The 121896-nt window shown below is 42.7% G+C and overlaps 1 protein-coding gene and 1 non-coding gene across 2 annotated transcripts; one reads left to right on the plus strand and one right to left on the minus strand.

Moving 5' to 3' along the window:
- Positions 1-46814: 46814 nt before the first annotated feature.
- DNAAF9 (dynein axonemal assembly factor 9) lies at positions 46815-121361 on the minus strand. Its single transcript, XM_035547192.2, is given in 38 exon segments — positions 46815-51064; positions 52593-52686; positions 53322-53387; positions 55029-55231; positions 55391-55465; positions 56162-56268; positions 57393-57479; positions 57830-57965; positions 63292-63329; positions 65206-65331; positions 67867-68025; positions 69334-69422; positions 71235-71352; positions 71615-71713; positions 71920-72008; positions 75581-75727; positions 79064-79167; positions 82915-83002; positions 83830-83880; positions 84645-84715; positions 85821-85932; positions 86270-86315; positions 86776-86820; positions 87090-87166; positions 87607-87694; positions 89187-89223; positions 90148-90229; positions 91880-92015; positions 93186-93241; positions 93838-93936; positions 95977-96054; positions 98417-98523; positions 99819-99915; positions 104242-104366; positions 105154-105273; positions 111352-111431; positions 121266-121297; positions 121299-121361. Coding segments are annotated over 38 exon segments (3540 nt in total). The 3' UTR covers positions 46815-50951.
- TRNAL-CAG (transfer RNA leucine (anticodon CAG)) lies at positions 79725-79807 on the plus strand. The gene has a single exon. It is a non-coding gene; the product is annotated as a tRNA-Leu (tRNA).
- Positions 121362-121896: the final 535 nt, after the last annotated feature.

A 121896-nucleotide genomic window follows, 5' to 3' on the forward strand; every position in this document is an offset into this window, starting at 1 on the left:
AGTAAAAGACCTTAAAGATAACGTCTGAAGCATTGGTTGGACCATAAGTCCCAATGCACATACAGAAATGTCACTGCTGGAGTTCTGCAAGGAAGATCTCCCAACCTAAAAAGGCACCTAGGGCTTATCTAGGCAGTGCAGGACTTGAGTATGTGATGTCCAGCAATAACAGCTACTGGTGTTTTGTCCCTTTTTCCCAAAGCTCTGAATGATGTCTTTTGTCCCTTCTTCCCATCGCTGAGGACTGAACTTCAAGGGGAATGAGACTGCACCCAAGCTGGGACAAGCAGCACAGCAAGGGTGGCTTTAGGGCACCACTCAAGCTGTGGTGCACCACTCAAGCTTTTTAGGCTCCCCTGAGAAGTGATCACAACACCAAGCCTGCTGGAGTTCAAAGAGTGTTTGGATAGGGCTCTCGGACTTATGGTTTTATTTTTGGGTGGTCCCATGTGGAGCCAGGAATTGGAATCCACAATCCTTGTGGGTTCCTTTCAGGTTGGGACATTCTCTGATTCTATGGTGATTCCATGATTTAGTGCAGCTCAAAATGGATGAATTGTGATCCCTTTGAGCTGACCATAATTACCTGCGTAGATCTTCTCAGGGCTATAACCCTTTTATCTCCGCCTTCATAAATTGATATCCCATTTGGGCTCTCAGGGTCTTTTTTGCAACATATCGATCTCTAGGTTGGACAAAAGCAACCTGGTGTTGCTGATAGACCCAGAAAAGGTAGAGAGAAGGCCAGAATGAAAAGAGCTCCACAAGAGTCAACAGGTGCCTTCAGAATCACAAGTGGAAGGGAAGTTGATCATGCCAGGAAGATAAATTACACCTCAACTTTTATGCAAGAATCAAGCCCATTCTTATTTTGGGATACTTCATGAGCACTCAACCACTCTTTAACCCGCTTGTGACTCTCCCACGGCTGTGCTCTCAGCTTGAGGAGCCGTCAGAAACAAGCTGGCGTGCTCGTGGCCAAGCCTTGTGTGTTTGGAGAGTTAGCAAAGCCCGCTAAGTGGAATCTGGCTGTGCTGTTTGTGTTGCTAAAGAGCAGCACATGGGCATGGATTCACTCGGCTCCGCCAGTTGGTGAGGAAAAGCTGGAATCCAGCTGCATTTCGAAACACGAGACGTAAACAACGATTTGCCAACGAGAGTAAAAGTAACCGCCTCTCAGCAGACGCTATAAACAGTCTTGCACATCGAATCCGGAACCATAGGGCTATTAGCCTTGCTATCGATACCCTGATAATGCGAACCGAGGAGAGATTGATGCCAAATTGCTCTGCTCTATGGCTGTTCTTGCACATCCTCCTCTTGCAAGGGCTGCTCTTCCCTCCCTGCCATAGGCAGGAATTGCCCTTCGTCTCTTTCTGGTGCCTGGGGTTGGCTTCTCCGATGCAGTTAAAACCTTGGCGAGAGGCTTTATTAGATATAAACTGAAACTAAACCGGCGGAGGCACCAAATGCCTGTCGGTGGAAGAGCTGTCCCATCTTTGAAGCGGTGGGGGCTGACCCCTTCCAGGTTTTACAGAATCACAGAATGCTTGTGGTTGGCCTCAAAGGGACCTCTGAAGGTCATCTTGTCCAAGACCCCTCCTTAAGCAGGGTCACAAAGAGCAGGTAGCCCAGGACCATGTCCGGGCAGCTTTTGAAGATCTCTTTCCAAGCATTTCTTTTCCTCCTGGCCCATGCTGCAGCCCGATTTATTCTCTTGTTTGACTGTGCAGGACAGATTGCCTCCCCAAGGCTCATCGGTCTGTCCATGCGGGTGGCAGCACAGGAGGGGATTTCACAATTTCAGATGTTTGCCTCCACACCGAGCCCACGAGCTGGAACTACAGACAACCCTGGGCTAAAGGGAGTTGCTGACTAGCTGTGATCCCTGACGGCTCCCCTTCTCTTGGCCTCTCCTCCTCCATTGAACCCCAGATCTTCCTACCCAAATGTAACAGCATCCTCCCACCTCCTCACCTCTGCCTCCTTGTCAGTCCTGCCTTATTTCATTGCTCATCCGTGGTGCCTGGTCCCACACCGAGGCAGGGAGCCTCCTGTCCATCTCCTGCTCTCTCTTCCATGGGTTCTTCATCATAGCTGGTGCATTTCCAAGCCTGGCAGAGAGCTCATGGAAGCGAGGGCTGCAGATGCATTTAGGAGACAGGAGAGCAAAGAGCAAATTACTAATAAAGCAATTCAATACATGAAAAGACACAGCAGTTCATCCCAGAGCCCTGAGCAGCCCCAAATGGGGTGGGCAAGGTTTGTGTGGGTTCACTTACGTATCTCTTCTTCAAAAAAAATTGCTTTTAATTCTTTACAGAAGAGCTTCAATTAAAGAGGGATTAAAAGTAAACAACAGACCAGACAGGGCTGAGGATTATCTTCTGAGTGGAGGGAGACCTGCAGAAATATTCCCCGCCTTGCATGATGTAATGCACTCTTTCACCTAGCTTAGGGGGTGAAACAAATTAGAGAGCAAAGCCACTTGTTTCCCACAAGAGTAAGACACTTACCCTTTGCTGAAATCCCAGGGTTTTTGTTCTCTCAGCCTTCTTGTGGCTCCGCTAAATTCCTGTTTAGCAACACAGCACTAACGTTGCACCAACACTGAAACCATAGGCCCTGCTTTTTCTTGGAATTTGTAACTCCAGATAAAGCTAACACAACTGTTGGGTTCAATAATGCTTTGCATGGTGAATCTGCTCCAGCTGAGCCTGCCGCTGAGAGGCTGAGGAAGGAGAACAGCCCCACAGAGAGGGTGCTGAGCAAGCTGAAAGGGCTGGGTGCCAGCCAGCCTTGTGTGCTGCGGGACGAACAGGGGCTGCAGGAGGGATGCTGGGGATCCATCTGACCCCACAGCCATGATGACCCCATCTCTTACCTGTGCTCTGGTACCCTGGGGAGGTACAGGTGGCATCTGCGTGGGATGGGAAGAGTGGCTTTGAAGGACACTTTTGTGATGGAGATGCTTTCTGCCTGCATTGCCAGGTCTATTGCAGACACAGGCCTGGCTAGAAACAGCCATAGCATTGCCAGGAGGCTCTTGGGATGTCTGGAGGAGATGCAGAGAAGGCTGACGGTGAGGGACCACGTAGAGATGGCTCTTCACATCTGAGCCATGTATCTCCTTGCCACAGGGTCATGCAGATGCTGGCATTTGGTTTAGGCTCTTAGGGAGCCTGGACAAATTAATGGAGGAGAAATTGAGAATTGCTAATGCGTAGAGACGTCACAGTTTGGGAAGTGGCTAAGACAACACGACTGGAGGATCTTGCTTGGACTCGTATGAAGCATCAGGCTCTGTTCTTGCAGGTTGCCATTAGAATCTGCACCAGAGGAGAATTGACTTCATTTTGAGGGTTACTCCTGTGCCCAATTCAGAAGGTGCCTTGAGCCCCCTCTGCTCTGCTTTGCAGGGCACCAAACCCTCTGCTGAAGAACTTTTTTCACTCCCTTCATAGCAAACACCTTCTCGGGCTGGTGTAAGCACCTGCTGGGAAGAGTAGGACCACTACACAGATGCTATGGAAGCCCCAAATGACTCAGGATTCTTATATATTTCTTCTGATTCTTTCTTTCTTGGGTAGAAGTAAAGGAGAAAAAACAGAACAAAAATATGTTCTTTGAGTGTATTTGATGAATTAAGGGTCGTTTTCTAAATAAAAAAAAAAAAAAAAAAAAAAAACAACAAACAGTCTTTTGCTACTTTTATACCTGATTTCAGATTAACCTCTGGACATGCTCACATTTCCTTCCCCTTCCATGTGTTTTCTCTTTGCTCATCTGCAAGCAGATCTACCTCCTGCTCAACAAAGACAAAACAAAAGATTTTCCATCCCCAAAACATGCAGCCAGAAAGAGATTTCCCCAAAACCACATCTGTTCACAGTGAGGTCCTGTGTCTCACACTGCCAATGGGCTCATACTGCCAAGCCCTGGGAGATGCTGCCTATTTTCAATGAAACCCACCCTGACCCTTGGGCTGAGCTCATTTTGGTACCCCAGAAGAGTGAAAGGATTGCACAAGGAGTGAGGTCTGGAGAAATCCATTCATTTATTTCCCCATCTGAAATGTTCAAACCCCCTGTGGCAGCTGGGGATGGAGGAAAGGGAGCACTCCAAATTCCACTTGCTGGATTTTTTGGTCATCTGTTCACAGAAAAAAAAAAAAAAAAAGAGGGAAAAAAAAAAAAAACATTAAAAGGTTATTCTCTTGCAAGTGTTCAACTCTGGTGTACACGCAGGCTGTCCTGTCCTGGGTGGAGAACATGGGGACATCACACCCTGGGCTTTCTTTTTCTTTTTCTTTTTCTTTTTCTTTTTCTTTTTCTTTTTCTTTTTCTTTTTCTTTTTCTTTTTCTTTTTCTTTTTCTTTTTCTTTTTCTTTTTCTTTTTCTTTTTCTTTTTCTTTTTCTTTTTCTTTTTCTTTCTTTTTCTTTTCTTTTTCTCTTTCTCTTTCTCTTTCTTTCTCTTTCTCTTTCTCTTTCTTTTTTTTCTTTTTTCTTTTTCTTTTCTTTTTCTTTCCTTTTCCTTTCCTTTTCCTTTTTTTTTTTTCTTTTCCTTTAGAAATATCCATTGCCTAGTGGTATCTGGGAGCAGCAACAGTGCTTGCCCTCAGCAGGTTTGCATGGACCCCAGGGGCTGCTTGCTCTGTAGCACGGATGTTGCAGAAACTCTCTGTCCTCCACCTCCTGTTGACAGCAGGTGCCCAGGAGAGTGCCAACACCCTGCTGCCAGTGGCACGAATTCATCAGCAGCACGTTAATTAACTGACAACCAGCCAAATTTGTTCCCTTATCTTGCAGCACACAAATGAGGCTGGTGAGGCAATTCTGCCTGGGAGTGGGCTTCGTTAATGCAATGCTTAGAAGCCAGCCCTGGAAGGAAAACGTCCAAGGAAATATAAAATACAAGTTCTTACCCTGGTGTCTGCATCCTTTCCACCTGGGGTGAGAAAACACACTTCAGCTTCTGTCTGAAAGACTTTTTAGTACAAAAGACTAGAGATTTAGAAAGGTTATTTTGTCCTAGGAGCCCTCAGAAACATGTAAATGCAGAGAAAATGACTAATAATAATAATAATAATAATAACAACAACAATAATAATAATAAAAGGTGTCCTGAGAAATCCAGAAAGACTTTCCTAAATTTCATCTTACCTTTAGCAAGGGGTTTCTGACACTACAAATTAGTTCACTCCCCAGCAAGCATTTTACTTACATTTGACAGACACACATTAGTATTTTCTTCTCTTTCTTGGACTACAGAGCCTTGTGGGAAAGTTTATCTGGAGCCCAGAGTAAGTCTGAATTTGCAGTAGAAAGACACAGACAACATGCTTCTGCATAACACTGATGTGCTGTGGGGATGTTGAAAATGTGAAACTACAAAGCATGTTTTATAGGCATTGTGTTCATTTATAAGGGGCACCAATAAAACCCGCAGGGTTTTCAACTCCCTCATTCAGAGGGAGGGATTGGAGGATGAATTTGAAGAATTGGATGATACGATCATTTTCCTAACCAATAAAATGGGAATTAGCTCGTGTGAAACATCACCGAGGTTACAGATAAGGCTGAATTCAGATCAGGGCAGTGACACTGGATGAGCTAGGCTATGAATTTCTCTGCCTGTAACCTCACAGTATTTTGATTGTTGGCTGTTTCAGTTGTTTTATTTGCTGAATCCCCAGCTGGGGGTACCTGCCATGCAGCCAGCCCAGGCTGTGCACACCTGGCAGGCAGCAGACGCCTTGTGCTGGCCATCTCCCATCCCACGTCCTGTAAATAAGCAATGTCTGGCCGATTGTTGTGGCTTTTGTTTTTTGTTTTCTCAGAGTTATTAAGTCAGCTTTGAAACGTTCACCGGCCAAGATATTTGCCAAGATAGCCTGGAGCAGTTTTTCCTAGCAGCTGCAGCTTTGGTGCTCACACTGCGGGGAATGGACTAATCTCTGGCGTCACGTCAATAAAACCAGCAAGTGACACACTGGGTCCAGACCTGAGCCCTTGAGGACCTTGCTCTGGGAAGATCTCTGGTTAGATGGCCATCCTGCAGCTCGATGTCAGGCCTGCTGTGCAGAGCCATGGCAAAGCCTGCAGAGGGGGAAGGTGGTCTCCATGGGGGGATGAGGGGTTCTCAGGCACCAGGGTTTCAAGGCAGCTCTGTTGGGTCTTCAGTCTGCACCACGGGTGTTGAAAACCAAGTAGGATGAACCCTGTTGTGGGTCCAGTCATCACTCAAAACTGTCCTGTGCTACCTGACAACAGGAGCTGCTGTGGCTATTTTCTTCCTGTACCTCCTTCCCCCACCCACTGCCAGAAAACAGTTTTTTTACTGGAAAAGTGAAATGCGAGAAACCTTTATTTCAGAACCTCACTGATCTATTTGCTGAGATCATGCCAGGCACCTTATTTACCCAGTAACGTCCTGAAAAAAGAGGATTTGCCTGAAAATTGTAAAGGTGAGTAAACAGCAAGCTGAGGATGGGTGGAGACCACACCAGGTTTTGATGGGAGAAGAACTGATGGATAGGAATAAAGTTTCTAATGGAGTTCAAAGGTGAGCCATTGGGACTCTTTTTAAAAATATACGTTTTCAGTAATAGCTTTGGCTAAAGGAAGAGCAGGGAGTTGATGATTGCTGTGGATACAAGAGATAAAGACACTGCAGAAGGAAGAATTCATAATTATCAATAACTGAAAAAATGCCTGAGTTTAAGAGTTAAAGAGGGTGGAAATTAATGAAACAAGGTACAGGAATATGCAGTGAGGGGAAAAAGAGTTTCACTGAAAGAGTAGAAAATACAGTTTGGAAATAATGGAAGAGAAGAAAGATATGGGGAATCTATAACACAAGTAATTGAGTAACTGCGGAAAATCATCATCCTAGGACATACTGGGTAAGTAGTTTCAATGCTGGTATGGAAAACTTAATGCTGTTGTGTTGGACACTTGTGAGAACATGACTGAAGCATCCTGAGTAGTTCTGATTATAGTTATTTTAAAAGAGTGAACGTAGTTCTGATTATAGTTATTTTAAAAGAGTGAACCCAAACCACCATGTGTGGAGGAAAGACATGCTGTAGTGGTACTAGAATGAGCAGGAAAAGCAAAATCTAAATCTGCAGCACAACACAGACATGTTCCCCCTCCTTCCCAGGGTATTTGTCACCCAGGTGCGTGCTGCTGGAAGAGCAATGAAGCAGTTTGGCTGGGAGAGGCTGCAAGGGTTCAGCCTGGATGACCATGGGTCATCCCAAACCTCCCTAGGAGACAATTAGAAAGGACCGTGCTTTCCCAAAACCGGACAGGGAAGCAGCTCTATGTCAGCTGGGATGAGGGCTTGTTTAGCTCAGGAGGGCAGAGTGCTCACAGGGGGGGAATCTACTTGAGGGAAACTTCCAGTATGGGCTGGAAGTGAACTGGGGTCTTACCCCAGGAGGAGCGAGGCTGCTTGGCAGTCCTGCAGGCTCCATGACTTAAGCATGGGTTAGATTGCCTGCAGCTATGGCGTGATGCATTAAGCATGTCTGGCACAGCCATGACAGCAGGGTCTCACCCAGACCTACATAACCCAATAGTTCCTCTGCCAGGGCACGGGTATGGGATTGCTCCCTGCTGCCTTGAGTTGTGAAGCTGTAACGGGGCCAATAATATCTTCTTTCTAGGGCTTCATCTACTCTGCAGATGGTCTGTAGGGCTGGCTCCCAAAACAAGGCTTTTTAGTGGTGCTTTGCAGAGGCCTACCCCCATTCCCATGCAAACAGCACCGTTTCGAGCTGCTGTGCCCATCTCCACCACAGCAAGGCTTTTCCCTCTGTCCCCATTTGTGCAATTTATTGAACGAGAATTTGTTCATTTCTTGAACAAGGTGCTAGTAACTAAGGTTAAGTAGTGATGAACTTTGCAGTTTAGGGTCTAGGCAAGGGGGTGGTTAATTTGTGTTTTTGTTGTGTTTTTTTTTTTTTTCTTGTTTGTTTGTTTTTTTTTACGAGTTGAGCTCTTGCAGGAGAGGAGCTGCCAGTTCACCCCCACCTCACGAAATAGACACAAACTGGAGATCACTACAATTTTTTTCCTCCTACTAGGAAAGATAGATGCCCAAAATGGGAATCCTGTAAAACCCCTGGAAGAGCAGTTCAGGCTTAAATAATCCACCTGGGTAGCCATTCTCACAGGCAGGACAGCAGCAGAGGACTCCACAGGAAAAGCAACAAGATAGTTCCCTAGGAGTGGTGGGGAAGAGAGATTACAGATATTTCCTCTGTTTGTTACTCAAACAATATAGAGACACTTCTCTTCACTCCTCGCAGCAACACAGAGCTGCCCTTATTTATGTGAGGTGTGCACCCTGCTGTCTTCAGGTCCCCAGCCGTCCCATGGGGACAACACCGAGCAGGGATGGGGATGACCATAGTGGTTGCATGGTGATTTGTGGCCATTGCTGACCCAGCAGGGGGACACAGAGCACTCCAGAGCCACCAGCTATCCTGCAGACACCAGCACTGTGGGCTCAGGAGCCAGCAGCAAACTTGTGTGTGTCTGTCAGACCTGCAGGGGCTGTAAAACAGCCCTACATGAGGGATGTTGGAAAACTCTGCACTTCCTTCCTATAGGGAAGGGCTCTCCAGATGGCATCCCAGCTTCTCCCATACCTCCCAGCAAGGTAAAACATGTCTGTGCTGCTTCCTCCTACCTTTGGTTTTTTCCCCTCATTCTGGTCCCCAAAACCCTCTGACCCTTACTGCCCACATCCTTCGCACGAGTGGGTAGGAACTATCACAAGTTGGAGGAGATCAAGAATCCATGCCTTTTTTTTTTATTTTAAGAAAACCTTGACTTGTCAAAAAAAGGAAAAAATAAGCTGGGAAAGTACAGTGCTGAGCAGAAAGGTTGTCAGGCTGTGGGAGTGTTTCTGGTCCAAGCCAGAAGTGGAAGCCACCGTCCCTCTCCCAGCCCGACCCGTGGCCACCTCTGATGCTGGAGCCATCACCAAACACCAAGGTTCAAGCCCTACCTCCAAAACCAAGCAGAGAACCAGGTCCACCGTAGTGAACACACACCAAAATTAGTGTTTCAACAGAGTATTTGCTGTATTATCCTATTGTAGCCATTTTCTACATCTGTGTCCCTGCAAGGATGGGGTCCTCCTTGTCCCCTTAGGGACTGCATGCAAGGCTTGGAGAGCCACTGGCACACCTACCTCAGGATTTTCAGGAGTATCCTTGGAGTCTCCATTCGTTTGCACACAGGAACAATGTTGTTTTGTACAGAAATTGCTCTCGATTTAATCCTTAGTTATGTTCAAACTTAAACTGTGATTTATTATTATTATTTTTTTTATTTTAGAGTAAGTTGTCTTGGGTTATTTGAAATATATATTTCCTATGGGTCAGTGATTAAACACCAGTCAATCACACCTCAGTTTCTTGATCTGTAAAATGGGCATAAAATTGATTGTTTTGAAAAACTGAAAAGTTGAAAGCTTCTGGGTTTCTGCAGAGGAGCTCCACTCTGCTTCACTGCAAACTGAGCTTCCCTGTTCGGCTGCAGCATTATCAGGGCTGCAGCTGCTCAGGAAAATGAAGTTTCGGCGAGACTGCAATTTCTCCTGGAAATCAATCAACTTGCCAGAAAAAAAAAAAATACACCTAATAGTCTGTCTGGAAAAATGGCTGGCTGCTGACTTCATCTAGGGTTTCTCCTGCCTGTCTGACAGCCCGGCTCTGTATTTTTCTGCTTTTCTTTTAGCCTGAGATCAGTTTTCCACAATATTGAAAGCAGCTACTGTTCTAATGAAACATCTTATCTGCTTGTCTGAGGTGTGTCTTGCTGCTGGAAGGGAATTGTTTGACACATTGAATTAGATGGTAAAAGAAGCTGTTTCGCTCAATACTAATTAGAGTAGCAGCTGGGTTTTTTGTTTGTTTGTCTGTGTGTGTATTTTTAATAACACCGAGAGTAAATTAAAGGAGAAGGAGAGGCTGATCTCTCTAAGAGAAGCTCAACACCCAGACAGTTTTCGAAGTAGCCAAGGAGGATAATTTCTGAACTTTTCTTTCAGGATTCCTATTTTTCTAAGAGTTGGTAATTCTGAATCACTGTATTCCAGAGAACCAGGCTTTTCAGCAAAAAGGAATTTCTGGGTTTTGCCCAGTGGTAACTGCAATACATAGGCACTGCTATTAATTTTCTTGTTCTCCAGGGATCCTGCAGATTACAATGGGGTTTAATGGGTACGTGAAGATCCATGAAGAATAAGAGTTATGATCACAGAGTTGCTTGTTACACCAGCAACAAAAATTAGCCAAATGAAAATAGTTCTGGGGTATGTGTATTGGATCCCCAGCTGATGCCAGCTGGAATCAGACTATTGCCTTCAAGCATGAAGTATGTGCATTGCCCTTCTGAAAGGGCCAAACCCCCTGGAAAAACTAAGCAGCACCCATGGGTCCCCAGAAACCCGGAACAACGCCAGAGGGAAAGAACAAGGCACTACAAAAACTGGATTTTAAATGAACAGTAAAAACACCTCTCTGCTCAGCTAAACAGCCGGTAGTTCTGTTCCACACTGATGGGGCCACCAGGAGAAGAGCGCTTTGGACACATCTGGGTCCTGCGTCTCAGTCCCACAGTGTCAGTAGCATATATGTGCTGTCTGGGTCCCCACACCAGGAGGGGAGCAAGCCTCTGGTTTCACGGCCCCAGAGCTGATGAGCAGAACCAGCCAGCCGTGGCCTTCGCCCACCTCCTCTGCCCAGACACAGCATCACCAACCACTCACTGCTAAAAAGTTGTCCTGTTTTTTTGCTCTGTTTCCCAAGAGGGTTTGACTGAGACGATGTTTTCGTTGAACAGCCCATACTACGGACCGTACCTCTCTGCTGTGCAATGGAGACACGACACTTGGTTATCTACCCACTCGAGATGGAAGTGAGTTTTTGAGCCGAAACAGCCAGTCTGTTTGCAGTAGCATATCACCCACACAAATGAAGCCAGCCTGTCTTCTCCCTTCCTACACCTCTCCAATAGATGGCATCCGTGGTCCCTTCTCTGTTATTTTGGGACCACCAGGCCACAAAGCAAAGTCAGCAGCACAGCCCAAGCACAGCCCAAGCCTGTCATGTCGATGGGCGAGCTCCTGTGGAGGGCGAATCGTACATTGAAACTCCTGGAGGTGGGATGGGAACTCGTCTCAGAGCCATCCCCTGCCTGGTGGTTGTACCAGGTCAGGAAGCCACGTGTTTTCCTTGCAAAGCCACCTCTGAGCTCAAAATCCAGGAGTTTTAGTTTTCAAGCAAGATCCTACATTAAAGTATTGTTTATTTTCTCCCTTCCTTTGAATCTGCAAGGATAGATCATTTGTTCTTCCCACACACAAAGCAGGGACGAGTGAAAATAGACACGAGCAGCATGTTTCTGGGAATACATCTCCTGTAACAGCCTGCCCTGTCCGCTCCGACTCAGACGTGACCTACAGTGGGTGAAAAGGAGACAAGAACAAGTGCAAGACTAGAAGGCATGACACGAAGAACATTGCTCCTGCAGGTCAGGATGCTTATTTCCCATTTTACACCTGCAGTTATTATCTGGCCTCTTCTGCTGACAGATCTGCAGGCAACAGCAAAAGCAAATTTGTTTTGCATTCTCACACCCAGAGCTGTGTCTGGAAACTGCCGTGGCATCCACGTGGACCCCATGGACAATATGCCTTTCTCTGGGAAACAGATCTCAAGAACTCAGAGGTTTCGTCCAAAATTTTCCCCACCTTTTCCCCAAGACTCACTTCTGGAAATTTATCCCACACTGAGAGCCTTACCAGATACCCAGACCATCTCATATCTTTCGAGATAAGCACTGCTAAGTCTTTCACGTTGCACCAGTTCCAGACTGGGACCTGCAGCTGGAGATGGGAACCAGTCATTCTCCCCAGTAGACCTGCAGGCCACTTTAGTGGCACCCTGTGCATCAGCCAGCCCCTGGCTGGACAGGAGTTGGACTTGATGATCCTAGTGGTTACCTTCAAAATCAAGGTATTCTGTGATGCTGTGGTGACTTTCTATATCACCAGGAAAAAAAAGAAAAAAAAAAAAAGAAAAAAAAAAAGGCACCAAAAATGACTTTATTGCTGGGTAAAGACCTTCAAGATGTAAAGACCTTTAACAGACATTTGGGAAATTCCAGGGGCCATGAGTGAGGAGCTCAGACATACACCAGGGCGGCAAAGCATGGAAGTGTACCCAGGACCAAGCATGCTCTCATCCTTGGCTGTGCTACTCCAGCCTCCCCAAAGACAAAAGGTCCCTTACATTGTTTGTCCCTTCGCTTCGTGGTAGCCTGGCATCTTCAGCACGACAATACTCAGTGATGTCAATTAAATACTTGTCCAGGCTTCAAAGGTTTTTGGTGGCAGCTCGGTGCCAGGAGGCGGGCTCCAAGAGGGGACAGCTCTTCCCAGCTCATCAAACACATCGTCGCTGCTGTGAGCTTGTGAAGCAGAACATGCCCAGTCCCTGTGGGGTATTTTGTGCTTTTGACTCATTTCTGGTTCAAGTGTTCACCTGAAAGGAACACTAAAAAAAAAAAAAAAAAAAAAAAGAGGAGAAGGGCGTTATGGCGTAATGAACCTGTTGAAAGCCCTGTTTCTTTCTCAGTCTGCAAAAAATAATAATTCATTAAAAGAAAGCACTTGGAAAAGGTCATCAAATACAGTGGTACATAAAGTGAAACAACTCAGTGACTGACAGGTCTTATGTATTATTTCCTTTATTACTCTTAAAATGTGCCTTTGCACCACAGCAACTCCACCAGAGCTCTGCCACACCGGAGCTCCTGCCTGTCGGGAAGTCTTCCCACAACACTTCACGGCTGTTCCTGGTGCTGCCCCATGGAAAGGGTTCACCTGAGAGCAGGTAAAGCCTTGTGAGGCCAAGTCCCTGCAGTGAGAGCATCCAAGAAACACAAGCATCATCCCCCCAGCTCCCTATCAGGTCAGGAGATGCCAGGTCTCTGTGATTTAACTCAGACCCAGCTGGGAAGTCAGAATCCCAGTTTTCTCTTCCTTTTTTCACCCTGATGTCTTGCCTTCACGTAAATCTTAGTGTTAGAGAGATCTCCACATCAGAAGACATGCTGAAGCATCACCCGTTTGTCTCTCTTGCTTATTTATATCTCGTGTTCTTAGAGGCCACCCCAGAACACAAAGCCTTCCCAGGCTGGGACTGCTGTAAACTTCTTAGACGTGAGCAGCATCACTTAGACACTAACCCCAACACTTGAGGTGCTGTACAAACAGAACCACAAGACGGTCCTGACCCACAAAGAGGGCAGATTTTGGTCTGTGGCTTTTAAATTAGGTGGATCAATGGGTAACCCATGTCCAGTGGCCATCCCCTGTAGACTGGAAAATTGCAAACTCCAAGAAAATAGTGTTTTTTGGCAGCAAGATCAACTCGGTGTTACCTTCGGAGTGGCTGGGGTGAATTCAGCCCCACCTGGATGATTTGGGGTGGGTCGCCCTTCTGACAGACACGTTGTCCTTCCAACACACCTCACTGCACAGGTCTCCAAAGCAGCCGTGGCTTTCCCTGCCTGCCCCCTGCTTAGGGTCTGCCAGGAGAGGAAGGCTGCATGCCCAAAAAAACAGCCCGGACCTGCGTTAGGTGAAGGTGCTGGTCTGGAGGATTTTAAAATACTGCCTGTGCTTTATTTCCATGTATTCATTCCCTCTTTCCAGGGAAATAAACTGGAAAAGCGGCTCGCTGCCAATATCTGCAGAGTGAGCAATTCTCTCTCGTCTCTTAAATCCTGGATTCCTGCTGAGTGCTTTATAAAAAAAATAAAACAAAAAAATAACCCAAAAACTAGCTCCCGGCTTTAGAGCCAAGAGACTCCCTCAGTCTGGAAGGCTTCACAAGCAAAATAAAAGATTACAATGAAAATTACTTTCTCAACCACGCTCTGCATGAGAAGGCTACAGAGCTGCTGCCACAATCCCTCGCCTCCATCGGGAGCCCACGGCCGGTCCCTCCAGCAGGCAAGGAGCTGGATTCATCCTGCACATCCCAGGGTGCTCAGGGAGAATTGAACAGGATGAGACCCCGTTTATAGACAGATGTCTATCTGAAATGTCTCCTCACATTATTAGCCATGCCATGGCCCAGGGATGGGTATGGCCCAAGGGCTGCACCCAACCCAATGGAGCAGGTCTACCAGCCCTCTACCATGGCATGCAACCAAGGTGGGGACAGCAGATCCACCTTGGCCCCATCCTAAACCACCCACCAGCAGCTACACCTCACCATACAAATCTGCCCTTCCTGTCATACCTGGATAACAAAGATCAAATCAGCAGCAGCCCTAGCTCAGCTGATGCAAAGTTGCCTTCATCGCACATGCAAAATACCTCTCTGGATGAGTATTTTTAGCTCCTTGTCTTGCTCGGATCAATTCTGTCCAAATCTTGATTCTCTTTGCATTTTTTCCACTGTCAGAAATAAGGAAGAAATGATGTGTTTTTGCTATCTTGCCCCCTCCTTTCTCACCTAGCAGGAGTCCCAAGACTTTCATCGGTCACCCAGAAGCTTGGGCTCACGCCCTGACTCCAGGACTTCATTAGCCAGAGGGTGTAATTACTGTTCACATGTGAACATTAAACCAACGGGGTGAAAGGGAAGAGCATGGTATGAGATTAATGAGGGGGCTGGTGCCAGACAGACATTTCTCATGACCCCTTGCCTTATAGATCCTTTTGTAGCATTTTGGTGATCTCTGGGTTGGACAGAGAGGGTCACATTGCAAAACAGAGCCTTCAATGGCCACTGGGGCCATCTTTATGTTATGTCATTTAAGGCTCTTGCCCCCAAGACATACAACTGTCCTTTGCCAGCTTCCTGGTGCCAAGTCCTGCTCGCTGTGAAAATTTCATTTTGAAACCATTTTCCACAAATTAGGAAGGTCTCGGTGCTGGCACCCAAACAACACATTAGGCTCTGCCACCTCCAGAACGGCACCAACCCCGTGCCAAGAGGGGAAGAGGGGAGAACCTGCAGCATCAGCAGGCTGTGGGCTCCTTCCCCACTTAAAGACAACTCAGATCTGGGGAGAGTTTACACAAAATGTTTCTCTCCTCTTTTCCAAAGTAATCTTTTTTCTCCTTTTTTTTTTTTTTTTTTTTTTTATTCTCTCCAATTTCAGCCAAAGACTGAGATTTCTTTTCCAAGAATGTGCTCCCATTCAGCTGGCAACTGTGTTTCCTCCCTTATTATTTCCTGTTTGATCAAGAAATTTTTCAATATTTGGAGACAGAGTTAAGATGAGTGAACAGAAACAAGGGATATGATGCCACTTAGTGGAGCATAGCTAGATAATAACAAAGAACAATATTCTGACCTCCACGCTTCAAGTTTTTGGTCACCTCTATGAGATGTTATTTATAATGTGCACTCGAGATTTCCCAGGAAGCCAAGTTAAGGAAAAAAGCTGCAAAGCAGCCCATGCTGTGCAAAGCTGGAACAAAAAGTTCACAATCCATTCCTGCAGATGCAATCTTATGGCAAAGGGAATTTTGCACACGAGTGGGAAAATCAGGGATGCAATAAGCTCAGAACAGACATAGATGATTGCAAAGGCATTGCGAATTGCTCAGCGAGCATCTCACAAGGTAGTAAGACCTTGTGCTTTGCCAAGCACTGCTAACAAGCAGAGAACAAACCCAGCAGCCCTGGATAAATCTGCTCTTGGCTTTCCCCACCACCTCCCTCCCTCTTAGGGCAAAGGCAGGATGGTGAAATCCAAGAAGCAGGATGGTGAAATTACAGGAGAGCAGTGAAAGGTGCTCAGAGCAGGAGCAAGGCTGCACAAACGCCCAAACCTTCAGGCAGCTGCCCTCCCCAGGCAGGGGGACTGACACTTTGGCCCTGCCAAAGCCTGGCTGCTGATAAGAGAAAACCTTTTCACTCTCCCCTATCTCCCTGCAAATACACCCCAGCCCATACATACACTGCAGGAGTGCCAGGCTCACAGAAGCTTTGCTTGGTGGCAGCGATGTTAACATGTTCGCCGGCGCTTTATAGTATTTTTAGCCCTCCTGATAACAGCAAGGTGCAAAAAAAAGAGCCAGCCCTGTGCTGGTACGTGTATAAAAGGGATGGGACCCACCAGGAGCTGCCTGCCTTCTGCCAGCAGCAGGGAGAAAAGGGCGGCGGCGTGAGCAGGGTGAGTAGGAACAACCCCACTTGGGTTTATTTTCCATCATTTTGCCACTTTTCTGCATTGATGTTCTTGGCTCCGTCCATTTCCTCACCGTAGCAGGACCAAGTGCTGTGTCCCCACCTGGGGTGGCCAGGGTCCAACATGGCTCTGCTCCTGTTGAGGAGCATTTGACCTTTATGCTGTCACCGTTGCAGCTTACAAATATGATTCCCGTCTTCCTGACATCAAAAACAGGGACAGGGCAGACTGAAATGCCAGTCTGGGAACACGATAATGGCTCGCTGATAGCCCAACCGTCCCCGGGGAGGCACGGGGCGCTTATCCCATTCAAACCCCACCAGCAGCCTGCCCTTCTCCACCTCTTCTCTCTCTGCAGCAGCCCCTCAGGGCTGAAAGAGCCCCCCTTGGGGCTGAAATTCCTCCCCTGGAGCTGTCATTTTGTGGGTTTACGTGGTGGCACCTCCGGGACATCAGCAGGTGCAAGGGGAGGTTGCACAGTGCACTCTGGGGTCAGTGCTCTCGGTGACCCATCCTCTGCAACCACGGGTGAAATTTGGGGGGAAAAATAAGAAAGCAGCAGTCTTCCTTCTCCTCTTCTATGACTAAAAGCAATGATTTAGGGGCTTCTGAGCTAAGGGTTGTGTCTGAAAGATCGAGTTTAAGGCACGGGGAGAGAAAACCGTTTAGAGATGTTAAAGCGCAGCTCTTGCTTAAATTTCTTTTAAAGTCATAAATACATGAGTGACACGGAATGGAAACAAAATATTCAGTTTCAACCTGAGCAAAAGTGTTCGGATTAACAAAATAAGACCAAGCAAGTGGGGATGTCCAAGTTTTCAGTCATCTGTGTCATTCTCCTCCCAAAAACAATGTGGGAAGTTGTGAGAAAGCAGGGCTGTGGCAAAACCGGGCTTCAAAGCCCCCCAGTCCCACTGGGACAGGACACACTTTGCAGGAGAAAACAGAGAAAGGTTGAGCTTCCCGGGACCTGCTGGGAAAGCTCTTGATAACTCTTTTTTGAGTCCCCGAGCCCTGGTTCACGTCAGGTAACGACCGTGAAGGGCCCAGAAGTGGCCTCTTGTTGCTCACTTAGAAAGTGGCAGGCAAAACGCCTCTCTGCCTGTGACAGCGGGTGGCTGCGCCTGGGGACGGGAGAGCAGCCCAGCAGCGACCGCAGCTCCCACGCACGGGGACGGCTCCAATGCGTCAACAGCTGGGCACCAACAATTCGTCTCCTTGGGCTCAGATGTGGTCCAGGAGGAAATAGGGAACGTACGGCTTCAGCAGGCTGTGCAGAAACTCTGCGGCATCCCTGCAAAGAGGAGCATCCCACTGACAAACCTACCTAGGGGACATTCTCCCAGCGGGGTGTCCTCTGGTTATCTGAGCACCCAGCATTGGATTAACCCATGGGTGCTGTTTGCACGCTGTCAGTGCGTGCATTCACATGTTAATTTTGGCAAGCCTGGGAGTCACAACCTCTGTCATCCCTTCTGGATGAGGCTGTCCTAGCTCTGCAAGGCTCTTCCCAGGCAGAGTGGGGACAATCGGGGCAGCACCAAGAGGGACAAGTGACATCCCTCTTTCCTGGAAGAGCGGGGCCAGCGCCCCGGCGCAGCTGTTGAAAGCCAGCCTGCCTGGGAGAGGCTGGCTGAACGCGGGGAGTGACATTTCTGGGCGACGCCGAGTGCCTCACAGCAGGCTCTGCTGTTTGCATGGCACAAACAGTCATTTCGTGATTAAAAACAACAACAGCAAATAGAAGCTAAACCAAGATAAAACCAGCGGGTGCTGTGCAGATGTCGAGGGCACGCGAGAGCTGGCTCTGCCTGCAGCTTTAACCCAACAACCCCATCGGTCCTGGATTGCACCTTTCCTTCCGCTTTTTCACCTATTTTCCCCCACAGCCTTCTCACTAGACTCAGCTACATTTCAAATGCAAAGCAGGAAAACAAAAAATGACATTATTTTTTTCTGCAGAACCTGAACAGAAGAAGTCTGAGCTTTACAAAAATATTTGGGGTGGAATGTGGGGGTCCTCCCAAAGGAAAGGTTTGCTGAAAAATGGACCCCTTTGGAGCACCTAAACACTAATTTTATTAACTCTTTTTTCTCCCTGATTCCTAGCTCTGGAGGCGAGGAGCAATGTTATGTGATCAGTCCAAGTTTCATGCAGGGAAACTGAGGCGCACACCCAAACACCAACACTTCCAACACACAAATGCCTCCTGGCCATTTATCTGCAAAAGGAATAACCCTGATTTATCCATTTCCTTCCAGTGCAGAGATGTAACTGTTGATGGTCAACCAGTGAATTTGCATCTACCTAAAAAAAAAAAAAAACAAATGTATTTGCACTTGGAAACAGGTCAAGGGCTTCTCTGTGGCATTTCTATCCTACCTTTCTGCTGGAATTAGGGAAAAAACAGTACTTTTGGTTAAATTCTGCTGACCAAATCCCGATTTGCTCTATTTACGCATGCAGACAGGCAGGCTCTGAAGGAATCTTTTCAGACTATATTCTTATTCTGTAAAAAAAACTCATCTCCCTTTCCATCCCCAGACCTCGGTGGTTTTTCCACCCTGTTACCTACTGCAGGGATGAAGACCAGCCATGACAGAGGCAAGTCATCCAAATCCCACACCGCCAAAGCAAATGAGCCGGTTCTTTCCCCTCACTCCAGGAACGGCAGCCACCACGAAAAACAGCCCACCCGAAGCCCAGGGAGGTGGGCCCATCCCAGGAGCCACAAAGAAAACACGATGCCACCACAGGCAGGTGACACCGTGCCTGGTCAGAGGGGGGCTCAGACATCTGACGTCTGTAATGGCAACTTGTCCCTGGGACACATTTCTGAAGAGATCAGCCCTGAGACCCCAGAGAAACTCCCCCGCCGAGACACTAAAAGGAACAGGAACAAGGATGGGGTGCTAAAGAACATCGCAGCTACGCAAAAAGTAAGGGATGAGCCCAAGGATTCCCCCTCCAGGGACATTTTCCTGTTTTGGGCAAACAAAGTGAACGGCAGTGGCCAAGGGGCCACCTTCCAAAAGGCGCTGCAGAAGTCGTCCGTGACCCCGGGAAGCTGCTCTCCAGCTCTCCTTCCCAAGGAAGGGCCTAGCAGCTCGGAAGAAGAGAAGCCAGCAGAGAATCCCCAGAGAAAAACCAGGAGAGATCTCTTCTCTGACTCAAAGGTTTTCAGTCACGTGGATGCCCACGTCCTACATGTGAGCCAGCAGGTAGGTCCTGGTGCCCCTCAGCAGGTCCGTGTCCTCACCTTCAGCTTTTATCACAAGCTCTGGTTGGTGAGAGCAGTGGCAAGGTGGTGGCCAAACCTGGGCAGAAGGACTGGCTTCATCATGGCACAGGCTTTGCAGGACCCCAGGCACGATTGTATTCGGACAGAAGGATCCTGAAGACCTTTCTAGAAGGGTGCAAGGGGTCTGTTATGTGATGCTCCCCCTTTCCGGGTGTGTGGGAGCCCAGAAGGAGAGCACCAAATTATGTAATTCCTTCCTCTTACCCCAATTCTGTGTTGCTGTAATAATTTCTCCCCCAGGGCTGGTACAATTTGTCTAAGCAGCAAACTCACAGCTCACACATCAACTCATTAGTGAGAGCGAAGAGGCACAAGGAATAGTTGTGCTCTCCGTTAAAGCTGAAACCTGTAATTTCTTCCTAGCCTGAGGCTAATATCCCTTGGGAAGACGGATGCGGCAGTATTTCACAGTCTACCTGGTCTATTAAAAAAGAGAAGAGATGGGGAGGGAGTTGGAAGGGAGGAGAAAGAAGGTAATAAACTACCAAAAATACTTCCAAGGCAATGGGGAGTCATGGGAACAGGTTGTTTCTTGTTTATTCAAGGTGCTAGCTGCACTAAAACCTGATGCCCTTGGTCTCTTCTCCTTGGATGGGAATTATGAGAGCCAACAGCATGAGCAGAGCTCACTGGCTGCCCACCAGTTGGGTATCACATCTCTGGCCATCTAGAAGCAGCCTGAGGACTGTTTGCATGCACCCAGGTCACTGCCTGGGTGGTTTGGGGGAAAACAGACCCATCTGTCAACTCCAAATACCTCTGTGGAGCCAGCAGGTACCAGTGAGCCAAGAAGCTCTGCCCCAATTCTTCAGGGTCCTCGGGCTTATTCAGGGCCAGGATTACCTTGCAACTCTCAATCTAGGACCTAATTCTACCATCTCTGGCTGAAACAGAGAATAGACTTGGGCTGAATTTGCACCAAGATGTGCCAACAGGGAAGGAGGTAGCTAGATATCTAATGGCAGAGTACTTTTTTGTCCCTTAGGAATAATTATCATTATTTTTTTGCCCAGCAGCTGCACACTCATAACAACCTCATGGTGGAAACGCAAAGGACCAGCAGCAGCACAATCATTTTGAAACAGGTCCTCTCCTGGCTGCACCTTCATTTTTAAACCCAGCATCCCAAGGAAAATCTTTAGCAATTACAAATGCAACATGTCCCACATGTAGAAAGAAAGAAATTTCCATCTGTGTGAAGATATCTTACATGGTTAGGGCAGGAAAGTCACTGAGGAGTAAAATAGCAGGGGCAGGAGGTTGGAGAAATCAGCTGGACTAAATTTAACCCAGTGAAAGAAAAGCCTGCTGCTAAAAATGCTTGTGCTAGCACAAAGAAGGGAAGAGCACAGAAATGTCAATGAGTGAATGGGAGGAAAGGGGCAGAAAGGCTTTTAAGAAATTAAGGAACTTTAGTGGAAGGGGCAAAAAGCTTCTTTCCACCCATTTTGTTATAGAGATTTGGCTGAAGTTTCACAGTCTCAGGAAGAGTATCTGAGCCACAAGGATGCTCTTCTGCTGTGTTAATACACTGAGAAATTAATCGGTGTGGGGCTGGAAACCCGCTGTCCCCAGAAATGTGGCAGAAACTCACCTCCAGGAGAAGACCCTCTGGGCCAGAGGACGCCTTGAACCAGACAGAGGACACTGGAGTGGTGGCACTGTACCTTGCACCAAAGGAATGGGAAATGCCACCTTCATTTCCTCCAGCTTGCAACTCCAGTCCTTAGGCTTTTGTAAAACCATGCTAGGAAAATGCAGAAAATACCCTGTTCTACTACAAACCATATTTTTGTATTTTAAATTCTGGGGTGGGAAACGCAGCTTTGGGTTTTTTGTGATGTACCTTTTCTTTCCAGCGAGCCCACCATGTCAGCAGTCATGTCACCCATGTGGTGGTGACACCAAGAGTGCCTGTAGCTCACCTGTCCTCTCCATTGCAGCTGAAATCTGGGCACAGCAGGATGTCCATCCAGGCCATCGTTCCCCTCATCACTGCCAAATCCCAGAGCAAGCTGGAGACAGTGCGAGCAATATGGTTCTGGCTCTGCCATAACATCGGTAAGTCTGGTCCCACTGTTTTGTGGTGGCGTGATAGAGCTGAGAGCCCTTTCCTTGGATGCCACCTCCTGGATTTAGGCTCATCGTGTCCTGCAGAACAGACTCTACTGTGTTCCTATGGCAATAGCAAATTGAAATAATCCCCTCCCAACTTTGGGAAAGAGCCTGGGGTGGGAGCTGGTGGCAAACTGGGACCCACCATCCTGGAAATGACACCTGCTGGCTACCAGACCCCCAGAGACATGGGTTGAGCCCACCCACCTCTGGTGCTCTCAGTTCTATGCACCGGAGGGCATCTCCCTGATAATGCGTGCGTGGTGCAAGTCCGAGGAAGCTGAGCTATGCCTGGCAGCAGTCATCTGGGGACACAGGAATCTCAGCACAATGCAGCCGCTTCGTGCTACTTTACCCTACTACATCCATGTGTGCGAGACAATGTGATTGTCACTGTACCTCACTTGAATGGCGCAACCGCTGTTTACATGCGCTGAGAATCCAATTCCCCCAAGGCTTTAGCAATTCTTTGCTCATATGGGGAATTGTCAAGCTCTTGAATAACTACGGAGAGAAGAGCTGTCATGGCTTCCAGGGTGGGTAGGCAGAGAAACAGGGTTGGGCAGGGGAAGGAATGGGATCGGTTTGGAAATAATAAGCCCATACGTTGGCCTGAAATTGGGTGGTATTCTCCCTTTCCTAGAATATGATGTGGATGGCTTCCTGGGGCTGTCTCAGAAGATCCACGTGCCAGAGCAGGTTCTGCAAACGGGGAAAGCTGTGTGTTCTGGTTATGCGCATTTGTGCCAGGAAATGTGCAGGTAAAAACTCACTTTGGGCTTTCTCCTCCTGCCCCCTCAAAGGTCTGAGTGGGAGACCTACAGCTGGCACGGGGATTGCACGCAACTGGCATCACTTACCCACAGCATCCCTCCCTCCTTTTCTGCTTGGATGGAGGAGTAGGGATGGGTTTGATGGAGAAACCAGGATCCAAGATACGAGCACTGATGGTTGGGAGTAGCCTGGGTGAGCAGGGGGCTGGCTGAAAGCTGGATTTGGCCAACAGCTGGCGCAAATGTGGGACCTTGGATGTGAGGAATTCAAATTGGAGCCAGGAGTTGGACTCAATGATCCTTATGAGTCCCTTCCAAGTTGGGATATTCTATGATTCTATGATTCTATGAAATTTACCATGCAGGTTGGGCTGGTTTGCAAGAAGCAGGCAGAAAGCAGTGGTTGTTGTGTGGTTGTCTCCCCTGGGCAGGGAGGCAGGTTTGAGCTGCGTGGAGGTCCCGGGGTTCGGTCGGGGCCCGGGTGCCCACAGAGGCCGGTGGTGCCAGCAGCAGAAGACCGGCCACATGTGGAACGCGGTGGAGCTGGAAGGACAGTGGTGCCTCCTGGATGCCTGCTGGGGTGCAGGGACCGTGGATCCAGAGAGCAGGTTGTTCGTGCCCAGGTGAGACACACCACCCTGCACCATCACTGGAAACACATTCCTCAGCACAAACCAGCAAGGTTCAACCTGGCCTTGGAGATGGTCATCCCAAACCTTCCAGTAGACCCCCTAAAGACCAGGTTTGCCAGACCTTGAGCCCTCATTTCAAATGCACCCCCAGATGCTAATTGCAGGTGGTGCAGAGAACCAATCTGCTCACCCTTAGCTACAGTAAGTCCTCAGGGATCTCATGCAAAAAGAGACCCTCTATAGACAAACACCTACATTCAAGTTCCTTACTCCCTGATCCAGGGTGGCAACTTTTCAGGTGACAACTTCCCCCCCTTGTCCCTCTCCCAAATTTATTTTAATCCGTGGTGACAAAACAAACCCTTGTTTTCACAGCAACTTCACTCTTATGTGGCTCCACACATAATTACTTCAGATTTCTCAGCCCATGTTAAGCAAATAATGACTCTCATGGAAGTTATTTGTACAATTTAATAATTTCCATTAACTATATTATGGGATTGACATTTTTAATTTTTTTCTCTCTCTCTAATAATGTGTAATGAAATAATTGTGGAATTTCTAATAGGTAATTATCTTGCTGCAAACAGTTTATAACACCAGTGAGCACGAGTTGTTTTTAGCTGAGCATGGGGAAAAAAAGAGCAGAAGAACCATCACCTATGGCAACAAGCAGAGATAACAGCTTCTTGTTGGTCTTTGTGGAGTCCCCTGGGGTATCTGCTCTGGGCTGGGCAGGCTGAGGGAGCTTTACCCTGCACGGTGCTGTCAATGTCCTCAAAACCTTCACGTTGACAGATGTAACAGGGCTTCCCAGGATGACACCAGCGCAAGTCTGCAGGTTGACCCCTCAGCAAAGGCAATATTTGGAAAGTCAGGCTGGGCACGTTCAAACTGGAACCAAGATGTACTTTGCTAAAAAATCCTGAGTAAATTATTGGAAGAGGTCACAGGACTTGGGGTGTGGAGAGCCGTCTATAAAGTAGTTTTCCAGGAAAAATGGGTGCATCTAGGCTGGAAAGAAGTGCCAGAGGATCCCTCTCATTGGCAAGCCGGACAAGGTGCTGGACCATTTTTGTGGGCAGTCAAACTTTGCATTTGACCTGCCCACCTGCAGAGAGAGGGATCCTCTCCCCACCCCTAAGATCCATGAAAGAAAAGAAAAGGGAAGGAAAACAAGAGCAGGGCAGAAGGGCTCTTCTCAGGCCCCCAGCAAGGACTGCAGCTCTCAGAAGAAGCAAAACCAACACGGTCAGAGGTTTGGTAGCAAATTCCTGGAGTGGGATGTGAGCATAGGAGTGAAATGCTCAGTGAGAGCTTCGTCCTCCCTTACTGAAGCTGGTGCAGCTCTGATAGGGTGGGGGAAGCTCCCTTCCCATATGCTAAAGGTTTTCTTGTACCCTCCACGGTGTCCTCTCCTCTTGCTTTGCAGGCATGACGATTTCTTCTTCCTTACTGACCCTGAGCACTTCATTGAGACCCACTGGCCGGAGGATCCCAAATGGCAGCTTCTGCAGCCCCCTGTCTCGCGGGAAGACTTTGAGCAGAGGGTATTTAAAACCTCAGAGTTTTTCAGACTTCAGCTCTCCCTCCTTTCTCCAAACACTTCCCTCCTCAGAACAGGTAAATACAAAGCAAGGGCTAAATCCAAGTGATGTCCAAGCTCGCTTGCTTTTAAGAAACAAGTCTGAATCGAGGATAATATTTCTCATTCAAAAGCGGCCCATCTGTCTATTTTTAAGCACATGTTTAACATCCAGTAGAGCGGAGGCACATATTTAAGCAATTTCTGGAATCACAGCCATTGTGTGATACTGTGATTAGTCAACTGGGAATTAGGATTCATAAATTATAGTTAATTGAGCCAAATCACTTAAGCCCTTTTGTGCCTGGCTTTTCCCATCTAAATTCACCAACAGTAGCAAAATAGTTTCAAGATACCTGAGACACAATCCTCATTGTGTTCACAGGCTGGGGAAGGAGACTCCCAGACAAAACATGGCCTGAAATGGTCACGTCTCAGGTTCTGAAAATGAAGGCGGGTGGAGTTGTTTTTCCTTGACTGTAGTTTTCTGACAATTTTTCAGGCCAGATATACAATGATTTTTTTTACTTTTATTATTATTTTTTAACTTGGACTCCCTTTACACATCTGTTCCTTTGCATGGTTCTGAGTGTGTACAGATTTCTCCTGCAGTTTATTTTATCAGGAGAGCAAGATAGAAGATAAAGCAACATTATATTGAGGGCACTTGTCAGACTTACAGAAAATGAATGTACAAGGCCCACCAGAAAGCTTTCAACTGAGAGATTTTATTACTTACATAGAAAAGAAAATCCTCCAGTATTTCCGGGATGCTAGGGTATTGCCAAGATGAGCTGTCGTTCACCTTTTGAGCAGCAAGCAGCCTGGGCAAATCGAATGAAATTGGGAACAGCTGAAAGGTCGGTGCTGCCTTTTATGCAAGGGTCTTGTGGTGCTTCTCCACTGCAGGACCTTGGAGCACGCCGAGGAGGGGATTTTATCCATAGCACAGGCCATACAGCACCTATATAGCAAATACAAGGGTGGAGACTGTGAAAGTCCTTTGAGGCCCCAGCCACCAGGGAGGCCCCAAGGCACACAACCAAATAACACACAGTTTGCAGCCTCAAAGGAAAAGCAGGAGATCAATAGCACCACCAGTCCCTTTATCTGCATGCCAAAGTGATAAATTGCAAAACATGGACTCCCACCAAACATCATTAGCTGTAGTACAAAAGCCCAAAGGGAAGAATGAGGAAAAATAAGTATTTCGTTATTTTCTTTCCTCCCTTTCCCCAGTTTTTGATAGCCAAAAGACAAAGAAATGGAGCCCAACAGCAGCTTGGGGCTTTGGGTCCCTGCGGGCCACTGGCTGCCGTGAGCCTAAACATACCTGGGGAGAGAAGTTAGGGGAGCAAAATTCCTGGCACATCCCAGCCACGTCACTGCTCTGCACCCTTTGGCTGGAGGAACTCCTCTCCCTCAGCCACAAAACTCGCTGGGTGACCTGGGCTACAGGCACAGTTTTCTTTTGTTTCCTCCAAAACTGAGATGAAAGAAGATTTTCCCATTAGGACAAAAAAAAAAGAAAATGCCAACTTTTTTTTTCCCCCAGTGAATTTCTCATCTTGCGGAGGGAAAGAACTGTATTCTTGGGCTTAGCTTGAACAGTTTAACTACTGCCATTAGCCTCAACAGCCCGCGCCATATAGAGAGAGGAGTGTGCTTAAAACACCAAATTGCAAACCCAGATTGTGAACCAAACCAGATGTATGCTTTCATTGATGCAAAATTATGATTGTATTGATCTAGGTCAACGGGAGGAAGCCAGCATCTTAAACACCTCAGACAATCTTAGGGCAAAAATGCTCAAGATCCTTGGTGCAAAATCTATTTTTCCTTTTTGGCTACTGTGGATCAATTCCTGCTCTCTTGCGTCTGAGCAGTTCCCATCTGCTTAAAATGCTTACAAGCTTTCAGCCAAGATTCCTCCCACAAATCACTATCTGATGAGAGCTGAAGGTGGGACACCTTGCAAGGGGACCTGATTTTCAGGAAATACCTGGCATTCGTCTTCTGAAAGCTCATCATTTTTAATTTGTAAGGTGTCCTGGGCCATCAGGGTTAGTGCCCGCAGTGATGGAGGGCATTCAGTCCTATGGAATTAGGACTTTGTAAGACTTTTGTGTATAGAAAGGCAGTCATTGGTGGCATGCTGTAGATACAATAGCTAGGGTGGGAGACGGGAAGAGAAGACTTTTAGACAAGGCTTTGAGAAATTAGAAACATGCCTGTACTTTAATGATGTTTTTTTTTTCCCCCAAACAATTAATGCAACATACATTGACCTCCTGCAGCATTGAGTGCGCTGACGTGGGAACCTATCCCCAGCTTCACCTGGCCTTGCTGAAAACCAGGAATCTCATGGCTTGAATTAACTCAATGAAACAAGCAAATGTTTGTTTTAAATGTAGCCATTAATTATCTCCTTGGGTCCTCTTCCCAAAGCAAAATGCATTGCTGGCTTCCCTATCTCATCATCGCTGGCTCCACTGCATACAATGTTCTGTTCTTTTCTTTCTTCCTAAAGATCCTAATACGATGCAGCCGGCCAGGCCAGCAGCTTCGGAAACTAGCATACAGAGAATTTAATAACAAGCAAACCTGCAGTTAATAAAGTCTGTCATCAGTAATGTCTCCACTGAACACTTGCCAGGAGAGAATTGTTTGCACTTACTGTGTGAGCCAAGTCACAGCTTTAACAGGCAAGGCACAAATAAAACCCAGCCTTCCCATTCTTTTCACATCTCTGTTTCGACCTACCAAAAAAGAACTCTGGGGCAAACAATGAAAAAGTCCAGATTCAAACAGGGAACGAAAAAGAAAAAAAAGTCCCCCCCCCCCCCATTATTCATTAGATTATGAAACATGTTTCGTAATCTAATAATTAGCAAGAGACAATTTTTTTTCAGCATGAATCTGGAGGCTTTCGTCATTTTGTGTTAGCACCCCAAACAAATGAACATTGTGCACAGCGAGGGTGCCGATACCAGCCATGGGCTCCCGCGGTGCCAGCACTTGGTACGGCTCGCCTCTCTCCAGCAAAAATGTTGTGGTGAGGACGGGACGACGCAGAGCAGCCACGCTCTGGACTGGAGATGAGTCCCCCTCGGGCACTCGGGGTCCCTGCGTAATGAAGAGCAGGCTTGATTTGCACAGACCTTGATGGTGGTGGGTTTGAGCATGCATCTCAGTACGTCTGCATGCCAGTGTCAGGGGCTGGGAAGCACGCTGAGATCCTCCAAGGGCAAAAGGACTCAAAGTCTTATTCTCCATGGCCATTTTTCTCATGATTTAATCTACACCTAGAGAAAAAGGGTACAAAATACTTTTAAACTTGGGTTTTATAGCCAGGCTGCCCCAGGACCTGTGGCTGCACATGGGCTGAGGTAGCTCCCCACGTGCTGAAAGCAGCCTGGTGGTTAGATGGTCTTGTCTTCTTCAAGACCAAGGCTTGCAAAACTTTGCCCTGTCCCCCTTGTGGAATCAATCAACCACCCCTTCTGCCCAGGAGCATACGGAGAGCCCTGGGGAGGGTTTGTTGCACCAAAAAGTGCTCTCCCTGACTGGGGTAGGGGTTTACGAGCAGCAAGACGTGGCATGCAGGGAGTGGTGACACCATGACTGCAGTGACTCTGCTCCTCCATGGTGACCTCCTGTGGCCGTGCTTCATTTCTGAGTATGAAGGTGGCTCAGAGCCATCTCCTGTGCCCTGCCTGGAGCAGCAAGTTGGCTGCTAGGGAGGTATTGAGTGCTGCATGGTGGCCCTGAGCAGAAACCTGCTTGTGTCCTCCCCAGAAAGCAAAAATCCCAGGGAAAGAGCCCCTGAGCTTATCCACCAACTCTGGTACCATCACCAGCTACCAGTGCCAAAGCATCTTTTCTCTGCACTTTCTCCTTTCCCCTCCTGCCCGGTTAGGGCATGCTCCAAACCAGAAGCTCGTGGATATTTGTGATTTACTGTGAGGCCAAATTTTAGAAAAATATTATAATAATAATTATGGAAAAAATTAAACTCATTCCTAAAATGTGGCAGCGTTGTGGGATATCCTACCAGCCAGGCTGGAAATTTTTGATCCTCCCAGCTGCTTTGCTGGTTTGACACAACAGTACAAGACCTGCAGCTTAGAGGAATGACTGCAGCTCAAGGAGCCATGGAATAATTACCTCCATATGGGATGTTAACTTAGTTTTGGGTGTCTCAGGACCCAAAGAACAATTATTTGTACCTATCCTTTTCCTTTCTAGATCTAGTGGCATCAACATTTTGTTCAGCGATGGGAAAAAAAAAAAAAAAAAGGTAGAAAGTGAGGAAGGATCTCACTGAGGTCCTTCCACAGGTAGGGAGGGAAAGTGAAAGGGAAAATCAGGTCTCCATCACCTGCACAGATGAGGTCTATGCTGGGTCCACACTGCAGAAGATGTTGTGCTGAGAAATGAATGTGTTGCACTGTTGACGAAAGGATAGTAAAAGGCATTTTGTTCACCTTCCTACAGCCCATGGGGAGGCAGCAGTGACGCTGGGGAGCACCCACCCAACAGAGTTCACCTATCAGCTCTCCAAAGTGCAGGGCACCATGACCGGAGAGGCCGTGGGAGCAACGCACGGGATGATGACGGTGTCTGAGAACAGCGTGACCATCAAGGTGACTCCCCCGACCGAGGGCTTGTTCGACCTCATGATCTTCGCACGCCACGCCGACTCTCAGGGCCCTTACAACTGGGTGTGCTCCTATCAGATTCAGTGCCTGGAGCCGCGCAACGGGGAGACACTGCCTGAAAACCCTTTTCATTTCTGGGGCCTCCACCAAAAGGTGAGAGACTTTGGCATTGAGGACAGCAGCTACAAAGGGGAGCTGCTCGTTGCTCCCCGGGGAACTTTGCTTTTGACCCTCCAGACGTCCCGAGCCTTGCTTGCCACGTATGAGCTGGTCAATAAAGATTTAGATGCTGCTCTGAGCAAGAAATGCCTGGCTGCTCAAGCTGAGGAGGAGAAACTGAGTTGCCACGTGCTCTGTCCTTTCCAGGGCTACTACCGACTCTCCGTGTTCGTGAAAGATGTGGGAGGCACCACCACCTTCAGGAATGCGGCCAATTTCCTCCTTCACTGCCCGGGGCCCGTCAACCAGAATGAGCTCTTCCCCTCGGGGCTGAGCCTGCACTGCGGGAGCGGGCTCAGCTCCAGCAGCCACGGCCTCTCCAACCCCAGCCACTCGGCCCCGATCATCACCACCAAGCTGGGGAAGTGCAACATCACCTTCCACGCACGCGCCGACGTCGAGGTGACGGCCAGCTTGAGCAAGGACAAAGTCACCGCCAGCAGCGAGTACCCCCTGGAGAGGTACGTGCTGGTCACCCACCTCAAGTCCAAAATCAGCGTGTGCATCGTGCTCCCCGAGCCGGGCGTGTACAAAGTGGGGCTTTTTGGGAGAAACAAGGACAACGAGGAGTTCGCCCATATTTGTGACTACATCATACGCTGCTTCTCCGAGCCCAGCTGGCCTCCTTTCCCTAAGGTCTACAGCCTGTGGAGGAGAGGGTGCGTGCTGCTGGAGCCACGCACGGGCGTGCTGCAGGAGCAGAGCTGGGTCCGGTTCAGGGTGAAGGTGCCAAAAGCCTACAAAGCTGTTGTCCTCGGGCAAGAGAAGACGATGTTGCAGCTCGCCCCCAGCGCCGTCTGGGAAGGGGACGTGTTCAGCGGGGCCGCAGGGACAAAGATCAGACTGGCGGCCAGCTTCAGCCAGCACTGCTCCTCCCTGGAGGTCCTCCTGGGGTTTGAGGTGGGAGGTGGCCCACCTGCCTCCCTGGGGTGTTCGGGGTAACGCGCCGGGAAGCGCTGGGCGCTCCGGGAAGGGTTTGAAAAGCCAGGGAAGGAAGCAAAAGCTCTTAAAACTGAAGGATGTTGAGGAGACGTGGATGAAACTCCCAGAACTTTATGGCACGTCAGGGGGAGTCTGGGTGTTACACGCAGAGCTTTTCTTCCCGCAGGATATCCAGATACTTGCTGGGGCCTCCTATCCCACTCGGAGATCTCGCCGCCGCTTAAATCAGTACCAACATATGGAAGGCTCCTAATATTTTGCTTCTGTCAGAGGAAACCATTGTTCAGCTTCTCTACAGGAAGGATGTCTCACTGCTTATTACCAGCTTGAATAATTGTTTGGAATGTTTCATTTGACATTTATTCAAGAACTTGGAAACCCACATAGTTTCTTTCTCTTGAGAGGATAACAACAACAACAACAAAAAAGAGCCCAAGCTGGAGCCAACAGCATCAGATGGTAGAAAGATTTTAAAAATGTAAATATATAGTAAAGCAAGTAAGACCTCCTCGCAGAGGAAACCTGTGCTTGGGCAGAGGAGAAGGGAAAGGAAGGAAAGAGATGCTGCGTTTTTATCAGCCATGTCTTTAAAACATCTTCCAGGTCTTCTTTATCAAGGATGACAAGTAGATACACACTTAAGAGCTCTGAGGGCTTGAAATTAAGAGAGGGAACAGGCAAGGAAGTGGCTCTGTAGCCAAAGCTTCTAACCGCAGAGTGGAAAGCACAGACAACTGCTCTTAAACTTTGGCAGATGCTGCAAGGCACCATAAACAGGAGACGGCAACACTGGGCAGGGCCCTTGCAGCATCCAGGAGAACAGATGACACTTCTTGTTTGAAGAAAACACACTGTAAGAATCTGAAGTAAAAGGCAAGAACAGCAATTGCATCATCTGGTGCATGAAGTGGTGCCACTGTTGGGATAAATTTAGAGACCATTGGCTGGAAGATACACAGTGGAAATGCTTGAAATGGGGATTCTGGTTGCACTGAAGAAGAGCTGTGGTTTATTTTTGTGCAGTGGACTGATGCTTGAAATGGGGATTCTGGTTGCAATACAGAGGAGCTGTGGGTTATTTTCAGATGCTGCACAAGAGGTAGAGGAGGGGGCCGTTTGCTTTCTTCAGGTCTGGCAATTTAAATTTCACCTGTAGCAAAAATTCTAATAGATTTGAAACTTTTCGGGGCCTGGAAATCAGGCAATGCAGCTATCGTGTCAGGGTCTGCATCTAACAGAAAACTTGCTGGACCCACGCTGATGTGCTGGAAGAGACCCCTGAAGAACAAAGTATGAGTGCTCTAAATTAAGGGAAGCGCCTCCAGCAGACACAGGCTAAACTTTTGCCTGTGAAGTTAAAAAAACAATTTAAGAAGTACATATCCCTGGATTCTCCTGTTCTGACCCGTATTTTGGTAGTCCACATTCGGCCATCCACTCGGATGGCTAAGGGAAGGAGATGTGCAATGTGCCTCAGCTCCCCCCTGTGTCTTTCAGAATAAACACAACAAAAAATCCTGTTCCCTGTGAGGCTGAGCAGACAACCCAGAGCCCAGCCCCGAGGGTCAGAGCCCCAAAAGCCACTGGCACTCGGAGTTGGCCTCCAGACTTGCCTCACCAGCTGCGTACCTCTGCAGGCACATTTCATGAGCAGTAGTCTTCTGACCACGTCGTGATCCCCGAGCAATGGGGATGCTGCTGGGCAACTCCCCAGAGCTCCTCCAAGCTGCATTGCCCATGGATAGCACTGGCCATGAAATTTTAATCTGCAGAGCTCAATCTCTAAGCCTGGCTTTTTGTTGTTGTTTTTGTTTTTGTTTGTTTTGTTTTTGTTTGTTTTTTAACTTTGTGGCAGAATTTTGGCTTGGCAAACAAAAATGACTGACAAGAGACACGACTCTCAGTTCCCATTGACATCTTCTTTTCCATGTCTTTTTCCTTTTCAGCCGGCTTTGCTGCTAACTTTCCTCAGCTGTGCCCCTCTAACCCTGTTGAGCCACTCTACGTATCTGTGCGTGCGCAAACATTGCGAGCTGAAACTGTCCCATCTTTGCCCGATTTAAGCAGGCAGGTCACGACCATGAGCCCCCAGGGAAAATCCAGCTTCCAGCCCAGTGATTAACTCCTCTTTATCCATCATAATGAGGTCCAGATTAGAGTTACCTTGATTTGGGATCCAAACCATTTATGTCAGCATATAATTACCTGGAGGTGCTGAGAACTTTAATGATACTCCCACAGGGAATTTTTCACTTCAAAGATCTGAAGTCAATCTACAAACATTTCCTCTCTATGCATGCTTGGGTATAGCATGCAACCTATTTTAAATGTCATTCTTATTTAGATTTATATACCTCAAAGCCTGCACCCCCAGCTCTAAGTGCCTTCACAATAAACACGAGCACCACCTCTCCAAAAATAACAGCCCTGGAGCAAGCATCACTCATGAAAACACAATGATAAGCGAAAGAACAAACCCGTATGTCTCTCCTCCTCTCACTCCCTCTGCCCATCAGGATTAAATTAGGTAAAGATAGATTACAACACATACCTGGAGCTACAAAACACACCTAGTTCTGAGCTAACTTGGTTCAAAAAGTCACCAGGAGGCCTCCAGGCATGCACGGAGCTGTGGACAGCCAAAACCAGGAGGCTGCACCCAGCTCTACGAACCTTCTTGGCTGAGAGGCTTCTTTACAACCAAAGTCAGGGCAGGTAAGAGCAAGAAGAGCTGAACCCGGACCCCCCAGACTGAAACCACTGGTCTTCCTGAGCAAGGTAAGGCAGCAGTCAGCAACCAGAGCAGCATTTCTGGGCAACCTGCTCACGGTGTCCCTGTGTGATCAGGGGATGGAGCTGATCACCTACAGAGATCTTTCTGCCCTCAGCCATTCTGGGATCCCGTGAGCCTGGAGTGAGCTTTTGTCTTCCTCTATGGAGCTGTATGTGGTGTCAACCAAACATGGTGTCCAAACTCTTTGGCTTTACACATTTCCCTGTGCTATATCCATGTTTAGATTGTCATTAGGGTGAATTATGTTAATACTCATTTAGTTTATCCAATGAGTCTGTATCATTGAAGTGTCTATACAAGCTGTGTTTTCTTTGGCTCCTTGTGCTTCTTTGCTTTGGTGTTATTAAAACCTGAGATGACCATCCTTTCCAACCTGTGTTCGGCCTTCAGTGAGTTTGTCTGGTGGGGAGTGAGGGTGTAGGATTTTCCAGAAATGAATGGGGATGTGTAGTTAGCCGCCAGACTGCAGCAAATGAACATCAGGACACTAGGGTAGGAGCTAAAATCTTCCTATGTGCATGCTGTAGTTGGGATGAGCTATATCCTCAGAGTACAGCTCTTTCTGCTAGCATCCATGAGCTTCCCACACCACCAAATCATGCTGAGACTGTGGCACAACAAGTCAGCATGACAATATAACGAAGCTTCTTCCACCCTTGGAGCAGATCGTGGCTGTACACGTACACCACGTGTGCCCTGCATGTTCATGCACATCGTGAACCAGCCTGGCTCATCTCCAGCATGGATGCCCTTTCGTCCTGTGCTGCTCTTACAAATTCTGTATTGAGGGTAGGATCATCTGTGGGGATTTCAGGATATGTGTACTGGGGTAGGATTCACTGACTTTGAAAGACCAGACCAGATTAAATGGCTGCATGTGATCAGAGAAGTCCCACAATGAGTATGATAACAGCAAAAGAACTGCTGTATTTTGATCCATCAGGTCAGAGAATGTGGCTGGTAAAACAGTCCCTGCATTGCCCAAGTGTCTTCAAAACACAGCAAGGCGAAACGTCATCTACTTTCAAGGGTAATTTCAAACTTGCCCTCTTTGGTCCGACAACTGGGATTTCATGGCAAAGATGCAAGAAAAAAATGGGTACAGACAAGACAAATATATGTAAGAAGGGTGCTTCTCAAAGCAGAACTAAGCTCTTTCATGCAGCCACCTGAGACGTGTGAGAGCAACCTTGTTCAGCAAGTCCCTGGAGACCTGCCTGGGAGGATGAGTGGGAGGGAGGAAGGGTTAAAAATATTTTGCAGAGAAAGCTCAGCTGTGTCCTGAGTCTCTGCAGGCTGGCGTACAAGAGGGACTGGAGGTAAACAACCCCCTGCTAGAGGTGCTGTCCAATACAACACTGATAACACAGAGCTAAGTGGAAAAGACGAATCTGGAAAATCTCTGAAGACCAAGGAAATTGCACAAATTACTCCGGTTGTGAAGCCCCCCTTCCCGCAGAAAAAGGGAGGAAGTGATGAGCAGGCATTTTTGCACACAGCAGGAGAGAGGACTTCCAGAACTGAAAGCTGGTGGGAAAGCTGCAAAGGGCATTTCTATAACAACAGGACCGAGAGATTAGCTCCTGGGTAGGCTAAGCACCAGGCAAACATATCTCCCAAATCCCACATTATTAAGGATTTAAGCTACAAACCCATTTTACAAAGCTATCCAACCATGGACACCCTGTTAGCATTTTCGTGACTGCAGCCAAAGATGTTTCATCTCTAGGGCTGCAAAAACAAATTGTCACAGGGCATGAGTTGGACAAGAACAAAGGAGAGAAGGAACTTCCCATTGTACCAAAGAGCCGAACCCCTTAGCAGAGACTTGCCAAGAGCATTGGAGTGATGCTAAAACCATGACATCACGTTTACAACACTTTTACTTGCTGTACCAAAGTCTTCATTGCCCTGGCCCTGCTGTTCTCCAGCCCTGGGTACAGTGTGTACTCAGTACAGACATAAGAAAGGGACTTCTGCTATCAGCCGTTCTGCTTGCAACAAATAAAACTCTGGTAACCAAGGTTACTTGGGTTTTGCTCCTGCGGTTTTTTTTTGTTCCCAAAGAAAGCAATATTCCCCCTCCCCCTTTGGCGGTGCATTGGCTCCTCAGATGAAGCAGGGCTCCATTGTGCTCAACCCTGAGCACAGGAAGATGGGTCCCTCCCGACAGACTTTGTGGCCTCTACAGGGAACAAAAACAATCAGGTACCTTGGGGTGAGGTGTTGCAGGGGATGGCAGCCTTCGTGTAGTACCTGTGGAGGCAGCATCTCCCAGGACAAGCTGTGTTGTCCCAGACTTCCTCCAGGCCCTCCTACAACATCTCTGGGAACGGTGACCCAGCCCTGGGAAACTCCTCTTGATTCATCCCAGGACTTCTATTTCCAGGCCACCTGGGCTGTTACAGCCATATTGTTAATTAGCTTTTAGTCATAAGGGGTTTTTGATGCAACAGCTCCCTCGGATCAGACCAAGGGTCCACCAAGATCAGGCAGGAGCCAGAAGCAGTGCTGGTGGAAAGACTACAACCCTGCAGTGATGGTCACCTTGTCTTACTCTTCTGGCTTAGGTTGGATATTAGGAAAAATTTATTCTCAGAAAGAGTGATTAGGCATTGAAACAGGTTCCCCAGGGAAGTGGTGGAGTCACCATACTTGGAGGTGTTTAAGGAAAGGTTAGATGTGGTACTTAAGGACATGGTTTGGTGGGCAATATGGGTGGTAGGGGGACAGTTAAACTAGATGATTCAATGATTCCAGCAATCTGAAGCCTCTGCCATGCCTCGCGCTAAGTTTGATTCTTCATTATTCTGCTTAATGGCTCGTGATAGAATATTTCCTCTACAAACTGGCCTTTCTGGACATATTTACAGGTATGGCTTTCCCCCCAAGAAAACACAATGAGGAGTTCCTGATCTGAACTGCAGATTGCACAAGGGAGATCCTAAAGAGGTTCCTCATAGCCACTGATGGATTAAGAGCAAAGCTGACTAGCTGGCTGGAGGAGAACATGTGCATCTTTGTTCCTTGGCACGAGGACAAACTCAGTAACAGCTCTTGGCTTTGCTCAGTGAGCACCCACGAACCTCATGGGAAGGGGCTGGAAGACCTCAAGCAGCAACAAAGGGCCAGTAGTGAACAAGCCTCCTCATTAGGCTAGATAACCCTGATAGACCCTTCCTAGCCTTAAATTCCAAGCACACACAAGGATATTTTTATTTTCCCCTTACCAAGAACTGAGCTAACAAGGCAGCAGAACACAGCAGAAAGGACATTGTGTATTGCTGCTGTTAGGTTTCTCTTCCCCAGCAATGTTTTTTCCTTGGAAAACTTGGTCCCCTGTGGTAAAATGGGATTGCCAGGATGGCTGTCATGTTAGTATCACAGTCCTAGCTCCTGTATAACATATAAGTTCAGTTTTTATTTCCCTCTTTTCTAGAAATGTGCTTAATCAGGTTTTTTTGTTTGTTTGTTGTGTTTTTTTTTTCCCTGAAGCCTTGTCCAAAGACAGTCTGAATTGAACATTTCAGGTAGCTCAAAATGGGAACAAAACATAGCTCAGATCCCAAAAATAGCTGCTGTCAAAGAAGAAAAACAGAAGCAAGGAAACAGCTGTGCTTTTGCCCTTTGTTTTCTTTCTCTTACCTTCTTTTATCTTCCCTTGGGAGGAGAACAGAGAGTAACCTCTGCTCCTGGCCTGGTTACGCTCTGCTAATTCGGGGAAGGGCTCCATGCAGGGATCTGCAGCCCCATGTGACTTCAGACACATTTTGGGGTTTCTCAAGAGATTTGACCTGGATTATCACACTGAATCAAGGCTGTCCCCATCTTTTCATCCTCCATTGGGTCAGCTCGAGTGTGGGATCCGATAAAAGGGGTATTATCCTCAGAAAACCTGGTGTGTTTTCAGGCAGTGCTTCAGGTTTGCTGAGTGCTGAAGGGCATCCCTGCCCACCCAGCCATGCCATGAAAGCACCCACAGCTCGGGGGGGGGTGAATGAGGGTTCCTGGAGGGACACACCACAAGGGGGGTTCATCCTGCCCTGAGGGTGGTCCTGCTGCATTTGGGGAACAGCTGCAGCCTGTCACAGTCCTCTCTTGAGCTGGTGGACATCATCCAGGAGGGAGAGCTATGAGATCTTTGCTGTGACAGCCACCACATGGCTGGAATATAAATGGCAGCCTGAAACAAGGGGAAGGCAGCTTGGTTCCCCTCTCTGAGCAGAGGCCTTGCTCAGAGCAGGCTTCGAGACCTGTCCATGTGTGGAAGGCTACAGGTGACTGATATCCAAAGTGCCTTCCAGACATCCTCACAGATTGATGTAAAGCTACTCTGTGCCCCATGGCAGACATACAGCCAAGTTAGGGTCTCCTTCACCTGAACTTTCCCTTCCAAGCCACAGAGGAAATCTCACTTGATATCTTTTCCCCGTGATTTTGCTTTCCTCCTACGGGAGACAGCTCTACAACAATATTCGGGCTAGGAGCGTGCTTCTAACACGGCAGAAGTGATCAAAGCTGTCCCTGTGTGGCATGGCTGTCTGAACACATCCATGGAAAGAAGGATGAGTCTTCACATGCGCTGCAGAGGGGGGAAAGCTGCCTTGGAGACTTCACTTTCTGCTCTTGAATGCAGATTTATCCTCTGCAATCTCACTGCTTTCTCTTTGACTGCCTTGAAAGGTAAGATGGAGGGTCCCTTGGTTTGTTCAGCCCAGAGCAGAGCAGGCCGAGGGGAGGCCTCATGGCGGCCTGCAGCTCCCTCACGAGGGGAGCAGAGGGGCAGGCGCTGAGCTCTGCTCTCTAGGGACAGCGACAGGACCCGAGGGAACGGCATGGAGCTGGGACAGGGGAGGGTCAGGCTGGGTGTTAAGGAGAGGTCTGCACCCAGAGGTGGTCGGGCACTGGGACAGGCTGCCCAGGGAGGAGCTCAGGGCAAGCTCTAGCAGCCCTGGTGCCACCAGGCCAGTCAGGCACACCAGGCACACTACAGCAGCAAAAGCTGGTGGTGAAGTGAAGGTGGCAACAGGTCAGCAGCAGGCTGTACGCTGAATCACTGACCATCATCTCTCACAACCTCAGTGGCTTTTCTTTCCAAGCAGGTCCCTTGTCTTCCATTAGAAATGAAAGAGGAAATCTGGTTGCATACGATATATAATGAATTGAAAGACTCCAACTTACAGAGACTTAAAAAAATAATAATAAGCTCAATTAAGGTAAAATATTAATCTCTGGTTGATAGGTTGAAATCAGATTTCTGCAGGCTAAAATCTTTCACGGGTACTAGTTAACTCTTCAAGGGCTGCCTCAAGGCAATGCACTAAGAATACCTTCCCCCTATGAAGCTAAGAGCATCCTTCAGGTTAACGAGCTTCCCTTTCACCTACAAGCATGGAAACTTCCAGAAACCACATTCTTTGTGGAAGAGGACTCTGGGGAGAAGAATTAGATGGAGAATGTGGGTAGAGAGAGCACCTCATGGGGAACTGCATGTCTAGAACAGAGAAACAGGGAAGTAAATAAATATAAAACCTCTCAAATATCCGGATCACAAAGAAAATATAGATTTGCTCCTCAGCATGCTGAAAGAAGGATAGAAGTGTAGATTGTTGGCCTGGAAAGCAATGGGGGAGCTGCTGGGCCCGCAGAAGATCATGCACCCCACAACCAGCAGGTTCATGACCCAAGCTGAGGCAGCCCTTTGGAAGCTGTGCGCAGCAGTGCACGAACTGTGCTTGAAATACCAGCTGGGAGCTTGGGCAGGACTACTGAAGGCAGAAAAGGGATGAGAGCTCTTCTGTGCTGAGAAAGAAGAACTCGGCCACGGCAGACTTGCTGCAGATAATCACAAATGTTGGCTCACAGCAAAGAGGTTGACCCAGGGCAGGGGGAGAATGCCTTTCTGGCCCACTCTGGTGGCTGTCTTCCCCCACGGCAGGCTTTGCCAAAGGAATCCTCCAGGCTGCTTTTTGCACACATTAAACTTTGATTGAAAACGATCGTTATTTTCCTCTCCTCACCGGCTGCCAAGAAAGCGGCAGATGGGTGAACTCAGTGATGTCTGCAAGCCAGCTGAATCAGAAGCTCTCCGAGATGTGAACTCCTCCGTGTGTCCCAAAGGGACTGGCAAGTTCAGGACAGAGTTTAACATATTCTGGACGACACTGATGTGGCCCTCCTCTGCTACTGTGTCCCGTGGTGTTGGGTAGTGGGCTGCCATCTAGACCTCTAAGGAAGGAAAGTTGCAGTTTGAGTCTTGTTGAAGTGGGAATAAAGAAAATCCATAACTCTGACCATGTGAAATTGGTTCATCCTACTTCCCAATGACCTAAACCCTTCCTAGATATCAGACACCTTGCCGTGCCACATTTTTGGTGTCCCTCCCTCCTGTTGGAGATGAGCTCTGCCTTTCAGCACTGCTTCGGGAGATCCCATCCATCCCAACAAGGCGCCATCAAGGGATGCTCCCACCAGACTGACACCACACACCGCAGTGCTGCTGGCAGTGAATCCCATCACCTTTCTTCCTCAATAGCAGCAAACCCATTGGGTTTTCTGCTTTAGGCCCTAATTCCTACAAAAGGAATGAATGTATAGGTGATGAGGAAGGTGACCTTCCTCACCTTCCACATCAGCCTGGGTGCATTGATCTGGACTTGGCCTCACATTAACACCTTTGCAAGGAGCTGGGTAGCTGTGGTTGTGTGGGCCGTGACATTCAGATAAGTCCCTTCAAACATTGGTCCCCTATATCTCACATCACTCCAATGACTCCTAGCAATCAGTTGTACCTCACCCGTTGTGGACAGTCTGCCCCTCCTCGCTCCAGGGATACTGCTCTCATTTTTTGCCAGATCTCTACCAACCACGTTCTCACATCTGGAGCACATTTGCACTGCGTTAGTGAACCAAACAATAGCTTGCTTGTTCATGCTGAAGGTGGAGGGAAGCGGGTCCACCATGCTCCTCAAGGTCCCCAGCAAGGACATCCCATTGCCAGGGGCAATTGAGTCCCATTGCCAGGGGCTCAGAGGGGTCACACCACCCTTCCCCAGCCTATATGGGTGATGTTGTTCCAGGGCTGTTCTATGAGTAATTTCCAAGCAGTGGAAATGGAGGGATTTTTACTAGCGGACAGGAGCTGTGCTGTTGTGTATGGTGGGGACTGAGAGCCACAGACTGGCTGAGGTGGGCAGGGTTCTGTGGGTCCCCCCTGCCCCAGCAGGCCCCCCCCAGCAGGGTGCCCAGCCCCACGTCCCGGCGGGTGCTGAAGCTCCCCCAGGAGGAGCCCCCCAAGCTCTGGGCAGCCTGTGCCAGGGCTCCGGCACCCGCCCGGCCCAGCAGTGCTGCCTGAGGGGCAGGGGGAGCCGCCGGGGCTCCGGGCTGGGCCCGCGGCCTCTGGGCCTGGCCCTGGGCACTGCTGAGCAGAGCCTGGCTCCGGCCTCTCCGCATCTCCCTGGGGGGGTTTATAGACATTGATAAGAGACATTGGTAATCATCAGACTGTTTGGGTTTCAAAAAGGCCCAGCAAGACTCAACTAGCAGGCAGAAATCTCTGCGGCTGGATGCCCCAGGGAACAGGCTGAAGGATGCACAGGGCAGCAGAGACCTCCTATTGGGGCAGTGGGGATGAACAAGATGCTTTTTCATCCTTCTCTGCATTCCTTCTCTCCCTCTATACTGCTTTAAACCCTTTAATGACCGTTTAGGTTGGGAGAAGAGTCTGAGAGAACTTAAGAGCCAAAGCAATGCCCACGCTGCCTGCAAGGATTGTAGCAGGAAGGTGATGACAGACAACACGCAGGGTGATGGGACAGAGAAGACCACGCTTCTTTCTGTGCCCACCTTGTTCTCCCACATTCTCCGCAGCATCCCATCCCCAGACTGGTGTTGGCTTGTTCCTTTGGTTTGACCTCTCTGTGAGCCATCACATTCCCAGGAAAGCTCATTATTAGGGTTTGCACCCCCTGAACTTAACCAAACAGACAGCAGCTATTGGAAGGGGCACCCTTTCCAGACCAAGCCAACCCAAAAACATCTGTATTTTAATTGCTTTGGAGCAGTGCTGTCAGTCTGCAGCACAGACCAACCAAGTGCAGTTGTCCCTTTCCTGCTCCCCTTGCCTATTTTAGGGAATTTTTCCTCTAAAATGATTTCTCTACTCTTGCAGCCAGAGAGAAGAAAGGTGTAAATCATTGCTTTGAGAAGATATTTCTGTTATCAGTCCTGCTGTGTCATCACCACATCCTGCTGCCAGGGGCAAATCTTTGATCAGGGGGACAACATAGTCTTTTGGCAGATTTATTTTGGGGGGGGAAAGAAAAAAAAAAAAACTGGCATAATTCAAAGAGTTATTTAACCTCAACTCCTCAAGATGCAAATCTGCAGTGACCACAGGGAGCTCCTGGCCAACTTTAGCTGGGGCTGAAGGACGGGCTCAAGGCTCACACAGCTAACCTGTTTCTGCAGAGGGAAGGGAAGTGAGCCATGTCCGCCACTGAGGACACATCAATAAACAGTAGAAAGGTGGAGCCAGCCACCCTTATATCGCTGCCCCAGGCTCGATCGGCAGTGGGGAGGCACAGGAGGATGTGAAGGTGCTTCCTTACTGCTGCCGCCTCTTTCTGGCTTACTCAGGACCATCCACTTCCAGCAACAGCATTCTTCATTTTCTTCCAAAACCACAAAGCAGAAATCTTCTGTTCCCACCAAGGCAACATCAAATAGCATCGGTAATCACCACTGGTGCACGTGGGGATGCATGTCAGGCAGATGCATGTCATGCTGGTGGTACATTTGGAACAGAATAGGCTGAGTAGGGGCAGGTCACCTCTGACAGCATGAGGCATACGGGAGGCACCGCAATTTGTAAATTCTTTGCGTTGTTCTTCGTGCCAACAAAGGGAGAAGGGATGTGTCTGCTGGTACAGGATGAACTTCAGCCCTTATCTCAAGAGGTTCCATGGGGAAATACGACAAAATTCCCTATTGTTGCACAGGAAACACATCTTTCAATAGTTTTCGGCATCAAACCTGCCTCTGGGACCTTCCCCGTCTGCTGGTGACATCCCCTCTGACCTCGAGCAAAGCGCTTCCTCCCCGTTTCCCCGCGGTGTGGTGAAGCCTGCAAATAGCCTCAGAGCATCGGGAGGGCAGCGGTGCCAAACCCAGCGCTAGGGTAAGGAGGGGGTGCAAAGCCTTGGTACCCTATGTCAGGTTGTAGGAAAGAGGAGGCTGAGGGACCTGCTTTCTCTCCTATAATTACAATATGAGGTGCCAATCATTGGCAGCACGACGCTGAGCACACCCTGCATGTTTGCTGTCCCTTGGTTTCAGGACAAACCCACCCAATTCCTGATTTGTTGCCCCCTTAAATTAGCCCTAAGGCACCCCAACTATTCTGTCTCCCTCTCCAGAAGACCCTGCCGCCCCTCTTTGCCAGCTCCTCAATTATTCCTTCCCCAGGGCTTCACAAAGCAAGCGGAGGGGCAAGGACAGAAGCAGCTCCTGAGCTGACAAGATAAAGAGTTAAAGCAGGCGAAGCAAAAGCTTCAGAAGAAAAATGTTTATGTAATAAATCAGATATTAGAAGGCAGGAAGGTGTGCTATATAGAGGAATCAAAGTCCGGAACAGGATGTATATAAAGCAAATATTGAACTAACTTTGATAACACAGAAAAATAGAGGATTTTTGGTGGGGTTAACTGAAGGCTCAATTTTAACTATTATAAATTTCCTGTTTTACTCGTGTCGGGCAGTTTTACAGTGATCTATACAATACATTGTGTGCCTAATGATTTCCTAGCCATGAATGGGTCACTCAGATTTTACTTTCCATGCCCTTTTTTTTTTTTTTTGTCTGTCCTGGAGCAATAAAGCTATTGAAATCCTCCAGGCCTTGCCCACTGGGTGTTTTCTTTCCTACCAAGACATCAAACTAGCATGAAGGTTTATTTTAAGCAAATTCAATAGGAGGGATCCCACAAGCACCTTGTTGAAAGTGTACAATAGGAGCCGAACCCAGGCCTATTCAATTAACAAGCGCTCCATTTTCATGCAATTCCTGTTGTGAATTCATTACTTTAATTACGCTAGCAATTTGTGAAGCTAACAAGGCGCTATTTGTCCGCAGACACGTAGGCTATGAAATTCCAAATCCATACACCTTGGAGGGTGGATGAGCTCATGAAAAGCCAAGCAGAACTGGAAACCTCTGCAGATGCTACCAGACTCCCCAAAATGTGAGAGGGAGCCAAGAGCAACAGCAAAATCCATGACTGGAGGGATATGAGTAGAGTTGGCTAAGGAAACCTAGCTCATCTCTTTTAGGAAATGAAATTCATATAGCAGGCACCCCATTAACCATACCCTTTCAAAGCATTTCAAGCTTTACATTAGCTGAGGGTTTTGCTCTTCGCCTACGCCTACTAGGAAGGGAATGCGATGTTCCTGCTTCACCCACCTGGATCATTTCTGGAGTTTTTCTTTTCAGAGCACAAGTAACCAGAAGAGCCCAGGCTATCCCAGTGAGCTACAACTATTTGTCAGAGGTGCTTTGCACCAGCTTCACGTTCAGCTTTTCTTGCTCATCTGACTGGAGCTCAAGTCCCTCTATCCATACCTCGGTTTTCAGCGTTACCTTTAGGTTTTCCACTTCATTCTCCAGCATTTCTTGACCATCCTCTCTATATAACTCTCCTCTCTACTTCCTTAGTAAATTTTGCTGTATAAAGCGCCATGATTAGGATCATTCATAAAAGATTCACAGCACTTTCTCCCCATGTGCTCTACCAAACTTCCCTCAGCCCCGTTCTCCTTGCACCCCTGACCGCTGCCATCCAGCCTGTTCCTGCCTGACCTTGTGACTCTTCCACCAACCTCCCCTAGCCTCCAATTTAACAGCTTCTCAACTTGAAAACACAACAAATGTATTGCCCAAGTCCAGGTAAATGAGATCTTCCAGATTTCCTTTGCCTTGAAAAGGAATTATTGGAGGAGAACCCATCAGGTTGATGGGGGACAGTCAAAGATAAGGGGGACAAGGCTGCCAACCTCGTGAGGACCATGCCAGACAATATTTGGCAGCTCCTAGGACACCCACCTGTGCATCCCTTCCACCCATGGCTGTTGGAGGTAAGATGGAGCTTGTGCTGCCCTAATCTTCAGATTACACGAGATGGACTGAGCTGCCTGAAGAGGAAAAGGAAGGGGCAGAGGTTGGAGCAGGGAGATGCACAGCAGTGCTCACAGATCCTCCTTTCACAGGGAGGGAAGGAAAGAAGACAGTCCTTAAGGTTAGGGGGACTGGAACAGGGATTTGAACCGCATCCTTGAAGCTAAATGGCAGTGTGAGAAGAGTAAATATACATCAGCCTGCAAGTTTGATTCTGTTCCAGGGTAAGTAGAGAATGAAGCAGGGGAGAAAAGTAAGTCACTTATACTAGGCAAAAAGAGGATGCACCTGCATGGCCCCTTACAGGAATTAGGTCAGAGAAGGGACAGGCTTTGACCACTATGTTTCATTGCTACAAAAAGGAGACAGCAGAAGTTACAGGCTTATAAAAGGACATTTTATGTGTTGCACATTCTCCCTCTAAAGTTTTGGCTGTAAATAACTAGACATTTCAACCATCTCAGCCTGAAGAAGAGAGCTGAAGATTAGGTCCTAAGACAAGGGCAAAGGGGTTGGGCAGCGAGTGGAAACTGCAAGGCCAGTTTCCCCAGAGGATGGCAAAGGCTTTCAAAAACTGGAGCAGATAAAACAATTGTGCTTTGTGTACTCCCCTTCTCAAAGCTATTATTGCCCTTTATTTTTTGCTAAGGCACAGATGTCAGGATATCTCCTCTGATCCTGCAACACGAGAACAGAAGAGATGATTCCCAAGTCAGATTATCTTGATTCCCAAGTTAAATTACCAGGAAATTTCCCCAAACACTGTTTTCTTATAAGATTTGGTGATATAACTTAATATAACTTAATACTTTCGCAGACACCCTGAATCGCTCTGGGTTGCAGAGCTGTGTTGGTAAATGTTTAGGAGATTGATGGCAAAAGGAGCAGACAGAAACCCCAGCCTTTCTCCCCATGAAAGCACCACTGGGGCATCGCATGACTCAGAGCCTATCAATTGTCACCACCATTTTCTGAAAGTTTTAAGTTGAAGGTTCTTGGGATAGAGAAAAAAGATTTTCCTCTATTTGAACATTCGTTCGAATGTTTCTATTTCTATATGTTCATGGATGGGACCACAGTTAAGCCAGCGGTCTCCACCACCAGCACTTGCAGTGGATCTAGTAAGGGATGTGCTTTTCCGAGGGAAAAAAGCCAAATACTTCGGTATTGGGATAGTCATCTCCAGAAATTCCCAGTCAACAAACAGCTCATCACTTGTCCCAGAGTTCCATTTTATGCTCAAGAGAAAGGGCTGTTAAGGTGCTTGAGAAAAGTAATAAAGGAAGCATTGACCTTCAGCAACTGCACTGCATTTGAGGAATGTCTTAAGAAGAACGGCACTCTAAGGCATGGTAGAAACTCTCCTAGTTGCTTGGCCAGCATTAAGACATAACCCAAAGGTTTGCGATGAAAGCTTATGCCCACATTAGTTAAGAACAGGGCCCAAACACTCTAAAATTAACATGGGAATGATCTTGTGGGGTCTGCAGTCTGATACTGAATTGTTAACCGCTGCTTCTCTCAGACCATCAATATATGATGGGGAAATTGTTCACTGCAGTGTTGACAGCGTGCACCACAAGTCAAAGGAATGGACTCGGCAGTTCAAAAGCAGTGGATGCAGTCCAACTGCGTTTGCAAGTGGAAGAGTTCATGCTTCCCAAAGCCAGCTGCAAAGCAAGGGAGAAGTGCTGGATTTTAGTCAAAGGACCATGCAGGAGAAGCTGCCATTTCTGTGTGCACACCTGCAGTAAGCAAAACAGGCTGAATTTAACATTTTTTTTTTTAAGAACTGATTATGAAAAAAACAAAACATTATCCTAAAAAATAAAAATGCAGCAGTGTTGACAATCTGAGACAAATCATTGCAGATTCAGTTTAATCAGCAAAGTGACCTGACCAATGCACAGCCTCCCACTCAGAGACTGAAGCAGTAAAAGGAGGGTAAGGTGGGACTGCCCTCTCAATGGCAGCTTGATTTCAGATCAACAGCAGCTGATCTTGAAACAGCTCCCTCATTTATGAGTACAGGGAGCAGGATTTAGCTCTTGCATTCATGTATACACAACTACAGTGACGTATAGTTGCTGAAGGACTGAGATGACAGGAATGAAGCCAATTAACATCCTTCATCCTACAACTGGTTTTAAATTTTACCCCATTAAAATTCCACGTAAGAGGGTCTAAAGATAAAATAACAGCTTGGAAAAATATAATTTCTTTAAATCTTTAGATTTTAGTTTAAATATGAACGAGTCACCTTTCTGGTCTTCTGTATTTCTCTTCACTTTGCGAGCTCAGAAAACTAATATACTTTGAAAGGAAACTTCAATGATTAAAAATTCAAGCTTAGTGAGCTTATTAAAGAAGTCAAAGACAGACAGCAGATGGAGACTGTTTATTGGTTCTTTCCATCACATCTGAGTTACAAGTGTAAAAGTCACACAAACTGCAGGTATAAACATGTAAAACAATACAAAAATAAATGGAAAGGTAATTTTATATTTATTGAATCAAGTTGTGTAATAAATACAATAGGCAAAAAGCTTCAATCACACAATTCAGTTTAACTGAAGTTACAGTAGTGTTTGTAAATACAAGTTTTTAACTTAAAATTGCAAATATTAAAGCATTGAGAACTAGTATAAAAGTGAATTTTGGCACATTGTAAAGTGAGAAGTGTTACATTAGTATCTAACTTGTGTAAAAATGAAGCAGTTTCTCACTAGCTTTCTGAGGTACATTTTTAAACAATCTAAAATTAGATCAATGATGCAGTTCTAACCACTCACAGTTCACAATTCACTATACTAGTTACGTTTTTTTCCCTTTTAAGAATACCAAAGTATTCCAGAGCTTAAATCTGTGCAAATTCAGAAAAGTTTCAATTAAAAAATAATAATAAAAGAAACTTATTAGAGAACTTCTACATGCAACTTAGATGCTCCCTGCAATCAGTCATTAATTGCAAAGTGTAAAATCGGACTAAGACCAAATTGCACAGCTTACCATAAAATACTCCGAGATTGCAGCGCAGTCCAAGTTGCAAGTGTTCCTCTCTTAAGTTTATCACATTTTTCTCCCTATAACTTCAGTAACTTCTGATCACACTCATTCTCCATGAGGGGAAAAAAAAAAAACACCACAACCTGCTAACATGAGGGTCAGCAAAGCACGTAAACCCCTTGAGGACTCTCAGCATTTCTTCCCAATTTCAGAAATGTCTGGACACAAAGTTACTGTTACCAATTGTCAAAATACAGTAAAACATAATGGAACAGTGTAATGGCACTTTTTCTGTATCCAAACATTTGTGGTTTAGAAATGGTGCTTTTTTATTATTATTACAGTAGCTAAAAAATTTTCAAAAACTAGATCTTTAACTCAATCCTTACCTCGACTTCAAAACAGCGAGGAAAGCAGCTTGCCCTACAGATGGGGTTTGACACAGTATAAATCTCTCTGACCAGAGTACAAAAGTTATGCTCTTCTAAAGAAAAAAAAAGTGCTGCTGACTGTTAGAAGTAACTCCAAAAGAATCAGCAACTGCTATTAAACTATCAGCAGCATCACGCATTTATACGTTTTAGTCCTCAAAGAGTTTTCTTTTAACAGTTTAACCATTTGTGCTAATATTCTTCGCTAAGTTAATTTTAAGTCCTTTCACCAAAACTGTTTTTTTCCTTTAAAAAAAGAGGGTGCAAGCAATACAACCCACGATGGCCATTTATGCTATGCTTCGTGCATAAATGGCATCGTCTGCAAGGCACTACTATGTTTAAAGGATACCATTGTCACAGTTTCACTATTTCAGTAATTTTTCACTTTTAAAGTCACAGTTAAAAACTAAAAAAAAAATTGAGGTAATCAAATTATTTCAATACCAAAATAGATTAATTGAAATAGTACCAGTATGGTGAAAGGTCTTCAAAATACACAGCTATTACCATATAGCATGCAGTACAGTATATAAGTATACTGGGCCTTTGTTCAGAGCTCTTCTGATGCAGTTTTTAGAGAACACCTCAATTTGCACAGTAGCACACCAATTTGATATGCTTATTTCCTTCTTGTTCATGAGGCACTGTGTTTGGGATTGCAAGCTGCTACACCAGCCGCAGCTGAATTAGCCCCATCGACAGCTATTTTCAAGAGCTGCACAAATCGGAGTTCTTAAAAAGAGTTCAGCAGAGCAAAATAAGCTACAGTATCGTCATCTATCGTTCAATCAATTGCACTTAACTACACCGTTACTGACTTGCAAGCTGAGACAAAGCATCAAGGGAGTGCCCGTCGGCTCTGCAAATGGTGTTTCTCCTGACATCACGTAGTCATACCGCTATCCTAGAAATATGGCTTTGCAGATTAGATAACTTGTACTGGGAAGGAGCACGCGGGGTTTACACTAAGTTTATTGGCTAAGAACTATAACTTGGTAAGAATTTCCTAACGCCCCTTTTATTGCAGTGTTACCTCCAGAATTCTGCACTCTAATAATCCTGGTCTGATATCAATATATAGTTTCATGCAGCCAACTGTACTTAGCTTGTAAGCACCTGCTTGCCCCCCAAATCCACTGCTAGCTACATTTCTCTACCAGGCACTACAGTATATGAAGACTAAAGTATAGCCATGCATAGATAAACTCACGAGCCTTATCATGATGCTCTATACCTGTAATATGGGTTACCCCGAAAAGCCTAGACACACAAACTAATTGCTGGCTTTTAATGAAATTTAACAGGATACAAGTAGTTTATAAAGTCTCGTGGTGTGCAAAACAAAAAATTAAGTTCAGACAGCTTTTTAAATCTAATAGGAAAGCTATTAACGAAACCTTATCAACACCTATATCCCAGTCTGCAGCACCTGGAATTCCACATCTGTACTGCATCACCATCGCAGCACGGGCACCAAGCCAGCTAGTAGCAACACAAACTGAAACTCTACCTCCAAGGCGTTTCAGTTTTTGACAGGCTTATTGAAGTTTCAGCCATTTCAGATTCCAAAGGTAAAAAATATATTTCTTAAATAAGGCGTAAAACTGTATGTAGCCTTAGGTTTCACGGCAGGATTTAAACCTCATTTTCCTCCCACAAAGAGAGACTGAACACGTTATGTACTTAGTGTACTGTAACAAATCATTCGATTTCTTACTGCATTGTATACATCTGACCAAAAAGAAAGGCAGCAGTTGTATTAAAAGATGGAACTATTCCTAAAGCAAAGGAATATGAAAATCAAAATCCCTCTTGGACTTTTTTCATCTGACTAAATTCTGAACACACAGCACGCTACAATAATCTGCTTATTCAATAAGCTTTCAATAATTATGTTTAAGTAGCTGCTGGGGTACCTACCACGTAAGCCTTCAGTCAGTGATCTATGAAGTCTCACTTAAAATTGCACTAAATTACGTTACAGGACAAGTTGCCCAAATTCCTATTACAGTATCATTTAGTAACTGTAAAGGTTTTGGTGCAAGTAATTAAAACCTAGTGAGATGTTACTGTGTGCAATTTTTTCTGGAAGTTTCCCAGACAACTTCTTTCCTATTTCAAGTACATCTTCAGATATTTTTTACCTTTGGAAGTGAGTCTTTTTCACGAAGAGCAATTCTTTAGCTAAAGAATCCTGGCTTTTCATACTCTCCCCCTTTTCTTGCTCTGCTTAGTTTTTACTACTGAAGTAAGAATCCCTCAGAGATAATCCTTTAAAGAATCACAAGTTACAGATTCTAGAAAATATGACCTGAATTGCTATAACACCACTGGGAAGAGAGAGATCTCCACCTATCTCATTTCACCCTGAAATGTATAAACATTTTTTCTTTAAGAAGTCAAAACTTTGACCGCGGATTCAAACTGTGCAGAGGTTTGAGACATGCTGTCCCCTCAGAAAAAGAGCAGAGGTTTATGTATTCCCCCATTTCTCGCTTTAGGAACACCCTTACAGCAGCAGGATCAGGTACTCTTCAGAGTTCTTGAAGCGTTCCCCCGTTTCTCGCTTTGGGAACACCCTAACAGCAGTAGCGTTAGGTTCTCTTCAGAGCTTTTGGAACGTTCCCCCATTTCTCGCTTTAGGAACATCCCCCAGTCCCACAAACTGAAGTATACCACTGCTCATTTACGCTCCTGTGCAACAAGTTTCAGGGGACATCAAGAGATTAAAGTTGTTTGACCATCTGCATGATGGACCAAACCCATGCTTGCGTTTTGACCTGCTAGGAAATAAACCTTTCCAGCTTTTCTTCTTTTAAATAAGTTTCCACTGCTAGCCAGAGATTCCAGGTGACACTTTTTACAGTCTGGAATTAAGGTGAAGTGGAAGCAAACCTGACAATACAAACAACTAAGCAGTTACCATATTAAAAATGCCAACCTTACAGGAATGATCTCTTAGTTTTAAAAGGAGTGCTGAAAACTGACATTTCACTTACATTTTCTAGTTAACCAGCAAGGACAACAGCATTTTTGGTTACTGACAGTAGGTAGTTCAGAAATCCACAGAATACATGTGCTTATGTCTTCTGCTCAAAGAGATCATGATACTCTTGTTCTTCTAATTCTCTGTTGTACTTCTCTATTTCCCGGTTGGCTTCTTCCAAGTAATCATTCATGAATTGGTCCATTACTGATTTTGAAAAACTAAGGAAAAACACATTTGTGCAAATAGCATTTGTTACAAAAGAGCAAACAGGTCTGAAGGATCTGCCAGTTCAGGAACACTTACTGAAAGCAGAAATTCATAGATTCATAGAAATCCAACAGAAATTCAATGCATTACCTTCTGAGATTACCACAGTCTGACCTAACCACAGCTACTTTTTATTACTAGGGAATAAAAGAGTTTCCCATAAGGAAGAATATAAGAACAATAAAACTACAGCAGGTTTGCAGATATTTATAGCTATTTTGGTAAGTGCAAGTCTGAAAAAATTTACTTGCCCAACACAAAACAGCCATAACTGCCTGCACAGACATCTTTTACTTCCAAACACCAGGATTCTGGTGGTCTAGTGAAGAGCACAGATGAAGTTCACTGTTACCCTATTTTCTGCCAGTGTACCGTAACGAGGAGTTTACCCAGCAGCCAGAGGTCTGCTGGTTTAAAATTAACATTGTCCCATAGAGCAGTGAAAATCTGTTCTTATTCCAGAACAGAACACACTTCAATTTTTGCTAAGCTTAAGTAAAAAGCAAATTGAGAATATCAAACCAAATTTAAAATTTCAGTGATAAAGGCAAAAACAATAGAAAGGTATGGAAACAAGAAGAACAGGAGTAAACTGGACCATTAGTATTACTCTGGAGTTTGTGCCAGAGACAAAAACACATTCAGGTTTAAGTAACATATATATTTGTATAAAATCAACATGGTTCTGGAAAGAAAACCAGAGAGCTGTGTTGGCCCTAGTTCACTTTTGTAATTGATACTAAACAAGACCAGTAAGGACAGAGCATTTATGAACAAATATATAGCACAATTAGATAAGTAAATCATTCTGCTTGCTCAGCTGAAGGAGTTTTAAAATAAGGTTTTACTGTAAGTTTAAAAAGCAGTTACAAAAACTGCACCTCTGCTACTTCTGGACACTGTTCACATTTCTACTTTGCATCAAATAAGTTGTTTTTATCATACTAAGTTGCAAAATGGGAGCAATCATTTAACTTGAGCTGCGCCACAAAGATAGACAACAGAAAAAGTATACTGTAGTAAAACATAAACCAACCCTGACTGCTTTTATTTCAGTGTGCACGCACATGCATTCACACTAAATTACATCCATTTGGAAATTTTATCAGTCATAACCAAGAATTAAGCAACATTATATAACTACTGGGTTTGAAAAATATTTCTTTGACAAGCTGTGGCCCATAAATCGTTCTTCGCATGAGATCATGTACAGCAATTTTAGGGTTGTTTTTTTTGGTTCTACACCACTTCTTAGATCATACCTCTGAAAAATTGTTTTAATAGTAAGCTTTAAATGGTAAGTAACCACGCAAAGATTCAAGCAACAAAAGTTTTCACTTCACATTACTACCTGACAATCAAACTGTCTCTTCAGCGTATCATCTGCTTTGACAGTATACGTTTCAGATCTGCATAGCCTGTAGCCTACCCAATTCTTCACCAAAAAATGCATTTCAAAGGATACACGGATGGTAATCCATTTTGTCACCAAAAAAATTCACGAATTGAGTCCCATTGTAAAAATAACCAGCTGGAAGCGGATCCAAATGGCGTTTTACCTAAATTAAGAAAGAATATATACCACACAATAAGCATTTACAATGCAAAATTGCTTTGACACAGTCCTAACAAGCTTAAATAAGAAAAAACACCTTCAGCAGGCAGGAAGTTATGGCACGTGGCTATAAAGGAGCACTCCAGAAAGACAGTATGACTCATCTACATATGACAAAGATCTATATAGACTAAGGAAGTTATGTACAGCAACGCTCACAGCCATGACAAACTCAGTACCCCAACTCTTACAACCCAGAGTCAGTTATTGGGGCGGGATTAAGCAATTGGGATCCTAGTTTGTATTTGACAACCTGCACGGTACAGAGCAAGGAGAAAAGATGGGGAAAGCCTACCATTAAACCAACCACAAGAGTATGCATGGCCAACATCCTACACATCCCCCGCTTTTCAAGGCTCACTTAACATCCCGAGATAAATGCCTACACAATACCAAGATTTATGTTGTAAATTCCTCCTGGACAGCCTTGGCTGTGGTTTGAGTACATAAAGAGACAGTAAGTGTTTTAATTTAGTTCTCATCACACTCGTCATGGCAGATATGGGAGGCGCTCTATCATACAAATGGATATTTAAGAAAATTAGCCAAAAGGACTTGCTATTAATTGTCTCTACTTACGTGAATGTTTTTTATTTCCTGAAGGGTTAGCATTCCCCTGGTCTTCAGGGCTTTCCTCTGAGGTTTCTGTAGAAAGAATTAGACCCCAGTTATATACCTACTGAGTGACGATGTGACATTACAGTTTAGTTGTGTTAAAAAATAAACACAGAAAAGTTCTTCCTTGGAAATGTGGAAAAAGGCAGTGAAATTACGATCACATGCTACCATGCTCAAGCCCAGCAAAGCAGTAAATCTTTTAGAAGCATACATTTTAAACATTAATTTCTAGACAGACTTATTGCATTACACTAAGGCACTCACAAATATGTGATGAAAACATAAGCACAAACCAAGTGATCTTCCATAAGGCACCACTAGAGATGACAAATTCTAGAAGTATTTTAAACAATGCAATTTAAATACAACTCTAGTGCAAAAAAAATTGGCACTAGGACAGAAAAATAATCTAGTTTTTAGTCTGAAAGGTTTTACACTTCATTTCTTACATGAAGTATGAAACTCTCAATTAGCCATGACTAGAGAGACTTAAGGAAGACTACTTGTAGTCCTGACCTGGTCAAAGAAGAAACACTTCACATTTGAGATATGCCTTTACTTTCAAGTTGCAAGTTTTCATAAAATTAAAATAGTATTCCATATAGTGCTTTCTTAGATGCAAAAAGCATTTGTCTCCATATATTACCCATATGATATATACACAGCAAGTAATGTCATCATGGCAAATGTATACTTCCTTGCAGTAACACAACTTGCACAACTTAACACAGAGGTGAGAACTTGAAGATCCTTACAAACAGCTCCAAAAATCACCTGCACAAAAATTATTCCCTTCCTACACAAATTTCTAGAGACACTATGCAAACCCTAAGCCATAAAAAAGTAATTATAAGTATCTCTAATTAACTAATATTCCAAAATGGACATCATAAAAGGGCAGAGTTGGAACCATAGGCTCAGAATCCAACTAAAGTGCTAAGATAAACAATTTGTATGGTTCAACAGTTCCTGTCCAAGTATATTTCTGAATCACAACCCCAAGAACCTGGCAAAACTGCTGGTATTATTTGGATGTGTACAAGAAAACCAGCTCATCCCACACTCCTGGTCAGGCTGTGCCAGTCTTTGTGTTAAGTTAGCAAGACAACAGCTGCAGGACATGCCTTCTAGACTACTTACGGGCATCCTCTGTTCCCTACCTCTGCTGCATATGTATGCTAACCATGCAGGAATACATGAAGTCTTACACAGCTGTACGCTTGACAAATTAAGCATGAAAAAATGAAAAAGCTATACCCTCCATTTCAGTTGGTTACTCTCAAGGAGGTTTAATTTAGTGATTCAAAACAAGTTTTCAGCGTTACAGCATTCAGGTACTTCAAGATTATTTATTTCATACTACATTTTAGCTTCGGGGCAATCATGTCTCAGCTTAATCATCCTGTGTTTATTCTGGACACATTCCATTTGCCCCAGTGTTCAAAAGCAGATCAATGCATGAATATGCTGTAGCAGGTATTAAAACAATACAGATTTGCAAGCTGTTAGTCCTCTTCGAAATACACTTACACTCTGGAACGCTAATACCTTGGTAGAAGAGAAAGGAGATGAAATATTTTTTGTTAATCAGGATACTCCTATTTCTCCTCTTGTTGTTAGGAAATGCCAAACAGATTACACTAAATAGAAGCAAACATGTCCACAAACCTGTTTTGCAGTTTCTCTGAGCCAATCTTTTATATCCTCTTCCTTAAGAGAGCAGCCAATGAACACAAGGAAGCACTCCTGTTGACTGCTGCAATCTCTGCTATCGTTTCTTGCATCAGGAGGAGTTGGCCCCTCCTGAACAGGCACAAGGCTTAGTGAGTTAGATGATGTGTTGTGACAGACTTCAATCATTTTATCAGAATCTAACAAGGAGAAGACAGAAGAAAAGAATGTCTTGATAATTGCTAATCTAATTTAACAGCAACACAACGGTGTAGACAGACTACAGTACATAAAAATTAAGTTTTCCAATACCACACACAATACAAGCACAAGAAACTGCAGAAGCATTTTCCTCTTACCTGAAAACTTAACTTTGCCCATGATGTGATAAATGTTTCCAGAAAAAGGACTTGGCTTGAGCAATGACTTAATTGCTGTTTGAAATGGAAGACAGACAACATTATCTCACTTACTTTCCTTTTCCTTGGTGTAGCTTCTCATCAGACCTACGCTACAGGTCTCTAATCCACATCCTAGTGCTTTGGGGGAAAAAGCTGCAGTGTCCCCCGTAGCTCCCACTACAAAACATTCCTATACGCTCTCATTTCTTCTCTAGGGGTTAGGTGGGAAATAACGTGTTTGGCATACTGAACGCTTACACTGTGTGTGGAAAGTAAAATGGTGCTCCTTAACATTGTTTTGCTATGGAAAGAAGGAAAGGCATGATTATATATCTACTCTAGCAGCCTGACACACAGTTGAGCCTATTTTCTCGTAATTAAAAGGAATTGTTTGGCATGCACAGTAGAAGCTGATGCTCACTTACAAACTGTGTTTCAACACTACTAAATAAAATTAAACAAAAAAGCAAACCTATGAAGATAACTGTCTCAGCTTGTAGAAACTATAAATGAAATTAGATTTTCATCTGAACACAGTCATAGGTCAGTTTTCCAGAGGAGATTCTAAAGGTCATTTACTGTACTTTAAGGAAGGAAAGCTGAATTTTCAATTAAATGTTTACTTCAACGGTAATTAAAGAACTGTGCTACGTCAGTGTCTTCCTTCCCTTCTGTTCCTCAGCCTTTTATACCTGGATTTAAATCAAGTCAGTCAAAGTTCATTTGTACCTTTACATTTGGTCACAAATCGTGTTTTTTCTAGAGGACGATTAAACCATACACAGATCTGAACCATTGGAGGAAACACAGACCCAGCTCCATATTTGCCTTCATACCTTAAGGCAAAAAACAAACACACACTTTCAACAAAGAAAACACACACTTGCGCTTTTCATCTAACAGACTTCTTAAAAAGAACATCCATTATTTCACTACAGGAAAGCTTTCCTCACAGGAAGAAAAACACTAAGCTTTTTTTTTTTTTCCCTCTACGAAGAAATTCATGAAAGTGCAATATTAAAGTCTGAGGTTGTTCAAAGAGCTTGGGATTCATTTTGATGTTCTTCCTGCTGCTAGGCTTTTTTCCTATATACTATCTACTTACTATACTTACATACTATCAATCGCAGTAACTGCTGTCCAAAAGTTTTAAATACTGTTTTTTTTTCCTCTTTCAGCACCATGCAATTTGCCAACAACCCTGACACTCCAAGCTTTGTGCCAATTTATTTTAGGAGCCTTACTCGTAACCCAATTTAGAGTAAAAATTCCAACCAAAAACTACACACGCATACAGGACTGGCAGGGCACTGCAGATAAATCATGCTTCCAACACTATAAATCTAACTAGAAAACAGTCAGCCAGGAGTTATAATGGCTGTCAGGTTTACATTTTCTGCCAAATAGGTACAGCACAGATAACTGCAACAAGACGTGCAAAGCACCCTGAGCAATGAAAAATATCACCCAGTATTAAAGGAAAAGCTTGGTACCACTTATTATCAGGGCCTTAGCCTCTGCCAAGACTGTCAATAAGGCTGCTGATTTTTTTTTTTTAAATGAATAATTGTTCTGCTAATAGCTAGACTGACATAGCAAGTTCATTCCAGTAAGGCTGAATAGCTGTCAGAATGAAATTACTCTCATCGTTATTGACCTCACCCATCCCAATCCTTCCCAGCTTATTCCCAGAGGGTTCTTTTCTATTCTTCTGAAAAGCAGCAGTAATCTTGCCCATTGATTTAAATGGTGTCCAGAAAGGATCCTTTTCCCCTTAAAAGGAAAGCAGTTGTGTATCTACTACGAATACTCATCAGCTCTCTTTCAAAAATGATTTACAAAGCTATTGCCTGTTCCAAATGAGCAGTCTGGAAAAAAATCTAAATTAAGTTAGTAAGACTTTTTAATCTTCAAGTTAATTAGAAAAATAGTTTTAATATTTCTCAGTCTAGATACTTGCCAGCCAGGATACATTAAATATCGAGCTCTCATCATCTGAGGATTTGAGAAACTGCCTTCTGAGAGAATTAATTCAATATCCTCATTCCTACAGAGAGATAAAAAATGAAGATTTTTAATTTATGACCTCAATAAAATGGCCACTATCTGTAAGCTGCTTAAATAAAACAGAATGTGTTAGCTACAGTAAAATTAGAGTATTCCCCACCCAGTATGACAGTAACAGTAATCACATTCTGCAAACAAAAACTTGCATATCCTAGTCCCTACACATGACCAAAAATTGAAAGGTAAGATGCCTTTTACTTGAGAGGCAATGAAGAAAAACAAGTACCTCCTGTGTATATGGTATTCTTTCGTTTTGCTCTGGTAACGATTTCCAAATACATGTGCCCCATCCACCAAAAGTGACAAATACAGGATGGTGATGAACATTACCTAGTCACAACTCCATTTTCTGCCAAGATGAACGAAACAGCAGGATTTGCCGCTCGGATCAGGCTCTGCAGTTGCATAAGGAGCGGATGCTTCTGCTCTGTAGCGTGACTTGTGAAAATCACATTACTCACCAGTCCTGTGTAAGAAAAACAGAGGATAGTTTACAGACGTCAGGTATGCAACAATAACTAACAAATTAAGTGATTTAACAGCTATTCTTATTTTGCCTCTACCTCATTGCATTAAAGGTATTAAGGAAAAAAAAAGCAGGGAGCTTTTCTTCTCTTTCCTGCCCAGCAAATCCCAGAAGCCCATCTAACTTCAGATACGAACAACGAAGAACAACCACACAGAACCGTTAACTATTTTGCAGCAGCACCTAGACAGCAGCCAGCTCAGAAGCCCGTTTTATCACAACCTGTAGACATGCAGGGATAGTAGCTCCTGACAGAGGCAACCGTTTTCAGACACTGATATGACTCAAGGGGGAAGAGGCAGGCTGCTGTACTCTGGGGGTTCTTACGTTTCAGTGAAAACAATCTTACAAAAAAAAAAAAACCAACATGATCCTACCAGTACAACACTAGTCACTGAAGATGACTTGACTAACGAGGAAGGTCTGCTTTGTCAGAACACAGCTACGCCAGGTCAAGATATTTTTCTTTTTTATTAGACAGATGGCGTAACAGAAGTAATTTAGAATTAATCAAAAGAATCAACTAAGCAAAAGAATCAATTCATGCTAGCAGCAGTTTGAGAAGGGACAGTTTAATAAAAAACACTGAATTTTCCAAGAGGCTAATACTAATGCGTAGAAAGATTGGTTAAACATCTTGTTTAAAAAAATATGAAAAATCAGTATTTTGTACACTGACAGTTGTTACTTTCAAAATACAAGACAAGGGTTGGGTTTCAAAAATAAAGAAAAAAAAAATCAAAGACAAGCCCTGAAATGGTTTTCAGACAGCAAATCTGAATCCACAGGCCAACAAAAAGAAATTACAAAAAATGATGGGATATATATTTGTCCTGAGTCCCAACCCCCAAGGAGACTCTGCTGTGTCACCAGAAGCAATTCCTTCTTCAGACTTAACAGTACTGCTCACTGCACCTAGTGCCACTGATTTCAGAGGAAGCAGTTCCTCTTCTCAAAGAAAAAATTTCCCAGACTTGAAGATGTCTTTACCATTATACCTGCTGTCTTCCTTGGTGTAAGACAAGTTTCACATTAAATGAGAACCAACTGCTGCTACTGCAGATGACTCTGAAGGCAATCAGCAGTAATGCAGCAACCATCACAGCTGTCAAGCCTTGGGCACTGGAGATCTTTAAGGAAAAACTGCCAGGTGAGGCACTGGATTTATCATCCAGCTGATTTGAGCATTAGCAGATCTCCACTTCCCAGTTGTATCAAGGTGGTGCTACAGCAGAAGGAATTACAGCCCAGTTCCTCAGCAAAAAGAAGTGCTGCTTTTTCAGGTCTCCCTAAGATGTCAGTGCTGTCCAGAACGCAGGAGGAACGCTGTTTCTCTGCTCAAGATGTGCAGCTTGTTTCAGATCCTGTATCTGCAAGTACGGTGTGAGACAACGGTAAACTCTAGGCTATCCATGAGTGACTGAGCCAGGACGGTCCAACCCAACCCCACCACTATTTAAAGAGGAATATATAATGAACTTCACAGCATCATCTGCTGCCTGAAGTTATTCCTGATCCTTACGGAAGTATTTAGAGTACACTAATCCCGGCAGAGGCTTCCTTACATGGAAGTATCTTTGCCAAGCGTTCTGGGTTCCTTTATACCATATGCTCCCACTCTGTTACTTGCATCACTGACCCTTTCAAGATAGGAGCAAATTCCCATCTCATTGGTATTTTTGTTTCTTAATCCCCCACAGAAGTTTCCAGTCCAGTTTCAGAAACACCTATATTTATGCAATATGCAGTTGTTCTCTCCCCCAGTCTCCTCTTTCAAGAACAACAAGCATGCTTCGGAATTTCAAAGTCGCATGAATTCTTGAAATTATTATGTAGATCATACAATTAGGATGAAAAGTATGAATAAGCTAATCAACAACCACCACACTGCGGGTATGCTAAATGTAGTGTGTTTTTTTTTCTATTAATATCCCCAAACTTAATATTGATTTAAAAGTCAAGTTTAATCAAAATTGTTGTTATAATTTCTGCAAAGTTAGCACAGAACAATAAATAGGCTGTATAATACAAATGCTATGTAGAATACATTAGTTAGAATTGCTGTGCCTTGGAGAGAACAGGTAATTGTCAAGGGCTACGCTGGCAGAGCCTGAAGTTGAGAAGAAAAAGACTCAAGGGATAAGATACCTAGCAAATCAGAAACCAAAGCATCTTGTCTCATCCTCCTCGCCCATACTGTTTCTCCATCACTCCCCGCTTCCTTTGCGCTTGTCTAAGGGGAACAGCTTTCAGGCAGTAGCTGTCATTCTCGCTGTGAACTCCCACGCAACCTTGCAAGGAACAAAAGCCTGTAGAACCTGCAGGCTTCAGCTCAGCACACACCTATGCAAAAGTTTTGTAGGTGCCAGCATCCCACAGAAATTGGCCCTGTGTTAGCTGGCTACAGTCCACAGAACTGAATTGACAGACAGGTGGTGTAATCCAGACGAAAAATAGCTGTTTGAGAGCTGGAAGATGCCTACACAGCTTTAGTAGCTAATAATTTGGACTTCTCTGTTTGAATTGTCACTGCTATCTCTGTATCTGGTGCTTTTTTAAGATGACCTAGTTTTGTTTAATTCTCTATCTGTACACCCATCTAAAGAAAAATCTTTGCAGCCTGGGGAATAGCAGGTTAGAGAGAAACAACGAAGAAGCAGGGACAGATTCAAACCATACAAAAATAACATGTCCCTTTCACTTACCAATATACAATGGGTATATTTAACAACAGTGATGTCTTGATCTGTAAGACAACTTCATATATAACACGACATGCCAACGTGCCCCTAGACTAGCGAGGTGTCATCTCAGAGCTTCTGTGCAAGAGGCATATTTGCAAGTAGACAAAAGTAAACTACAGTGCACAGATGGTAGCAATATCTTTTGGAAAAGTTTGAACAAGCAGGCAAGGGAGAGAAAAAAGAACTGCTAATGCTGGTGACAAATGACTCTGCTCAAGGCTTTATCAGTTCTCTGGGATTCTCATCCATTTCTGTTAGCCTTGTGGCTTTCCAAGCAGAGCATGTCACTCATGTAAAGTGATGTCACGTTGAGAACATGAATTGGTCCCTGTCAGAACGGAGAAAGCCACACAACAGAAAACACCCAGAAAACTGCTGCAAAAAGCTAACCTCACTTCCAAAAATCTGCAAGATAATTATGAGGACAAGGTAGGAGGTAGACACCCAAAGCTCTTATTAATCCATAAGCACCTATACCCATGGACGTCTTGTCTTCACACTTACACAACGCCCAGTACAAAATGTTGGCCAACAGACGCTGCAGTAACACAATATTGGGGTGCACGAGACAAATAAAAAAGGGACAAATCTCCCTCAAAGTGAATGTCTCAGTAAACATTGCTACTGCTTCAGATCTTCATTAAGCAGAAGTGGATTCCCTAGGCTGTATAATGCTGGATCTGTCATTCCCTCCAGCTTTTTCCAGCAGTTGCTCTGCAGTGACAGACACATAGGACACTTGGTGCTAAACTGCCCAGAAGCATTTGGGTTTCTACATCCTATAAAAGCCTTCATTTTTTTTGGACGAGGTGGTGGTGGGGAATAAAAAAGCTTTGTACATTACAAGCCCATTTACATTTCTTCCACTATGCATGTGATACAATTCTACACTTGCCTGGAAAGTTTAGAAGCGTATCACCTCTCAGTTCAAAGCGTAGTTTTGCTCCTAAAACTTTTTACACAAAAACAGCCTCTACTCACGTGAACCCATTTGCTTTACATGAACAGACCTCTGGGCTATCTGATGTCACAATCTGTATCTGGGAACTAGATTACAAAACCTTGCAACATGCAGAAATAATTTGCTGCCAGAACATTCTTCTAACCCCCGACGTTTTTTCTTCCTTCAGCACTTGGACCATAGGAAGAGCAGCTATCCTTGTCCTATGCATTTTCTAGCTATTCTTCGAACCACGACAAGTTCTTACCCTGTCATGTCTGCACACATACACTTTTAAAATTGCTATAAAAGCAAAAAAGGCAATAAACTATTGGTATTTTGGTACATTCTTAACATTCTCCTGCTCCTTTCAAAGACGAATTTGGCTATAATCATGCCAGTTACCTACTGGTCAGTTCACCATTTTTTTCCAAATGAGAACGAAACACTGATTTATATAATAGCACCTACTAACTTTCCAGCCTGTTTATGACTTGAGTTTCAGGGGCTTCATTCTTTTGGGCACTCTTTATACACAAATAATAATTCAGGCAGCAAAACAGAGCAGTAGGCTCTAAATAGCTATAAGAGAGTGCAGCATCCTACTTTGTCAACGGTGTTTCACAAAAACAAAAATTTAGTCTTGCAGTTCACTTGGGAAGACACGAGTGTAAGATCAGAAAGTCACACCACAATAACACCGCAGTTTGACAGTGACATACAGAAATCTCCAGCATCATTGGTCTATCCAACTTTAGGTTGAGCTCATGGTCTTCCTAAAATAAGGATTAACTGACTGAAGAGAGATTTCTTACACACACACCAACTACATTTACTGTTTTAATATCGTGAATCAGCTGTACAACTTAAAAACTGTGAAGGTGCTACAGCTGAATGCTTTTGCTACTGAAAATTAAATTACTTATTTGACGGTAGGTCAGCAAAAATGGTAACCCACAGACACCAACAGCTGCTCTACTCTGACAAGGAAGACAATGCAGTAAATGATTCATTTTAGAGTCAGAACATAAAAATGAATACAAAGCTCAGAACCAGCAGACAAGAGCACTCGCAAAAGAGCTCTGTCATATGAAACCTGTAAGGATCCTCCACGCTGCAGGAAGAATTGGATACGGGAAACAAGCTAACTAGCTCATCTTTTCCTTTTTAAAATAGGAGAAATGGAAGGAGAGCTCCATTTACTCATATTTCCCCAAAGAAAGGATGGGAGGAGTGAGAAACATAGCTCTCCTATCAAATGCAATCCATTTGGCAACTCGATTAGCAACACAGCACAAGTTAGAGCAGCTTAAGGTAAACAGCTTAATTCCTGGCTGCCTGAAACCCATCCTCCAGGTGATGACAGCCAGAATGCATCAAGCTATAGATTCTTGTATCTTCTCCATGCACCCACGTTTTTTGATAACAGAGGCAGAGAGAAATTGTCTGTTCTGCACATACTATTCTTACCTCCAAAAGTTTACCATGACCTTTGACTACACATATTTACAGTCTATTTATTTGGCCATATGGCTCAGCTACTTGTTCTGTATAGCATACAATGAAGAAAAATGACACGTACCTTGTGAGCACTGGTCCAAGAACTTGGGAAAAAGAAGTCTAAAATGTAAGAAAAAATTTATATATTAATAATTGGTATTATTTATACATGTCCCTTCAATTAAAATGTTTCCATTCATTTGGAAGCTGACAGCTAGAGTCTTACTTTCCAACTCATTTTCATGCTTCCTTTCCTAAATCCATACAACAGGAACATCTCTAGAGGTTATGATTTTGAAGAGTTCTTCCCCAAAATTTAGTTTTCTAGGGTTTCTATTCCTTCTGAATACAGTCAGAATTCTTTATGGAAAGACAGTACATACATAATGCTTTCTGAATATATCACTTTGCATGTCCTATTGTGTCAGACAAGCAACAATCATTTTTTATGAGCTTTAGCAGACACATATAAAAAGCTGCATACAAAAGACAACATCTTATCTGTTCACATTCAGCTACCTATCCCTTGTCCTGCCCTGCTGTTCAGTACTAGGAAGAGCTTCACCCTAGCACATGAAAAAGCTAGATCTCCACAGTAATAAACTTTCTGGGATGGGAAAGGGTTTTGCTTTTCTTGACTGAAAAAGTTACAAGACAAACATCAAAATCACTCAACACTCAGTGAAACTGCCAAAGTTTCCCAACTGAAAGACTTGTCATTGGCTGTACATGGCTACTTTGTAAGCTCTTATCAGAAGAAACTTCAAAGTGAGACAGAAATAATCTACAGCATCAGCTAAGCCTCTTCCTTCAATTGCTACTGCAATTCAGTAGACAAACAATGTTAGTCAAAGGATTGCAGGCTACTGCTGCTATAAATACTACTCAGCGCCATGACCAGTTACACATGAAGTTTGGGGAAAAAAACATACACCTAGGGGAGGAATTTATCTTTACTATAGTTATGGAAAGAAGTTTAAACAGCACTTCAGCATCAATTCACCAATACTTTCTGTCGTCTGTATTATTTATTTACAATCTTGGCAACAGGGACCAAAAGCAGCGGTAAGGGAGCATCTATTATTGACTAATACAAAGCACAAGTTACTGGTTCATGTTCCAAAAACAGCTAGTAAGTTTAAGGAATCCACTTCTATAAAATGATTGGACAGTTCACCTCTAAACTCTGATGCCCAGAGCTTTTAAACAAAAATAGCAATAACACTAAGAACTGAAGATTCTAACTGCTTTGACTTATTTTTATCAAATCAGCAGCGAGGCAAAATATATATATTACAGTTTAATGATAGGTCTATGAAATTAAATGAGTTCCCTTCCACGTTCGTTGAAGTGTGGAACACAAATGTATGCTAGGAAACAGCAACTATACCATACTACTTTAAAATGTTAGTGACCTGGCTTTGCTATCATTTCCTCCCCAACGTGCCTCTGCAGTAACCCAGGATATCAGATTTTAATACTTGCAATGCTTTTGCTTCCGTGCTTTGTCTTTGATTTGGGACAGCTTCCCATAAATTCCATACTTTAGATATGAAAAGTCTTTGTTTAACACCACAAAGTAGTGATATAATCAATAATCCAAATCGAGATGCACGTCCCAATACCTAGCCACACTTACAAAATACTAAGAATGACTGAAGAAACTTCCAACAGGACAACTGTCCAGATTTCACAAAACACCTATCCAGAGTATACATAATTTAAGCAGTAGGCTAATGCTTTATTCTTCTACAAAATAAACTTTTATTAATACTATATATAATTAATTATATACCCATTGAAAACCAAATTTCATTATAAACCAAAAAACACTTAAAAAGCTCATCCAAGACAGACTACCTAGCAATTTCGTGGGATTTAAGATAGTTCAACGGCATTTAGTCATCATATAGCCCAAGTTACTGTAAAAGTGATCACAGAATCATCTCAAATATATAATCTATTTTCATACTACAAAAAATATTTTCAAGTATACCTGTGCTCTATATAGCAACTCAGTGGCTCTACACAAGTATTAACTGCTCCAATGATGAAAGAGGACTTTACATCTGGGTCAGGATGAGTTTGTAGAGCCTGTACAACATCAATCACATCAGTGTATCTGTAAGAAAATAAAATGAAAGAAGGCTTCAGAGAAACAGTAACACTTTTCAACATGTAGTAAGAAAAAAAATCAGTTACTTGCAAGGTTATAGTTCTAAAAAAGCCTACACAGATAGTTACGAAGCATTTCAAAACTTTGCAATTGAAACGATTAATCAAACTGAGCAAAGTGAGTAACACTAGAAATATACTAATGCCAGCTTCAGAGAAAACCAGTATAAAAACTTCACACTGAACAACTGTGAAGCTTGACTTTCTGGAGGCACAGAAACGTATAATGGAAATAGCGCACCCTATGCTTTCCGTAAAACATTTTAGCATTCTTTGACTCAAGTGGAAAAGAAATATTAAAAAATAACATGCGCTTTTATAAGCATTCCCAATTTAAGTGTGCTATTATAATTAACAAGTCCATTTTTCAATCGTTACTCTAGACACCGCTGTATTGGAGTTCTGTAGGATAGCAAAATTCAGGTGAATTGGAGCTTATTTCTCACCAAGTGACAATCTCTCCCAAAACTGTATTGAGAATTATCAAGTTAATATATTATAACATAAGAATTATACTTGTTAAAGTTGTCTAAACACCACTCAACTGCTCAGAAAAGAATGGAAAAGCTACAATTAACTATTCTTGAAGCTAGTGCTGCTACCAGAGTGTCAGTTATGTTGCACATCACTGGACACTACAGCTACTGACTTCATGAAAAGTATCTCACTCTTAAGTGGAAAAAAATAACGCTGTTTATCACTAGGAGAAGAGACTATAATGAAGAAAATGCCATGTACATGTCCTTTGCAAAACAGATGAATGGTTGGTAGCCTGGGAACTAAAACCCTTCCAGTCAGGTTAGGGTAGTACTTTGCTCAAGCTAGTTCCAGTACCTGCTAACGACTCATACAGAAACAGAGTGGGCAAATACGCCTCACTCTTCACCTTCATTTGAGAAGACAACTGGCATTTATCAAAAATGTTTTAATCTGTCTTACTTAAATATCTCCTGTTGTGTCAAGTGAATGGCGTATTTTTGACAGCTTGCTTTAAGTTAGTAGCTAGAGAGGTAATAATCTTTAGGGAGCCGTTCTTCTGAATCACAAAGACTGAGGGCATACCACGAGGATGCTGTGCAAAAACCGCACAAAAATATATGTTAAATCACATGCATGCAACATTCTTCATATCTTTTTATCAAGTAGAACTTTGAAAATTCATGTCTTTTTTTGTAGCTAAAACTTTCAAAGAATTAAAGCAAGGACTAACGGAAATGCAAAGAGAAAGACAAACACACGAAGATGCTAAATACACGGGGAAAAACCACAAAGATCTACTCTCACGCTTACTGTAGAATGCTCGTTCTGTTTACCTTAGGCTTTTAAGTTTGTTTGGAGAAAAAACATTGCAAACTGAATGGGCCATTTACTTCTGAAAACTAAAAATTTATTAATAAATTGCCTAGCATTTGCTGATCTTTCAGAAGTTTAAGGGCTGTAAGAACTTCAGAGATATAGCTACAGTCTATGCCATACCGTATCACACTTCCATTCTATTCTGAAGCTACAGAAATTAAAAGTCAAAGTGCCCTCAGTCATCTAATACCTTAAACACAACAGATCTTCCTCTGAAAAAAACAGGAAGGTGTTCCACCCCCATCTTTCATTAAATAAATTCGGTATTTTTCCAACCTTTCAAAGAAGATTATACATGAAAGGCAAAATATGAATCATCACGGAATTACAGGACAGCTTGGGTTGGAAGCGACCAATGAAGTTAACCAAGACTATTGTGCATTGAGTTGTATATTTAGTGTAGATTTTATTGCTTTGTTAGATGCTAAAAGTAGGTCTGTTGCGAAAAAGTGGCAATAATTCATTCGTGTACCATCAGGGACAACAACATGCAACCTTCCCTCTATTTACTACAAGAATGCTAAAGAAGGTCATATTCAGGAATATTCACCTGCAGCTCTGGAGGGCAACTAGCAACATAAACTCACGCTGTCTCTGCTCTACTGTCCCCAGCTAAACCTATAGCTTTAAAAGACAGACAACCAGGACTCTTACTTTACCACTGAAGTGCAAGTCTGCAGGAGATAGGAGAATATGAAAATGAAGAAGATACTCATGAATATGAACCAGACTTTGAAGGACAGTTACCTCTCTATCTGTGATGTCTGGGGAAGTGTGTATAGAGGGGAAATAGATGTTCCAATAAAATTCTATAGACAGCAGTCTAAGTTACAGCTAGTAAGGGCAAGGAAACTGATTGTGATTTTGGCCTCTCAAAAGCAACCTCCTAAACGGAGGAGACAGACCAAATTCCTTGGACACTTTTTTTTAATAGAGTAGCAAACAACAAAATTAACAGGTAGCAGGAAAGTTTAGTGCATACATAAAATAGAATTAACAAAGAATCACACTTTAGCACAGAAACTTGACCGCTTCAGAGTGACAAGAGGTTTAAAAATGCCTTGGAAACATAAAGGGAACAGAAAATCCCCTATTCTATCCGACAGTTCGAAGTTCTAACATTTACCCTTGCAAGACCACTAAGAGCCGCTTGTTCTTTCTAGCATAAGTGGACTGACGGACACTGGGGTTTTGCCGAGCCTCCAGGACACTGGAGAGATAACGCTGAAAGTGTGCTGCACTGAAACATTCAGGACTATCCATAGTCTGCCGATAAACTATCCATCTACAACAGAAAACAAGGAAAAAGTTAGAAATATTATGTAATAAAACTCTATTTACTTCTTGTTTTGAACCAATGACCAAACCCAACAATGACAAGCCCCAAGACTCCACATTTCTCATACCACGTGCGAGAGAGAAATTTACTTGGCTTTCAGCATAAGCACATTCCTCAGACTACTGCCAAAAGGGTTTGTGGTTTTTCATTGCCTTTTTTTTTTTTTTTTTAAATAAAACAATGTTCAACAGCTTCTTCAAAGCAGCACATCATACGAGCAATTTTGATCTTTGTTGGTGATGCAGTAAACAAAACTTAGATTCATGTAATTTAAGACTGGGCATGAAAGTATTTCACTGCAAAAATAAAAGTAATTATGACATTTGTGGGAAAACGTAATGTTCTGTAATACATACTACATCTCATTCAAAAACCACCTTACGTTTGCCTTGAAGAGAGCCACTAAGATATTCCAAATCAACTTGCTAACACCAAGACATCAAGTTAAAAGTAATACAACAGAACAGTCCAGAACCTTAATAAGATTAAACTCTACGGTGTTTGGCTGTAAGATTTAGAAGGATAAGAATTTTGATTTTCCAGAACAAAGAGCTGTATCAACACACAGTATGGTAAATTCCTACAGCGGATTTATCTTATTGTCATGCAACACGTGTCCTGAATATATCTCCTGCAAGTGTAGAATATAAACTAGATCAGATTTTAAAATGTTGTAGTAAGGACCATTAGTATAGTGTTTTCCCCAAGAAGAAAAATGCATTTTAGACTCGCTACCACACAAGTTAATAAATGGAAGCTGTTCAACTGTTTCCTTCAGATTTCGACAAGACCTTTCCCATGCTTAAGACAAGATTCATTTGGCCCTTCTAAGATTATTCTCAACTATCTGTAGCATCAGTGGTAGCTCCACACTTGTCATAGCTCTGTAACGATACCTCTGGTATTCTTAATATGGAATATCAAGAAGAAATCTTTTTTTTTTTCCTTCTCTAAATGTCTAGTATCTAAAATCAAATCTGTCTGGCATAACACAGTTAACTGAGATACCTTAAATAATAGAAATGTGCTCATTTAATGCCTCCCCATAGAAAACTGACCCTACGCTGTGCTACGTAGAACTATTTAAAGTACCTCATAATATTTACTGAATGTACCCTTATAATACATCTGATTACAAATCAGAAACCAGGATACTTAAATTATTTTTTTTTTTTTTAATTCGTTCATGTTCAGTAGTTCTTTGATTGTAAGTAAGACCACTGCTTTGGACTGTAAAACCAGAACTATACGAACCTTCCATGCTCCTTGTTAAAAGTTACAAGAAAAGCACACAGATCGCTGCTGCGACATCCTGGAAGACCTGTTATAATGGTGATAACAACCTAAAACACAAGAAACAGAAGGGGACAACTTAAAAGACTAGAAGAAATAAGCTAGCACCATAAAAAGGTCCTAGCACCATATATAAGGCTCTCTACCTCCATAAAACTTGAAGTCCGAACAGAAAATTAAGTGACACTAACCCACAGAAACAACAAGAAAGTGAACAAGACAACTGTAAAAACATCTGCACGATCACTAAGTTATTACGTCTTTATAAAATGATGTATTACCTTGTTTGTCATACCTTAAATATAATTAAAGGATAATTAACAAATAGAGCAGATAGTATTATCAAAGCCTTTACATTAGAACCTAGTCTGAAGTGTAAGTCTTAACATGAGACAAAACACTGCAGCAGACCAACAGGTTCCATTTCCTGTGATGAAGAGGGTACATCCAAAGACATACAACAGTATTTGAGCAAAGTGGTTCCAAGGAAGTGATGCCTTATTTTGGACAGTCTTAACTGTTGAACACAAACAGCAGTTCCAAGTTTCTGATGCTGAGCCCAGTGTGTTATATCCAAAATTTATTACAGATTTAAGCAAAGGTGCAGGCAGCTTTGAGTAGGGTTGGGAAGAGGCTGCACAGTAACAGCTCCAACATGCCAACAGCTTTTCTGCATAAAGCACCCCTGTTGCCATTATGTGCATTCTTTGTGGTGTTGAAGGAGGGATCAGAGCAAAGAAACAGTGAGAAGCCAAAGCACATACAGTTCTATATTACATGCTGGAATATGATACAGAGGTAAGCATATGACCTCTGGAAACATGGCTAAAAACAATTCTGTGCTATGCTGAACTTGATTAAGGAAGATTATGTCACATTGGTAACCACCCCGCACACTGCGTATCATCCTAATATAAAGGGACAAATTACCTCTTCCATTTTCTAACTGAAGTATAGCTGAAGATAGCCATCTGCAGGTTATTTGTATCCTATCCTCAAAATCACTTTTGGATGCTAACAGACAATGAGTAGGCATAATAATACAGATAGAGAAGTAACTCAAAAAAAATCAGTTTGCATGTTTTATAGAAATTGGTATAACGTTATAGATTTTTTTTTTAAGACATTTAAATGAACCTTAAAATCAGATTTAAGAACACTAAGGGTTTACTTATTAATACTTAAGTGTCAGTATGGTCTCTGAAAGAGACCCCAGGAAATAAGACTGCTACTACATTGCAATATTTGAAGAGAAAGACCGTATTTCTGCTGCTTTGGTTTTTTTGCTTACAACAGCTTTCAAATGCTGGAAAGTTACAAGGAAATTATTTCTCTGAAAATGCTATTTAAAGCACCCCTTAAGTTTGATGATTGTTGTTGCCCCTATAAAGAACAGGGTGTTCTACAGATAATATCAGCAAATGTTAAATATCATGTACTACCTCTATGCTATTTAAAGGTCTTATGTTGCAGAGAACAAGTCAGTTAAATTATTCAGCAATTCATAAAAACAAACTACTGCTTCAGGGCTAAAATCTCTGGACATTAGAGAAAACTGCTCAGTTGTGAAGCTCTACTGTTCGTTTTCTGTCCCTGTTTCACCAGACTGAAGGGTCACTGGCACTTCCAAAACATTGTTTAAACAAAATTAAGTAACGTAAACAGGAAAACAAGACAGAGCAATTTATTCTAAGAAACAGACTTGAAACACATTCAGTATGAACTGGAGCAGTAGGCATAGCTAAACGCACACCACGATGCATGTCAGTATTCAATTACCTGCAATGGAACCAGTAACAGCCAGAATATTTGGTAAACACTCTGTGCTAGGGATAGAAAGTATTGTTGCACTGCTTTCTTACCTTATCACTTTCTGCTTTGCTCTCAGGAATGATTTCTGACTCTTGCAATAAAATAGGAAGATGTGCTCTCATTATCGGCTCGCGACTGACGCTGCTGACAGTAAAATGCTGCACAAACCTTTCAAAAAATAAAAGTTTTTTTTTTTTTTGTAAATAAAAGACTTCATTCATATAAATAGCTGGGAAATTACTAAAATAAAATTGTTAAAAGGTCAAACAAAGGCTTCCTAGTGAGGAAATAATTCATCTCAGAGTAAAAATACCTAGTGTGAAGACAGACTTATTTAATAAGCAGTTTTTAGATGATGATTACATACAACAAAATATTTTTGTACCATTCTGTCAACCCTAATCCCTTGGAAATAAAAATAATTTCTCACCTCTCTAATTCTGGGAGGGCAGCAGATATTTTCAGTTCACTGCATCTTTCCCCAGAAGGAAAAGACAAATAATTAAATAGCTTCTGACCACTGGAATGTCTGAAAAGAAGCAAAAAAAAATTGGTTAGTTGAAACAAAAAGCCTAGAAGTTTTCCTTCTTTAAGTCAGATGTCTACATAACTAGCACAAAAAAAGTGAGTGTCGCACTAAGAATGCAGAGATTCCTTTTTAAAACGTTATCAAAAACTGAATCTGATGGTAGCACACAGTTAACATGGAATTACACTTAAGCAGCATGAACTTACAGTCTCTTCTGTGCCACTGACAGAAATTCTTCTTGGACAACTCTTAAACATAATCCTGAGTTTCTCTGGTTTTGCCATGAAGAGAAAACCTGTAACAAACCAGACCTACTTGTAAGTGTCATTATTTTGGAAATTTTTTATTTTTTGAATTTAAGAATGACTTTTATTCACTTAAAAATACATTTATCTTATCCAGTCATTAAAATAATATTTCACAATATTAGTTTTGCTGAAAATATTCAAAATATGGAAGAATTCTCTACAGATCTGATCTGAAAACGTCAGCTATATTGGAACTACTTGAAGAAATAACTTTACTAAACAGTCTGGTTTCACATGCGTCTTTTAGTCATAGTATTTCTTTACTAGAAATGGGAGGTATTTATAGTCCAACAGCAGTGTATTAATTCAGTTCCTGCTGTACAACTCCTCTAAGTATTGTTGTAGTTTTCATTAGGTAAGATTACAGCAATCGTATTTCTAGAAATTTAAGAAAAATTCTCTTTCTATGCAAGAGAAAAAGGAGGCATTCGTTTCTCTGGGGAACAACATTTGGCTCACATCCTACTGCTCTAGCCAAGTCACATTAATATGAATGGCATTCTGAACCTAGAAATCAGATTCAGATGAATCACACAGTATTTAAGTGTTCAGTATTTCCCTTCTTTTAGTAAGTCAAGGCAACAGCCATTGTCATTTTTCGCAATTATTTTCTGCAAGACGCAACAATCGAGGAGGGACAAGACTGCTTTCCAACAACAAATCGGCATCCTAAATACAAGGGTACTGAGATAAAAAACATTAAAATAAAATAAACTTTTGATATTAACAAAGACAGCATTGCTCATGTAGAATGAGCCACGCAACCAAACAAATAACCACTTCAAAACTAAGGCAAATGCCTACAAGGGATGGAAAGAAGGACTGATAAACAGAAAAAACATTACTTAGAAGTCAAAGTGCTAGGGATAAAGCAAAAACATAGGTCAGACCGAGCCAGAACTTGAACAGGAAATCGACAAAACTGGAAAGCGTCCTTTTTGTACGACTTCAAGGAAAAAAAGAAAAAAGCTGCTCTTCGTATATCCCAAAACCTAATCAAAGTCACGTCAACTTTCCATTACAGTGGAGATGTGAAAGGCACTTTCCTGTCTTTGCAAGATCTTCAGACCAGATTCTATTCCTGTGTGCTCACAATCTTGCAACCAACATTGCAGTTACAAAGAATTTGATACACTCAGATCTGGAGGGATGGGTAATTGCCATTTCCTATTTCAAGGAGGCTTGAAATAATTAAGTTATAGTTCTAGTGAGTCTGCTAAGTGAGGTATCCTGTCATATGACTGGAGAAGACTAAAACCTCTATCTGTATTTCAGTGAATCTTTGCAGCTACAGGTCTGTAAAGCAACTATTAAGTCTACGCAACTTCAGTGTTATGCAGAGATTTAGATAAAATTTTGGAGGAAAACAATAAATACCTGTAGTTAGACGCTAACAAAATATAATACTTGACTGGCATGGCTTACACAGCAAGGAACACTTGGTCTTACGGCTAGTCTTCATTCATGTGATAGTAGCTCCTAGACAAACGACACGGTTCATCTGCTTGAACATGAGCAAAGCAACTGGTATGGTGCCAGCCAGTTGAGAAACTGCAACTTAGCTGCTTAGTGAATGCTCCAAAACACCATCCATAAGGGATTTGGCAAGAACTGAATTGACAGCATTGTAGGGAAACTAAGTTGGGAGACAGTCGCACAGCACTATGATGTTTTACAGAAAAAGTCTAACAAATGAGAACAGAAGAAACAGAAAAATGTGAAGAAGGTAAGAAGGTAAGAATGAACACTCAAACTTCTGGAATCAGATGGACAGTCAGAGGGTATCAGAAGGGAAGGACCTGAAGGTGTTTCTCAAAAAAAAAAAAAAACACACACCAAGAACTGTTAATTCAAGGCAGCAGGGCAAAGCAAAGGCAAATGAAGGATAACTGAACTTTTTCTGAAGATAACTAATACTGCATCTATACAAAAACCAAATACCCTCATATATAATACTGCACACAATATTGAATATCTGTAGCCAAAAACAAAAACAAAAGAACTATTATAATGATCAGAGGAAAAGAGAACATTTTATAATAATAGACTAAAAAGGATCTGGTTTTATTTTGTCAGACCAAATAAGCCAGAAAGAATAGGTCTGAAATCTCTGAACAGCTCAAGCATTTCCATTGGGAAAACAAAATAAAAGCAGGTATAAAAGTAGAATTTCTAGCCTATTTTATTAGGTCAAGAGCAAAATATTCACAACCACTCACATAGTTGAACAGTGGGAGGACTCTAAACACTTAAGATAAAAGGCGAAATTTTATGGAATCATTAATGCTACCAGTGGGGACTGTACTCACTGAGCTAGGTGGTCTTTTCCAGTCCTGGGCTACAATCACATACTAAAACCCTTGCAAAGTCCTAAAATCTCCAGGCTCATTTCCTCAAAAGTGCTATTGTTATAAAGTTTTGTTTATTAAAAGCGCCTCTGCATTACAATGCATGAAGCCAACCTACTCGGAGAATAATACAATGCCATATGGGATACTTAAAGACTTAAACAAAACTTCCCTAAGGATCACGATCCAAATGTGTCTAACCACAAAAAAACACAATGGAACCTCTGCCACTGCATACAATTGCTGTAGCCAATTATACACCAGTACTACATTTAAAATGCAACTACTAGAAAACAAGCTTTTAGAGCAATCGCTGACTTCAGAATACAAAACGAAAGCACATGGTGACCATTAAACATAAGCTACACAATCACTACAAATACACACAAAGTTTCTCACACATGCAAGTTCCTAAGATCAGGAGCAATCGTGCTCCTGGGAAGGACTACACGGAACTGCTATCGGTCACATAGAAAACCCAAGTTTCTGGATGGAAAAGAGCCTCTGGAGGTCTCCAGACCAATCTTCTGCTCCTAGCAGGACTACTGCTGGCAGCACAGATCAGATCAGTGCAATGGATTTATCCAGCCAAGTTTTCAAAATCTTCAAAAGTGGAGACTAAGTTTCTGGGTGGCCTGCTCCAGTGCTGAACCACCCAACCTCTTGCTGAAAAGTACCCTCCTAACATCCAATCTGAACCTTCAAAGTTGCAGTGTATAGTTACTGCCCCTTGTAATCTGCCACTAATGAAAGAAGTTCGTTGCAACAGTCCTTGCTACAGTCATTAACTGCTACATCTTGGTTCTGTATGAAAGATGAAGCAGCCTCAAAATCACAGCAACCTCCTTCCATATCTTCTATCAATACCATACAACTTCATAGAGGTTTTCAATGTTCTTCTAACCTGTTGCTCCCTCAGTACTAATTGCTTCTTCTCCTTTCCAAACCATGCTGGTGCACTGAGATACAGGAAAAGGTTTTGCTTGTGAAGAATGAGGTAAGAAAGATCTCATACTTCAAACTTTTCTGAACCTACTTATCAGATGACAAGCTGATCTAACATAAGAAGGAATATACTCTTTTTTTTTTTTTTATAAACACAAATATAATTAGTTTACTCGGACATTAACATTTACCCTTGCCTCTCATCTGAAACACAAAGAATAAGTGTTTGGGGTGGGCTAAAAAATTGCTATCTTTATTTACTTTACCTGTGAATAAAAAGCTTTATAAATCTTCGTTTTGGGGAAAAGTGCAATCATCAAAAAGTTATCTCGGGTATGGAATTCAATTGGTAGATGAGTAAGCAAGGAGCTTTTGAAGTCTATAAAGAGAGCAGCAACAATACTGGTTGAATCCTAGAAAAAGAAGAAACAGGGCAATTTATAAATAACAGTTATTGAAAGTGGAAAAAAAAGGCTTAATATATTATGACTATAACAGTTCTTTTCTGACCTATACTACTTGGCTTGGCATGCATAAAGATCTGAAGGTTCATTAGCTTGCATATCGCTGGTACGGCGAATAATCACCTGCCGTACTTCTCAGTTTCTACTTTGCAGCTATTAGCAATATTGTACACTTCAAAGAAAACCCCTGAGATTGTCCATATATGCTTTGAATCCTCAAAAACCAAAAGACATACAAAAAACATTTGTATTTTAATATCTACTCCTTTACCCCCTTCTTTTCCCTCCACCACCAAAACCTAGAACTTTAGGCCTTTCCTCTACTAACTGCTAATGCATAACAGAGCCACCTTTATCTATACCTGTACATCTCCTGACACAAGTTCCTTAGAAGAACAAATTGAATCTATCAGTAAAAACATTAGAAGGATGGTATGGTACTACTGCAAACTTTCATACCACTCTCTTCAGGTTCTGACCTGAAAGAAGCCCCACTGCCAGCAGGTACATCTGTCAGGCCCAGAACTGAAGATGTGGGCTGCTCCCATGTTGAAGCGTCCCGTTTCTCTCAGATTCTACAAGGAACACGAACTCCACTGAACCTGTTGCTTCTTCACCAACAGAAAGCTGAAGGCTTCAAAACCAGTCTCTCTCAGAAGCATTGAACAGAGATTATCTAATTTTTCCTTCTAAGAAAACAAGAGTGGCCCTGGACTTTCTGGATTTCGAGATAGGCATTAATGTACAACTTGGCAGGATGATCGAGTGTTTCATGCTCAAGTTTCAACCTGCAACTCTCTTCACACCAAAATACTGGACACAGAGCACAACCCAACAGTGTGAAACATCCCTGGAAAATAGGGGTTCCGTTACTCGGTGTACAAATCAGAATTTGAGTAACATCCATCTTGGACATAGAGAAAGAACCCTACTTCCTGATTTTAGAGGAAAGCTCCAAATGGGGAACATTTACATAAGAATCGGTATCAATTAAGAAACATTTGCAAATGGAACCTCCACCCTTCGCTGACTCAGGGATTAATTATGAAAGTAATCTTCAAGTCACTGAGGTTACTGAAGAACAAAAATGTTTTGAGAGAACAACTTCTCCTAAGAGGAGATGACTTTTAGCTCATGGCCCACAGACCCCAGGTCCTGTGGGATAACTGGAAGACTTAATGAAGACTGAAGTATGAAAACTCATACATACTGCAATCTGCATATGAAAAAGCACAACAGAACATGTTCCTCCTCCTGGAAAATGTTTAGCATGCCACAAACTGAAAAAGGCTGAAAATATACATCAATATTCCCCACAGACGTACGGTTAAAAGAATTAATTTCCAAGTTTTACAAGATGTTAATTCTGTTATGAAATCTAAGTATTACTTAATATTTGTTCAGTTGATAATAAATGACCAAAATGAATATTGGATTCAGGTACTTACAAGCTTCAATCCCTGTCTTAAATAACACTCTAAAACCAAGCATACAGCATCTAATCTTTATACAATAAAGATGCTTAGGTAAAATTTCGGCTACAAAAGAGAAAGAAATAAACCTGGGAATTTAGAGACTGGGCGACAATGTAGTCTGTTGGATTTATTTATTTTTAACTTCCTAGGATGGCTGGTGCTAGGCTGGAATGCAGACCAGTACTGCCTTACATCCCGGCGATGTATGTTTGGTTGTACCAAGATTGCGATGGGATGGTTATTGCTCACAAAACTGTGCCATGAATGTCTAAAGCAATCTACCCTACCCTCTATGCACTGGATGCCTGTGAGCTCCGAGGACTTCAGGAGTTTAAGTGGCAGCTAGGCACCTGGATTCTCGGAATAGAGAAATTTGCAGCATGTGTTGGAAGCAGAAATACATTTTCAAGTCAAAAAGAGGAGCATCGAGCAGGCATCATGAGACAGCTGCTAAGAAACCGTACTCTGCATCGCTTAAAGTCTCTGTATTTTTTATTTTAATCCTAGCATTATCATTTACTTTCCATCAATATTGTTGCTGCAATAACTTTCAGCAAAAGCATAACAATTAGCCTTCTTCTCCTGTCACTTAACGTTTAAACTCTCCACCCTTGTATTATGCCTAGTCAGTTAAACAATAAAATACTCTGTCAAGGTTTAGCTTTACACAAAAATCTGGCGTCGGTTCAAGAATGATAGCCAGGTCCCATAAATAGCTAGTTTTACGAAAGTGAGTGTCTTGAGTCAAACAATAGAAGGAAGGTCAGCGTTAAAATAGCTTCTTAAACTACCACTGGGCAATTAATATGATATACAAGAAAAGGCAGCTAAGGTAAGATTCTCTTCACTCATCTCAATTGAATAGCACTTTTATTGTATTTTACTGTTTTCCTCCATTATACGATGAAATTACAGCTACACAATGCTTTCTGGAGGTCACTAAGCAAATGTGTAATGCTGTACCTGAACAAAATAGAAACTAAAGGAAATAATTTTTTTTGTGTGCGCGCTTAGGAAACAATAACCAAAATAATGTCTTTTCCATCCTGAAAAAGTGATAGCTAACCCAGTGTGCCTGCCTTGAAGAGGAAAAAAAAGAAAAAAGCTGAGTTGCCATCATCATCCTGGCTCAATTCCCACTGAGCTAAAACACCGAACTATTAGCATGGCAACTTCACAAAGCTGAGTGAAGAGATACTAAGCTGATCAGTCATATACTTTTGTGATTCCTAACACTGGCTTTTACTGAAATTACTTGGAATATGTATAGTTACAAGCAGCATGCCTCTCCATCTCATCTCTCAGCCTGGAAAAGGTGAACCAGTCACTCCCTTCACCCTGTCAGCTACACAGTGCTCTACGACAGGAGACAGACACTGCTCGTGACCTCCCCAGAGATAAGAGGTACACTGCCACGAACGTTTGGTTGAAGGTTAAATATATTTTGAATAGAACGCAGCATTTTGCTATCTAATACGCTGTAGGACTTCACAATGCCTCGAACTTTTCTCTACCCATCACTTAAGACCACTAGACATTTTATGAAAGCTATGTTCTGCAGTTCTTCTAATAAAAAGCAATTTTACAGACTATTAAGAACACTAATATAAAATTCTGTCCTTGGAGTTTAGCTAATCAATAATTGGTTTGGCTACCCAACACAAAAACGGTAGATATTTGCATCAGTTATTAGTTTTACACAGGCTTATAAAAATTCAACTGAAATTAAACACTTTGCATTATTAACATACAAGTAATTCTGAAAATTTGATAAAAAGTTTGCGATAGTAGGAACAAACAGAACACTCACCCCATCATAGAGACAAAGGGAATTCATATGGTCCTTTGAAATGGAAATGCTGCCATGGTGGGGGTCAGAAAAGAGAATACCATCTGAGAAGAAGTACAGTTTGCCTAAAATGTGAAAGAAAAAGGTAGCTGAGGTGCGTACCAATATTTCAACATCATATGACAGATGAATGCCTCTTTCTCAGGAAGAATCTATGCTCTTGCACAATTTTGTCATACTTAACATAGAACACATTTGAGTGAAGATCTGCAATAGCTTCTAGCCAGCATTTAGAGCGCAGTTATCTGCTCTTCACTGGATCTCACTATCCACTATCAAGGGCAGGAATCGTGACTATGATTACATTTGCTTTAATCTTACCCCTGAAGCCCACTTACCATAAATACTGTGGTTCATTTTTTAGGGTTGGGGGAAAGGGGGGGAAGGTGGTCAGACTTCCAGCGAAGAGCCAACATATTAGCACAAACCACGCAGACAGCAAAAAAAAATCTCAGACAACAGTTTGCCTTTACTCTCTCATCAAGATAGAGTTGAAAACAGAAAAAACTTTTACCAGCAGACTTGCCTGTCCTTGCACACGCCCAGAACCACCTGTTTACACAGATCCCCCGTATGCGCTGCCATAAATCCTTGCTCACTGCTTCCCTTGCACAGCAGCACAGTCAGGATGGCCGAGTGGTCTAAGGCGCTGCGTTCAGGTCGCAGTCTCCCCTGGAGGCGTGGGTTCGAATCCCACTTCTGACAACTTGCTATTTTCTTCAGGAGCCTCCTGGGCATGGGGCTGGGCACCCTGCTCGGGGGGTGCTGCTGAGGCAGAGGTTGGACCAGAGGGATCTGGGGTCCCTGGGCCCACCTCAGCCACTCTGAGATCCTCAGAGACAACTGTTTCTGGGCTAGCAATTTCCCTGGAAGCTACTGGCTTACGGCTGAGAGAGACACAGAGTTCATTTTATCTCCTTTTTTCTTGACACTTTGGCTCTTAGCAAATCTGATGACCAGGGAAAGCAGCTGGAAAAATGAGAAGCAGCAAGGCTCAGTGGTATAACAGAAAGAATATTCCAAAGCTTTACGAAGTGACATTAGCAAAAAGCTAATTTCTGACAGTCCTAAGAAAGCCATAAACGGAAGACTAAGTAGGGGCTGCCAGCTGGACCTATGCTACCAGTGCTAGACCAAGCATTAAAAGCAGGATCACATCCCATACAGGCAAGCATGTGAGACAGCAAAAAGGATAGGGAAAGGTAAAACAAAGCAGCTTTACTCAGAGCCGAGCTCTAAGAAAAAGCAAAGCTCAGCAGCAGAACACCTACAAGATACAGCTAAACTTGATTGTACATCCAGCTCAATCAAATAATGCTTTGAAGAAACAATAAAAAAGGAAGGCAAAGAACTAAGACGTTTTCCTCTTGAAACGGCAACTCAGTAAGATCTTCAAAACAGTTCAAGTTCTAATACTGAAAAGAAGCTTGGTAAGAAATCAGAGTAAGTAAGTGATTTCAACAGTTACCAAAAAAAATGCTGTTAGCTACAAATGCAACAGTTTTAGAGTGAACTTTCTAAAACCCTGCTGCAAAGACAACTACTCTTGTAACACACAGACACTACTGTTGTAAGCAGAGCAATCACAAATTTGAGGTCCATATTCAAAGTAAAATGGAGAGAACCTAGGCGTCAACAAATCCACCACATTGTCCAAATAACTAGAAAGTTTCACAGAGATAAGACAGATGTGGAGGTTTCACAGTCTATGTAGACAAGAATTTCATTGCTGACAAAGGGCTCACAAAATTCAAAATGCACAACACAGGTGGTATTCTGTTGGCCGAGGACAAAAAATGGCCAAACACAACATTAGGAATACATTTCTGCCAAATTTCACAGAACATCCCATTGACAAATCCTGAGAAATGGGGAAAAAAGCAGGAAGATTAGATACATTAATTCTTCTCTAAAAGGAAAGAAAGCCAAAAAGAATAGTGGTCAATCTAAACCAATATTGCCCCCTTTAACATTAAGTCAGTAAATTATATCAAGAACAACTCGATATACCATTTGTATATTTTTCACAAGTCACGAAAAAAATCACAAGAGAGGCAATTTAATTGGTACGAGCGATTGACTTGGTAAAGTTCACCCCACAAAATTCCAGAAAACATTAGACGTGTTAGCATACTAAGGAAGAGGTTTAACAGCCCAATTTTATTCCACGAACTTTAGTCACGGATGTAAAGCTTATTACAGCAAGACAAATGACAGAGAGAAGGAGTGCCTGTGTGACAGCATCTTTTTCACCTCGCCTTGCCAGACTAGATGGCTGCAGCCCCAGCAGAGCCCAAATTGGAGCACAGCAAACCATCTTGCAGCACACATGAAAGGGAACGAGATCAAGTTCATTTTCACTTGACACCTGAGAAAATATCTCACTCGTTGAAGTGTTACATCATGGCCCTTATACCACCTACTTATAACTCTCCATCCCAAGAGTTATGGAAACGTTTAACTTAGCAAATCTACCAAAAAAGGGAAAAAACACACTGCTCCACTGAGGCAGAGACAGACAATTTTCACAACGCTAAGAAAACCATTCACTCTTCTTCTCCCTGATTATTTACCGAGTGAGCCTGCACCCACAGCACTGTGTTGCAAAACAACAAAATAGCTAAACATGTTGTTCCGCGTTAACTTTTCCTTTAAGATCTTTTAAATTGGAGTGAAAGAAAATTCCAGTATGAGAAACTTGCTGTTTTATTGCTATGAACATCATTATTTGTCTCCAATACTCTTAGCTTTTTCTTTTGTAGTTACACAAAGTATTTTCCCCTAAAGATTGACAGCTTATACTAAGCATTTGGACATCAGCTAGTCATCTCCTGCTGTACATCAATACTGTGACACCAGTACCTTCTCTGGACAGAGGAATATAGAAGCAATATGCCTTAAGAAATGTTTTAATTCAGTAACTTATTCTCCTGAGTTTTTTCAAGGCAAAGCAAGGCACATTAATGCAATGTTTCAGTGTGAAGGAAAATCCTGCCAACAGTCCTAAGTTGTGTTCTTCGCATGAATATCCCGGTAACATAACTAAAGTTCTTCAATTAAAATGCACCAAGACAAGTGGTCTATCCAAAACCATTGCTTGTCATTTTGTGTCAGGAAACAGTAACTTCACCAAATCTGAGAAATACCAAGAACGAGCATCTTTCTGTTATACAGTGAGCATCTGTACTAAGTTCCTGAGTGAAAATGACAACGAAAAAAAACACCGGAACAGCATGTCAGCTCCAGGAAGAGGCTTTGGTAGATGCAAAGAATGCAAGGCTATAAGTAAATTTAGAAACAAGTCACAACACACAGGCAGCATATCACGCTGCCCAAAAGGTACTTACGTGTTGGCCTTCACTTCCTATGTTGGAAGCCCACAGCATAATGTCACTACTTTAACGCCCAGTCTTTCTAACCTGATGTTCACACAGGTACAGAAAAAAACAAACCCACATACCACATCACTCATTAAGGGGAGAAAAACCCAGTTTGTGCATTCTTTTGTACTTTAACTGTCTCCCAGGCTCGCAAAGACTAATTTTCTCAATCATGCGACAGGAGCTGCATGTGTGTCAAAAGCAAGTCTATAGCTCTGATAGCAATTCTTCTTCTACACTTAGGAGTTCCAAGCAGAGGGGTTGGGGACAAAGAAGTAAAACACGGAGTTTAGCACGAGATTTGCAGGGGCAAGTACAAAGAAAACAGCTTGAACTGATGGTACAGATCTGTGAATCCCAGAAACTGTGCATCTCATGTTTAAAAACACAGAAGCTGGACTAACTATATAAAGAATTGAAAACACATCTCACCTTCTGCAGGCATGGCCTGTGGATTGCTAGAATAAATATATGCTCCATCACCTCCAGTAAGTAAAGTGCCCAGAAAAGATTTGTCTTCCTAAACAGGATAAAAAACAGAAGTATCACAGACCACATCATAGACTGCAATCTAGACAGGAACATTTTCATGAGAAAAGATTTTACTACAAGAATAAAGAATTTTAAAAGTTCTGACAGATGCTGTTTAAAAGAGCTCAAACTGCACAGATACAGAAGAACTAGTGAAATATACCGTATGTCAGGAGACCAATTTTTAGAAGCACCCCCTCCGCCTCCCAGTTGGTTTTGCCAGCAGCTATTAAGTTACAAGTTATTGTCGCAACCACAAGGCACAGCTTTTTGTTTTTAGATTGTCAGCCTACTGAACTCAAAGTATACTACAGGAAAATGAAACTATTTGTAATGAAGATTCCTGGGAACCGCAAATTAAGCCACAAATGTGAAACTCATGTGGTTTCAGACGTTCCCAGATCCCAAATTCTTTTCTTTTTCATACTGCTTAAAGTGTTTTCCTGTAGACATTTAGCATGCTAATTAAGTTAAAAGAAAGTTGCATGTAAAGTGGCATTGAGGTGTTTTTTTTTTTTGAACTCATGTGCTCCAAGGGTAATGCTTAGTGAGACTTCCATGGAATCTAAGCCTTATTAGAACTTTTTGCTCTTGGGTTTTGCCGTTCTTGGAATGAAAGAAAACCTCAAACTTTTACATACAATGCATTTCTTTTTTTTAGGTCTAAGTTTAAAAAAGACAAGATAGAACAGATAAAGACTTTCATAGAAGAGGAAAAAAATGCTAAAAGCCAGTTTTACTAGCAGCTAAGATTTTGGGGATATTGGTTCTTGAAAAAAATAACCTTTATAATTTAACTAAAAAGTTTAATTTTACCTTTAATATGAGCTGTGCTTTTTCAGACAGTTTCACATCACTATCTTCAACCTGTAGCCGAAAAAATGTTACCCATTGTACTGTTAGTAGATAAAGCAAATTAATTCAAAGAGAAATCTTTAAAGAAGGTTCAAGGCAAACAAGAACCTTATGGACCACAGACAGTTAAAAGTCCTGACCAGACTGCTTCAAAGACAGCTTTGTGCTTTTCAATACTGTGTTACCATGGGACTGAAATAATTCTTTGAAATATATTCAAGGAGATACTCCCCATTAAATTGTTTTTGTAGACTAAAACGGTATTGTATTAGACACAAAGGAGTGTAACTTTTTTTTAAAAAAACACTATTATTAAAGTACTTCAGAAGTATGGACTGCCAACTGGCATAATGTTGTCCATCTTCTGAACATTCATTGAAATTATAACTCACAGTTTACTACCTTAGAGGTCTGCAAACAGACCTTTGTTGGGGCAGACACTGAAGTGACCCCACAATAAACAGAATTTTCAACAGTTATAGTGTGTACTTTCCAGAAATAAAAACAATAAAAACCAAATGTGACTTCACACAGTTAAAAATTGAAGTGGTGGTGAAAAGGAAATGATTAAAACTTTTCATGAATGGAACCATCAGCCTGTTTCTTCTTATTTATACACTCCTTGTCCAAATTTTTAAAACATTACAGTATTACAGAATTCTGTTTTAATGACTGGATTCTGTACTTTTTCTTCATAAATCCATACATTTATAACAAGTTTCCAGTTGTGAATCTGCATTTATAGAATAAAATTGAACAAATTTTTGTGTACTAACCAGCCAAGATGCGTATCTTGGGATAGCTGCAGTCAATATTATGTGGCTGGTTTCTGAATTAATACTGCCATCTGCAGGGAAGTAAATGGAAAGCAAAGAAGTATAATACCATCCATGTACTTCAGACCATTTAACGTTACTTTAATGACTGGAAGTTTCTCTAGGAAATATGAAAAGATTGCTCATTATTTTAAGGATTCATTATTTTTTAAGTGAAGCTCTCCCAGCAGACTAGCTTCTAGTCTCCCTGTGCTGTAATGTACCCAGAACTGCTAAACAACAAAGAAGCCCTGCTTTTATTTTGTTCTCAGTATGCCTCTTGCACCTACTTATCACATCTAGCTTCATGGCTATTTCTTGCTTATTTCTGGCTTGCAGTATGGCCTAAGCTAACCATTTTCCTTTCTTCCAATTCTTGCCTGCAACTTACCCCAAATGGTAGCCTAAAACTTCTGGTTTTGAGGAGGGACTACAAAGTTTTAATACAAATAATACTAGCACAGTTGAATGTGTGATTAGCGTCTTCCTTTGCTCTCTTCCTCACCAAAAGTGTTCCAACTCCCATGGTTAAAAATCTCGCAGCCTGTCTGCATACAAGAATTCATAAATATTCTCCAGACAGCCCTAACAAATACCCTTCCTTGTCACATGTAAACAATCTGAAAACTATTCACTTGTTTAAAGATATTATTCAATACTCTGTATTTTAAATAAAAGCCTGTTCTAAAAACAAGCTTTCTAAGTCATATCATTTTAGTTTTACTTCATCTCTTCCAAACAAAAAGCAACTGAAATTAAAGCATATCATATGAAACTAGCGTTATAAAGCGATGAAAGAGAGCTACAATATAAAATATTCACCAAGACCAAAGAACATTTGGGTAGGCTGCTAGTATACTTGAACTCTTGACACCTCAGCCCTATCTTATGACAAGACAGCCATAAAACCCAAAGTCCTTGCAGTTAGCTTAGAGAAGCTGTCTTGACACTTAAGATACTCTTTACTACAGGCAAAAACATGTAGATCACTACAGGCTATAAAACATGTAAATATTTAACAAAAAGGCTTAAAAACATAACGGCAATAGTAATAACAACCACCAGAAATCCATTTGCTATTCAACCACAAAAAAGTTCAGAGAATGATATGGAGGGGCTAAAACTCAAAATAGTTACCTTTTTCTTTTACGTGTATCTGTGATGTTAGGAAGGACTCTGAAAAGACAACAGATCCCAAGCATCCTCTTCCTGTGAGCAAGTCTGGAATGTCAAACACCATCATAGACGCCTACAACAATCAAACAGTTGGACAGGAAAGGAAGAGAAAGCAGAATTTGAAATGTTTAAGTGAAACAACGAACAGCGTGTTTTAAACTTCCTAAAACACGATGCTTTTATATTGAATTGGAAAGCCTGAGACCTTAACTGTATTTTAACATTTTACTACAAATTCCACTGACTTCACATTAAAACTCAATCTTATCTCAGTTTCAGTGTCTGAAATAATCACTGCTGTTACGTTTCTAGTCACATAGACAAAATGCTCAGCATGCCCCATAAGAACAGCCACTCGTGCTCTACTTTCTAATAAAATACATAATCAGAATATTGAACAGCTTACTTACCGTTTTAATCAGACTCAGGCTATCCTCATTATCTAACGGAGTAATTCTGGAACAATAATGATAATTAAATATTTAAAGATTAGACCATTTTGACTGACTTTTTAATAGACAAAAATCTATTTCGTTTTAAAGCAATCTCTGATTTGTGTAGGCCATTTCAGTCAATTAGACAACATGGGGATTAAAAAAGCACAAGCTTGTGATGTCAACCAAGTTAAAAAAAACTGTTTTAAATGGAAACTCTTAATGGGCTTGTGCTGCTTCTACTCATTAACAGAGTTAATAAAAATGGTTTACCCAGTTGTTTTCCTTTTCCTTTTTTTTTTTTTTTTTTTACAATGTTTTCAAGATTCCACATGATTACAAATAGGAATCCATTAAACTGACTCAAATATAAAAATATTTAGAGCATCTTGTACAAAATAATCAAATGTTTTCTCAGTCTCCAAGACAATATATTCATTAATGTAATAGAACACTAATTAATAATAGGAGGTGATACAAACCTTCCATGATTGTTCACAGCCTGAATTTGAAAAGCAATTTTAGAGCTGTAGAAAAGAAAACGTACTGGTGAAAAACATGTTATATACTTCTATTACACATTTTTAAAAAGCAGCAATAACACATTTAAAACAAAACAACTGTTGAAGTGATTATATAAACAGGAAAAATGAAATTATCGTGATTGTAAGAGCTTTTTGAACACATTATGAAGTCTTGGAATTTGACAATCATGCAAGTTAACTTTGAAGTTAACATTTTGTGCATTTTTTCCCAAAAAGACACAATAAATCAATATTTATTTGAAAGTAGTTACCTTAACGCCGTTTTAAGTTGTGCTAAATGTAGGGTATCTAACATAGACATAAACATCTGCTCTGCTCCCTCCTTTGCCTGAAGGAAGGAAATCAAGAATGAAACATCTTTTCCCATACTTCAAAATCCCAGCAACTGTAACAGCACCCATAAAACACACAGACACCATACACCAAACAATATACACCGACGTACCCGGCTAAAATTTGTCTTTCATAAAGAAAGATTTTTTCTAGCATTCCTTACTGTAAGGTAAGGAAAATTCGTGAAAGATGAAGAACAACTGTAAAAGGATAAGAATAGATATACTCTGAAATTTCATTTTTTTTTAAAAACAGAATTCAGAGATACTGGTTGGAAGCCAACAGTATTAACCTTGTTAATGTTATGCAGTTGCCTGAAACGTTTTGTGAAAGGTGTTTTTTGGGGGTGGGCATGTGAGGTAAATGGTGTTTACATATAACTTTATGTGGCAGCAAATCAACAGTGAGAATGTACAGAATCAGTGCTTTATTTACCTTGGATTCAGTGGAAGTTTTAGCATAGCACTCAATGCCAGCAAGCACAGCCTCTACAACAGCAGTATATATTTGCGACAACAGCATACTGAAGAGAAACACAAACACAACATTTACTAGACAGATAGAGTTTGGTTTCCTCCACTGTTTAAAAGGAGCAGTTAACACAGAACTAACTCCCTCGTATAGAAGGGGTTCTTGTTCAAGTGTGTGTAGATGTAGCTTTATGCTTAACATCATAGTTTAAAAAAAATAAATTGCTATTGCTCAAACTACAGAATATCTTGACAAAAATCTCTTGACAGAAATGTAGCCCTGTTCTCACCAGTAAAGGAAAACAGACGTTTTATTGTTGACTTTCATTGGAGCTGTATTAAGAATCACCCCCTAAATATTCACACAAAAATAGAATGGTAGCCCCATGTTCTGAAAAAAAGAAAACCAGGCTAGAACCAACTTTGAGACAGTCTTGTACTAGAGAATGTCAATCAAAAAAACCCAGAACAAAGCAGTCACCACCTCTACATCTGTACAGCAGTACATCTCTAGCCGTCATCACATCTACATCATAGCTTAGTCCCATTCTCTTCATAAATGGGAAGTGAAAGACTACTACCGAACTAAACAAAGATGATGAGAAGCCAGAAGTGATTTACAGCTCCTGACACATTCACAGCTCCAGAACTATTGAAAACAAAAAACCTGTGCCCAACTAAGACATCTTGTCCTGCAACTAAACTGGAACGGAAAGATAAATAGACCAACGTTCCTTCTTCCCCAAACTTTAACTCTTCTGCAACAGCTGAATTTTGAGGGATGGATGCAGGGGGAAAGACAGACAAAAATACAGCATTTAAGCCTATGCAAAGCATTCCCGAATGACGGAAAAAAGCATCTGAAGCTCCCAAGCATGGCCCAATATGGAGGAATCTCAAAATGCACCAACAGTTGCCTGGACAGACACCAGCCAATTCAAACAAGCTCTACAGAGGCTTTGTTCTAACTTCATTCCTGCAAGCAGTAAGTAGTTTAAAAATTAGCCTTCTTATTTATTTGGTGAGGTTTAATCCATATAATTGCATGTACTAATACATGCCTTTCATTTAGGTTTTCAGTACATGCTCATCATAAGTGTGTATAATTCTTCCTAACTCTATAACAGTTCCTGTTTTCACTCAAATTCCCATATATATTTACAAGAAATCATCTCGCGATGGGCTGTGATTTAACTGAGATGTTATAGTCCTCTTACTTGTCTAGCCATTTTAAAATTTTAATGTTAACAATGCAAGACAGCAAATAGTATTTGTTAAAAAAAAATTGTTAAAAAAATCAAAGTTTACCCCAGGGATACCTGAAGTCACACAGCCAGTTTATGCACTCCAGCCATTCTGTATTCTGGACTGCAACTCTACTTCCTAAATATAGCTGGATTTGGACTGAATATTGCTTATGAACTATTTCTGCGGACTGTGGCTGCCCATCCCTGGCAGTGCCCAAGGCCAGGCTGGATGGGGCTGGGAGAGCTCTGAGGTCCCTTCCAACCCAAACCACTCTATGACCCTAAGTTGACAACTTACACTTGTTCAGGTTTCTTGTGCATCTCACTGTCATTTCCTGTAAAGAAAAAAACAGGTTTCCTTTTAAACACTTCTGGAAGTGTTTACACAGAACTTATCTGGCATAACAGTTCTGCTGCATATCTTAGACAATATTTACCCAATATTTTATGTAACTTCACCTTGTTTATAAGTTTTATAAAAGAGCAAAGCACAGATCAACTCATATCACTACAGCCAGTACGCAATTGCCAAAATTAATACCTGTATCCCATAAACGCAGCTTCTCTGAGTCAGAACAAAGATCCCTCACACACTGTCCTGTCTCCCAAAGCTGCTATTACTGGATACCCAGGAAAAAGCATAACTACAGTAGACACATGCTACAATTCCTTCTGTCTTGCATGCCTCTGACCACTTTCTCTTCTGACACCATTTGAGCTGGGTACAGTTTGAAAATGTATGGTAACCCTAAGGAGACTGACTTTATCCACAGACCAAGCCATAGACCCCAAGCCATTTAGAATGGTTATTTGAGAAACTTATTCTTAAAGCTTTCCTTTGGTTTATTTTTAATAGGGAAGATAACCGTTAAAATACTTTGTATACGACCCAAGCAAGATGGTTGAGGATGAGTCAAAGACTTCTCTCTATCCTTTTAAAAAAACTTTGGCTTGTTTACCCCCACCCCCCAAAAAACAAATATAAAACAAAGATACAGTCACAAAAGCCACCCAAAACAACAAAAACCACAACACAGTAGTGTACAGTATTGCACAGTACTGTAAGATGTACAGCAGAACAATGTTCTGCTAAGATGTCATGCACCCACTGCAGAATTACGCAGAATCTACCACCAAAGAACACCGTGCAGCCTAATGCTCATAAAGGAATCAAAGCCATCTTTTGATTATTTAAGACTTGCAGTGATTAAAGAGAAGAATTCCCTTACATTACTGCTTGTCATGCTTAATATACTTACCCAGGAAAGGAACGTGAGTGGTTCCAAAAAAATAGGTCCTGGAACAAGCCAGAGGTCCCTTTGGAGATACACACTGCACTACCTAGTGGTCAGTATTAATGAGATACAGAAAGATCTTAGTAAAAAAAATCAGCGCAATATTTAACAATAAACTAAGTTCCCCTTAAGTATTCTAACAATTGACATACTACACAAGGTGTATAACACAGACTTGGCTGATTTAAAAAAGAACTTACGTTTTCAAAGGTATATTTCATTTTTGACTTGACCTGAACGGTTCAAAGGCTTTGGAAAGGAGATGAGCTCTGACTTCCATAAGTGTTAAGAATGCATTTTCAACTTCCTATGCCAACTGCTCTTCTCATGAAAAAGGAAGTGGGTCACGTTCCAATAACTATGCTCGCACTTGGCCTTATTTACTGTTTTCACGATACCCTATTAAAACAGTATCACCTGTACCTGTAAATAAACCAACCACCTTTTTAAGAACAATGTCAGAATTGAAGACAACAGATGGAGCAGGTACTGCATCAGAAAAAAAACTGTACTTGCATTCTCAAAGATATCACACAAACTCAACTGGAATGTTAACATGGGAAGAAAAAATAAAATCGGAGATGTCTTCACAGAAATAAGGTTAGGACAGCAAACGGTGAATGAGATTTCACTGGAATGCCAATACAATCCTTTCTCAAGCCTCCGACTCATGTAATGCGTCAAGAGTACCCGTATCCATCCATCCATCAGGCAGCTACGCATGAAATGTCAACGACAAGATCATAAAATCAGTCCCTCAATCATACGTTCACTCCACGATGACCTGTACTCAGTCACATCCATCTCCTCAACAGCACAGACCTGGGACTCGCACGACTGACAGACACTCCCAGGGCCCATGGAGATCGGCCAGCAGGGAGCACTACACAACACAAGCTGCACGCTACCTCTCCTCCTCCGCTGCGAGTTACCTTCTTGATGCACCCAGCCCAGCCAGGCAGAGGATCTGAGTTCCCTGGGGTCGCTTCCCCAGTTACGTCCCCTGCGCAGCAGTGCAACAAGCCATCGACCTCATGATATGTTTTAAAACTAAGCTTTTACTTGAAAACGGAAACAAGTTAATCTTACAACTTGATCGTAACATTCGTTGAACACCACAGAGATTTTCAAAGTTCACCAGAACAAAGAACACCAGAAAGACTTTCAAAGGTCAAAATTTTCAAGCAACTGTTCGGTTGCTGAAGCAGACACTGAAATTTGGATGCACGTATGGATCCTGGGTCTACCTACAAAGCCATTATTTAAAAAGAGAGAAGTGTCTTACTGTTTCTTTTAAAGAAGCAGCTTACCAACTCTGATTCAACCAAAACCTGTGTGTCAGATCATAAGCTACCATTACAAAGCTTTTCTCTTTATGGCTAGGATAAGTGTCCCAAGTGGCATTTCCTCTCCCCCACCCAAACATTTGCAGCACCTCAAGTGTTAAAAAAAACAAGCAGTCTTTAAAGGGCAGCTTTCAGCAGCCTATGATTAAATAACCAGTATATTTTCACTTGGAAAGAGAAGAAAAATTTGCTCTTTAAACTGATTGATTGTTAAGGTAACGTATGTTTTTATACATTAGGAAGTGGGTATTTAACTAATGGGAAACGTGTTTTAAGGGCACAAAAAATATACAAAGAAAACAAAAATATACGCTGCTTAGAAGTGCTGGATAATTACTTTAAAACCTCACCATATGTTTAGCAGTGCTTCCACCAAGGCCAGTGTTTCGAACGAGATGTCCTTCCGACGGAAAATTGAAGTTACCGGAGTTCAAGTTTTCTCTAGTTGAGTGGCTACCAAACAGAACAAAAGGCTGCCGGCTGGGACTACGGAAAAAAAGAAGCTATCACCACCAAAACACTGCAAGAAAACTTGAATAACAACAAATGAAAAAGGTTTTCAAGTATGATAGACCAACTATTCAATTTCTTACTAGAAAAGCAGGACAAAAAATTGCTACAGCTGCACAGATCAAAGCCACAGAAAGCTTCCTATTGAAAAGACCAGGTTCCAAAGAAAAAAGGACTTGAATTAACAAGACTATAATTTTCTTTCACATACAATAGCATACCTCAAGGCTGTTTCTCAAACATTAAGTAGCAGACTGCATTTTAAACTTGGCTATTAGATTTTTTTTTCCCCCCCTCAGAAAAGAAAATTGCCTTGAAAAACTGAATTGTTTGAAGTTTACCATCATGGCAAACCTTGAAATAAGTATATTGGAATTCAACAAACCTATTTTGGCCTTAGCTCTGGCTTTAGGCCCAAGACTCCACTGCTAAGTTCAAGGCTTTTCTTTTCATTATTTAAACGCAAAACAACACAGGATGCTGGAAACAAACAGTGGAGTTGGAGTTCAGTGTCCTTTAATTCCAAACAAAGAAGAATCTGCAGAGACACCGAGGAGCTAAGCAACCTTTATTTAGCTCGAAACAGCAGAACGCTTGGTTTTGCAACATATGACAAACAGCCCTCCTCTCTCAGTTCAGATTCTGGGCTGAAATAAAATAAAGCTGACCTGGATTCCATAACTTGTGTAGGCTAAGATTTGGTTTTTAACTGCCTTGCTTTAAATAAAAAAAATTGCTCTTGTTCTTTGTGACTCAGAAAAGCATACTGACTCCTTCAACCTTCATATTTTAATTGATTTGATTATCATAAACAGAAGATCCAAATTTTCATACAAAACTATCCTGTGCAATATTTTGATATCTGGCCATGAAGAAATTGATCACATTAGAAAACACAATGTGGATGCTTTCAAATACATGGACATTGTGTATGTAATACCTATAGAATTAAAATCCATGAAAATTTGGAGTATCCCTCACAAAGGTGCTTCTGTGTGTTTTTTTTTTTAAATATGCAAAGATAAGATGTAATATAATGGGGTGGTCCCAAAAGGAAGCGTTATAAGCGTTCTTATGGCAGAGATATAGAAATAACTCACAACATACTAAAGAAACCCCCATTTCACAGGGAATAATGAGTAATACCTGTTATCAGTTATATGGCTTGAGATCATTCCATGACTGAAATAACTTCTGAAAGGCTGTGGGGAAAAAAAAATCATGATTAATGAGCAAATGAACGGAACGTGTGATTTACCGTCACTGTCATTAAGAACAAACTTGAATTACGCTTCTCAGAGAAAAATCCTCAATCCTCAAAAACTACTTCTAATCTCCATAAACAAACCCAAATACCATTAAGTCTCACATATGCTTAAAAATAAACAGCTACTTCCAAAAAGCACTAGAAGAAAACACACTGTAGTATTTTTATCCATCCTGTACATCACCAGTTATGTTTGAGATCTGACATGTGTGACCTCAACTTGTGAGCGCACATACACAGGAGCTACCACTGAAATTAAGCTTGGTCCACCTGCAAATAGGGATCTGCTGTCCAGACCTAAAACTAAGCTCAGGAATCAGCGAATAAACACTCAATTGTGAATTACATTACGCAGTCCTACACCATCACACCATAGGGGTGGGCAACTTATCAACAAACCGTAGGTTTTGACTCCTCAAACAGGTGAGGTGACATGGGGTAGAGAGGAAAAAAATCAACAATGCTCAATGCTTATTATTACTTCTGCATGGATGACACTGGCATTTCTAAGAATTACTGAAGCAGGCATACCTCCCCTGCCTGAGATTCTGACAGTTCCAGAATGAAGGGAATTTCAGTATCAAAATTAGCAAAAAAGTTGGTCCACTGATGTTCAAAAGTCATTAAATCCTAGAAGAAAAAAATAGTCAACATTAGTTATTACGGCAAGCGTTACACTGAAGAAGAAATCACAGATGTTACTGAATGAACCCAAATTACATTATAAGAAATTGCTTTTTGTAATGCAGTATAGAATACAGCCTGACCGGTAAACAGTAAGAACAAAAAAGTAAGCCTTCTCTAAAAGTTAAGGACTTCCTGTTGGGTCTGGGGGCACTTCTTTGTGTGTGGACTTTGGGGATTCTTGGGGGTGGGGGGGGAGGATGAAGAGACAGGAGAGAGAGATCTTCCTTGATTTAAGAAGTACACTATTCTGAGTGCCCATAACTCAGACCTCATGTCAGCCATATGACTTTCAAAATATATAAATTAATAGATTTAGATGTTTATCTCTAGATGTTCTGAAGTAGATTTTTATCTGACCTTAAGTGAGCTTACAGACAGAAGATGAAGAACAGGGTAGGGAGTTTGGTAAACTTATGATCAGCAAATGGCAACAATACAAGAAAATTTATTTATCTGCATCTGGAAGAAAAAAGTGGTATACAGAAAAGGAAGCATCAGCAGCTCCTCACTAAAACAAAAGAATGAAAATGAAGATGACTCCAAGATAAGAACTGCATTCAGATGAAAATTACATAAAAAAATTCAGAGAACCATTAAAGAGTGCATTGTGCTGGTAAAGCAGGAACCTTACAGAACTATATAATTTTAAAAATGCTCAAGATAACTCAATTATTTGTCATACACTAACAAGAAAGGTAAGAGACATCCTGATTTTAGAAAGTCTAATATTCCAGGTCTATAACAAGCAAAACCAGAAATATAATTTTAGAAGAGGTACAAATATTTTACAGTATTTGACTTCACCACTTCATTAATGTAACAATGCACAAAGTTTACACAGTGGATGTTGATAAACTCTTACAAGCCTTCTAAAATAAAAGTCAAGGCTTTATTAGAAGCTTAAAATTAAGGCTTCTATCCAGGGAGTAGTATTATTGCGGAATTACTTCAGCCTCAAATAAGCTTTTCATAGAAACTAAGAACTAAAATATTTTTGTCAGCTTATTCGGAACACGTCAATATTGTACAGAACTTTCTTTTAAATCTCAAGTAGAGTTAAAATCAAAGCTGTTAACTAAAAAAAAAAGTATTTATCAACTGCAAATACTCTAAGGCCACCCAATTTCATCCTTGCTGAGAAAGTCAGTCATTTTTAAAATAGCCAATTTCTATGAAACCAGAGTTGTTTGAAAAGCCTATTCATTAACTTCAGTCTTCTGGCTATATCTTCTGTAAATGTAGCTCAGGTATTCAGGAGACGTGGTTGTTCATTAATTCTTCAGTTTCTAGCTTGGCAAAAAACCTATTAACTGATTAACTTCAGTCTACATTTGCGGAAGGTACAGCCACGAATGCAAAAGTTGGTCTGTAACCAGTTCTGGTAGAAATAACGTCTTATTTTGATTACCTGAACAAGTACAACAGGTAAATCAGAGAAGGCAGAAATTCAGTTTTGAGAACTCACAAAGACAAATTATATATGCTAATACTCATATATGTCTCCCTTTTCTAGCACTGAGATCAGATCAACTCTTTAAAATAAGGAATCACCTAACATTGTATTGTTTGTACTTCACAAAGCTTCAGGGTAGCCACTGTGTGTCACTGTTACCCACTTAAAACAGTTACAAAGCAACTGTGAAAACGTTTTTTTCCTGAAGAATGGCTGTATGGATGGATTTTTTCCCCCTCACCACAAACGGAGGATTAACGCACACAAACATACAACTTTGTACATAGTCCTGTGACCTGAATAATATCACAAGATTTAGGGAATCTTTTGTAGGAACTTCAGGCGTTTTAAGAACTTTAAGGAATCCAAGATGAGCTGTTTTAGAGACCCTGCAATCACTGTGCGGATCCAGTAGACTGTAAGCACTACTAAAAATAAAATCAAAAAATAAGAATAAAGGCACACAACAACTTAGCTCTGCAGCCAGACTAACAGCTAGTCACTGGATCAGAAAATTACACCTGCATTACCTCAAATACCAAGTCCTCCAAGGAAACTGGATCCATCTTGCTGTATGTTTTCCACAAATCAACGCTGACATCCATTAGCTGCAAAATATTTTAAATGGACTTCTGTGAAAAACGCCAGGATGAACACCACACATACAGGTTTAAGCTGCACTGAAACAGACTTGCAGAATACTGCCCAGAGTCCTCCTCAACTCTGAAATCAGAGATGTTTTTCCACTACAGTTTACGAAAGAATTGACCAGAAATGATGCCAATATTCTGGATGCTCATGTCCTCAAGTACATGAAAAGTTTTGCTTGCACCTTTTAAACAATTTCACAAAATATTTTTGGAAACTGAATTAACAGTGAAGAATAATATTAGCTGGAAGGGAAAGATCAGTTTCCTGGAACAGACAAGAAGTAGATTCTAAAGTTACTAGTCCTAGACAATAGTCGATTCTCACCCTATGCAAAATTGAAATTTAGGCAAAGCTAGTTTAATTTCGCAATTAGCATTACCTTCTTCCAAGCTTTAAGATGTGTACAAAAACACTATTCCAAAATACATTCCTAGAGGGACACTTGTATGCGAATAATGTCTATATTTACTGCGTTCCCCCACACTCCCTTAACTCAAAACGCAACACTGACTGTAATTTTCTTAAACCACTGCTTTACATAGCTATTCCAATTACATATATCATAAGATATGGCAATAATGATATCCCAGACATTAACTTCCATTCAATTATCGGTACAGTAAATTTTCTGAATTACAGCACCTTGAATAAATTATATGTTTATTCTACTGCAAAACACAGGAAGCATTTCTTAGCTGCTAGAGTTCTGTCAAGTAAGAAAACAAGTATCCTTAAAACACTGAATAAAGGATTAACACGTTATCACTGGATTTCAGATTTTTAGATTTAGCAGCATTGAATGCACAGCAGGGGGAAGCTAAGTTTGAGGAGCTAGAAATGGATCAAGAACACGTTTTAATAGTGCAAAAATTATTAAATTTCAAAAATCTCTTTCCTCCCATAGATTGTTTTTTCCTCCTTGTCTATGACGTACAGCAGCTGCTTAGCAGACAGCCATGCACAAACAGTTAGGTTAAAAGTTAAGAATGCCACTTCCCACTTGAAGTCCCCTTACAGTTCGAAGGAGGAAGGAAGAAGCCATGCTGGCACGTGGCTGAAAGGCGAGTTAACATGCTTGCTCTTCAGATAGTGAGGATTCGCTTTGCTCCTTTTAAGGCTTCGAGAGGGCCATAAGGACAGTATCAACTCTCACAATCAAATTGGAAAGGCTCTGCCTTTCCAAAGCCAACATCACACACTATATACATCTTCCCAAAGCTTCTGCAGATTCATAAAGTAAATTGGGTGAGTGTAACTAAAGATCCAAACAACTCCCTGCGAGTTCCCACAGTCAAATTTTTATTGACTCGTTTCTGACATCAGGAAGGACAACTGCTCCCCAGTCAGACCCGCACGAAGACGCTCACCTATCTGCACTTGACATTTAACAATTCTGACAGGTTCACACAAGGTGGTTATGCTACTAGCAAGAGAACAAAGGAAAAGCATCAAGGTAGATATTGGTGGAAAAGGCACACAGGAACTAACAAGCCATTTGAGCAAGCATGTACAGTATAACGTGATGAGACTAACAATGGTACTATTAATTCTTTGTTTCCCCCCCCAGCTTCAATCATCAGACAAAGAACACTGACTGTAAAAAAACAGAGGAGTGACAAAAAAAATAGAACATCTGCATTTCGTTGGCAGAGGTCCAAGAAAAGGAAATAAAAGATGTTACGTACAAGTACTTAAATATGAAGCTTTCCTCTGAAGATGCTGTTAGTGTATATTTAATAAGCAAATCAAGTGACACAAGTTACTCAGAGTGGAACAGCAAATCATTATTTAAACTAGAAGCATGATCCAAAATCTTGTCTACTGCCCTATTCAAGAGGCTATGATGACCCAAGAATATACAATGCTGGTGAGAAAAGTAGATTCATTTCCTGTGTCAGAACCAGTGACCTAGGAAATCCAGCATTTGTTACCAACCAGTTTCTATTACACTACTCCTGAAGAACTACTCGCAACTAGCAGAGCTGAAGAAGCTTTGTCTGCTAGTAGTAGATGATGCTGTTGAACATCAAAGTTGTAAATCACAGCAGGAGGCTCAGGGTGGAACCAAACAGTCATCACTTACCCAGGGCAGAGCACTGGGTAGCTCCTAGCAGCCTTTCAGTGAGACCACAGTGTCTCTGTCCCTGGATGCTCAAAATGCAGACTGATAAAATCCCAAGAAAATTGATCCAACTTAGAAACTGACCCTACTTTGAGTTGTGAGGCAGGACTAGATGATCTCATAAGGTACTTTCTGGGTTAAATTATTCCACGAACTTACTGCTGCTTCAAAAAAGAAGATGAAAAGCAAATACTCACTTCATATTTCATTGTAAAGAAGCCGTCACCCCCAATTCCTTCCAGTGCAAAAGCCTGCACTATTGGCCACTTTTCAACAATGAACATATCAAATATCTGTAGATGACCTGCGAAAAAAATTCAAACATTCTCTAATACCATCAGTTTACCAATTTCCTCTAAGATGCTAGAGTTGTTCTGAGATTCTAACAAAGGCTCTCGACTATCATATTTGCCTGTACAATGTCAAGCCTGTAACTGAAAAGTGGTTTTTGGTGAAGAAAAGCTTCTGAAAAACGCTCTCTACACCCCAAATTTTCTACCCTTTTTCCCCAGGGAAAAAGAAAATATTACTTTTTTTTGTGCAAATTTCTTTCCAAGGACATTAGCAAAACTGTGTCCATTAAAAGTCAAGCTAAAACACAAGAAGCATTGCTTACTCCAAAATCTCCAACTATCTGTCCCTAAGTTAAAGGCATCATTGTCCCCATTTTAATCAGAATTTTAGGTTGGTGGAGAGGAAAAACTATTTAGCCTTGTATAACACTACTAATCAGTGAAGCTGGAAGCCATCTAAATTGAAGCACGATCATCATCCTTAAGCTAAACACCTTCTGTAGGGACTTCCTAACAAAGGGACTCCACTCTTCCCCCTGCCCCGACACATTAAGGATTTTCCAGGCAGTGAGAGCACATCACCTTTTCCTCAAGGGAAGCTTGAACTGAAAAACGGTTTCCAGACGCGGCTGTTTTAACTATGAAAACACACATGGAATGGAAATGCAGTGCTATTATTGAGAAAGCAAAGCTAACTGAAGTAGTTTGGTTTGAACCTAAACAGTTCAAAAAAGCCTATTTTTTTATTATAAAACAATTTGTCTCTCACCTACCTTACTATGGATGAAAAAAACATGCTACAAAGTGAAGCAGCATGTATTGCATTGCTTTTGCAATATTTGCTGTTCGGGATGCTGGGAAGTGCACTTGACTAAACAATGTAAGATTACATTGCTCAGACTGCATGTCTGCCTACAAATCATAACAGGAAGCCGTGCGGTCCAGTTTTTTCAGTGCTAAAAAAGGAAACTTGCATAACGAAATCTTTATTGTTTCCTTACATAAAGGAGCATTTATCTGAAGCTCCCATCTGAACAGAGAACTTCTGTGGCAGCAGAACACACTCCTCTGAATGCAAATTACTTCTTTTCCTCACGCTGTGAGCATTCACTCTTCAGATGAGGTCTGAGGGCTTACGTTTTTCAGAAAGAAACCCAACCTCTAAGTAAAAAAAAAAAAGCCTAGAAGGAAACTAATGACATATTAATCCTTATTTCTTACCAAAGGCAAGGAAAACTTCACTCCCTGAACTGAATGGCTTGCATGCTGTAGAACACTTCACTAAGCATAACACAAACTAACCTACCTTGGCAGCTGTATGGAATACCAATGCGACTACAATCTCGAACCATGTCTACGAAGCTGGAAATTTTGAACTCCTCTGCAGCTTCTTCATCTTCATACTGAAAGAAATAATTTAAAATTATTCGACTGTTAGTTTTATACTAAAGAAAACATGTACTATATAGCTTTAAATCTACGGCAAACATAACTTCACGTAGTTCCCTAAAATATTATTACCTACAGAGACCAAAGAACCTCTTTAGCATCTGTGTTTTGGAAATTACAAAGCATGGATACATTCAAGCCAACAGAGACTTTTTTAAAAATCAGCCTTTAAAGCAAGGTTTCAGTAAGGTCATACGAAAGCATAAATGCATACTTTATTTCCAGTTTTCAGTCAAGTCTTTCAACATCACCTGCTAGATTCTGGATAAACTTTAAACAACGGAAAGTATTTTGAAAATGCGAACTGATGTGCCACAAAGAAAACTTTCCATTGAGGAAAAAAGTATTACCAGGTTAACAACACTAAACCCGGACAGCAGACTGACCAGATATGCCTCAGGTCACAAACAAGCAATGACAACTAACTGCTATCTGAGGGAGGAGTATATGGAGGAAAAACAGGAGAAAAGCAGAGGAAAAGCAGCCAACACCATCTTCTTGTTTCACGTGAGGAGCAGACTGAAGTCATTTTTTTCACTCCATACCATACCTCTAGCACTAGAGCAGGAACAAAGTGCAAATACCATACTTATGGCTCAGAGGAGGTTGAAAATTAGATTGAAGAGGTATATCACACAAAAAACATTTTTACACAGTGTAGCAGCAACTCTGGAGCAGGCTTAGCACCTTTGGGTGTTTCAAGAGACACTTATTTTTTAGAGCAAGATCAGAATCATAGAATGGCTTGGGTTGGAAGGGACCTTAAAGGTCATCTAGTTCCGATCCCCCTGCCATGGGCAGGGTCGGCCCTATTAGACCAGCTGGCTCAGAGCCCCATCCAACCTGCCCTTGAACATGTCCAGGGATGAGGCATCCACGACTTCTCTGGAAAACCTGTGACAGTGCCTCACCAACCTCAAAGGAAAGAACTTCTTCCTTATATCTAACCTAAATATACCCTCTTTTAGTTTAAAGCCATTACCCCTTGTCTTATTCGCTGCACCCCCTGACAAGGAGTCCCTCCCCAGCTTTCCTGCAGCCCCTTTAGGTACTGGTAGACCGCTGTGAGGTCTCCCCCAGAGCCTTATCTTCTCCAGGCTGAACAACCCCAACTCCTTCAGCCTGACTTCATAGCAGAGGTGCTCCAGCCCATTGATCATCTCTGTGGCTCTCCTCTGGACTTGTTCTAACAGTTTCATGTCCTTCTTGTGCTGGGGAACCCAAAACTGAATTCAGGGCTCCAGGTGGGGTCTCAGGAGAGCAAAGCAAAGGGGGACAATCCCCTCCCTCACCCTGATGCCAGGCTGCTCTTGGTGCAGCCACTGATATGGTTGGCTTCTGGGCTGCAAGCACACATCAGAATGCAGCAGTGATTTGTTGACTTCTTTTTATTCGTTTTACACTGCTCTGAACTTAACATACAGGTAAATTACATGATTATGAACTTTTTATGTACAGCTCTTGTGAGTGTCAGGCAGCACACGAGAAATTTCTTTTAAGAACAAGTTATTTTGAGACGAGCCTGATTTTAAGAAACATACCAAGTTTCTCCATGATGCGCTCTGTTTTGAATCCCAGGAAACCAGATCAAAGCCTTAGTTCAAAGCCAAGCACTAAACTGCTGCCAGTTTCTCACAACTGAAAATGCCATCAGAAGGAGAACTTGGGTTTGGACAGCATGCTAGAGGCTTGTTCACTATCCGTAACTGCAGATATACACACAGCCCTTTTCGTAACTGGTGCAGTAACGACACCTCGAAAGCTTATACGATATGCATTAAATTTCACTGTTTTATCTTACTTGGCCACTTTGAAAACGAGCATTCTTCAATAATGTGTTTTTTTTCCTCCACTAACTAGGATATTCACTTAAAAGCCCATGCCCCTGTTAAAGGCAAACAGGAAGGAAGAACGCGAGGACAGGCAACAGGTTTTGCCAGCCTCATCAAGAGCTACTGAGCCAGGTATGGCACTGCTTGCTTTATTTCCAAAGCACTTTGTTTCACTTTTTGAAAAACAAGTAAAAGTTATTTCTACCACTAAAAAAAAAAAAAAGAAAAAGAAAAAAGCCTGCTTAAAAGCCACTATGGACAATCCTCCTGTAAACAGGATGCACCTAAAGGCTGACACAGCAACTTTTTTTTTTTAATTCTATTTTAATTCAGAAGTAATCTAGGAAATTGGCAATGTTACACAAGGGAAACGTGACTGGAAGCTCTGCTTTATGCGAATGAGCTGAGCGATGCAGTGAAATGCACCTTGTATTTTCAGCATCAGAAGTCTCAAACTCTTCCATTCATTTCTGTATGGTTACCTTTCTACTTACACCATTATTTCAAGCCAGCACCGTGTGATTAAGGTAACTACTTACCATAACAAATCATACAAAACCCCATAAACAGATACAGCTTAAAATTCAGTAGCTTAGATTACAGTTGTGCTAGCAAAGGTGTGGTAAAAACTGCTCCATTCTTCATTCCACAATGCCTGTTTGACCCCCTTCAGGCATGCTGCTTTGCCCTTTCCGTGTGGTTTTTAGCAACAGAAAAGCCTTATGAGGCTTTAGATTTTGCTATGGCACGTTTTAACCTATAGTTCAGCTGTTTACATCCAAACAAAACGTAATTATCCTCTGTGCAGCGCTCAGGGGACCATATCTAGAATACTGCATGCAGTTTGGGACTCACAATCAAGTAAGACACTGACAAAGAGGACTGAGTTCACTGGAGGGCCACCGAGATGACCAAGGGGTTGGAGCACTTGTCCTACAAGGGAGGAAAGGCTGAGGTCCTGGTACTGTTCAGATGCTGTGGCTGCACCCCATACCTGCCTTTCAACACCTGCAAAATTGTTACTGAGATGGCAAAGCCAGGCTCTTCGCAGTGGTGTGCAGCAGCAGGATGCATGACAAAGGGCATGATGTGAAACAAAAAATTTCAGATTGGATAAAAGGAAATGCTTTTTCACCATTTTTCACCATTAGGACAGTCAAGTGGTGGGTCATGTAGCCAAAAGAAGTTCTGCAGTCATCGTCCTTGGAGGTTTTCAACACCCAGCCATAAAAACCCTCAAGTCACCGGATCCGATCTCACTGCTCACCCTGCCTTAAGCAAGAGGCTGGAGGTCCCTTCTAAATTATTTCGTAACTGTGTGATATAATCTCACTACAGAACAGCCACACAAAAACACTATCAATCATAACCCCCATCACTGGAAGCTCAAGGGAACAAAATGGTTCTCTCCCTTCCCTCTCCATTTCTTCTTGCACTAGTTTCACCCATTTACATCAAAGCTCCCGCCCCACTTCCCTCAGATTTCAGTATCACTCTAATTTGGAGAAGGAACTACACAGTTTCCTAACGGGGAAAAAAGCTTGCCTTAATGGGTTTAAAAAAACAATTTCCAGCCTCAATTGGAATAAAAAGGTTCTTATTCTGCACCTAAACACCAGAACTGCCTGCAGAGTAGCACATGGAGACAACAGCACGCTGCTTTGTAATACTGCATGCCGAAGTGGCACGCTCCTTGGCAGCTAAGCAACTAATTGTCCAGCAGCATCCTCATTTATGTTATTCATTACAGAGAATTGGAATGGCAAACAATTATTTTCATTTCTTACTTCTCTTGCCTTCTCTTTACTACAATAAAGATAGCTTTTTCTAAGAATACCTTGACTTTTGAAGTACAAGATGAAACTCTTATCCAGTAACCATATTCTGATCAAAGTGAGTGACATAACCCAGCTTTTTTCCTTACTGAAATTAATAGCTCTTGAAAGGAATAGTTGAAAGTTAAAATAAAAATACATAATAGTTTATTCATTTTAAATGGCTTGCTAAGCCAACTTTTTCTAATATTCTAAAACTATTGGCATACAAAGCATTAAAACACTGCTTTGACAGCAAACAAGACAATCGCTGGAAATCTCAGTGCTTGGATTCAGAATCTCAGTATTTGACTTGATTCAGATTCTGTATTTTTTACAACCCACGTTTTTCTTCACTAAAAGATCATTGAGTCGTATCAAAACAATTATAAGTTAGTGGGGGAGGGAAGCAATTTGTTTTAATGCTCCAGCAATTGCAAAGTATTAAAAACATTCTTCTCACACACATTAGGCAAAGCAATTAATACCCATATGTAGATGGGGATCACTCCCTACTGAATATGAAACAAAGATTCCAGAAGGAACATAAAAAACAAATGTCCACTTTGAATATGAGTTCATCAGAAAGATATTACAGAAATGCAGTTCTTATCTGCACTGATTTTCCACTTACCTCATTTTCAGTTAGACAGTGAAAATGCAAGTTCCTCCAAAATGCCACATATGGCAAAAGATGATTATAATTCACAGGGTTACAGTACAGATGGACACTATCAGGTTTTATTAATATGATTATATCTGCAACAAGCAGAACAAGTATTATTCTAGCATCAAGACTCCATATATAGAATTATACGAACACAAAAAGAGCACAGGAACTGACCAGAAAACACTTTTCCTATAACGTGCCTCATTAAAAGAAATTATTTAACTATTTGAATAAACAATCATTCCCCACTCTTTTTTTAATGGAACAGTTGGCAGCTCTACGCTGCTCCAACTACAACAGTACTTTTTTACTGTCCAGAAAAACCGCGGGTTTATTCTGAAGTCTTGCACAGAACTTGCGTCAGCCTGTCCTTTGACAAGCCAAGAGTGTCAGTGATGAGGACTCACAGAGCACTTAGAGAACTGTAAACTACAGCTGCTCTTGCCTGATATTACATCAGGTTGCTCCAACTGAAAACTAGCCTTACAACATGTAGGACGGACATTCAAAGTTGCATGAAAATAAGGGAATATGTTAAAGTAACGGACAAAAATAGCTTTGGTCTTTAAGAACTCCACTGGTTTGATCAGATAATAATTGACAATAAATGTACAAACACACCATGACTGAACTAGGACTTCTGATAATGGGTGTATTTCTCCGTGTTTAGAACATTTGGAGGAAGTCCTGAAGGGGGCGGGGGAGAATTTGAACAAGGGTTCTTCAGTAGTGTTTTTAGAACAGTTTTTCAGGTCTATGTACATGATTTGAGACTTTCTGGCTGTTTCTTTTTTCCTGAGGTATGTCACTTTTCCTGACTCATCCTCTCTCCAAAGGGATGGAAGAATTGGTAGAAATGCTGAGTATACTACTTACCATCAAGCACTTCTTCAGGGAAACCAGTTCTCTCGAAGTCATTGTTACTCTGACTATACAAGCCAAAAAGCAGATAGTTTGCCAGTTCCCTGCAACCTTCGTTGTATCGGCTATCTATTCCTGCAAAAGCAAAGTCATACGTGAAACACTGTGTCTGAAGACACTGCACCTGTAAAGTTTGCGTTCTTCCCAGCTAAGAAAACTATTTAAACAGGAATATTACCTGAACACCTTCACACAGACAGTGGGCACTTCTGAGCTGAACACAGTGGGAAAGTAGGGGAGGAACAAGGGAACTTCTGCAAGTTCGTTGCTACATGCTGACGTTCTTCTTTTGACCTAAATCTACAGCTCCTGCATAAAAAATAGTCTAGTTTTCTGCAGTGTTATGAAGCAATAGTTTCAATTTTATCTAGTAATTGAAACTCGACATCTGTCTGGACGCAGTGTTCATTCCAATGAATATGTTCTTGATAGAAGCTTGCTAACAAACTAATCCTGTGACCTAAATCTCCTGCATTAGAATACATGATTAAACATTATCTCGCAAGTATTACAGTGTAATTCCTGAGTCACCAGAAAGCCACTGCAGACTTCTAACAAGTCAAAAGACATTCGAACATAACATATGGTATACAAACAGCTTCCATTAAAAAAAGGTTTTGTGGTTATTGGGAAAATAAAATGAAAAGAACTGAAGATCTGTAACATGAAGAGTTAAGAACAAACAAATACAAGAGAAAAGAAACAAGCCACAGATTTAGGGAAGGCCTCTGGAAAACAGACCTAATTCTCCTGAAATAAATCAAGTTTCCTCCACAGGTAAAGCTATTCAAGAAACAGCATCCTCCACATCCATACATGGTAGAGATCACGGGTCTCGAATGCCACAAAATCTCTCATAAACACTAAGGTCACGTTTTCCCACCAAGCTATATTAGGATACAGTTGGATGGTTGCCAACGTAACATTTGTTTCTGCCATCCAAACGAGATCAGTACGATGATAACGTAATAACCCAGCCTGGATGTCTGGGCTTTGGGCCTTGCATCGCAAATCAAAGTACTCTCAAGTCACCTGAGCACATCAGAAGTTGGAACAAACACCAGGTTCTCCTAACTACACTCTTCGTGTTTTTTTTTAAGCTATGCTTTCGGCTTTAAGGTGTTAACCAGATGCAGCGTCTGCCTCCCGCTACTGAATCCCACATCTTAAAAAAACTCTCCTTTGTCTAGTAATAGTTCTTTGGATAGCTCACATACATTCCCAAGCATCACGTATTTGGTTTAAGCACACAGAAGAGATGAACTGAATCGCTTCAAGTTGTGCTGAAGCTATGAAACTGATCTTGCTCCCTGCTCGTAGCTTCTTACAGCGTGCTATAACATGGAGTTCATTGAACTGTGCTGGGAAAGGGGGTAACTACACCACACTAGCCCTGGCTTTCTCAGCCCTCAAAACTCTGCCAGGATCTTGAAGTCCTCATTCCTCTGCTATCTAGCTTCTAGCACTGACCTCCCATTCCTATACGCAGCACTGGAACATGCTTTTCTGAAAGTGAGCCACAATGCCAGGGGGAGGTGTCCCTGCTCACAGCAGGGGGGTGGAACTGGATGATCTTTTCCGTCCCTTCCAACCCAAACCGTTCTGCGATGCCAGGACTTTGGATGTTAGGTGTCCCTGATAAAGGGGAGCCTTAGCAGTTCATCTCTAACTCCGGTCACAGCATCAGTACAACTCAGGCAAATAATTCTCAGCCCCTGCTGCCCGTTTTTCCTCTCTGCTGCGATGCTCTGTCATCACTCTGTCAATAATCTGTACAACCAGACTGCCCTGGATCTGGGAACTTAAAGACGGACAGCAAGCAAGAGAGCAAGGTGAGGCAGAACATTCTCTGGTTCTCTTTTTTAATTTAAATTTCCGTTCCCACAAAAGCAGATGTAAAGTAAAATTCATTGGGACTCAACACGCTGATTGTGGTACCAAAGCTCCCATCTCAAGGCAGGACTCGAGTTAGAACCAAAGGTGGAAAGACCCTCCTTCCAGCAAGTAACCACCCCTTTGCTCTTGGGAACTCTAAACCTAACCGGTCAGCCTGAAATCCACTGTAACATTACAAAATTAGCACACGGTGTCCTGAAGATAAACTGGTTTACTGCTTACACGCCTAACTGAAGCAACTTTTGAAGACAATCTGATGAGCAATCAACGGAGCACAAAGGACTTCGGATGGTCCCTTTAAGGGGCAGCAAGCTGTTAGATCAGTTGTTCTGCAAGAGGCATTGCTAATGTTTCACAAGCAAACAGCACCTATCAGATGTTAATCTAACGAGACACACTCAACTATGGGCAAAACAAAGGGGAAAGTGCAAACGTCACGGCCACTTTCATCCAATCAGGCTCATTACAGAGGTCTCTAAACCCTGAAGAGTCAAGGTGGTGAGCCTGGGGGACAGGCTAAGAGTAACAGAGAACCGGGAGAAAAGGAGAGAGAAATAATAAGCATGGGAAATCGGAAGATAAAACAGCCCTTATAGAAAAATTAAGAGGTAGCCACCCCTAGAATAGTGAGAGAAGCATCCAGGTGCACCAGGTCTTCAGAAATCTTCAAAGCTAAAAAGCAAAACCCTGCTTTTTCAGTGACAGGAAGAGAAGAAGGGAAGACAAAAGGAAGATGTTAACAAGGGGGGCAGCTGATGAGTTTCATTCTTATACCAGAGATCACAGGTGAACTTGCTGCCTGCAGCACACTGACAGGATAGCAGGGAAGTAATTTGTGAACCATAAAACCATCGACTATGCAGAATACTCCTTTTTACTATTTTTTACTATCCAGTACAGACAGGATTTTTCATACTGGGGCTTTTACACTATTCTACCGAAGCATCTGGAGTTAAAGGCATGGATCCAGTTAGTGGAAAACAAACAGGAAACGAAACACAGGCAAAGATCCGATATCTCCAGAAAGCCTGTCAGGAGCCCTCAGGAGAACAATGGGGAAGGCTGGTAATTCGGAAACCCCCACGCCTGGCTCAGCGGAGCCACAAACTGAGTAATCCCAGGCTGTCTCAGCTCCTCACGAGGGTGTAGCCAGGCAGTGAGGCAGCCCAGCAGCTCGCTGCTGCCCACGAGACCAGGGACAGGGCGAGAATCCTGTTTCTGCAACTGAAATCCCTTTCTGAGCTGAATCCCTTTTCTGCAACAAAAAGGGATTCAGCTCAGCCACCTCATTTGCAACTTCTCAGTTGATAAACTGACATAAGCAATCTACAGGAAAAGAAAAGTCACTCTTTCTTGGTCCCAACCATGCATTCCTGACAGATCTCCGTGCACCAAAAGCAATACCTGTTCCCTAACACCTCAAACACTCACGTGAGCTCTCGAGACACAGGGGGGTAGCAGGAAGGTGAGGCTGGAGCAAATGGACTGGTCACCTTTTTGACAGCTGCCCAAAACCATCACACGGTTGTACAGCTGCCATCCAAGAGAAGTGGCGCTTGAGTTATTAAAATAGTCTTCGTTTAGAGAGGAGATAGGATGAAAAACCAGTTCTATGTACTAAATTCTGGTGAGGTTTCTCCCATATCCTAAGTGCATGAGCTCTATGTAGTGCAGATGTAATTTTAAAAGATCCTAAAGAAGTCGTCATACATGAGAAAAAAGGAGATAACTTGAAGATGCACTGGCACAGGCTCTAAAGTACTCCTATCCTCTTCAGGGAGTATAAAAGGTAAATGTCAAGGTCTGGAAAAATTTACCTTAGCTATGCTGAACTGCGACACAAAGTTTGATCTACGGTCAGAAGAGCTGCAACCTACAGTCAGATTTACAGAGAGAGCCTACTAAATACACATCCTCAGGAATCACGTCAACTTAACCACGAGCTAAAAATGTGCCCAAAGTAAATTGTGAGAAACAGCAGCATTATAAAAGCGTAGCTGACACTAATTTAGGTAGTTCAATATATTTTCTTAGCTTTAATGGCAATGCACTCCAGCTGAGACACCACAGCTTCTTTAAGATGCACCTGACACGCGTCTCTTCTCTCCTGACCTCCAGATGCCATTTTCCTGTCAGCTGCGATGCCTTTTGTCACCAACAAAGAATGCAGAAATGCCACTGCTCAATCATTTTAAAATACAAGACCCAGGATTCTTTAAAATTAGCCAGAACTGCATTTAAATAATTGCGTCAACAGCTGGTCGGTTCTGCACCTCTTTTGAGTTTTCCCAATTTCGGTAGAAATGCTGCACCACTTGAAATGAAGCTGTGAATTTTATACTGTTTCATGTCACCATGCAGTGGGTAAAATGCAAGCTGGGGGGAGGGAAATACACTAGCTCCAAGTCATTAAAAAGAGCCAGGTGAAATATACAATGCAGTGACTGTAAAAAAAAAGTATAAAAGATTAACTGCTTTATATACAAGTCAAGAGGAATCAAGATGTAAGATGATATTTTTGTCACTCCAAGTGTGAATTTGAAGACAGATTTAATGTATTCATAACAGAGACATTCCTGCTTAACCAGAAGTTATGCGAGAAATTCTGCCGGCTACATTAGACAGGTCAGCTCAGACAACAACAGCCCCATTGTGCGCGCAGAAAGATTACTGCAAAGCACAAGTCTAATGACAAAACAGGCTTCCTATATTTCCATAACAGAAACACGCATTAAGAGGCATCCTTATGCATGGTCTTAAACATTCCACATCACACAAGGCTTACACAAAGGAATTCCTTTTGCCTCTGATGTTTTCCCCAAAGCTGTACAGTGTTTTGAGTGACTTTTTTGCTTGAGACTTACTGCAGCTTCAGAATTAAGAGTCCAGGAGTAGTGCAGGGTCAACGGCCAGAATTAAGAGATGGCACAACTTGGGGTATCTTACGAAACTTGACTGGCATTAGAAAGCCAAACCAAGTGATTTATCTTGTATCATTAAGTTTCGACGCAAGGTTGACAGAGCCACCTAATCATCTACCTGTGAAGTTACTACTTAACCAAAGATTTCTTCAACTATGACCGTGAATAATGTGGGTTAGGAAGGTTGTTACATAGTCGACATCACAAGAGAACTAGGTTATGCACCTTTGAAGATTTTTGTGGTCCACTAAGTGAGCTTCTTCAAGTTTTCTTGCTGCATCATTCAAAAAAAATCAAAAACAGGCTATGGCAGGAAACGATCTGTTGTATCATTTCTTAGTGCAAACCCCTTACTACACAACTTTTTTAGGGCTACACTCGATTTTTCCATCCTTAACTGTTATACATTATTTGCACAATTACTCTAGTCCTATACTGCAGGCATTTTCAATCATCGTTCCTGACTTCTTTGATGTACCAGTATTAATTATATATTAAGAAACAAAAGTCAATGTCACATACGGAAATGATAAAACTAAGAGAAAACCTGTTACCTTCCTATACCATACCTCCGCACACAGCTTTGTTTAGTATTGCTCTTTTCCCCTATCCCCAGAAGAAATAAAGCACAGAAACCACATACTGTTTAAACACTACCATTTAACTCACAACTGCTTCCCAGGTTTCTCAAGCAACTCTAAGTGCATTTTGAATTACTTCTCCTGATGGAAAACCACCCTCCTGCTAAAACCCAGTTTTATTAACTCTGCCAGGCTCCTGATTCCCCCTTCTCCCCCTCCTCGTATCTTACAAGCTGAGCCTGCTCTCAACCACCCCTCCCCACAGCCCTGCAGATCATGATTACGAACCCTGGCACTCCTAGGGTCTTATCCAGCTCCTCCTAGTTTCTTCCACATCCCTGCCTCTGTGGGGAAACCAGCTGCAACACGTATGCTTTCAGCTTCTATGCCAAGCGCCAGCTAGAGCACAAACACTGCCCGGACAGCTGACTGTTTACTCTAAATATGCATGAGTTAAATTCTTCCTATCTTTCCTTACATCTGGACGTTAAGACAGATCGTCTTTCCTCCAGCCACTCAATTTTCTTAAGGCTTGGAAGAACATTATTATCATTGTTATTACTGCACTAAGCCTGCCTGAACTTAGGCCCGAGAAATATTGAGAGAGAAAAGGGTGCAGCTATCAGAGAGCTGTCCTCTTGCTGGCAAACAGGGATGGGGCAGGAAGGAGGAGATGATAATCATCTTTCTGAAACTTGTGGCATCTTCATCAATACAGTGAGAAGAGCGGAAGGGGAAAAATAAGTAACACTAACCTAAAATGCAAAGGATTCCATCAGGCTGAGATTTGCTGCTCTGTGTCAGGATACTCTGAATGTTTCGAAGGCGGCTGCAGCTGCAAAAGAAAGAGAATTGGTCTTTAAAGTCAATGTTTTATAATGCTCAAATTTGGCAGGGCAAGGTTTACCTCGCTTTTCCTTTGTTATAAAAACTATTTGGAGACAGTTCAGCTTAGGTATCTTTTCTCTGAAATACTTTTAAATCTCTTATCAAACCAGCCCCAGACTATTTGTTTTTATCCACTAAAATATGCACAAGTAGCCCTGAGAGAACACCAGAACCCGTAAGAATTCCTTCTAACCAAGTGCCTCATTCATCTCTGACCTCTAGCAGGAATTTCTGCTCCTTTCCTTCACCTCTCCCCAAGCCAGCCCCTACCAGGGGAACACAGCGCAAAGCACCGCAGGGCAGGTGACACCCAGGTAGGAAAGTGATGGGAAGGGACTGCAAAAGCTTTGACAGCCCAGGAGGAGGTTGCAAAAGACAAGAGGGAGTTTCACCGCCCCAGCACCACCAGGCAACTTCTAACCTGTGTAACTACATGGTAGAGACGCCCCAGATCCCCCACAAAACCAAAGCAAAAAGCCCAATATTCGTGTAGGAAAGGAGGGGAAGGACCAGAGCTGCCTCTCCACCCAAACCTGCAGAGCCCTATCCACGTCCTTGGGCAGTAAAGGAACAGTGCCAAGCTACCTGTCGGTATCCCAACGATGCCGTTGCTTATTAGCATCATGACGACTGAAGGGGGACACCCTGTCCTTATTACAAGCACTTACAGAACGAAGGCAACCTTCAGACAGAAATAAAGAAGCAGTTTTAGTGAGCACTGAGATTAGACAACCACCAACCACGGGATTTTCTGCTATAACGCAGGCTTCAGGTGCTACAGCTCTCCCTTGGAACTGGCTTTTCTCTCTCTAGTGTTTTGCTTAGTCCATAATGGGAAAATATGGAGCCAACACTCATTTTGCATAACAAAAGCTGAACTCCCAAAGAATCTCAGTTTAAGAAATATTCTTCTCTGCAAAAAAAGATTAACAAAATTAACACTACTGGGTTTCAGTCAGGAAGCAAACCACAGCCCAAACCAAGTCTAGAGTGAATAATACTTAATGCAAGTGATAAAAAGGGAACTTTATTCCCCCCTATATCCAGAGAGATATCTAGAGCATTTCCATAAGGTAACCTGCACCGTATCTTTCTCATGACTTCTGTATTACAGCTATGACTATTTTCTAGAATAAACAGTTCAAGAAAATTATAAGCCTAAAGCAAACCTTTTGATAATCTACATTTAAAACATTACCGAGTCTTGCCAAGATTTTTATAACCGAAATGGATTATCGTATCAATTTGATCTTGGCCGATACACGTTTTTAAGCTACACAAGGATCTCAGCCACACAGAGAGCAACACAGTTTGTACTTCTAGCCAACCTCTTGTGAGCTTGTTTTAAAGCAGATAAAATGCAAGAATTTTCACTGCTGATATTACCGAATGTTTTCTTGTTTATACAACTGAGCTGCTCAGCTCTAGGAAACAACTCTTACAGAAACCCTCAAGAGCTAAATTTATGATCTGCCCAAATAAACAAGAAAGCCACATCAAGTACTCCTATTTTCATAGCTACTTAAACCAAGTAAAAGGTGGACAGGTCTTTGCAGTGATCCCACAATTATCATGCTCTATTTTCTCTGAAAGACAGAACAGACTTAAGGATTTGCATTACAGCTCATCTAAGTGCAATCTGAACATCCACACTAACAGCGAAGGTCAGACAACATGAAGATACTTCCGTAGGAAGGAGGGAAGGGAAAAAAAATTAACATCCACGTGTGCAAATGTACATTTGAGATTTATTTCTTCCCCTCTTGAGTTGCCTGAGCTGTGAACCCCTCAATTACTCTTTTGCCTGAAACCTCCCAATTCGTACTAAATGCTGCATCGTATCATAGTCCGGTGTATGTATGAACTGGCATTTTGATCCAGTCTGAGATACAGAAAGAAATCAGGCACTGACGACGGCAAAATGACATCTAGTCGGCCGCTACTAATATCAGATGCTGTTGCCCATGTAGGTGATGTTATGAGCTCTGTGAACGAAACACTGAACTTCATGCTGCACAGACTAGCGGCTCCTAATTATTCATTAAAACCTAACCTAAAACTTCATATCACAACTTAAAAGTTTTGTATCTTATTTGGGAAGCTTTCACTCCATTGTTAAACAGGACCCCAGACTAGCTAGGGGTGACACGATCCCCGATGGCAAGCCACACAACACCTTTTTTTTTTTTTTTTGTACTTTCCATGTCACAAGAGCAGAAGTAGAAAAATCCCCTGGACTCCACAAACAAATTGAACTTACTTCATTTGTTAGCATGCAGCCAAGCCTGCAGATATTTAAGGAGCGGCTGCAGGCCAAGTAAAATTGCTAGAGCAGCCCTCAAACGTTGCAACGTGGAAGCAGCTTCACGTGCAGACAAAGCACACGGGAAAACAAAACTGCTGCTCGATGTATCTGGGAAGGGCTGCCGAGGAGAAGCCCACGCTTCCCAAGACTATTTGAAGGACAGACTGGAAGGACTGAAAAAGCATGCCCAAGGACATCTGCAGTTACACAATCAGCAGCTTGCAGACTGCCTTTTATTAAACAACTTACCATATCAAAGGATGCATCTTCCTGCTCTTGCTCAGAGTAGGAAAAGAAACTGTCATCAGAAAAAATATGAATGCTTCCAAACGGAAGGCACAAGAGGCAGATTTTCTATAGACTCCTCGCAGAGAAAGGACTCAAAACCATCTCCACTACCAGCGTTCAAATTTACTCTGAAGGCAAGTTTAACCAATTCTCCAAAGGCAGATTTGTCTTGATTGAAAATTATTTTTAAAGCTCTTACGCATTACAAACACAGCACGAGCACATACCTTGATTTTGCCATCTCCCCCTGCAGATCACTTCTAAAGGAAAGGAGTGGTTAGAGCTAAATTTGAACAAAGAGCAAGCGTGGAAACTCCTTGGGGAAGATTCATTCATTCCAAAGCGTTATTATAAGACACAAGTTACTCCTCTCTAAAATGTTCGAATCTCAATTTCACACTAACATCCCTGATGAAAGGGAGACCTGATCAAATACGCTCATCATGTGTAAAGACAAACCAGCAATATGGGCCCGTGCAATGAGCAGAGAAGAGCAAAATAGAGAGTTTGTCTTTTTGAGCTTGGTATAAGCATTTTCTTATCCGTTCAAGTAAATTTCAGGGGGTAAAAAAAAAAAAAGGCGGGGGGGGAGGATGGAGGGTGGAGTAAAATGCACTTCCATGTTTGTTCTGGGTCTTTTTTCCTACCTTAGGTATTTTTCCTACCTTATGGTCTGATAAAAGGTTAAATATTTTACTCTTGTAGTTACGTTCAGCATCTTCCACAGAGATTAATTTCAGGGAACCCCTTAAAATACATAAAGCTCTCGGATTAAGCTGCTAATTCCTGCCAAGCAAAGTTTGTCAGGTTTACGTCTCATTCAGGAGATAGTCCTGACATGAAAGCAAAAAGCACAGGTCAAATTATGTGTTATCTCATAATTCAAGGTATGACCATAAACATGTTTATTTCAATCTCTAATATTGGACAGCCTTCAGCAGAACATTTTTCCTTGCCTCAGTTAAAGAGGTGGTTTCTGTGAAAGAAATCTTTGAAAAAGCTCCTTCAGAGATATTTTCAACGTCATTTCATGTGTATATAAATCATTACATTCAGAGGCTGACATTAAAAACCAAAGAGTTCTGTCTCTGAATAAAGACGTTATTCAGAAATACTGAAGAGAATAATTAGAACTCTTACTACATGCTTTTAAACAATACAGCCTAGACTGCATATCAAGTCAGAGGAAAAAACGGCACTTTCTTGCGTTTCACATTAAACAGTCATCTGACAAAAACAAAGAAACGGTCCTGGGAACAAAAATCTGTGACTTTTCCCACCTCCAAAGCGGGTGCCCTAGCAAGGGTACTGAATTTTACTCCTTTCCACCTCAGCCCAGGACCACAATTTCAAACAGATGCAACGAAGGATCTCCGCAGAGCGGCACAACCCTCCGGGCTTCAGGATGCTCTCCTGGAAGATGAGGCTCTGGATCCCTGCACGTACGTAACCACAGCTTCATTTTGCAGTAGCTTGATGCTGAAAACAAGCGTTACAGGGGTTCGAAACCAGTTATGTGAAGCCTTTGTAAGGAAACCCCAAAGCCCTGGGCTTCTGTGAGCCTCGGACAAGACCTGAGCTGTGAGCTACCTGAACTAGTCTGCAACAAACAGCCCAGCGAGACGAGCACAGACAACCAGGCTGCTTTACAAGCAGGTATGGAGTTGAAGCAGGCAAAGTGAGGATCTCTCCAGTTTCTACATGGGTTTACACCACTATAAGCACCCCCACTGTTCCAAGGGACTGTCTCAGCCTTCTCATTGCCTTTGTATCTCACCAACAACCTTGAAGCCATGTGTCAAGTCACAAACTCTAGACCACGGATAAAAAAAATACACATATATATAATCCTTTCAGCCATTACAAGCTAATCTGATTGTCAAGGAAGGAAGGTCAGAAAGCAAAGCCACGTTTTGGGGTAGCATCTGGTAATAAAGTACATTTAGGCCAATTAAGAAACGCTCCGTTGAGGTTCTTGATTCAATTCTTGATCTTCCGCTAGTCTTGGAGTAGATGGGAAAAAAAAAGGAAGAAAATTAACAGTCATTAACTTCTAAGAATTAGCGCTCATCTGTTCACACGTCTTCTACTAATTATGCAAAGTACCTTGCTTTATAACAGCCAGGCCTGTCACAGCTCGGTAACAGGCAGAGCGCCGCACGCCGTGCCTGGCAGCAAACGGAGAATTCACAACTGTGCCCTTCACAGTCAGAGAAAAACAAATATATTTTGGAAATAACGCCACCCGGCATTTTAACTTAAATTTATGTTTCCACAACGTATTTCTTCTTCTGCACCCCTCATTGCCAGCTGAATTCATTCGTTTTCTCGCCGCAATCGAGCGGTGCTTCATGCAGGATCAGGACCAGCACGGATCCCCCACTGATTCCTGCCAATTCCCCCAGGCTGGCTCTGGGATGGCGCAGCTGTGGTCACCGTGCAGCTCGGATGATGGATGCAATTCCGCTGCCGTAGGGAGCGCTGAGCTGAGCATGTTTTGCTCCATATTGGCAGATGTTACACTCCTCCCCCACAAAGGCTAGGCAGTCTTAAAAACCCGCACGTGGTAAAGCTTCACCAGATAGCAGTCGACAAGGGGAAGCAACCCCTGGCAAGATCGTGCAAATCTTCACATTATCAAGGCTCATCTTCGGGGAATGATTTGGAGGGACTCGTGCTGTCTACCTAATGTTAAAGGCTGTGTCTGCCTTAAGTACTTGATATAAAAAGAAAAATAAAAAATTGGAAAGATAAAGAACGGCTCACGCTTTTTTTTTTTTCCTCCACAGATCCCACTCCTCGTTAACTGGCTGCTACCACCATCTGTTTCCACTCAACCCCTCAAAAAAAAAAAAGGTTTATTCTTCGCAGGCTTTTTGTTGACCTCACAATTTCTACCAGAACCCTTGCTGTTGTCTGCATACAGCAGAGCACTGGATTTCCCACACTCCGACACTGATCGACATCTTAAGGTATTTATGAAAACAGAAACCAGAAGCCAGACTGAGTTAAAGGCTCTCAAATTCATGAATTTCAAAAGCAGTTTATTTGAAATTTAATATCAAGCCTGAAAATGCTTGATCTTGGTTGGTTGGTGAGGGGTTTTTTGCCCTCCCCCCCCCCCTCTTTTTTTTTTGCTTCCTTAATTCACCAAAATAATTCTGTTTTACTGCATGGCACTACAGACAACTGTGTACACCTACCTCACGTACGATAATTTTCCAGCTATTTTCACAATTTCTCTACAAAGAACACAGGCAACTTGCCTATGAACAGGAGACCTCGTGTCTTTAGAAACGCTCAGTGTTTAGCAACATTCAGTAACTAACATTAAGACTGGATGCAGAGGAAGAAACTTCAACTCGGTGTGCATTTTGCATGACCAAATTCCTTGCTTCTTCAGTTTAACTGGAGAGCAATATTCAATTCCACCCCTCAGGGATCTTGGAGCACAGCAGAAGAGACTCTTACTGGATTGTGAGACTACCCGGTGCCGTTTCCGAACTCCAGGCTTGTTTGGGACCTCTCACACCCCAGCACACCCGAACAGCAGCACTATTTATTAAGGCTGCACATCAATATTCACGCTGGTATTTCCATAACCACACTTGGATCCAGCGCAGCCCTTCAGCACACTTGTTTGCTGTGTAGCAGCTCGCAGACAAGACCTGCTTTAATTTAATATAAGTGTCACGTAGATACACGCCAGCATGGTTTTAGGACAACTGGAAGTCCCACCACCAGCTAATGGGCTGGAAGCCAAGTGAAGTTCTTCCACGGGTGCACTCAAACGGTTGCCCATCAGCTGTGCACATGCAGACGCCAGCCAGACCTGTGGCCATGATGCATTATTTTACAGCCTGATGTGTGTACACCGTATTTTCACCGTCTGAAACTGCAGCATGTCAGTGAGGATGCCAACTACTCACCTCAGAGAAAACCTATCACCTAATAAAGTGACACCCTGCCTTTCCACTTCCACATCCCTCTGAACTCTGGCCCCAAACTGGCAGCTGGCAGACCCTAACGCCTCTTATTTCTCTACCATGGTAGAAAACTACCCAAATGCAGGGAACAGGGTTTGTTTTTCTCCCTTCGACAAGCTAATTTAGGTCCCCTCTTTGCGTAGCTAAAATACAGAGCATTCCTTTAAAAAAAATTAGGTGAAACTGCCATTACAAAATCCTGACCCTCGGCATAATTACCCAAGGAACGCACGGATACAAACTGTTAATCCTGCAACACAGATACGTACGTCCCCAGCTAGAATGGGTTGGGAAACCACAACAGCTCTTTTGTCCCTGCAGCACCATGCTCCCGAACACCCCACCGACAGATCTCTGAAGCTGTAGGAAAAAAAGCCACATACTTAACCGCTCGGTGATTAAAAACAGAATGGTGCAGAGGATAATAATGTCAGGCATAGAGGCAGAGACAATGTCAAACAAACCCAAGTACTCGCTTTGCATTTCCCCACATAAAATGCAGATGAGTTCTTGCTGTGTGCCTGTTGGAAATGTGGGTAAATAAGAACGAGGATTTGCCTACGCTAGTTTTACATAGGGTAACGTGGAATTGGGTGGGTCCAAATCCCCACCGAACGGAACGAGCTCTCCTTGGTTTCAGATGCTGATGCTTAACAGAAATTTTGATCAAAAAAAGCACGTATACTCAAGTAAAACACGCGGTCCCTACTAAACACAGACACATGAAGCACGACATCACCTTCTAAAAAGGAGTACCCTTTTTTGGACAACGCTCATCTCTTAGTCAAGGGACTTTTCATTTACAAAACTTGCTTTCTTCCTTTTGTCGTTACAATGCTTCGGGTCCCTGTGGCAAACGCCAGCTTCCAGCACACCACACAGCAGACCAAATCTCTGAAGCACGTGGAAGAACTCCAAGAATTATCTCTGGCCGTTTCTCTATTCTTTATATAGTCTTAAGAATTTTTCCATTCCTGTTTGGGACTTGTGGGGGGGAGGGAAGGGTAACGGATTGTTTTGTTTTAAATTTTTTTTATTAACTGCCTTGTATCTGCTGACTGCTTGGGAAATTTATTGCAAACACTGGCCTCCCTCCTCCATCTGGACTGAAAAAAACTGCACAAGAACGAACGTTGAAGAGGAAAAAAAACGAACGGATGACATGCCTCCTACAAACACGCCAAATTACAGATGCTGTCTGGATCTCCCAGCGGAGCTCGAAAGCTTGCAGATGTTCACAGCCTGAACGTTCTCATGACAACTCTGAAACAGGATCTCAAATTACAAAAATCACTCATAAAGAAAGGGGGCTTGAGTGGAAACCATTTTCTCTTTCAGCTTTTTTGTTTTGTTTTGTTTTACCTTCTTGGTATTTTCTTACTAATCAATTGTGAGATACTCTCCAGCTATAAACAAACTGCAGGCTCCTTATAAGCAAAAATACGGTTAACTTATTCAGTGGGAAACAAATATTTGAAAAAGATCCCTTCTTTTTGCCTTCCCTCTTGTGATCAATTCAGTTCCTAACGGCTGGCTGAGAAGGAACACAACCATCGTGAACAGCCATGTTCGTGTATTCCAGGCAAACACAACGACCTCCATTTCTCTCTCAGTGCAGAATTTCTCATTTTACAGGCACACTGTCTGACAAGTAAAAACGCTCTTATTCCCTTCTCGAACAAAAAAGAAAGCTTGTGGCAAATATACAGCCATTTTAATACCAAATAGCTTGGCCAACTGTTTGTTTGCAGCAATTTTGCAATTCATATGCAACGTCCCGGTTATTCTATTATCTGATTTTACACTGGTGAGTACTTCCACGTATTGTACTACAAAATGCTTGCTGCTTGCAGTCGTTATTTCCATGGGTTGTTCTCTGGGATACTCAAAACACTTCAGATAATAGACCATAGCCCAATGCACACGCCTTAAGCCTTGAAAAAGAGACCAGAGCTAGCAACCTAAAGATACCTGAGCTGCCACCCGAGCTCCCAGGGAGCCACCGCTATCCCCTAACATGGCCCTATGTCCCATCTCCTTCCAGCCCTGCCCTCCCTGTTCCTGAAACTCAGCACCTTTGTGCCCCCAAGCAGCTCTGCACGAGCCCCCCAGCAGCTGCCCACACAAACACACCGCGCTGATCTCCTTTGTTTCCATAAATACAACCTAACTTCAGGTTGGAAATGAGGAGACATTTCTTCTCTGAAAGAGCGGTCAGGTGTAGGGACTGGGGTGACAGGGAGGTGGTGGAATCACCGTCCCTGGGGGTGTTCAAGGAGAGGTTGGACGTGGTGCTTGAGGACACTGGTTCAGTGGGTGACAGTGGTGGTATGGGGACGGTTGGACCAGATGATCTTGGAGGGCTTTTCCAACCTTAACGATTCCAGGACTGATTCTCCCTCATCTCTGCCTCAGGTACCCCTGATTTGGCCTCCCTGCCTCTCCCAAACCCCTCCTGGACACCCCTGCCACCCCTCCCGCAGCCTTCCTCAGTGCCTCCAAAACCCCTGAGCCCCACACCCTAGCCCCAAGACCCCCCCAAAACCCCTCCAAACCTCTTACACCCTCTTTTCCTCCTCAACCACCACCTTCAGTGCCCGCAGCTCCCAAAATACCCCATCCCTTCCCCAAGGGAACCCCTCGACGCCCCCACATCCTTACCCCACAAAACCCTCCCCAGTGGCCCCCTTAGCACTCCTATAATGCCCCTAGCCCCCCCAGCCCTCCCTCAGAGCTCCCAGCCATGCCAGAGCCCCCATAGCTCTCCCTCAGAGCCCTCAAAACGTCCCTATATCGCCCCTGGCCCCCTCAGAGCTCCCAAACACCCCCCCCCGCCCCCTCAGGCCCCCCTTAGCGCCCCCTCAGAGCCCCCATATCACCCCCAGCCCCCTCAGGGCCCCCATAACGTCCCCTCAGAGCCCCACTGGAGCCTGCTCACCCCTCAGAGCCCCCATATCGCCTCCACAGCGTCCCCTAAGAGCCTCCATAGACCCCCCCCCGAACCCCTTAGAGCCCCCATATCGCCCCCACAGCGTCCCCTCAGAACCCCAAGCCCCTCGCAGCCCCCGTATCGTCCCCAGATCGTCCCCTCAGAGCCCCAAGCCCCCTCACAGCCCCAACATCCCCCCCCCCCAACGCCCCCTCCAAGCCCCCTCAATCCCCCAACACCCATCTCGGCCCCTTCCCACCCCCCTCCCGTTACCTGACGAAGGCTTCGGCGGCGGCGGGGGCGCGGCGGGGCGACGGGGCGAGGGGCCGGGCCCGGCCGGAGCAGCGCGGAGCGGCCGCACAGCGCCATGGCGACAGCGGGGGGCTGCTGGGGGGAGCCGCGGCACCGCGGCGCCCTCAGCAACCGCGGCCCGCAGCCCCGCCCCGCCCCGCCCCGCCCGCGCCACCTCTGAAGGGACGGACGGGGGGGGAAACGGAGGATGGGCCGCACCGCCTCCCGCGCTCCTCGCCTCGGCGGCGGACAGAACGCAGCCCGACGCTCAGTTTAAGTATTTTCGAGAAGGTTCTAAAGGTTTTCTCCCTCCGGCAATTGATGGGTGTAAAGAGAGTGAGGGATGTGGTTTGTTGTCCCCCCCGCACAACGAGAATGGGCTCGTCCAACGCCTGTCCCCCCGGCGCAGCGCCCGGCCCACCCCCCGCCTCCTGTCATGGGCGCGTCCAGCCCCCGGCACAGCCCCTCTCGCCCCCCCCGACCGCTGTGGTATGGGCTCGCCCGAGCCCCCTGAGGGCTGTGGGGTCGGGTCCCCCCCACCCCAAACGTGCCCCATTTTGAGCTGTGGGGTCACAGAATCATAAAATAAAAGAACCCCAGAATCATCGAATGA

The sequence above is a fragment of the Cygnus atratus genome, chromosome 4, assembly GCF_013377495.2.
Source record: "Cygnus atratus isolate AKBS03 ecotype Queensland, Australia chromosome 4, CAtr_DNAZoo_HiC_assembly, whole genome shotgun sequence".
NCBI classification, from domain to species: domain Eukaryota; kingdom Metazoa; phylum Chordata; class Aves; order Anseriformes; family Anatidae; genus Cygnus; species Cygnus atratus.